Source organism: Crocuta crocuta, unplaced genomic scaffold, assembly GCF_008692635.1.
Source record: "Crocuta crocuta isolate KB4526 unplaced genomic scaffold, BGI_CrCroc_1.0 scaffold332, whole genome shotgun sequence".
NCBI classification, from domain to species: domain Eukaryota; kingdom Metazoa; phylum Chordata; class Mammalia; order Carnivora; family Hyaenidae; genus Crocuta; species Crocuta crocuta.
In genome coordinates this window covers 858,582-1,002,760 of record NW_027532025.1, presented here as the reverse complement: position 1 = coordinate 1,002,760, position 144,179 = coordinate 858,582, and the positions used below count along the sequence as shown (strand labels likewise).

Sequence of the window (144,179 nt, the reverse complement as noted above, 5' to 3'; positions counted from 1 at the left end):
ACAAAAATCAGTGGCATACCTCTGAAGATCTAAATTTTTTTTTAAGTTTATTTCAAGAGAGAGCACAGGTGGGGGAGTAGGGGCACAGAGTCCAAAGAGGGGCTTGAACTCTCAAACTGCGAGATCATGACCTGAGCCACCCAAGTGCCTTCTAATTGTTTTAATTGATTTGGGCAGCCTCTTATCTAGAAAGCAGAAGGAAGCTCCGTTGTACAAAATGTAAAGTTTTTATAGGAAGGAAGGTGGGGCAAGGAAGTTACTAGCAAAAGAAAAGGATTGTTCCGAGCAAGGTCACTGCCCTAGGAGTCTTATGCAGATGACGCTTTGGGGGAAGGGAGAGGGCCCATGTGGCAGAGCTATTATAACTCATAGGAAAGTTCCTGACTGACTAGGTATTAAGCCCTGGTTTTCATACTAAGTCTGAGAACAGTTCTGCCCCCTTTGTTCAGTCTCAGCTTAACTAAAAAGTATGGTCAAAACTTATGCCTTAAGTTCTGCTCTCAGTTACTACTGTTTTGTTGTTATTTTCTATGGTATTATCGGGGAGGAAGAAGACAGATTAACAGGAGAAAATGGACATGAAATTCCAAAGACGTTGATGTAACATGAAGCTTCTATAACATCCTGAGCTAAGGAAATGGGTTTAGGGGAGTCTGGGAATACAGAGAGAAGGATGGCCAGTGGCAGGAAGGTGAGAAGAGATGTTTGGAAAATAAAAGTTGCGTTCTGCAAATACTAAGTATCTTAGTATTTAGGGGAGTCTCCACTAATAGCTGTGTTCCTGGTATAGGCTGTCCTTTCTGTAAATGTAAATTTAGGCAGTTGAATGGGAGGTAAGAAGCTTTTCCTAATCTACTAGGTTTTGACTGCTTTTAACTCAAACTAATGTTCATGCCAAAGTGGCCTATCTTAGGGCAGCCTGCCCTTGGTGTTCCCTCCTCTGAAATTTCCCTGAAGTTGGACACATTAAAGTTGAGACTGGTAGATTGTTGAACCAGTCTGTACAATAGATCAGCTAGGTTAAACTCATTTCAGAAGGCCATGAGGCAGGTAGTCTCAAAGCTACACCTGTGATTTAAGAATTAGGGTTTTTTTGTTTGTTTGTTTTGTTTTTTTCTCTGGATCAAAGATAGTCATGACTTTTTGGAAGCATTTTCAGACGGAGTCAGAATAAGCAGGGATAGTTTGATAGATTTTCATTTATAGCTAACCTGCCTCTGATCTTTTGAGTGACCCATACAACAACAGACACGAAGGTTGTCTAGATGTTAACTAGTGTGATGTTTTTGAAGTTTAGTTTGTAGGGTTTCAGGGAAAAGAGCAGTTTTAGTTCTTATGTGATTCCAAGTCAGAAAGGTAGGAGAAAAATTGAAAATAATTAGAGAGTTGTAGCCAGTCATTGGAGGAAACTAAAGGTAATCAGGCTCTACTCCAGTTTTTGATGAATAATATTAAAGTCTAATACACAGGTGTGTCCTTTCTGTAATCACCTTCATAGCCAAATTGCTATTAATTAGTTCGCAAAAAGTAAGTTTAATTAAAAAAAAAAAAACCTTGGCCTGATTATACGTAAGTGCAGCAAGAATAGCACTTGACTGTATAGGCTCTTTAAAATCTGCTTTGCTGCAGCTATTCAGATTGAATTTTAACAGCATCCCAAGGCCAGAAGCCAAGCCAAATACTTGCCATCAGACTTCACCTGCAATACCTATAGATTTGGGTGAATTTTCTTCTCAAGTTTCCTGCACTGGCCAGGAAGTGACCTTCTTTACTCACCTGGTAAAGTTGCTGGGTGCTCCTTAAAGTCAACCATAGTTCCTTAAAACTGTCTGGTCATATCTGAATCCATCTATGCAGATTAGTTGAAGCCTTGATAATAGAACCAATTTTCCAGTTGTGTCCTGTTAAAAGGAGAATAGATTCTTACTTACACAAATATGCTGTCATGAAAATAGAATACTTAGTGGGTTTCTGAATGCTGGAGTGATCAGGTAAGGAGAAATGGATAAATGTTTCAAATTGCTATTAATCAGTTACCTAAAGAAAAAAAGTTTCCGTCTATCTGGAAAAAACAAAAAGCATTGTTTCAAATAAAGTCTTAATAAATGAGACTGAATGAAAGGAGATTTATTTTTAATTCTTGTTAATTCTTGTTCTGCTTGGATCTGGTTTTTTCAGTAGTTCCAAAATTCTTATGAAATAAGAAAATAATAAGATTATTGGAAACCTGTACTCAGAGTTCTTTACATGAATCTCACTGAAGACATTTGCAATAGCATCAGACTAAAACAGTAACATGACAAGGCTTAAATATGACCATGGTTCTATATCTGATTAGAGTTCATTACAATGCAGTTGATAAGGAAATTTAGTTATTTCTGTGATACACAATACTTTACTAACATACCAAGATAACAGATTTTTATGAGTTTCCCATATTTTAATAACATCTACATAAACAACCTAAGAGGGTTTAGTGTCGCTTACTTGACAGTGCGTCCCATGCAATTTAATACACCAAATTTTCACAAAATCTTTCAAAATTTAGATTATGGTCCAAAAACTTTAGAATTTGATTTTTGGAAGTTTATCAAAAAGTATATAAAAGGTTTGTACATTTGATTAAATAGGATCACAAATTATTTTGAAACAGTATTTTTTAGCCAAAGTGACAGTAAAAGATTTCAAAGGCAACTAGCGATAGCTACATAGTTTTGAGCACAATTTAGTGCTTTTTTTGTTGTTTATTTTTCAGAGAGGAGACAGAATCTGAAGCAGGTTCTGAGCTGTCAGGATAGAGCCTGACATGTCTGCGAGATCATGAGCTGAGCCAAAGTTGGACACTTAACCAACTTAGCCACCTAGGCACCCCAAAATTTAGCCTTTTAATATTAAAACTTGAGTTTTCTTAAGTCATTAAAGACCTAGCCAAACACAAAATCCTTGTTTTCTAGACAGGTAACTTTAAATGTAAGGAACAACTTTGTTGAGAGTTTCTTACTAAGAACAGACCAATAGTTCCGGAAAATTTTGTCCTTTTAACAAAGTGAAAGCAAAATAATTTACTTAACTTCATCTTAATCTTAGCCAGTACTGACCACACATAGAATTCTTTTCTAAAATTTCTTGTTCTGTAAACCTACAACTTTTTCTGTATTCACATTTTGTCCTAAGTTTTCCCTCTTTAAATAACCATACTCACTTTAGGACAAAATTATTTTCTTTTCCCTTCGCAAAACTGTATTTTGTCAGGTGAAATAAAACCACCTTCAAAGTATGCTAATAAATGCTTTTTATTCCCCCTTACTGAGGACTGTAGTCTGGGAGACAGTCTTTCAGATCATGCTGAAGAACTGCTCAAAACTGTGTGAGCTACAGGAGAGTATATATACAAAGGGGAAGGAGTTTAAAATTCAGGTTTACTGATTTCCACATAGACACTCCCTTATGCCTCCAGACAACCCAACCAGGCATGGTAGGATGTAGGCTAAACCAAACTTTTTGTTCATGAAAGGAGAATTCATTCTAGCTTCTATTAGACAAAGTCACAGGCACATTTTCACTGTGCCTTTGTCCCACTAGGTTTCATGATCCAGCAAGCTACTTATCACACGTAGTAACTGTTGAGTATACTATTAAATAAAAAAATGAAATATTGAATGAATTATAGCAATTGAGAAAGACCTCGTAGGTCATCTTAATACATTGTTTCTATCACATCTGATTGATTCAAAACATTGCTTGCAATTTTGCTTCCAGTTTGTCATTTGTACCTGTGTGATTCCTCCTTAAGGTTACCTGAGACCTCTAGTCAGAGAAGGCTCGCATCGGTTGCATACTGCAGTTTTAGTGCATGCACCGGTTTCATTCCTCATACTTTTCCTTACCCAAAACACCTTACTTTCCCTGAATACACAGTTGTCTCCTTTATTTCTAGGAGTCTTAATTATTACTATTTATTAGAATCCTTACCTCTTAGAAATCTTAATTTCTAGTAAAAACTAAATAGTAAGCAACTGTGAACTGTTTTCTGAATACATTTCATAATTTCTAAAAACTTTTTCATAGTAAAGCCCAAAACATGTTTTCTAACATCTATATTTACCTTTAGTTTCTCTGTAATGAAACAAAAGTAGATAAATTCATGTCTGGTGCTTAATTTGGAAGTAATCAAGATTGTTTAATGAATTTATCTGAATTCATTTTTAACGTAGCAAAAATGTTAAAAGTTGCAGGTTATCAAAGATTCTGGAAGCAATATAAAAGTTTATATACAGGGGGGCGCCTGGGTGGCTTAGTCAGCTAGGTATCTCAGTTCGAGCCCCACACCAGGCTCTGTGCAGGCAGCGGGGAGCTGCTGGGGTTCCTTACTCTGCCCCTCCCCAGTTCATGTTCCCTCTCTCAGAATAAACAATATATATTTTTTTAAAAAGTTTACATATAATTATTTTCATCTTATTTACTTCTAAATTTACGTGTTCCTCACAATTATGTTGAAACTACCCACAAAAGTTCATGAGGCAATAGAGAAAGTTAACCAAAGTTTTTTTCTGATAAATTTTGCTAGAGATAACATGGACTTTTTTAATACTGATAACTCTTAATTAAAATAGATGTGTGTTTAACAACTTTAAATTGGCTTTAATACTGAGTTTTTTCCCAGATCATATGAACTTGAAAAAATATTAGGGTTAGTTTCTAGCTTTCTGAGTTATAGAACACTAATTCTTATAAACACTCGCCTTCACACCAACTAGAATAGAACTCTTTTACAGATTTTAGTGTTATTATCCCTAGGTAGAGAAAACCTTAAAAGACCAATAGACATGTATATTCAGATAAGATGCAAAGAAAACTCTCTTAACTTCTGTTTTTACTCCTATTTGTGGAGAGGACATTAAAGGCCCAATTTCCAAATACTTCCCTCCTTTTTTTCCTGATAAAAAGCTTCTCCCGAATGTTTGGCCTCTGACATCCTAGAGATGATGGGGGTGGAAATTTTACATCCAAACTTGGAGACCTTATCCAAGTTTTCTCCAAGATGGAGATAGGACATAACTACTCCATTACCAACGGTCCTACAGACTGGGCACAAGAGCCCATTTAGAAGTTTGCATTTTTCAGTCTTAGGCATGGTATGATTATAATTTCAAGGGACAGTGAAAGAATACAAAACAATTTTTTTTCTTTTAATGTCAGGGTAATTGCTATATAAGATTTAGCTTTTTCCCTTTCATAAGTACAGGTCAATTTGTTCCAATATTGTGATCTTTTCTAACGTCTACAGACATTGTGAGAGGAATAGGTAGGGTTTGGTTTGTTTTAGAGTTGCATTTCTAGTTTGATAGAGATTTTTTTTAATGTTTAGTTTTGAGAGAGAGCAAGCAAGCAGGGGAGGGGCAGAGAGAGGGGAACAGGATCCAAAGCAGTCTCTGCATTGACAGCAGCGAGCCCAATGTGGGATTCAGACTCACAGACCACGAGATCATGACCCACTGAGCCATTCAGAGATTTTTAAGACAAAGAGAGTTGTCACCAGTTCCCAGTTTGGGTTTTTTTTACCTAAGTTTGCTTCTTTATATCAGATTTTTAACAAAAATTGGAATCAAAAGCTTTATGCCTTTGTAAAATCTAAATAAAGCACTTTATAACAAAAGCCTTTCACAGCCCATTTGTAGGAGGGTCTAGGAGAAATTTTGGTCATATTTGTGAATAATCATTAGGCTTTTCAATTCTTCTCTAAATTTGGTAGGATCCTCTGAAAGTAGAGGTAAAAGGGCTTTAAAACTAAAAAGGTTTTCCTGTTGGCCAGGGAACATGATTTCTTTGGTGGTAGGTGGTCTATAATATACTTGTAAAGGACATTGCATAGAAGGGCCTGAAGCTGAAGGAGCCTGATTACGGAGCCCTGGAAGATAGGAGCAAAGAGAGCCTTACTGACAGTCTTGGGCATTTTTGTTAACATTCGTTTTCTGGCTTTCAGCATTTATGTGAGCAACCTGTATACTTTTAACCTAGAGATTAGGCCAGAGTTCTCTGTAAATCTTATAGGGAAATGGAAGTTAAAACAGGCAGATAAGGCTGGATTTTAAGAAGGGGCATTATGTTGAATGTAGACATTGATTTTTGTTTTCAGTCTGATTTCTGTTCATCTTATCCGGGGAGTCCCTAAAGTTAGTCATTACACTAATAAAACAATTGAAAAGCTCACTATAAAATCTGCATTCCTAAAATACAGCCAGTTTAAAGGATCCCATTGTCTGGTCGCTGACAAATAAGATCTATTAATAGCAACTCAAACCAGTATGCCTTTTAATAGCTTAACCAAAGCCACAAGAGGCACCAAGAGAACGTAGATAATGTAGCCCCTGTGATCCAAAAGTTCACTCCCAGAATTAATCTAAGGAAGCAAAGTCCTTTGTTGCACAGGTAGTGAGGATAATGCAATGAAAAGTGTCTCTGGTCTGCCACAAAAATGTGTGATTCTTCCCATCACAAACCCACTAATCTGTAACACCAGGCAGGTGCTACTAGAATGGGACTTTCTGATTAGTAACAGGCACCAGAGGTTGAGACAACAAAGGTCCCTATGGCCTAGGACCTCTCCTAAGATACTGTGCTGAGCTGGCATGGCTGGGAAGAGAGACTCAGAACCTGTCTATTCAGCTGACCATTAGGGCGCACCCTGGTAAGTCCACCCTCTGGATGGTGGAGATGAAAAAGCTTTGGTCACAAAGCTACCCTCTTAAGACATAGAATAAGGTAAAAGGAAAAAAAAATCCAGTGTTTCCTTTCGCTAAGCCTGGGTCTCTTGTAGCCACACTAATACCTAGGAGGCTTATGCTGTGGATTGTGAGGATTGGACTATGTGTGGTTTACGTGTGCCTTGTAGCACAGAAGTTTTCTTGAAGTTGGTAAGTGACCCAGTCTCACCTGTTCAGTGACCAGCTTACCCTAACCTGGGAGTCTCTGAGCTGGGTGGCAAGCACTCTAACAGGTTTTAGTGCTAAACCTGTGCCCACGTTTTGTGACTTTCGCTTCTAAGATGTCCCTTGGCAACAGCCTTTACCTCATGTATGACAAATGATAAAAGACACAAGAATACAAAAACCATTCCCAGGATGAAATGGATCAGTAACCAAAGAGTTTTGTAACAAATTTATCAAGAGTCACTAAGCCCAAGGAACTAGTTCCACAAATATTTTTTTCCTACTCGTATAGATTTAGAAAAAGGGTCCTTACCAGTCTCGTGCTCTCAGACTCCAAAGATAGAGACTCCAGAAGACAAACAAAATAAGGAAGTCTTACCTCTTGCTGGATGCATGTCAGATTTCCCAGGGAGAATGCGATCAACGAGTTATCCCGCCAACTGTGCCAGCTGTCCGGAAGAAGGAATGTCCTCTGTTCTTCAAGGTTCTTTTAGCTGGACTAAGAATTAAATTGACATGAGACAGATTTAACAGTAGAAAATCAGATTTAGTTTCATATAAACATAGGGAGTCCACAGAGATATGAAATCTCAAAGACAGGCAACCTGAGACTTACATGACATCCTGCACGAAGGAGAGGGGTAAGGAGTCTGGGAATATAAAGGAGAGGAAGACCTTTAGTGCCAGCAAAATCAAATAAGTCAAAGACTCTGGAAGGAATCCACTTTTTAGGTCAAGCAGCCTGTTCTCCGATCTTACGTAACGGAGTTCCAGCTTCCCCAGAAGTGTTACTGTAGGCACAGCAGATGGTCCCCACAGCAGAGACACCTCTTTGCTCAACTAAAAGATAATCAAGAGCTATTCTATTATCAAGGACAACTTTGGCTGCAGAATCTAAGGTTTTCGATGGGCTGCTGTTTCCTCAGCAGCAGATTTTTTAAATTTAAGAATTAGGGAGAAGTTGTTGATCACTTACCTTTATCCCTAACCAGGGATTAGCCAAAAGGAGTGAATTCTAAATCACAAAAGCATCCTAGTATAGGTTCTTTTTAACTCAACAATTTAAATGTAGGGGAGCTAAAGCAATGAAATGTCTTATTTTGCTTGCGAAAAGTTGAAGGCACAGTTACTAGATTTTCTCCTAACCTGAAATAAAAGGTGGTTTAAATTTCAGAGGTTGCCCCACCTTAGCAGTGGCCTGGGAGATACAGATGAGGGTGTTATCTTTCCAGGCCAATGTAGAATAAAGGAAAGGAAAAGAGAAAAAAGGTTTTATGTTGACTTAGCATATGAAGTCTTGATCTGTCATCTTGGGCAGAACCATTCTACGATGTCAGCTACTTCTCTGTCTTGTCAATCTGATTTTGAGGTCTTTAGCGTCTTCTAGATTTGCAACAGTGTCAGTGGGCCAATGGTCAGGAGCACTTGGGAAGGAAGGTCTCTTCCAACAGGGCTCCAGGGCTATCTTCCTCCGATGACATGTTTAGAATACCCAGTCACCAGGCTACAGACTGTGACTGAAGGTGTCCTTTGAATTATGATCCAGGAAGACTTCTCTAACCTGTTGGTGACAGGCTTGAGCACAAGACATTAGAGACATACTGTAGCTGGTCACGCCAGCCTCAGACAACAGAGACTCAGCAGAAGGTTGTGTCCTAAAAGAATTCCAAGAGGTTTGCGAGGTAAGGTTCTTATGAATGCCCAGTGAAGTGTGATTTGCCTAGTGCTTTGATTATTAGAGACCATGGAAGATGTATCCCAAGAGAGAAACACATTTTGTAGCAGTTTGTTTTTTTCACCTTACCTCAGTGCAGGAAAAGGCTTCACATCTGGAAAACAAATATACAATGACAAGAACACTGATAACCCATAGGAAGTAAGTGGTAGTTGAATGAAGTCCAGCTGCAGGTATTAAGAGGGTCCACAAAGAGAGATGAAGCCTCTGAGTACAAATAAAACCAATTTTTCCATGATTATGGACCAAACAGGTCAGGCCTTGGTAGACTGTTTTTGCAGTTTTACACAAGTCTCACACGAATGCATTTTCATAATTTGAGTCCTCTTCAATGTACAGTAGGTGAAAGTGTGCAAAAATGGAAAATGGGGTTTGTCAGGGAGCCAGGAAGAACTGTCTTCAGTTTCTCTTGGCCCCAACTGTAATTTACGGCCATTGCTTACCCCGTCTTACTTGCTCAGATTCAAGTACATTGTTGCCATGCTTGGAGGACATTAGGATGGCAAAAGTCTGGCAACAAGGGGCCGTGTTTGCAGCAGCAGAATGGACGTCATCCACAAGTGCCATGTTTTACAAATATAAGCAAGGCTTAGTATTACTTGACAGTGCTTTCCATGTAATTTGCATATCACATAAGCTTAATTGGTTTAACAAATCCTTTGGAGAATGCCCTGTCAAAAAAGGTTTCTAAAGCACATGCCTGAATAGGATCACAGATCATTATGAAATTTAAATACAAAAAGTAAACAAACTTTTACAGTCTTACCAAAAGCAGACCAAAAGTGTAAGAAAATTTCATCCTTTTTTACAGAGGGATTATTTTTTTAAATAATGTTTATCTCAAACTTTTTTTTTTTTAATTTTTTTGTTAATGTTTTTTATTTATTTCTAGGAGAGAGAGACAACGTGAGCAGGGGAGGGTCAGAGAGAGAGGGAGTCACAGACTCTGAAACAGGCTCCAGGCTCTGAGCTGGTAGTCAGCACAGAGCCCGACGCGGGGCTCGAACCCACGAACCGCAAGATCATGACCTAAGCGAAAGTCGGACGCTTAACCGACTAAGCCACCCAGGCACCCCTCAAACTTCTTTTTAAAGATGGATTTTCCACAAACCTTCTATGTAACTTTTTTTCCCCCCCATATTCTGATTTTGTCCTGTTTATCCTCTTTAAACAACCAGCCTCACTTTAGGACAGAATTACTCTCTTTTCCCTCAACAAAAAATACATCTCTGTTTTTCTTTTTTTTTTTTTTTTTACTGAAAACACATCCTACTTTCCTGGCATATGGAGATATTATTTTTAGTAGCTTTAATTACATATATAATTAGAATTCTTATCTCTTACAGGACCTCCTGGGTGGCTGAGTCATTTAAGTGTCCAACTCGCGATTTTGGCTCAGGTCATGATCTCAGGGTTATGAGATCAAGCCCTGCATTGGGTTCTCTGCTGGGCATGGAGCCTGCTTAAGATTCTCCCTCTACTATGCTTTCTCTCTAAACAAATACTCTTTAAAAATTTATTTTAATACAAAATTTAAAAATAAATAATTCTTAACCTTTAAGAACCTTAATTTCTAGTGAAAACTATGTAAGCAATTCGGTTTTACCAGCATTCTTTAAATTTACAATTCATGAACACATTTGAAAAATTCTAGAATCATAGACCGTTTAAAATTTTCTAATGTAGCTTTAATACATCCAAATGTCTTTTAGTTTTCCTGTAGTAGAAAACCAAAAGTAGATTTATGTTTAGTAAATTAATGTTTTAGTATTTTGTCATGTTTGGAAATAATCTAGATATTTAATGGATTTAATTTTAAGTCATCATTTAACTTAGCAAAAACTTTAAGGTTTCAAGTTACCAAAATGATTTGGGGAAACTTTTTTAAGTTTCCTTAAAACTTTCTATTTACTCTACTTGTTCTTTAAAATTATATTTAAATCATTGGGGTGCCTGGGTGACTTGGTGGGTTATAAGCACCCGACGTCAGCTCAGGTCATGGTCTCGCAATTTGTGAGTTTCAGCCCCGTGTCAGGCTCTAGGCTGACAGCTCAGAGCCTGGAGCCTGCTTTCAGTTCTGTGTCTGTTTCTCTCTCTCTCTCCCCTCCACCCCCAAATTATATTTAAGTTACTTACTAAAACTTCATAGAAACATTAGGCAAAATCAACCATTATCCTAAGTTTATGCACAGATCTTATAAAAGAACATGCACTTATTTCACTAGTAAACTCAAAAGTTTTATATATAATGTTGATAACTCTAAAGACACGTTTGTCTTTTTTTTTTTTTTAATGTTTAATTCATTTTCTGAGAGAGAGAGAGAGAGAGAGAGAGAGTGTGTGTGTACAAGTGGGGCAGGAGCAGAGAGAGGGGGAGACACAGAATCCAAAGCAGGCTCCAGGCTCTGAGCTGTCAGCACAGAGCCGGACATGGGACTTAAACCCATGAACCATGAGATCATGCCCTGAGCCAAAGTCGGATGCTTAATCCACTTAGTCACCCTGGCGTCCCAAGACATGTTGTCTTTATTAAACCATCAACCTTAAGCTAGCTTTCATATAAAATATTTTTCCAGATCACATGAACTTGGAAAATATTTGAGTTAGTTTTTATCTGAGAGTTTCAGAGTGCAGAGTTTTATGAGTGCTTGTCTTCAAACCAACTAAATAGAGCTCTTTTACAGATTAATTCTAGCAATACTGTCTGAAGGTAGGAAATAACCACATAATAGCAATACATGTATATAGACATATGTAAACATACTGATGCAGAGATCTTATAGCTTGTTTTAAAATTACTACCATGAAATAGGTACTAAATTTGCTACTTATAAAAGATGACTGGGGCGCCCAGGTGGCTCAGTTGGTTAAGCACCCAACTTCGGCTCAGGTCATGATCTCACAGTCCGTGGGTTCAAGCCCTGCGTCGGGCTCTGTGCTGACAGCTAGCTCCGAGCCTGGAGTCTGCTTCAGATTCTGTATCTCCCTCTCTCTGACCCTCCCCTGCTCATGCTGCCTCTCTCTCTCTCTCTCTCTCTCTCTCTCAGAAATAAATAAAACATTTAAAAAGATTTTAATGATCTGAGTTTATTTTTCTGGTAGATGGAATAAGGGTACCTTGTCTAGATGGCTAAAGTTGTTTCTAGTATGTGTGGAAAAGACACTTAAGATTTATATTTGTCCTTGGCAATTAAGTTCCACATGATTCTTCCCTTTTGTTTTTATTTTGGTAAGAATTCCCTCCCTGAAATTTGCATTTTAATGAGATGGACTGGTTAAGAGTTCCTGAAGAAGCTGGTAGAAAATTTTAAGGGCACAGGGAAAAAAATACAAGCTTCTCCTGGAAGGATTTTTTGTTTCCTTAAGGCAAGAATTTTTACACTTAGAAAACTTTTGAGATAAATAGGGGAGGTTTTAGGGGTGGTAAAAAAAAAAGAGTAGAGGTCTTTGAATTATTTTTGGAACCACTGTTCTGGTCACGTAGAGACTAGATGTATAAAATAGGACAGCTATTTCTAATTCCTCAAAGAATTGGGTTGCCACCTCAGTGATAGCAAAGGACTGACAAACCCATCCACCTATGAGAATGTCTTCTTTCCCTCTGGTACATATAGCTGAGGGGAGAAGGCCTAAAAATACTCTTGTCAAGCTATCATTATCAGCTTTCAGTTTAAACTCCTGGTTACTGAGTTATTAAATCCCGTCAGGTTTCATCTGGGACAAATAGTAAATACTTCTGGCAGTATAAAGGAACGTCATGGACCCAAGAGGCATCCTCAAAGAGGGTGTAAAAGGTAATACCTTCACAAGGTCCAGAGTCAGTCCCAAAGAGAGCAAAAGGAAGAACCAAAAACCTGCAAGTCCCAGGCAGGCAACCAAGCCATTTTTAGGATATAAAAATAGCAAGCAAGAAGGAAACAGCTCTTCCCACAAAAGATCAATAATCAGTGGGATTTGGAAGGGAGGTCACCATGTGAAAGTTTATTTCCCTCTCTCAACCCACTGAGCCACCCAGGTGCCTCCTTATTTCCCTCTCTCAGGTGAGCTCAGGAGGTAATGTGTTCAGAGAAATCCTTAAGGATCCTTCCTAAGTTTAAGAAATTCTCTAACTATGGCCCTTAATTTGGCCTTTGACCAAAGCAGGAAAGATCCGGTATAACCTCAGGCGATCTTATCTTAAAAGGTAACTGTTCCAATAGTCTCTTTAGAGTGGAAAGGCAATTTAGAGGAGCACTGGGATGAGTACTCAAAGAATAGAGGGGAGCAGTACGAGTTACATGGTACATCTTATTAGTCTTGTTTTAAATACCTTTTCTCTTTTTCTTTAGCTTTTTGCAGTGAATCTTAATGAAACTATTATAGAATTTAAAGCCTTTTAGAGGCTTCTGCTTGCTAATTGAAACGTCGTCTTGTTCTCTTTGAGAACCCTTACTTTCAAGTATACTTCTTAAATAAATGATGTTGTCTAATTGGAATGTTTCCCCATAATGGCTATCGTAATTCCACATTGTTCTCAGAAAATTTTTTCATTTTACTAGTTATCTGCACCTTCTAGGACCAAGTTCTTAGACACAAAATAAGCAGCTGTGCCAGAAGGTGGCACACTCAACTCTCTGAACAGCCAGAATCTCACTTCTTTAGCTAGGCCTTCGGGTTTCTCAGAGCCAACCTAATCCCTAGGAGGGACTTGTTGCTGTGTTGAGGGTTACATGTGTCTTACGATGTGCCTTGTTACACAGTTTTCTTGATGTTGGCAGTTGACCAAATATCATTCTACCCCTTCCAAACACAAGAGTCTTTGGGTTAGGTGGACAAGTACCGTTATAGTTCTTAAATGTCAATCTGTGCCCACCAATATTTGCAGCTTTTCGGCCTCCAAGATCCCCACTAGCAGTAGCCTTCCTGTACACAAAACCAGACGGACATACATGCACCTCAGCACACCAGCAGTAACCAATATAAAGTCCCTGCAGACTGTTCAAGAGAAGGCCATGCACAGCACCAGCAACTCCCAAAGTGGACTCAAGCAGATCTATTCAAGGAGACTGTGGACTGGAACTGGGGGGCGGATTCCAGTGTGGACTTGTAGACTGAACCAGGGTGCTCCATTACAGCCTCCTCTGTCAGTCTAGACTGACTCCTGAACCCTGGACTGGATAACCAATTAGATCCACAGCTTGAACACAAAAAGTGGAGCTGAAACTGAGAGGGACTTACCAGTAGTCTTCAGAAATAGCAAGGATAGCGCACTGTGAGAGTTTCTGGGGGCCACACCTGTTTTCTCACTGTCCCCAAATGCCAACAGATGTTCGCTTCAGATCTGTCGCTGCCACCAGATGTGTTAAAAAACAAAACTGAGTTAACTTGAAGATCTAATTGGCTTCATTAAACAATTCATGAATTGGGCAACATCTCATCCAATAAGTAGAGGGGAACTCCCAGGAGTTGTACACAATGGAAGGTTTGGAGGCACCTGGCTAGTTCATCTGGGAGAACATGTGACCCTTGCCCTGAATTCAAGCCCCACACTGGATATAGAGATTACTGAAATAAACAAAACTTAGGGAAAAATGGAAGGTTGTTGTAGGAGGAGGGTGGGGCAAGAAGGTTATTAGCAAAAGAAAAGGATTGTTCCAGGCAAGTCCCTTTCCCTTAGTGCTAGAGCAGGTAGTTTTATCATACAAGTTACTGTATCTTCTAAGGGGATAGAGAGGACCCTTGATGATCACAAAATTTTGACTAGTTAAAACCACACTTCTGGGGCAGGTTTAAACTGCAATTAGATGAGGTATTAAGCTCCCATTTGGGGACTGAGCCTAAGTGATGAAGGCATTTGCGGCCTGTGGTTTTCCTTTTTAATACTGTTTGTCAGAGAAAGGTAATTGCTGACATTTGCTTTTGAGACCTCTAAGCTGCTATCTTCCAGGGTAACTGTGGAGCACAAAAAAAAGAGAAAAAAGGAGGAGGTATAACAGGTTTCCTTTATCATTTTCACTCGAAGTTTAACAGGCAGTAAGTTTAGTATGCGAGTTTAACAGACAACTCTGCAACCTACTAATAGGAAAAAGCATATAGATGTCAAAGAAATACGTAAAAACAAGGTACAGAATGATGCAAAAAAGATAATGAAAATTTTTATTCCTACCTTCTCCCATAAGGATTTGAGTGGATTTCCAGAGAACGATGACTGAAATTATAGGCAAAAACAGTAACAAGCAGAGGGGGAAATTTACCTTTTATCTTAAATCCAGCTGAATACAGATACTACCCAAAAATTAGACTGTCACATACTGAACTCAAGTACCATGTGACCTGACCTAGTTACAGGGCCCAAAGGAGAAGGCGGCCCTATCTTTGTAGTACTTTCTTTTTATAAAAAGTAATGTGTTTTCTTAAAGGTAAATTGTGTCCTATCATTAAAAGCAGTATAGTTCAAGTGGAGCCTTCCACTCCCTCCCCACATTTTACTATTAGATTTCTTCCTAGGCTTTCCCTTCTGTATATAAACATTATAGATTATTAAAAACAAGAACTAGATTATATTGTACAGACTACAACTTTTTCAAATTTAACTAAATGTTTTAAGTATCTTTGCATAGCAATACATATGTATCTTTTTACTTGAAAGCAGAGTATTTCATTATATGAAAATGCCATAATTTATTTTTCCAAATGTCTGTTAACATTCTGATTTTTCATTATGAGAAACAGTAGTGCATCCAGCAGCCATGTACGTGTATATGTGTAAACATCACATACACAGACACACGTATTTATGTCCTATGCTAATATTTCTTTATAATAATTGTCCAAAATAAAATTGCTGATTTACACCATCAGCGGTTTTCTGGGCAGCCACTAATTATGTTGACGTGGAAAGAGAAGTGTAAGTGGAGCCCACCCCTCCTTCCCCGCCCTCAGCTGATACATACCGCCTTTCCTCTCTTCAACTTGAATCTTAAAATAGTTTATCTTTTTAAAATACTGAGCTTCTGTTGAAGATTCATTTGAAAAAGACTTCTAAGGCTAAAACAAGTTTTGAAAAACGCTTTTCTAGCAAAGTCTCTGGAACCAGACATCTTCAGTTCTTTGGTGATGCTCAGGGGAAATTATGAAATAGCCCAGTTTGCAGCATTCATTCCCACCATCAAAACAGATCTCAGAGCAACTCAGGTTAGGAGGAGTTTCAAACTCCACTCAGCTTCCTCTAGAGTATTTATCCAAAGATCAGTATCTTAGTTAAAAATAAAGTCCCTTTTACCTTCAGTTTGAAGATGGTGGTGGTCTCCAGAAAGCTTTCTTTCAGTAGAAGACAGATTTGTATAGATTTAGTGGCGGTGACAAAAGAAATTAACAAGTTGTGTGTAGAAATTAGCCAGTCATTGTTTACAAAAATACTTTTTCTAAGTTACCTTCCTTTTTTTTTTTTTTTTTAAACAAAACTGACATAATTATTTAATGATAGGAAAATAGCATGTTATGAAACAAGCTGGTTACACGCTGGGGGTAGAGAGGAGGGCTTCACTTCTGATAAAAAAAATTTTAAGTATGCATACAAAATACTGGATGAGTACGTACTAAAATATTGACACTATTTACTCCTGTTGAGGATTAAATGTTCTTCTTTTTGTTTCTGTGTACCTTTTTTTTCACTGAGGATTTGCAGTCAGCCACTCTGAAGGGCATTTTCTTTCCCCCTTTTCCTTCAAATATATGTTATTGCTGAGGTTACTGTTAAGCCTTTTAGGAAATTAGAATCTCCTACTAAGCAGGTGGGGAGGTAATGTTATGAGTCGATCCATTGGGTGTAGAATACCTGAGATGTTACCAATAAATAATACTATAAGTAATACTGTACTTACCTGGGATTCACATACTGAGTTCAATCATGAGCAGAAGGGGGAAAAAAATGGAAAAAAATACTAATAAAGCCCCAGCATTAAAGATCTTGGATTTCCCTTAGAGAAGAAACCCTTATAAATTGTAATCAGTGTGGGTATTTGGTTCCCCACCATGTATCAGTCGAGACTCTTAGTTTCAATGATCATACATCCAACTTGAACTAGCTTAGGCATTAAAAGAAATGAATTAGTTTACATGTTGAATTAGGGAAGGGCATAGGTATAGCTTGAACTCAGGGATAATTAGCTTCACAGTTTACTCTGTATCTTGTCCCTCATTCTCTTATACCATCTTTCTCACTGGGTTGGAAACCTGGCTACTAATAGCTTCCAGACTCCTATCATACTAGTTTCATCAACCAAAAAAAAAATACCTCTTTCCTTATTCCCAATTCAGAAAATCCCAGGAAAGGAGTCTGTGTGGCTCATCTCGGGTTAAACACCACCTTTTGACCCAGATCACTGTTGCCAAGAAGATAGAACTGTAAGACAATGGCAGTTTCCATTTGATCTGTATAGCTAATGTGGTAGATTCTGTTCTAGGCGGACAAGTAATAACACAAGCTAACATTTACAGAGCTTTTAAGCAGGTACCAGGTACAAGCTCACCTGAGCATCCTATATAGGGATGTGTCCTTGACAGGCCTTGGAAAATCAGATATGAAAGCTATTTGGGTGGCAGGCTAACAGCAATGAGAAGTAACAGCTAACAAGAGAAATGAGAAATACAGTGACCACAGTAATGTATATTATATACATTGGGCTCTGCGCTGACAGTGTGGAGCCTGCCTCCTCTCAAATTTAAACTTTAAACAGTTTTGGACATAGGTACACATAATGTTGAGTCCTTGTCCACCACTTGCCAACAATGTAACTTTGAGCTTGTTGCCTTATCTATACAGTGGGACACCACCAATCTTGTATGGTTTTAATCATGGCTAAATAAGGTAATGTATAAAATTGTTCAGTGCACTGCCTGAAACATGGCAAAAAGAATCAGGATCAAATCGCTGAATGTATGGGGCGCCTGGGTGGCTTAGTCGGTTAAGCGTCCGACTTTCGCTTAGGTCATGATCTCGCGGTTCGCGGGTTCAAGCCCCGCATCGGGCTCTGTGCTGACTGCCAGCTCAGAGCCTGGAGCCTGTTTCGGAGTCTGTATCTCCCTCTCTCTCCTAGAAATAAATAAAATATTTACAAAAAAAAATCGCTGAATGTATAATTGACAGTGGCAATAAGACAAGAAACTTAAGTGTTATTCTTTCTCCTCAAATATCCAGCCTCCCTGTGTGTCTTAGACCTAATCCCATTTCTTACAATTAAGGAAATAACCTTATCATTAGTCAAGTTTCAGTTAGTTACTAGGATCAAATGGGATAGTGTGTAATTAGATTTATATATTAAAATTACAGTAGCTTTACCATGAAAGGCTGTTTCTTACATCTTTAGTCATAAAACTTTGTGATTCATCTCAGAGTCTCTTTTTTAAAAAGTCAAGGCTATTTAAACAAACTAGAAACTGAGGAGCCCCTAAAAGACTCACCCAGATTCAACTTCTTAAAGGAGAACAAGGTTTTCTATCCAGAATGATATAACAAAGAACAGGTAGTATGTTAACTATTTTTTTTTTTTTAATATTTTTATTTCTAGGAGAGAGAGAGAGAGACAGCGCGAGCAGGGGAGGGTCAGAGAGAGAGGGAGACACAGACTCTGAAACAGGCTCCAGGCTCTGAGCTGGCAGTCAGCACAGAGCCCGATGCGGGGCTCGAACCCACGAACCGCGAGATCATGACCCAAGCGAAAGTCGGACGCTTAACCGACTAAGCCACCCAGGCGCCCCATCTATTTTAAAAGGCTGATGCTTTTTCTGCCGTTTCGTCTTCCTCACTGAGATTTTTTTTATAGCATTTTCATTCAAGTTTCATTTACAAATTTTTATCAAATTGTTTTTAAATGTACTGAAAAACCAATTAACATTTTCTTCTCATGGATGATACAGATGTCTATTTTATTAGCTTTTACATCATTTTTTCATATATAGGTAAAAAGGTTTTTCCACTTACAAGATCTAAAGTTAGATTTCATAATTATTTAAAGTAGTCATTGTTAATGCTTATTATAATGACTTTAAACACTGTTCACAGATTCTGACATAATTTGTTAACTGTCATCCTTACTCAGTTTTAAAATACAGGAAACTTTTAAAAAATTGTATTAATCCTGCCCTAAAGGATATCCTTTATTCTTGGCTTAATTTTCTGGGAATAAAAAGCCTAAGGTAGAAAATAGGTTGGATTTCCTTTGTTTTTTGCCCTTCATTTATATTGAAGATGACACTGGTGTGTTTGTCTCTGTAAAATAATCACAAATGCATAACCCATAACCTGGTTTCTTCTTTCCACAGCCTCAGTGTTTACATGCCTGGCAATAGCTTTGGGATTTTATAGAATCTGGAAATAGCAAACTACTGTATTAAGACCCTACTGCTGACCACTGCTATTGACTTCTTAGAACACTATACCGGGAGAGATTTACTTTGGATCTGAAAGTTGCAGCAGGTACTCAGTACAACAACATTATTCCAAACACATGTGGACTAAAATGTTTTAGAATGGGAAGGTTTATTTTGGGTTTGTATTTTATATGTGTCTTTATTTTATGTTGAAAAACTGTTCAAAATTCGATTGATTTGAGACCAAGGCCTTTTGTCTTTATCCTTTTAAAAGTTCACAGAAGCTGATCCTGAGCTTTCTTGTGTTTGCTTAAACAGCTATATCATACAGGATTTCTTCGATGTCTGCTGCAAATTTAAAAACTATTCCTAAGCCTATATACTTATTATTGTATTCAACTTTCCTGGTAACTATTGCACAATTACCTTTTCGTGTAAAATAAAATGTTGTCATCACAAAATTGTTTGGATTTTAATGGAACTTATCATAGAACTAGAGATTGGGGTTTTTTGGTAGTGGATTAAAACAATAAACTTTAAAGTCATTTGTACCCTAGTGCAACTATATGACACTATGAAGTCTAAAGAGTTGCCATGTCTTGAGCTCTATTACATATACTTTTTAATTTTTTGATTCACAAAAACCCATTTTTCCATGCTTCTTAGAAACTCATCTTAGATTTATTACATAAAGTGAAGGATGTTTTGGGTTTTTTTTGGATCCCCTTAAATTCAGTGAACTTCCATTTGGTGACAAATTAGATCAGGCAGAGTTTTAGAAGGACTAATTGAGTCAGTAAAAACTCTTCACTGTATTTGAAAAGCAAATCACATTTAAAATTCCCATTTTATCAGTCTTAAAGAATTTAGATGATAGATATATAAAAGTTTGCAGTATTTTTTTTAATAGAAAAAATGAGGCAGTGAAAAAAACTATGGTCACCAACACTCAACTTAGTGGTTGTCATTTATGTACTAATAAAATGTTGAAACCTGATTTCGGCTTAGGTCATGCTGTCATGCATGGGTTGAAGCCCTGCGTTGAGCTCTGCGCTGATTGATAGTGCAGAGCCATCTTGAGGTGCTCACTTGCTCTCTCAAAAAAGTAAATAAACTTTCTGGGGCGTCTGGGTGGCTGAGTCGGTTAAGCGTCCAACTTCGGCTCAGGTCATAATCTCACAGTTTGTGGGTTTGGGCCCTGTGTCAGGCTCTGCACTGACAGCCAGCTCGGAGCCTGGAGCCTGCTTCAGATTCTGTGTCTCCCTCTCTCTCTGACCCTCCCCTGCTCACACTGTCTCTCTTTCTCTCTTTCTCAGAAATAAATAAAAAACATTAAAAAAAAATTTTTTTTTAATGTTTTTTATTTCTGAGAGAGAGACAGAGAGAGCGAGCGAGCGAGCATGAACAGGGGATGGTCAGAAAGAGAGGGAGACACAGAACCCGAAAGAGGCTCCAGGCTTTGAGCTAGCTGTTAGCACAGAGCCCGACGCGGGGCTTGAACCCATGAACCGCAAAATCATGACCTGAGCCGAAGTCGGGCGCTTAACCGACTGAGCCACCCAGGCGCCCCCCAAAAATTTTTTAAGTAAATAAACTTAAAAAAAATATTCCTCCTTATATCTCTTTAACATCTTTTTCACTTCTATTTTTGTGTTTCATTAACATAATTTGGCATAATAAATATATATTTGGTCTTTGTCCCCAGTTCCTGACACAGATCTCCTAAAACCCTTACAATTTCCTAATAGGGGTAATTACAAGCTGCTTTCTGTTTTCTTGGCACACAGCTCCTAAAATCCTTCAAATCTATGGAATGATAAGAGTATGTTTGTATGCTGAGATGCCTGGTGGCTGGGACCCCTTATGTAACTTCAGAATGGGGTCTGGTTGCCAAGTAGACCAAGGCATGATTAGAGGGTAGAACATTCAGCCTCCCCAAACTCCCAGATCACCTCAACCTTTGGGGAAGGGAAGACAAGACAGGAGAGAAGCTGGAGGTTCAAGGTAAGTTATTGCTGGGTCACCCAAGGAACATATCGGTGCCGGAGGCACAACAGGAGAGGGCCTGGAAGCCCCACGCATCGCTCACTCCATACCTTGCCCCCTGAGTCTCCTCCATTTGGAGGTTCCTGAGACATAGCCTTTTTAATAAACTAACAGTAAAGCGTTTCTCTGAGTTCTGTGAGCCATTCTTGCAAATTGTTGAACCTGGGGAGAGGGTTCTGGAAACCTCCAAACGTACCACTGATTGATTAGTCAGTCAGAAGTACCAATGACAACCTGGGACTTGCAAAAGGGTGTCTGAAGTGGGGGCATTGTGGTGGGACTGAGCTCTTCATCGTTGGGAAATCTGGTGCTAACTCTGGGTAATGTCAGAAATGAACTGTTGAACATCCGGGTGGTGTCCAGAAAATCCACGAACTGGTTGTGCTGGAAACAGCACCCGCGACAGTACACATATGCAATTTATGATTAAATACGTATAAATTGAGGATCATATTACAATCTTTATTTAACTATAATAAGACCCAAAATAATAGTGGTTTATAGAACAAAGAGATTTTGTCCTTGCTTACCTTCAGTCCAAGTGTAAGCATTTGAGGGCTGATAGGCCAGCTTCGTAGTCTCTGGGCACAAGATCCTTTTCATCTTACTGCTCTACCCTTCCTGCTGTCGCTCTCCTTCACATGTCCTTTCCTTTGAAGGGCATGACCCTGAGGTTATACACACCTTTTTGCTCAGACTCTGTTGGCCACAACTTGGTGTCTTAGTTGCCAAGGAGACTGGGAAGTTAGTCCTTCTCCTGAGCAGCCACAAGCCAGTTATATCCTAACACTGCAGGGAAGAAAAGGAGGACAGGTGGTGGGGGGCAGCCAGGGAACCTCCGCCTCAAGGGTGCCCGCTTATATGAGCACACTCCTCTAGTTCTTTCCTACCTCACTGCTGCAGAGAGAGGCTAGAGATGTGGCCCTGAGAAAACTGGAGCAAGTATAACAAACTATTTACAGAGTTGCCATTCGCTTCAGGGTCACCAGGCTGGAAGGAAGAAGTAAGGCTGTGTGTAGTCCCAGAAGGTGAGAAATGTTGGATTTGGGAATGCCAGTGGTGGTCAAGAACGCAGATGCTGAAGCTTCCCCACCGAGCTTAGAGTTCTCCACATTGCTGTGCGATTCTGAGCAAATCCATCGTCCATCTATAAAATATACCTGTCTCCTGCTGTGGTAAGAATTTAGGGATAATATGTGGAAAGGACTTGGCACAGATCTCACACACAATAAGTACCAAATAAATGTTTTATTATACATTGAAGGCCTATTGGAAATCACAGAGAAACTAACACTAATGACTCTAAAGGTTTATCAAGAGGATGGGTTAGGCATTTTTTAACACTTGGCTTACAAACCCTTGATCAGCCTGATCTTAGCGCTCAGATACACTCCAGTCAAGGCAACTGTCAGAATGGCCTTTAGCGTCCACGTAAAGAACATGCCAGAACCCACGGGTGGGCCTCTGGTGAATGGTGAGAAAGCAGCTGCCTAGGAAGCCCAAAGCCAACAATCAGCTCTTCAGGAGAGAGGCAGGATCTAGACAACTGCCCCACGACCATTACAGATCGGCTACATCAAGGAGGAAGCAGGGAGAGGTAGGATGGGAGGGAATGAAGTCTGAACTGAAATGAAATGCTGTGGTGGTTTTTTGGTCAGCAATGTTGAGGGAAAATTAAAAAAAAAAAACCCATGTGTTTTTATCCTGTCCAGTCTGCCTCATTTCTGTGTTGCTTTCTTATAAAGCTTGAGAGACAGAACAATGGTTGAATTCTAAGACGGATTATTTAAATAGGTATTCTTAGCAAGCATACTACGAATTTTTTTTTCTTCTACAAGAACAGATTTTCATTTTATGTAAAACTTTCCTGAGTGAGATATTTGGTGGTTACTGTAAAGATGTAGAATTTCCCATAATTTTTAATGTCTACATTTCTTTTGATTACTGACTACACCATCTTTTATTTTAAACTTTGTGTGAATACCTGCAAAATTAATTACTCATAAATGTGGAGTCTCACCTACATAAATGTATAAAAGTATATACTGGGAGGGAGAGTACAGCTGACTGCATGCAACTTTAGCAGTCTCTTTGATACTCTATATTTCTGCCTTCAGAATTGGGATAGTATGTAACTGAAGAGAATTTATATGGGTTTACATTTACATCAGTTTAAAAAGAAAAGAAAAATCAAGTTTATTTAAAGTTATTTCACTGATTAGTACCTTCTCACAAAAACTCCCCCAGAAGACACCTTTTTCTTCACTCGCCTCTTATCTTTGCTTGACTCAGAAGACTCCTCTTCCTACAAAGGAAAAAAGAGCCAAATGAGAGATCTGCTATAGACACAGTTTCGTCCTTCTACATTATCTGTTCCAATAGAAGAAATTTTACTATACTATTATTTTCAACTCTGCGTTAAAATTTTTCTAGGATTTTGTATAAATAAATTCTCAAATCTGAAGTATCAGTCCATCATACTGTGCTGGACTAGGTAGGAGACACCTAGAGAAATCAACCAGTCCTGGCTCTGCCTGGTACATCCCCAAAAGAGCATAGCTCTATTTCTGCTTTTTTCTTAGCCTGTCACTTCTCAATGTACTGCTACAGGACACACACAGTGTTAGAATGTCATTGTCTGGATTCTTTGCAAGCCCGGTAGTGCTAGGAACCACGTCTCCCGGTTCCTTCCATTCCTTCCATTCCACATCTACTGCAGCCCTTCCTCTGTGTTCATACAACATCCTTCTACTGCCCTGTCTCCCTCTCCACTCTGCCTGCCACCACTGTTTCCAAATATTTCTCACCCATCACAGTATTCTCAGGACCTAGCACAGAAGATTCACTTAATGCCACAAGGAGGAATGAGAGAGAGCTAGACAGTGACGCTCAGCAGATGCTAATCATCTATGAATAATTCTCCCAGTCAAAAAGTGCTCTACACCTAGCTGGTCAGGAAAGAGCTGAATGCAGGGGCTCCAAGAAGTGCACAAGGCACATACATGTCCGTGGGGAGAGCCCGTGGCCAGAGTTCGAATTCCCCCGGGTGTGCCTGCCCACACCCTTGCACTATAAATATGGTCACTATTATCAAAACCAGTTGCTGGTGTTGTTACTATCATCAAAAACTATTTAAGTGCATTACATACGTCAAACGATCTTGAGAAACTACCCTGAGAAATTTTTTCCTGGATAAAAATTATTCTATTACAGATTGTTTTGCAGGGAAAAAGTCTATTACAGATGGTTTTGCACGGCTGAATGCAATCATAGGTCCTGACCAGAAGGTGGCAGGAGATTTAGTCAGAATTTCTTGAAGAATCTATTTAAATGACTGAATGGAAAGTTCATTTTATTTATACGTTATATATTTAGACTCCCAAATAAACGAATTCCTACTCTCACGCGTAGGGTTCCACACATTTATTTACCTACTGATGATGTTTATTCAGCTTGAATACAGAAAATGAAAAGAAAGGAAGGAAAAAGAAAAGGATATGAAGAAGTGTGGATATATTCCTGTGAATCCTACAAGATAAAAATACCTCAGTACTGCCACTCAGTGTTTCACTTAACCTCAGTACAACCTAGTGAGATAGGTGTTATCCCCATTTCAAAGATCAGCTGAAGACCCAGAAGCTTCTGCAGAAAAGATGCAGTGGCAGGACTGTAGCTGTCATAAGAGGTTGATGACACTTGCTCATTTACGAAAATTCGATTAACCTAAAGCAGGTCTGCAAAAGACGATGGGCCTGCAGTACAGTGACCGGAGTCTGCTCTCCTGAAAACCACGTGGTTATTAGAGAGCAGAGCTTTAGGAAGGATGTGCTGTGTCGTATGGAATTGAGCCCAACGCCTGAGAACAGATGTTCCAGAGTAAGAAAATAATATTTAAAATAGCTACTAAAATTTTTTTTCTAGGTAGACGAATCGATTTGGAATGACTCAAAGATGGTGAAGCTTGGGTAATCCCCAAAAGATCTAGGAGCTGGTGCCGCCCGGAGGCGGAGGTGGCGGATCTGCTGCCGCAGGGTGAGGAGGAACATCAGGATTTGGACTGTAGGGGGAAGTTTATGAAAGGTGTGTGTCCTCAGGTCCCCCGGCCAACACCCCGTGACCGCACAGGCTGGCCTCTCTACACAGAAGTTTCCCACAGTGGCTAAGGGTGATGCAGAAATAAAGAGAATGGGTTGTAATTAATTCTCTCTCTTGGAAAAGTAAGCGCTGGTGGAGGTGTGTCGATGTGTGCATGCAGAGAAGTCACATACGTGTTTGTAGATGGACAGAATGCTGTCTGACCCGAGACAAACCAAACCGTTACCAGTAGCTTCCTCTGGAGAGTTGGACTTGGTGTGGGAAGGAACTACTGCCCTGTTTCTAACAGTTTATAACAACCACCTGTGCTAATATTTTTAAAGTGGTTACTAAAGAAACTAATGATAAGTTTGTGCAAAATAAAAAGCCAGGCAGTTTTTCTTATAAATCAGAGTTGAGACAATATAGGTCTGGACTAGAACTACCTCACCCACAATGACCGAAGGAAACATTTCCCTGTGGAAAGAAAACAGGAACCCTGCGTCACTTGCGCTTCCCCAAGGGCCACATCGAGGCTGTCTTCACCCACAGGAGAAAGTGAGGGTCAGAGTCTCCCCAGTGTCCTTTCTGCCTGCTCTGCTCTGAGACTAAAGGGCCCCGATACGGGCACCACCGTGGGTCCCCTGCTGTCACTTTCGCTCTATTTTCTATATTCTAGCTGCTTTTCTGTATTTGTCGTTTGTATCCGTTTCTCATATCCATTTCTTTTCAGCCTCCTCCTACATGTTTGTCCTTTTTATTTGTCACTCTAAGCCATTTTTCTAGATTTTAGAGCCATGTTCTGATTTCCAGATTCATAATTCTAGCCGGGAATTATGAAAAGAGCTAAAGCTATGGGATCAAAAGCTAGAGACTGAATACTGATCTCACCATTATTAGCTGTGTGAATTCAGACAAGTTACTTCAAGTCTCTGAGCCTCGGTTTCCTCACACGTTAAATGAGGGCAGATCAAATGACATGCTAACCCATGAAAGAACTCTGTGAAGGTGAAGCATTACAGATGTTCGTTTTTACTACTCTGCAATCAAGCTGAACAAAGGGATACTGTGACCCCTCCCACACTGGCTCCTTTCTACTCTTCCAGCTGCTTTTGAGGATGTGCTCGCTTTGAAAGCACAAATACTAAAAATTTCTTTTGAGGAGCTGAAGCTTTCTTACATGAATTCCATTCCATTATTCTGGCTACTGAGAATGTTAAAATATTTTTAACAGATTCCAGCTGTCTGAGAATTATTATTAGTTTGCTTATAAAAAAAATATTTTTTCCTCGGGGCACCTGGGTGGCTCAGTCAGTTAAGCATCCAACTTCAGCTCAGGTCATGCTCTCACGGTTCGTGAATTTGAGCGCTGCAGCGGGCTCTGTGCTGACAGCTTAGAGCCTGGAGCCTACTTCACATTCTGTGTCTCCCTCTCTCTCTGCCCCTCCCCTACTGGCACCCTCTCTCTTCCTCTCTCTTCCTCTCTCTCTCTCAAAAATAAACAATAAAAAATATTCTTTTCCTTGTGTCACAGACAATAACACTGCATACTTCCGAGGATGCTATACTAGCCAGTATCTATGTAAAGTAAGTGTGTGTGCATATGAAGTTTTATACTGTTATACACATAGTTACATAGAGAGATAGATTCCTTCAATCTTTACAACACTTTAGAAAGTATAAATTATTTTCTCTGGCTTAAAAATAAGGCACAGAGAGGTTAAATGACTCGTCCAAACTACAAATGGTTGCAACCGAGATTCAAACCCGAGCCTAGACTCTTAGCTCCTCTTATAAACTACTTCTTGAGAGAGAGAAATGTGTTAAGAGGACACCAACCACAGCAACGCTGGGGGCCCGAACCCCTTCCAGTGTCTCCCGGAGTTGATCCACCTCTGCGCGGCACTCATCCAGCTGACCTTCTAATTTTTCCCTGCGCAGCCGTTCGTACTCCAGCTGGCCCTGCAGCTCCTTGATCGTCCTATCAAAAAAAGTTGTTCAGTCTCCAGTATCAACTACCCCAATTATTTTTGGCAACAGCGGAACGCATCTATGCATTGTATTTATGCAAATAAAACAAGGAAATAATTTATTCAACAAATAGGTAGTACTGAGAGTCTACTGTGAGCCAGCACTGGTCTAGACACCGGGGGTACACTGGTGAGCGAAACAGGCCAGATCTGCCTTCCTGGGCCTTATCTTCGCTGCGGAGGAAGACAGACAGTAAAGAAACAAGTAAATAATACGGTGTGGGGGAAGGTGATAAATGCCAAGGCAGAATAATTAAAGCAAGAAAGAGTAATATAAAATGTCACCAAGGAGGGGATTAATACTGCAGACACAGTGGCCAGGGAAGGCCTTACTGAGAAGGGGGCTTCTGAACAAAGTCCTAAAGGAAATGAGAGAGGTAACCACACAGACATATGGAGGAAGAGCATTCCAGGGGGGATAGCAAGTGCAAAGGCCCTAAGGCAGTAGGACTGGTGAACTGGAAGAAACCCAGAAGCCAGTGTGGCTGGAGCAGTTTAAAGTACAAAAGGAAAGACGACTAGTAGGTCAGAGAGGCAAAGGGGAGCCAGAACAAGCAGGGCCTCGTAAGTCACAGCAAGCATCCAGGCTTTCACTCCAAATGAAGTGGGAAGCCACTGGAGGGAGGGTCCGAGCAGAGAAACGGCATGATCTTAGACTTTTGTTTTGCTTTTGTATATTTTAATGATCTACAGCTGGAGTAAAATACACAAATATCAACTGAACAATTCAATGAGTTTTGATTGATGTGTAAGCCTGGTAATCACCACCACTACCAAAATATAGAATATTTTCATTGCCTCCGAAAGTTCCCTCGCATCCTTCCCAGGCAATTTTCATTTCACATAGGCTACCACATTCTGAATGTCTATCCTGTTAGATTAGCTGTGCTTATGCTTATAAGTGAAACTGTGTATTACCTGTTTTTGTGTGCCTGACTTCTTTCAGTCAACAGTGTGTGAGATTTATTAGACCTAGGTTTTAACATGAGAACTCTGGATGCCGTGTTGTAAAAGACTGTAGGGGACAGAGAATTAGGGGGCAGGGACAGGAAGCTGGGACACATAGCAGGAACATCTTGAAAGAAGTCCAGACAAGAGATGATGACACCTGAACCGGGGTATTTTTCTACCTTATTGAGGGATGGTGAGGGAAACAGAATTTCCAAAGCAGGCTGGGTGGCATGTCAGGTTCCTATGAGGGCCATCTAAGAGCCTTGGTAGTAGCTCTGGTATGGAAGTGAGTGGCGTTAACACTGGGAATAGGAAAGAAGAATGTCCACTGTGGATACCTGGAATCAATCAGCAAACGAAAGTCATTCCCAGGGCAGAGTAACACCACTGGTACTATGCTCTATTGTGACTCTCATCTAGCTAAAAAATGAGAACAAAATCTAAAGGACATCCCTCAAACGAATATTTGTGCAGTGTTTCTTTCCCATTAGACCTAAAAGCACGAGTTTGTACTTAAAAAAAAGTCTTAAGATGTACTCAAAGTGGGGAACAATTACTACAGAAGAATTAGACCTCACTCAGAAGACACTGTCTCAGCTGACATGAAACTACATTTTGGTAGTAGTATTGCTGAAAAAATTGCTGAAGCAATTTTTTGGGGGGGAATCTGTTCAAAATCACATCAAGAGTATAACCATTTTACAGTGAAATGTGAATATTAGGGTTAAAAGTTCCATTAAGGACTTAAAATTATAGTCATCTCAGATAAAAGGTTTGGAGTCAAATAGGCTCAAATCCGGACTCCACCTCCCATCCTTTGTCCTGCCTTTGTTGACTTCACGGGACTCACTTCACCTCTATATTAAGTCTTGGTTTCCCATTCACTTAATAAGACAATAAATAGCTCCTGGCCCTGTGAAAGCTGTGTGAAACAATGTATCTAATCAGCTTATCCAGTAGCCAGCACAGTAGTGCCCAGAAGTAATACAAGCAGCGGCAAAAGTTCTCACCTACCTTAGCAGGGAAGCAAAGAAAACCAAAATTTAAAAGCTCATCATCTAGGGAAAAAATGCTCCAGTGTGAAGTACTTTCCCACACTACAAGGACTTTCAGCCAGGCTCTTAAGGCAAAAGGCCGTACTAAAAATATTCTACATCTCCAGACACTTTTAATCAATGTAGAGGCAGCTAACAGCTGAGATACCAGAAAAACCTCTAATTAAAAAGCAATCTTGTTTTTTTTTTTGGTCTGCTACTGCTTCCTAGTGTCTAAAATCCCACTACAACGGTATTTGGGCTTACGGCTTTGACTTCAGTTTAAATTCCCAGGTACCTAGGGAAAGGTAGTACATTAATCCTTATCAAAGACTAAGACATTACTCTGCTTATATTTACCGGGCTTCTGAGGCTACAGAGAGAAGAGGGTGGGGGAAAAGGCAGCAGGTCCTCAGAGTGTGAGGGAGAGAGACTCAAGCAAAGAAAAGGGCAGGGAAAGCAGAGTCCATGTGTGCTGCTCATTATGGACCCATGTTTTGATTGAGAGAGAGAGAGGCACCTGTCCCGTCTCCCTCTGTTCCCCATCCACTGAGAAGAGCAGAGAGGCGGTGGGAGGAAGTGAGCATGAGGCAGCCTCTATTCCAGCAGCACCGAATGTGCAGAGAGGCGATTCAGGGTACAGGCAGCAACGGGTGAGGCCAGCTTTGCAACCGCTCACTGCCCCTGGACACGACCACATTCTCTGATGGGGCAGGACAGTCAGGGAGCACAGGACCGGGTCTCAGATTTACGAGTTCTCAGTCCCATTTGACAGGCATGGTTAGAGAGACTGTTGGCTGCTAAGCTCAAAGTAGGTGTGACCTCAAAAAAAAAAAAAAAAGTCTTTAGAGAGTTGCAGTTTTATAAGATGAAAAGAGTTCAGGAGACCAGTTGTGCAAAAGTGTGAAAATACTTAACACTACTGAATTGTTCACTTAGAAATGGCTAAGAGGATACATTCCGTGTTATGTGCATTTTACCACAACTAAAGATCATCTTAACATCTTCTCCATCTGGGAGCTTAAGAGAAAAACTGGCTGGAACCTTACACCCTTTGGTGAGGATGGACAAACAAGTTGTCAACAAACCCTCAAACGGCACTGAGAAAGGGAACCAAAAGCAAAGCATAATAGTTCTGAGGACATTACTTTTCCGACTCAAGCTGCTCTTTCCTCTGCTTTAGATCTTCTTCTGATATCCCTCCCAAGTGTTTATAGTTGCTCTCCGCAATTTCCAGCATGTGTCTCAGTTCAACAATTTTCTTATAAGCTCTCACTGCAAGACAAAGTTGAACAGAAACCTTGTTTAGACAGGTAACAGCTCATATGCTCACAGGATGCTGGTCCTCAAACACATGCTTCTCCTGGAGCCAGTGCTCAGCACTCTGGGGAGGGGGTGTCGGGGAGAGGGCATAGACAGAGAGGATAAAGATCAGTAACAGAAGGTTAGTGTGAACAAGCAGTGAAATACCTGTCTGGAGGTTTCTTTTCCTGCTATTGAAGGGTGCATCAAATTGCTATGGTTATTAATGCTACAAACAGGCAGCTTTAAAGAACACTGCAGTTTCTAGGATTCATGGTGTATTACGAGACCACGCAAAATCTACTGTATGTAAGAAAATTAGAAAAACTGAAATATGCTTGATTTATTTAAAACAAACCAGATCTAACCCAGGCCCCCAATTTTTTTTTAAGTTTATTTCTTTATTTGGAGAGAGAGAGCGTGCACACAAGCAGGGGAGGGACAGAGAGAGAGGGAGAGAGAGAATCCTAAGGAAGGTCCACACTGTCAGCGAGGAGCCCCCGTAGGGCTCAATCCCGTGAACTGTGAGATCATGACCTGAGCTGAAATCAAGAGTCAGATGCTTAACCGACTGAGCCACCCAGGAGAGACGGACCTCTAATTTGGTCATTAGTCACTTGTAATATCTATTTATGCAAGAGCATACTGAGGGAAGGAATTCTTGAGAGCTTCTGTTGAAGCTATTATCTAGCTACCAAAACTGATTTTTCTTTTATTTTAATGTTTACTTTTGAGAGAGAGAGAGACAGAGTGTGAGTGCAGAAGGGGCAGAGAGAGGGGCAGACACAGAATCTGAAACAGGCCCCAGGCTCCAAGCTGTCAGCACAGAGCCTGATGCAAGGCTCCAACTCACGAACCACGAGACTATGACCTAAGCCAAAGTTAGTTGTGTAACTGACTGAACCATCCAGATCCCCCCCCCCCCAAACATTGTTTCCTATCCTTGTGGCAATGGTTCTGTCCTCCAAAGGCCATTTGGCAACATCTGGAGACATTTTTGCTGGTCACACTTGGAAAGGAACAGACTGTTGGCATCTAGAGGCTTGGGATGAAACTAAAATCTTAAAATGCACAGGAAAATCTCCCTCAACAAATAAGCATCTGGCCCAAAATAACAATAGTGCAGAAGTTGAAAAACCCAGCTTTACAGGACCAGGTTGGCAAGTCACAGCCTCTTCTCCCTAACACTTAACACGCGGATTTCTCTCTTAATAGGTTATAGATCCACAGGTTCCAAGCTGCATCCATCAGAATCGGGGTGCTCTTTAAAAATGCACATGTTTGTGCCCCATACCAGACCTACAACTTCAGGTACTGGTACTAAGCCCCTCAGACAATGTGGTGGGCAGACAGGTTTGGAAACCACTATAACCAGCAATAAGCAAGTGGAGAGAATTTTAGAAAAGAGAGGCTACAAAAGATCAAAAGAACTGTGGCTATTTAGCTCATATAATTCTTTAATATCCAAAGGCTATGTTTTGGAAGAGCTGTTCTATGGGGTCATCAGAGTTAAGAGCTGGGATTAAATGAGATTAGCTCCAGGAAGAGAGGTTTTTAACTCAACTAAGGAGAAGCTTTTCAACAAAAACAGTACGAGCTATTATGTATTTCTGGAGTGCCTGTGATACGCAAGACACTACACCAAGTTCCTTGCACATTTTAATCCTCACAAGAAGGCTGTTGGCTGAAAATGGGAACCCTGGAAAACAATGAGTATCTTGTCACTGAAGGTGACTCAGTGGAGGCTAGATGACATGTGACAGGCATGTTGAGTCAAGAGTCAAACTTCAAATGGGTAAAGGATTCTATGATGGCATAGTCCTAACTATAATTTACTAAAGAATGCTCTAAACTGAGGTTCAGTTCCAGGAATTGTGGATGTCAAGAAATCCAATCAGCCCCCTACAGGTGCTCTGGCAAAACCCAGTGTCCCAAGAAGGGGCCGTCTTGTCCTTCGGGTCCAGCTCTGGAATAAAATTAAGAAAATGGCCCATGGTTTCATAACTCCACTAGCTGAACCATCCCAGCTAGGTAGGTACCAGTGAACTTCACTGTACGGCAAGAGTTTAAGACTACATAGGAAATGGTTCTACTCATATTCTTGGTCTTTCCTAAAAAATCTTTTCAAAATGTTGTGACCCACTGACAATGATCCTCTTACAAATATCTCTTTCACAAAAAATTTCAGAAGTAAATGGAAAGTCTAAAATCAACTACTCGTTCTCTGAGGATCTAAGTTCTTGCTATTTCCCGAAACAATCACCAAAATGTAATTTAAGTACCAACAAGAAAATTAAAAAGTAGATAAATTTAACTTTTTCAAAATTTAAAACTTCTTCAAGATTCCAGTCCAATGGACACACCTATTTATAGAGCAAATCTATACCTATTATAGAGCAGTTGCTCCTGAATAAGAACTGAACGCTGACTGAACAGCTTCTGCACAACAGAATATGGAGAGGCCACACAGAGAACAGCGAGAGAGACAGAGACATGGTAATGAAGGGAATTCCCACTCCTGGTGTTGTAAACTACAGTGGGAAGGAACCAGGAGCAGATTCATCTGCCCAGAGGCACAGAAAAATAGTCAAAGTTTAAAGGAAGCAACTAGAATACAAAGGAACCATCATTAGAACCCCACCAAACAGCAGGGGAGTTGTTGGAACTCTCTCTGAATCAGAAGGGCTGGCGAGCTGCACAGTTCACGTTCCCACTCCACCCTGATAGCACAGATAGACACAGGGTCTGATGCCCATAGCCAGCCTATCCCCTCAGTAATTCTGGGGCCCCTCGTCCACAAGAGCCCCATCAATCCCACCAAGGCAGGCCTCAGGTTCACACCAAAAGCCTCTGGTCTGCCCTCACTGTAGCTCCAGCTATCTTGCCATGGTGACACAGGCTCAAAGTGCCATGTAACATTGAGGTCCCTACCATGCTGGCATCCTCAGCACAGCACAAGAAGCCCCCAGACTGCATCTACCTTGGCTCTAGTCAATCAGCAGGGAACCCCCTGAATTAAGCACCTTGGGACACTCTGATTTGTATCCACTTCAGCTCTAGCTATCCTGCCAAAGTGCCTTCAATGCACAGAGCCCTGAGCCATATTCACTTCCGCTACAGCTGTCCAGCCAGGGCACCCTCGGCATCTGCAGTCCTGAGAATACCCAGCCTCCACCCACCTCTGCTCTGGCCATGGCACCGGGAGAGCACCAGCAGACAGGGTTCCAAGACCTCCGTTCAGCCAAAGTCCTGGCCAGCCAAAGTCTAAACAGCATGCGACTAAACAATGAATGAGTCAACGAGGACATCAAAGAATAAATTTAAAAATACATGGAAAAAAATGACAATAAAACACAATGATCCAAAACTCAGCACCCAAAAAATGAATAATCCAACAACAACAAAAAAAAAATGGGCAGAAGAGGGGCACCTGAGTAGCTTAGTTGGTTAAGAGTCCAACTTCAGCTCAGGTCATGATCTCATGGTTCATGAGTTCAAGCCCATCATTGGGATCTGCGCTGACAGCTCAGAGCCTGGAGCCTGTTTCAGATTCTGTGTCTCCCTCTCTCTCTCTGCCTCTCCCCAGCTTGTGCTCTCTCTTCAAAAATAAATATTTTTTTAAAATTGCAGAAGACATGTATAGGCATTGTTTCAAAGAAGACATACAGATAGCCAACAAGCACATGAAGCTGATCAAAAAATACAAATCAAAACTATAATGAGATATCACTTCATACCTGTCAAAATGGCTAAAATCAACAACACAAGAAACAAAGACGGCAAGGACGAGAAAGGCGAGCCCTCATGCACTGTTAGTGGGAATGCACACTGGTATAGCCACTGTGGAAAGCAGTATGGCGATTCCTCAAAAAATTAAAAATAGAACTACCCTACCCTACAATTCAGCACACTACTGGGTGTTTACCTAAAGAATACGAAAATACTAATTCAAAGGGATACATGCACTCCTATGTTTATACCAGCATTATGTACAATAGCAAAATTATGGAAACAGCCCGTGTCCATTAATCGATAAATCGATAAAGAAGATGTAGTATATGTATATATACAATGTAATATTATTTGACCATTAAAATGAATGAAATCCTGCCATATGCAACAGCATGAATGGGGCTAGAGTATACTGTTAAGTGAAGTAAATGAATCAGAAAAAGACAAATACCGTATGATTTTACTCATATGTGGAATTTATAGAACAAAAAAACAAAGGAGGAAAAAAAAGAGAGACAAACCAAGAATTGGACTCTTGGACCTCCTGCGTGGCTCAGTTAAGCATCCAACTCTTGATTTCACCTCAGGTCATGATCTTACATTTCATGGGATGAAGCCCACATTGGGCTCTGTACTGACAGTGCAGAGCCTGCTTGGGATTCTCACTCCTTCTCTCTCTCTCTCTCTCTGTGCCCCACCCCCAATTCATGCAGGTGCTCTCTCCCTCTCAAAATAAATAAACATTTAAAGTAAAATAAAGACTAATGAGAGAATAACAGGGCATTACATAATATTTAACAGGTCAATATAGGTCAAGAGACTATAATAAATGTAAATATCTGTGCACTCAACATTGCAACAGCTGAATACATAAAGCAAATATTAACAGGTGTAAGGGAGAAACATAATATGGTAAGAGTAGAGGATTTTTTTAAGTAGCCTCCATGCCCAACATAGGACTTGAACTCATGACCCTGGAATCAAGAGTTGGATACTCTACTAACAGAGCCAACCAGTGCTCCTAGGAGTAGAGGACTTTAAAACCCCATGTACATCAATAGATAGATCATCCAGGATGAAAATTAGTAAGGAAACACTGTCTTTCAATGAAACATTAGACCAAATGAACTTAACAGGTTTATACAAAATATTCTTTCCAAAAACAACAGAATACACATTCTTTTCAAGCACACATGGAACATTTTGCAGGATGGATCATATTAGGCCACAAAACAAGTCTCAATACATTTAAGAAGACTGAAATCACATCATCTCCTTCAACCACAGCATTGTGAAACTAGAAATAAATCCCAAGGAAAAAAAAAACTGGAAAAAAAAAACCCCACAAACACATGGAGGCTAAACAACATGCTACAAAACCACTAATGGGTCAACAAATCAAAGAGGAAATTTAAAAAGAAAAAAAAATGAGACTAATGAAAATGAAAACACAACAGTCAAAAATCTTCGGGATGCAGAAAAAGCAATTCTAAGAGGGAGACTGATAGTGAAACAAGCCAACTTCAAGAAACAGGAAAAAATTTCAATAAATAATCTAAATATGTACCTAAAAGAACTAGAAGAAGAACAAACAAAGCCCAAAGTTAGTACCCTGAGGAAAATAATAAAGATTGATGCAGAAATAAATGAAACAGAAACTAAAAAAAATTTAAAAGATTAATGAAACCAAGAGCTGGTTCTCCGAAAAGGTAAAATTGATAAACCTTTAACCAGACTCATAAAAAAAAGAGACAGAGGGAGAGAGAGGACACAAGTAAAATTCAAAATGAAAGGGGAGAAGTAACGGTAACCAACATCACAGAAATATAAAGGATTATAACAGAATACTATTAAAAATGACATGCCAGCAAAGTACCTAGAAGAAATGGATAAATTTAGAGAAACATATAAACTTTCAAAACTGAATCAGGAAGAAAACAACCTGGACGGCTCTGTCAGTTACACATCTGGCTCTTAATTTCAGCTCAGGTCACGATCCCATGGTTGGTGAGATAGAGCCCCACATGGGACTCTGTTCTGACAGCATGGAGCCTACTTGGGATTCTCTGCTTTCTCTCTGCCCCTTCTAGGCTCATGTTCCTTTGTTTATTCGTTCATTTTCTCTCTCTCTCTCCTCCCTCTGTCTCTCAAAATAAAAATAAACATTAAAAAAAATACAAAACTAAATCAGTAAGAAACAGAAAATCTGAACAGACCAATTACTAGTAATAAAACTGAGCTGGTAATCAAAAAACTCCCAATAAGCAAAAGTCCAGTACCAGATGAAGTCACAGGTAAATTCTACTGAACATTTAAACAAGAGTTAATGCCTATTTTCCTCCAACGGTTCTCAAAAATAGAGGGAAGAAAAACTCCCAAGCACATTCAACAAAGCCAGCATTACCCTGACACTAAAACCAAAAAGAAACCCTACAAAAACAAACAACTAACAACAACAAAAACTACAGGCCCATGTCTCTGATAAACATAGATGCAAAAATTCTTAACAAAATATTAGCAAGTCACATTGAACAACACATTAAAAGGATTATTCACCATGATAAGAGATTTATTCTGGGATGCAAGGGTGGTTCAATATTTTCAAATCAATCAACATGATACACCACATCAAAAAAACAAAGGATAAAAACCATATTATCATCTAAATAAACACAGAAAAACCATTTGACAAAATTCAACATCTATTCGTGATTTTTAAAGCTCAGTAAAATGGGTTTAGAGGGAACAAACCTAAATGTAGTAAAAAGCCATAAATGACAAACTCCTAGCTCACCAGTCAATGGTGAAAAAACTCAGAGCTTTCCCTCTAAGATCAAGAACAAGATGAAGATGTCCATTCTCACCGCTTTAGTTCAACATAGTACTAGCCGCAGCAGTCAGACAACAAGATAATTAAAGGCATCCAAATTGATTAAGGAAGAAATTAAACTGACACTACTTACAAATAACATGGTACTATACATAGAAAATCCTAAAGACTCTATAAAAACTGTATTGTAATTAATAAATGAATTCAGAAAAGTTGCAGGGGTGCCTCTATGGCTCAGCTGGTTAAGCATCCAACTCCTGATTTGGGCTCAGGTTGTGATCTCACAGTCCTGTGATCCAGTTTCTCTCCTCGCGCTCTGCCCCTTTCCTGCTTGCACACATGTGCATGTGCCCAAGTGTGTATGCACTCCTGGTCTCTCTCAGAAAAAGAAAAAGAAATAAAGAAAAGTTACAGTATACAAAATTAATGCCCAGAAATCAGTTCCATTTCTATACACAACAATAAAGTAGGAGCAAGAGAAATTAAGAAAACAATTCCATTAATAATTGCACTGAAAGGAATAAAATGTCTAGGAATAAACTTAACCAAGGAGGTAAAAGACTGAATACTATAAAACACTGATCAAAGTATTGAGAAGACACAAACAAATGTTAAGACATACAATGCTCATGGACCGCAAGAACTAATATGGCTCTCTATCACACCCATACCCAAAGCAATCTACAGACTCAAAGCAATCCCTATTAAAACACAAATAGTATTTTTCAAATTACTAGAGCAAATACCCCTAAAATTTGTATGTAAGTACATAAGATTCTGAGTAGCAAAAGCAATCTTGAGAAAGAAGAATAAAGCTGGAGGTACCAGAATCCTAGATTTCAAGATAAACTGCTAAACTCTAGAAATTAGAACTGGCACAAAAATAGACACATAGATCAAAAGAACACAACAGAAAGCCAGCCCAGAAATAAATCCATGTTTTTATGGTCAATTAATTAATCTAGAACAAAGGAGACAAGAATACACAATAAGGGAAAAGGCATTCTCTTCAATAAATGGTGCTGGGAAAACTGGATAGCTACATGCAACAGAATAAAACTGGACCACTTTAGTACACCATATACAAAAATAAACTCAAAGTGTATTAAAGACTAAAATAAAACCATAAAACTCCTAAAAAATATATAGCGTAGTAATTTCTTTGACATCTGGCTTAGCAACATTTATGGACAGGTCTCCTAAGGCAAGGGAAACAGAAGAAAAGATAAACTATTATGACTACATCAAAATAAAAACCTCTGCACCGTGAAGTAAACCATCAGCAAAACAAAGACAACCTAATGAACAGGAGAAGATATTTGCAAATGATATATCCAATAAGGGGTTAATATCTAAAATATATAAAGAACTTATAAAGCTCTGATTAAAAATCTGATTAAAAAATACACAGAGGAGGTGTCCTGAGCGGCCGACTGGAACAAGCGCTGCCCACTCTCGGCACTAGCGTTACAGACCCCTTTGAGAGCCTGATTAAAGCCATGAATTTCTCTTGAGAAAAAGCAACACATATTTGACATTGTTCATATAATTTCAAGGGGTTTACAGACAACTATCTAAACTCAATGATGGATGGGGCGCCTGGGTGGCTTAGCCGGTTAAGCGTCCGACTTTCGCTTAGGTCATGATCTCGCGGTTCGTGGGTTCGAGCCCCGCGTCGGGCTCTGTGCTGACTGCCAGCTCAGAGTCTGGAGCCTGTTTCAGTTCTGTGACTCCCTCTCTCTCTCTCTGACCCTCTCCTGCTCACGCTGTCTCTCTCTCTCTCCTAGGGAAAAAAAAAAACCATTAAACTCAATGATGGATACCTAGTAGTAGCACACATTTTTTCAAGGCAAGATGGCAGAAAAGTAGGGAGCTCCATACATTTCACTTGCCCCTGTCTCTCAAATGGAGAAGGCCTGAAGCCATAGGAACCCTGACAGAATCGCAGGAGTTTGGGAGGAAAAGGAGACAGAGTCTGCTGAGAAAACAACCTTATAGGTGCGTGAGTGTGAATTGGGGAAGATACAAATGGACTGGGACCCGGAGATACGGAGGGAGAGGAGGGAGCCCCCATTGCCGGGAGCCGTGGTGAGTCGAGGGGAAAAGAAAGAGCGGCTGAAACTGTTCAAAGAACTTTCCCTGTCCCTGGAGAAGAGAAAAAACTTGGCTTGGGACAGAAAGTGATCCTGATTCCAGCTGTGGAGCAGACTTTGAGCTGGACGCCCCAGTCCCAGGCAGCGCCAAGTGAAACTGCTCCTCTGCTCTCCAGCTCGATCCGGAGGGGAAGTGGCACAGCCTGAAACCTTTCAGCTGCTCTTCCGGCTGAGCTTGATTCCCAGTGGGGAAGCAGACGGCTTGAAATGGCTTGGAAGGACTCGGCCTGCGGGTTTATATTTCGGGCAGTATCAATAAAGTGCACGGACTAAGATCTGGAAACGAGGTGTGGCTTGGGACATAGAACACGGCCCACCTTGGCTATGCCGGCTGCACAGGGAGAGCAGACCCAAAAGAGTGATTTGCAACACTTGGTTCGGGGAGGGACTGGGGTGCTGCCATATTTCTCCCAATAACCACCAAGGCAGGACCTCAGAGAGCAGCAGAGGGACTCAGTGGGGGCTAAGACTTGCCTACACCAAACAACACCCATTCCCGCTAGAGAGTTGCTTTTTTATACCAGAGCCCAGGGCAAGACCAACATACATGCACTGCTGTGATTAATTCTAGATCATTCTTTCTGTTCAGACGTATTTTCCCTTATCTCATTCATATCCCTCCCCTCGGCTGGACTGGGCACTCTGGTCATTGGTTTGCTTAAACAGTCATATTTAATCCATTCTCTAGATGTAAATTCTACACCTATACCACTACCTTTCTATCTCTCTCTCTCTGGAGTAATCCAACTATATAGTTTCTCTGATTAATATTATCTTTGTTTCTTGCTCCTCACCTCCTACCATACTCTCCTCTTTCTCTCTCTGAATTAAGCCTCTTAGTCTCTCTGCCTGATCATTTCCAACAGCACTGCATACACCCTGCTCTTTATTTGTAGCGGAGAATTCTGGTTATATGCTTTTAGACTGTCCCTTTTGTCTTAGGGGCTTTTTTCTTTTCTTCTTTTTTCTTTTAACTTTATTTTTATTATTTGTTTTTCCTCCTTCCTCTTTTATTTTCCTTCTTTTTTTTCCTTTTTCTTTTTCCCTATTTGTTGGATTTGTCTGTGCATCTGTCTGCCTTTGTTCCCTGTGCTTGTCTGTTTTCTTTTCCAGGGCTACCTCAAGAAACAAGCCAAAGTACACATGGTGGAGAGTCCCAAATACCACTATGAGTAGGGAAATAAAATAACCAAAGTCTCAACAAGAGAACCTAGAGACACCATTCAAAGAACACTTCCTGAACAGAGAGGCCCTGGACCGTCAAAGAACCTTCTTTAATACAGCAGTACTCGCAGGTACAGAGTGCATAACAAGCTTCTAAAACTAACAAGAGACAGAAAGCTAGCCAAAAGGATGAAAGGGAATAACTCTCCTCTAAAGAAATTCCAGGAAGAAATGACAGCTAAAGAACTGCTCAAAACAGATATAACCAACATAACTGAACAAGAATTTAGAACAATCATAAAATTAATCCCTGGGCTTGAAAAAGGCATGGAAGACATCAGAGAAACTACTGCTACAAAGACTATGGAACTTAAAAATAGTTGTGATGAATTAAAAAATGCTATAAATGAGGTGCATAATAAAATGGAGGCATCCAATGCACGGATTGAAGAGGCAGAGAGGAGAATAGGTGAATTAGAAGACATAATTATAGAAAAAGAGGAAGCAGAGAAAGGGAGACATAAAAGGATCCAGGAACAGGAAAGGAGAGCTAAGTGATACAATCAAACAGAACAATATCCATATCATAGGAATTCCAGAAGAGGAATAAAGAGGGAAAGCTGCTGAAGGAATACTTGAACAAATTATAGCTGAATACTTCCCCAATCTGGGGAAGGAAACAGACATTGAAATCCAAGAGGCACAGAGAACTCCCCTCAGATGTAACTTGAATCGATCTTCTGCACAACATATCATAGTAAAACTGGCAAAATATAAGGAAAAAGGATTCTGAAAGAAGCTAGGGATAAAAGGGCCCTAACATACAAAGGGAAACCTATCAGAGTGGTGACAGACCTATCTACTGAAACTTGGCAGGCCAGAAAGGAATGGCAAGAAATCCTCAATGTGATGAACAGAAAAAATATGCAGCCAAGAATCCTCTATCCAGCAAGCCTGTCATTCAGAATAGAAGGAGTAATAAAGGTCTTCCCACATAAACAAAAATTGAAAGAATTCATCACCACTAAACCAGCCCTACAAGAAATACTAAGGGGGACTCTATGAGGGAAATGTGGCAAGGAACACAAGTTACCAGAGACACTACCACAAGCATGAATCCTACAAAGAACACAATAACCTAAACTCATATTTTTTAATAATAACACTGAATGTAAGTGGACTAAATGCTCCAATCAAAAGACATAGGGTAGCAGAATGGATAAAAAATCAAAATCCATCTATTTGCTGTCTATAAGAAATTCATTTTAGACCTGAGGACACCTTCAGATTGAAGGTAAGGGGATGGGGAAATATGTATCATGCTACTGGAAGTCAAAAGCAAGCTGGAGTAGCTATACTGATATCAGACAAAATGGACTTTAAAGTAAAGGCAGTAACAAGGAATGAAGAAGGGCATTATATAATAATTACAGGATCTATCCATCAGGAAGAGCTAACAATCACGAATGTCTACACACCGAATATGGGAGCACCCAAATGCATAAAACAATCACAAACAGAAACAATCTTATGGACAAGATTGTGCTAATAGCAGGAGACTTGAATACTCCACTTATATCAATGGATAGATCAACTAGACATATAATCACTAAAGAAACAATGAACGTGAATGACACATTGGACCAGATGGATTTGACAGATATATTTAGAATTCTACATCCTGAGGCCATGCAATTCACTTTCTTCTCAAGTGCGCATGGCACATTCTCCAAGATAGATCACATACTGGGACATAAAGCAGCCCTCAATAAATATAAAAGAATTGAGATCATACCATTCACACTTTCAGATCACAATGCTATGACACCTGAAATCAATCACAGGGAAAAGTCTGGAAAACCTCCAAAAACATGGAGGTTAAAGAACACCCTACTAAAGAACGAATGCGCCATTCAGGCATTTAGAGAAGAAATTTAAAAATACATGGAAGGGAAACAAATGAAAATGAAAATACAACAATTCAAACTCTATGGGACACATCAAAGGCAGTCCTAAGAGGAAAGTACATTGCACTCCAGGCCTATTTCAAGGCATTAGAAAAAGTGCAAATACAAAATCTAATAGTGCACCTAAAGGAACTAGAAGGAGGGCAACAAAAGCACCTCAAACCCAGTAGGAGAAGAGAAATAATAAAAATCAGGGCAGAAATAAACAATACAGAATCCAAAATAACAGTTGAACAGATCAATGAAACCAAGAGTTGATTTTTTGAAAAAATAAACAAAATTCACAAACCTCTAGTCAGGTTTCTCAAAATGAAAAGAGAGAGCACCCAAATAGACAAAATCATGAATGAAAATGGACTTATTACAACCAATCCCTCAGAAATACAACCAATTATCAGAGAATACTATGAAAAACTATATGCCAACAAACTGGACAACTGAGAAGAAATGGACAAATTCCTAAACCCACACTACCAAAATTCACATGGGAAGAGATAGAAAATCTAAACAGACCCATTACTAGTGAAGAAATTGGATCAGTTATCAAAAATCTCCCAACAAATAAGCACACTGGGCCAGATGGCTTCCCTGGAGAATTCTACCAGACATTTAAAACAGAGGTAATACCCATTCTTCTCAAGCTATTCCGAAAAATAGAAATCGAAGGAAAACTTCTGGACTGTTCTATGAAGCCAGCATCACTTTGATTCTCAAGCCAGACAGAGACCCAGACAAAAAAGAGAACTACAGGCCAATATCCTTGATGAATACGGATGCAAAAATCCTCAACAAGATACTTGCAACTCGAATGTAACAGCACATAAAAATAATTATCCACCATGATCAAGTGGGATTCATTCATGGGTTACAGGGCTGGTTCAATATTTGTAAAGCAATCAATGTGATACATCACATCAACAAAAGAAAAGATAAAAACCATATGATCCTGTCGAAAGATGCAGAAAAAGCATTTGACAAAATACAGCATCCCTTCCTAATAAAGACCCTCAAGAAAGTTGGGATAGAAGAAATTTACTTAAGCATCATAAAAGCCATCTATGAGAAGCCTTCAGCTAACATCACCCTCAATGGGGAAAAACGGAGAGCTTTCCCCCTGAGATCAGGAACACGACAGGGATGTCCACTCTCACCACTGTTGTTTAACATAGTGCTGGAAGTCCTAGAGTCAGCAATCAGACAACAAAAGGAAATAAAAGGCATCAGAATTGGCAAAAAGGAAGTCAAACTTCCATTTTTTGCAGACAAGATGATACTCTACATAGAAAACCCAACAGACTCCACCAGAAGCCTACTAGAACTGATCCAAGAATTAAGCAAAGTTGCAGGGTACAAAATCAATGTATAGAAATTGGTTGCATTTTTATACACCAATAATGAAGAGAAATCAACAGAAAGAGAAATCAAGAAACTGATCCCATTAACAATTGCACAAAAATACATAAAATTCCTAGGAATAAGCCTATCCAAAGATACAGGAGATCTGTATGATGAAAACTATAGAAAACTTATGAAGGAAACTGAAGATGACACAAAGAAATGGAAAAACATTCCATGCCCATGGATCAGAAGAATAAATATTGTTAAAATGTCATTACTTACCAAGGCAATCTACACATTTAATGTAATCCAAATCAAAATTGCACCAGCATTCTTCTCAAAGCTAGAACAAATTATCCTAAAATTTGTATGGAACCACAAAAGACCCTGAATAGCCAAAGTAATATTGAAGAAGAAAACCAAAACAGGAGGCATCACCATCCCAGACTTTAGCCTCTACTACAAAGCTGTAATCATCAAGACAGTATGGTATTAGCACAAAAACAGACACATAGACCAAGAGAATAGAGAACTCAGAACTGGACCCACAAATGTATGGCCAACTAATCTTTGACAAAGCGGGGAAGAGTATCCAATGGAAAAAAGACAGCCTCTCTAGGTTTTTCCAGATGGTGCTGGGAAAACTGGACAGCAACACACAAAAGAATAAAACTAGATCACTTTCTCACACCATATACAAAAATAAACTCAAAATGGATAAAGGACCTGAATGTGAGACAGAAAACCACCAAACCCTAGAGGAGAAAGCAGGAAACAACCTCCTTGACCTCAAACGCAGCAATTTCTTACTTGACACATCCCCAAAGGCAAGGGAATCAAGAGCAAAAATCAACAACNCAAAAGAGAACATCCAGATGGCCAATAGGTACATGAAACGATGCACAACATTACTCCTCATCAAGGAAATACAAATCAAAACCACACTGAGATACCACCTCACGCTGGTCAGAGTGGCTAAAATGAACAAATTAGGATACTATAGATGCTGGTGAGAATGTGGAGAAATAGGCACCCTCCTACACTGTTGGTGGGAATGCAAACTGGTGCAGCCCCTCTGGAAAACTGTATGGAGGTTCCTCAGAAACTTACCAGTAGAACTCCCCTATGACCCAGCAATAGCATGCTAGGAATTTACCCAAGGGATACAGAAGTGCTGATGCATAGGGGCACATGTACCCCAATGTTCATAGCAGCACTCTCAACAATAGCCAAATCACGGAAAGAGCCTAAGTGTCCATCAACTGATGAATGGATCAAGAAGATGTGGTTTATCTATACAATGGAATACTACATTGCGATGAGAGAAAGAATGAAATCTGGCCATTTGTAGCAACGTGGAACTTGAGGGTGTTATGCTGAGCGAAATAAGTCAAGCAGAGAAAGACAGATACCATATGTTTTCCTTATAGGTGGATCAGGAGAAAGTTAACAGAGGATGATGGGGGAGAAGAAGGGGAAAAATAGTTGGGGAGAAGGAGGGAGGCAAACCATGAGAAACTTTTGAATGCTGAGAACAAACTGAGGGCTGATGGAGGTAGGGGAGAGGGGAAGGCGAGTGATGGGCATGGAGGAGGGCACTTGTTGGGATGAGCACTGGGTATTATATGGAAACGAACATCACAATAAGATATTTAAGAAAAAATAGAGGAGACTTGAAAAAAATAAAAATAAAAATAAAAAGTATATTTTCTCCTAAACAAAATAAAGGAAATAAATAAGCATTAAAAAAATACACAGAGGATCTGAATAGGGATTTTTCTAAAGAAGACAAATAATTGGCCATCAGATATATTCAAGGATGCTCAAAATCAATACTCATCAGGGAAATGCAAATCAAAACCACAATGAGATATCACCTCATACCAGTCAAAATGGCTAGTACCTAAAAGACAAAAAATAACAAGTATTGACACGATATGGAGAAAAGGGAACCCTGTGCACTGCTGGTGGGACTGTGAACTGGTGCAGCCACTCTTGAAAACAGTATGGAGGTTTTGTAAAACATTAAAATTAAAATTTCTATTAAAAATAGAAATACCATTAAATCCAGTAATTCCACTACTAGGTATTTACCCAAAGAAAACAAAAACACTAATTAGAAGATATACACACCACTATGTATATTGCAGACTTATTTAAAATAGCCCAGATATGTAGGTAACCCTAAGTGTCCTTTGATGAATGGATAAAGGTATAGTTTACATATACAATGAGATATTACTCAGCCATAGAAAGGAATAAGGTCTTGCCACTTGTGACTTGAATGGACCTAGAGAGTATTATGCTAAGTGAAATAAGTCAGACAGAGAAAGACAAATGCCATATGATTTCACTTATTTTTGAAATCTAAAAACAAAAACAAATGAACATACAAACAAAAACAGATTCTTAAATATAGAGACCAAACTAGTGTTTGCCAGATGGAATGTGGGTGTGTAGATAGATGAAATAAAGGGGACTAAGAGGTACAGACTTCAAGTTATAAAATAAGTAAGTCACAGAGGTGAAAAGTATACTAGGGAATATCATCAATGATATTGTAAGAATGTTTCACGGTTACAGATGGTGACTACATTTATCATGGTAAGCATTGAGTAATATATAGAATTGTCAAGTATATATACTGTACCCATGAACCTAACAAAACATTGTATGTTAATTACACTTCAATTACAAAATGTAAAAAAAAAATAACAATGAGATCCCACTGCACACTCAGTAGAATAGCCTATCAATCAGACAAACAATAACAAGTATTGGCAAGGATGTAGAGAAAATGGAACCCGCAAACATTGTTGATGAGAATGTTAAATGACACAGTCATTTTGCAGAACAGTTGGGAAGTTCCTCAAAATGTTAAACATAGTTACCAAATGACTCACAATTCCAACTAACTCCTAGGTTTATACCCAAAAGAAACGAAAAAATACGTCCACAGAAAAACACGTACATTAATGTTAACAGCAACAGTATTCTTAATAGCCAAAATATGAAAACAACTCTAATGTCCATCAACTGGTGAACAGATGATAAAATGTGGTAGATCCATATAGGAACAGCATTTGGCAATGAAAAGGAATGAAGTACTGATCCATATTACAGGATATATAAACCTTGAAAACATTGTTCTAAGAGCAAGAAGCCAGTCTCAAAGACCACATATGTATCATTCCATTCATATGAAATGCCCTGAATAGGTAAATCTATACAGACAGAAAATGGATTACTAGTTACCTAGTGATGGATTTGGGGGGGAAGGGAGAAGAAAGAAGGGATAAAGGGGAATGATTACTAACGAATATAGGGTTTCTTCTGGGCATAATGGAAATGTTTAAAAATTTACTATAGTGATGGTTGCACAAATCTATGAATATACTAAATAACATTAAACTGTGGCCTTAGACATTGGTAAATTGAATGGTATGTGAATTATATCTCAATAAAGGTATCTGAAATTCTGAAGGGGTCATTAACTCTGAGCTTCACTACAGGGTGATCTAGGCAGACTGTTTGTTGGGAGCCCCTGATACCAGCATCTTCAGGTGTTCACTTGCTTGCAACTGCCAGGAATAGGCTTTCACCATCCCCTGGAGAGTAATGATCTGCCTGACAATGTTCTGGGAGCTCTTAAAATTTCTTTATTCATTTGTTTTGTTTTTTAGATTCCACATACAAGTGAAATCATATGGTATTTGTCTTTCTCTGTGTGGATTATTTTCACTTAGCCAAGTGAAAATATATTCAAGTATATTCACATTGTCACAAGCTACAAACAGACAACTACAAAGAGAGAAACCGACTCATAAATATAGAGAACTGGTGGTTTCCAAAGGAGGGTGTGTATGTGTGAAATGGGTGTTTAGGGTTAAGAAGCACAAACTTCCAGTTATAAAGTAAGTCGCCAAGATGAAAAGTAAAGCAGAGGGAATATAGTCAATAATAGAGTAATACACATCATGGTATTTCATAACATATACCATTGTTGAATTACTAGGTTGTACAATTGAAACTAGTTTTTTTTAATGTTATTTTTTTATTTTTTGATTTCTGAGAGAAAGGGACAGCGTGAACAGGGAAGGGTCAGCGAGAGGGAGACACAGAATCTGAAACAGGCTCCAGACTCTGAGCTAGCTGTCAGCACAGAGCCTGACGCGGGGCTCGAACCCACGAACCGTAAGATCATGACCTGAGCTGAAGTCAGACACTTAACCGACTGAGCCACCCAGGCACCTCCACTTGAAACTAATTTAATATTATACATCAACTATACTTCTATTAGAATTTTTTAATTTCTAATTTTTAACAATCTAGACAGAAGTTAGAAATTTTCCTTAGAGAATGTAGTTTTGGTATAACTAGTTGTTCCTGCCTGACAAACCAAAAATACTTTCTACACATCAAGATGAAAGGAACAGACATTTACTGAGCCTCTATTATGGGCTAGGCACTTCCCATTCTCTACTGTATTAATCTTTTTAACTCTGTGGGGATGACATTATAACATTCTCATTTTTATACATGAGGAAACTGAGATGCAGGGATTAACACAGCTAAAACTGGTGAAATTCTGATGTCCGAATTCAGGGTCTCAGCTCTACTCACTTTTTTTTTTTTTAAGTATATTTATTTTTGAGAGGGGGAAGGAGGGATGGAGGGAGACTGAGAACAAGCAAGGGAGGGGCGGAGAGGGGGGGAGGGAGGGAGAGAGAGAGGGAGGGAGGGAGAGAGAGAGAGAAAGAAAGAGAGAATAGCCCCAGCAGGCTCCACAGTTCATGGGTTCAAGCCCCGCATTGGACTCCATGCTGATGGTACAGGGCCTACTTAGGATTCTTTCCCTTCTCTCTGCTCCTCCCCTGCTCTCGCTCTCTCAAAATAAATAAATAAACTTAAAAAAAATTCCTTTAAGGGGTGCCTGGGTGGCTCAGTCAGTTAAGCGTCTGACTTCAGCTCAGGTCATGATCTCACGGTTCATGGGTTTGAGCCCCGCATCAGGCTGTGTGCTAGCAGCAAGGAGCCTGGAGCTTGCTTTGGATTCTGTGCCTCCCTCTCTCTGCCCATTCTCCCATTCACACTCTATCAAAAATAAACAAACTTAAAAAAATTCCTTTAAAAATAAAAAGGCTGCAAAACCAGAATGGAGCTTTCTTTCCAGCATCACTGGTAGTTCCAGATCCACATCCAGGACTCCTGGAGCCCAGGAAATCGGTGCAGACGCTCTGCATCTGCTCTTGTACAACTTCAATCTAGTATCCTCAGCAAATTTAAATTATATTAAAATTTTCATCTAACCTAAGACTGATAGGTGAGTATGTTCTCTTCCTGCCCATTCATAACCCACCTGAAATGCTATGCTTTCTCCTACCTCCCAGTCTACTCTCCACCCAGCAGCTAGGATGGTTAGATCACCCCCACCTCAAATCCCAACCAGTGGTTTCTATTTAAAATTTAAAAAATAGGGGTACCTGGGTGGCTCAGTTGGTTAAGTGTTTGACTTTGGCTCAGTTAATAATCACACGGTTCATGGGTTCGAGCACTGCATCCGGCTCTGTGCTGACAGCTGGCTCAGAGCCTGGAGCCTGCTTCAGATTCTGCATCTCCCTCTCTCTCTAACCCTCCCCTGCTCACTCTGTCTCTCTCTCTCTCTCTCAGAACTAAATAAAACATTTAAAAAATTTAAAAAATAAAATAAAATTTTAAAAATAAACATAAAATCCTAATTAGGCCCTATATAATCTGATTGGGCCCCTGCTTATATCTCCAACCTTATCTGTTACCACTTCCTTGCTGATTGTACTCCACCACACTTACTGAGCTCAAGTTCACCCCATGGCCTTTACACATACAGCTCCTTCTGCTTGGAATGTTCTTCCAAGATCTTCATATGGCTCACTCCAGAGGCCTCTCCTCAAATGTCACCTGCTCAGAGTGGCCTCCTCCACTAGTTATCTTATCTTTGGCACTACTATACCTTATTTTCTTTGTGGACCTATTTTCTTATCAGCTATTCATCACCTTCCCTTGACCACCACCACCACCACCACTAGAATGAAAGTTGCTGGCAGGGCAGAGATTTTATATCATTCACTGTTTCATCGATATGTACAACAGTGTCTGGCATACAGGAGATAATCAATAAATATTTCCTATTATTAATCTGTAAAAACCATTTGCCAACTAACCATGGAAATCCTTGAGATGTTTAGTTCCCTGTTTCCTATGACCCACTTAAGTAATTTTTCCTCCTTATAACTGTTTCTTCCTTGAGGGACAGAAATCATGTCTTACATTATTTTTCTTTATTTATTTAGTGTTTATTTACTTTGAGAGAGACAAAGAGAGAGAGAGACAGAGAGAGACAGAGAGAGAGAATGAGTGGAGGAGGGGCAGAGAGCGCCAAGCAGGCTCCATGCTGTTGGTGCAGACAGAGTCACAAACCGTGAGATCATGACCTGAGCCAAAACCAAGATTCAGACGCTTAACCAACTTAGACACCCAGGCACCCCTCTTACACTCTTTATGTGTTCAGAAACCCCTAGCAGAAACATTTGTACTAGTCTGGCTCCCCTCCAAAAAATATCAAAGTATTTTTCTTTGCAGACAGTTAATTATCTTTAGAATACATTCCAGATTTGTGATACAAACTGGCTATGGTATCTCTTAAACAATAAATGAAAACAGAGTTGGCACACTTACTTCTGGCATCTGTCTTATCCAACTCACTGAGACATAAGTCATCCTTGGCATCAGTGCTCCCCTCAACACCATGTCTTAAAAAAAACTTTATATCATTTTCATCAATTTCATTCTCATCATCCAAGTCATATTTTTGTAACCCTTCTAATAGCTTTACAGCAGCTAAATGAGCAAACCTGTAGGAAAGAAATCAGTAATTAACAAGATCCACAATCTCCTTCAAATTGAAATGACAGTTTACACTTAATTTAGCAAATTACACTCTGTATGTTATGCCACCAACTCATCCACCAGTAAAGGAGCAAGCTGTACCTGAAGGTCAGTGACAATTTGACATACATCCAGCTCAAAGAGTTACTGGACACTAAGGACAAAGAATCCTAGTAAAGGTTATTTCATAATTTGTATTGGCAAAAATCCAACTGGGAGAAGAGACCCAATATCAAGAGAATATGTGTTGTGTCCCAGACACAGCTGGCCAACTGAATAGAAAGCCCAGAACCACCCTATTTGTTACCTATATTTACTACCTTTTTTGATGGCCTAATTTAGATTGCAGAATTAGTTCTGTTTCCAGATTTAGGGTAACGATGTAGCTCTAGCCCCCTTAATTTTCATCCTTCCTCAACCCAAAATACTTGGCATGGTTTTGAGATTTAATGGAAAATCATGACTTTTTCCATCCACATTTTCTATTTTCTTTGATCTTGCCCATACCTCTAAGAAGTTTCCAATAATATAGCCTAGGTTTTGGAGCTGATGTTATGCTTGCATGTAATCTACGCATTTTTCTCAGTCTGGCTAATTGAAGTGTTTAATGTTTTCTCTTATGACATGGAGAACTACTCATTAAACACAAAATCTCAAATCCTACTTTTTTCACATACTTATATAACCACTTGCACACATCTATCCTTACCTTATCCAATACATCAGGCAAATAAAGATATGGTAACAAATATTTTAGGAAGTTGTAAAGTTAACAGAATTCATTATCTCAACTACTATGTTGCAATTTAATAGCTATCATTTACTGAGTACTTGCTTTATGCCAAATTCAAGTTTCTTTTTTTTTAAGTTATTTTATTTTGAGAGAGAGAAAGTGAGAGAATGCGTGCGCATGTTTTGGCGGAGAGGGAGAGACAATCTCAAGCAGCCTCTGCACTGTCAGCACGGAGCTCTAACTCACAAACTGTGAGATTGTGACCTGAGCTGAAATCAAGAGTCAAGTGCTTAACGGACTTAGCCACCCAGAAACCCCTCCACTTTTTTAAAAAGTTTATTCAGGGTTATTTCTATAACACTACACATACAACTAGCATTTTGGGGCATGAATTACAAAGTTCTCATAGGTATATAGTGGAATCTCACTGTGATTTTAATTTGCATTCTAATGAAAATGATTTTGAGCATTTTTACATACGTATTTGCCATTTATACATTTTCCTCTGATGAACAAACAATATCAAATACCGGCAAGATAAGAAACAAAAGAAACTCTCTTCCACTGCTAATGAGTATGACCCAGTAATCCTACGCCTATTTATGCAACTGAGCTGAAAACTTACATTCACACAAAAACCTGTATGTGAATGTTTATAGCAGCTTTATGCATGCTCACCAACAAATGTATATAATCAAGATTATATCCTTCGACAGGCTACTGGATTATTGAACTATGGAATACTCTGGAATTCTACATCTAATGGAATATTACTCAGCAATAAGAAATGAACTACCAATACATAAATGAATCTCAAAATAATGATACTGAGAGAAAGAAGCCAGATCTATAAGAGTATGTACTGTATTCTAGGAAATGCAAACTAAACTACATTGACAGGAAGCAGATCAGCAACTGCTGGGGGGAAGGGAAGTGGGGAGCAGGGGAAGGAAAGAGATACAAAGGGGGCACAAGGAGACTTTTGAGGATGATGGATATGTTCACGCTCTTGATGGTGTAATGGTTTCACTGGTATATGCATTTATCAGAAATTCATCAGTTTGTACTATAAAAATATGTGTGCTTTGTCATATGCCAATTATACCTTGGTGAAGCCATTTTCCAAAATAAAAATAAAGTGGGCTTGAGTTGATTATGATCCTAGGTACGTGGAACCACAAAACCATGCTCCAGGGCTTCAAAGAAATCCCTCAAAATTTTAAGTAACTCACAAAAATTGCAGAGCAATTCAAAAATTAGGTCCTGGCACTCTGTCAAACCTTATTCTCAACTTTTAGCCATATTTCTACCTTAGCTTCAAGCAGTTCTGAACCTCATACAGCTCCTCAAACACACAAGGTATTGTCTTACAATTCTGCATCCTTCAAGTGCCAGCAATAAATGTTGCTTCCTCCAAAAAAATTTTTTCTCTGACCTCTATATAAATTCCAGCTCCCTTCAGATTCCTTCATAACTGTTACCATCATCTGTATTAACATTTCTCCCCCACAGTTTTCAAATGGGAAGATCTGGGTACTTTTTCTCCTTTGTTCTTTGTATCTCACACATAACATGTGATATGTCACAATGATTATAATTAATAATAATTACTATGTATAATGTCTCTTCACAAGATTGCAAACTTTAGGGCAAGGACTGTGTTTTTTCAACTTTGTAATCCTAACACTAACTACAGCACTAGGGACACACTATGTGTACAGGAAACTGAAAGAAAAACAACCAAATGAACAAATGGATGGACTGAATTTTCCCTGAGGACCTCCTTGAGGTGATCAATAATACATGTTATATTTAATTCAAACATCAAAAATTTTTTTCCAAAACCTATATGACTCCAAATTGATTATTCCTTTTTATCACACGGTATTTCACATAGTACGGGCATTTGGGTGACACGATTCTCCATTGTGTACCACTGTTTTAAGCACTGCACCTAACCTCACTATATATCCATGTTGGTGTCCAGTCATTGTGACACTCACTCCTCCACACATTTCCAAATCCCCTCTCTCTCCCATGAAAAGGGACAATACTATCTCCTGGTTGAAAGTCATTACTTTAAAGAGCTGATGTCTCATCAAATGTCAATTCAGCTTGAAAATTGTCATTCCATCAGTATTTGACAGATTTCTATAATTCCATTAAATCCACAGTTTTTTGAGTATAAGAGAGTATATACAAAAGTTTAAAAACAAAAGAAAGTAGTAAAGCAGACAGGGATACCTCTTAGCCACATCACTGGGTTTCTCCCCTGCTTTGTTTGTTATATTACTGTCTGCTCCCATTTTAATTATCCACTTCAAACACTCTATGTGGCCTTGCCCAGCAGCTGTTTCAAAAATACAAAAGAGAAAATACACACACAAAAGTTATTGTCATTAGTAACAATTAGTAACATTAGTAACAATTGTCTTAAAATCTTGGACAATCCCATTAGAAAATGTTTTCATAAATAGTGATCCTTATAATCACCAACCAGCAAAAGTAAGTTGGGTAGATGTTACTTTCTCTGTTCATTTATTATTCATTAGACAAACATTCTATCAAATATCTACTGTGCTAGTCCCTATACAGAGGACTTTATATACAGATATAAAAGCTGAAGTTCAACGAGGTTATTTATTTAATATCACACAGCTAGCAAGGAATGGATTTGAAACTATAATCAAGGTGTTCCCCACCCTTCTCCAGTGTTCACCTTCTACTATCTATAGGTCCTGACTAATCCTGTAACTGACCAGAATGTGAGCACAATCTAGCCACAGGGACCCACATGGACTTCAGATATCTTGTGTCATCTTATATAGAGAGGTTATTCTACTGACTCTTAAAACTCAAAACGTGTAGGCCCCTCACTAATTATCAGAACCATTTACCACTTTTTTCAAAATCTTGGGGTTTTTTTAATGTTTTATTTATATTTGAGACAGACAGACAGACAGAGCATGAATGGGAGAAGGACAGAGAGAAGGAGACACGGAGTCCAAAGCAGGCTCCAGGCTCCAAGCTGTCAGCACAGAGCCTGACATGGGACTCAAACTCATGAGCTGTAAGATGGTGACCTGAGCTGAAGTCAGACGACTTCCACCGACTCAGCCACCCAGGTGCCCCTCAAAATCTTGTTAATACATGTATTCAATACTAATTTTCACCTCCACAACTCTGTTTACATATCTTCTCACCTCATGCCCAGTACTCAACCATATGCTCAACTAACTTCTATCCATCCTTGTAGATTTATCTCAAGACTCTGTGAAACTGGGGGAGAAAACTAAACTAAAGAACTTAGCAAGTGGCTGGCACATAAAGACTCTCAATAAATGTCTGTAAAGTTGATGAGTGAATTAAGGAATCAGAATGTTAATAAAATGTCAGCTTTGCTCTTACCAGCTATGTAACCTCAGTCAAGAAAACTGATTCCTGTGGACCCCAATTTCCTTATCTTTTAGAGAAGATTTCATACTTACAAGGAGGGTACATTGCTGCTTCATGAAGTTACAAGGGTTAAATGTGATTACAGTTTTGCACCCCATTAAATATCATATAAACATAACATGATTTCTGAATTCCCATGAACTCTCCTTTAACCTTACCAACTTCTTCTGTTGCTCAGTTTCTACTCTTGAATTCCTATTGGCTATATTTTAACAACCAAATCCTTTTTGCCATTTATTACATCCTGACTTCTACAAATCTCTAGTTGTTCATGTTATGAGTATGTGGCTCCTTAAGAGGCAGGTCTGGATCTCATACTGTCTATACCGTGCAAGCATATGGTTGGTGCTGAATATACATGCCTCTGTAAAATAAATCAAAGACTAAGAATTTTTGGTATATCTTTGGTGCCTCAAAAAGTGCATCTACCTCCAATACTGGCAACAGATGAAAGAGGACACAAAGTCAGAAACAGTGACAGAGGAACCCCAACACTACTGTACGAACTCTTCTGCCCTTCTCTTGTTCACTAAGAGCCATCTACCACTCTCAGAGTTGGTCCCTGAAAAGCCTGGGCCTTCTCCCTCTCTCCTACAGCAAACCCAAAACCAGTTAACAAAGAATATTACAAGAGTTCCCAGACCTTTAGAAATAACCCCACTATAGGCAAAGACAGCAACATATTCCATCTTTAAGATTTACAAAATAGTAATTATGTATCATGGATAACAGTTTTATAAGAGAGAATGAACTTAACCAAACATTTCCACGTTATTAAACAAATATTGTTTACAAAGAGGGGGAGGGGAGGCAAAAGAATTTCTCTAAAATGAAATACAATAAAAGGATTTTTACCCAAGATCCTTACTGTATTCTGGTTAGCATATGTTTATTAATTTAATCCATGTTTTATAAGAGAACAGATAAAATTACACAGTGGCTAGAAATTCTTTGCAATACTTACGGCTTAGCAAATTAAAAGAAGGACCAGTAATCGTGGATTTAACAATCATTAAATGGTTAAGAAGAATGCCCCAATAATAAATACAGCAGCTTATTTACTGAATTAAAAATTAAAGGAAAAGCAGCAGAAAGTTTGACAAAATGTGGGAAAGGTGATTAAATCTTAAGGAGACACCAACTTTTATTTACCCAATTTGGATATATTCTAAACATAGAGATGTTTGACAGGAAAGACAAATGTACACAAAATGCCCCTTCTCCCCATTGTAGCCACTTCTCATCCCTCTACCACACCATGTGATCCACTCCTGGACCCAGGTCTCCTCAGTGGATAGACTGACAAGAGAAGGGGTGAAGAGCAAACACTATTGGTTCCTTCTCAGTTTCACCTTCCCATCTTCTCACTATGTCAGCATCCCAAACACCCTGTGGTTATACATCAGTCCCTTTAGAACCTTCTTCCAGGTCTCTCATTTCCATCTTAGTTCCAGTGGTAAAAAGGTGACTGAGAAAGGCTGAAAACCAGCCATCAATGAAACTTAATTTTCCTGGGAAGATGCATATTAACCATCATGAGTGAGCTTATATTTTGCTACAGTATCTAAATGATACTCCACATATATATTAGTAATGAAAAGTGGTTATATCTAGGATATGAAATGACGGCTTTGCTTTAAGGCACCACACTTTAAACTATACATATATATGGCACATTTTGTCTCCACCCCATTTGCAAATCCCATGGCAAATATTAAACCCCTAGACAGCCAGTAGAGATAGAGGAGCAAGACTTTCCAAGTCTAGGGTAGAGCATTTGCCAAAATGGAAACCTCTCTGTATGTAGGGGAAATCCATTTGCATTCCCCTTCTTCTTACTCCATCGAAGCTCTCTCTTATATAACTACTGGTACACATGGTACTTAGATCCTATACTGGAGATTCCTTATGAATGAAACCAACTTTAATAATTAAACTAAGAACCTAACCAACAGGAACATAGTCTGTGATTAGGATCAGCAGAAGTTATTTATAAAAAATAAAAATCTAATTCAAACACATGACTGCCAGCACGCCAGGGTGGCTCAGTCAGTGAAGTGTCCAACTCTTAGTTTCAGCTCAGGTCATGATCTCACAGTTCGTGAGTTCAGGCCCTGCATTGGGCTCTGTGCTGACAGTGTGGAGCCAGCTTGGGATTCTGTGTGTGTGTGCCTCTCTCTCTGCCTCACCCCCATGCTGTCTCTACCTCTCTCAAAAATAAATAAATGTTAAAAATTAAAAAAAAAAAAACACACACACACACACATGACTGCATTAACTAGACTATTTACTGTCTTTTACTTTAACATTTTTAAGGGTTTTTTAAAGTAATCTCTATGGCCAAAATGGGGCTAGAACTCATGACTCCAAGATCAAGAGTCACATACTTCACAATTGAGCCAGCCGGGAGTCCCTTTCACACTTTTACAAGAATTACCTGCCATTAGATTCTAAAGAAACTTATAATATCAAATATTGATGGAATGGAAATTTCAGGTGGGGTAGTTTAACAATCTGGTTTTTTATTTTATAAATAAAAGGAAGACTGTCAAGAATAAATCTTAGAGTACATACTCCCAATAAGGATTGACAATTTGACAGTCTGATTTAAAAACCAAAAAGCTAGATAATAATTTAGAATTACACATAGAAGGAAGGAGAGATTACAGAGAAAAGTGGTAGACATCTTTAAGACATGTTCAAATCAAAGGTTCATTGATACTCCTATGGAAGTAAAAATCTGCTATACATTTTTTTCAAGTTCTGGTATGTATTTTTCATGCCATAGCATGAATTAATAAATCATTTTTAATCCAAAGAAAATGTTAGTCCTAAGAAACTTCTCTAGCAGTGAATTTCATATCTAAACATGTCAGTGTCAAAAGAGAATTTCTATTGGAATTACCTTAAATGTGACAGAATTTCTGATATCATAAAAGGAATATCACACTTCAATTTAAAAGTAAGCACTCTGTGTACCATATAAGGAAGACTTAAATGCCTTAGGGTATCAGGAAAGTTTTACATTTTCACATGTTTCTGAGGGATAATTATTTTTTTCTTTTATAGTTTATTGTCAAGTTGGTTTCCATATAACACCCAGTGCTCATCCCAACAAGTGCCCTCCTTCATGTCCATCACCCCTTTTCCCCTCTCCCCCACCCCCATCAGCCCTCAGTTTGTTCTCAGTATTTAAGAGTTTGCCTCCCTCCCTCTCCATAACAGTTTTTTTCCCCTTTCCCTCCTCCACGGTCCTCTGTTAAGTTTCTCCTGTTTCACATATGAGTGAAAACATATAGTATCTATCCTTCTCTGCCTGACTTATTTCACTTAGCATAACACCCTCAAGTTCTATCCACATTGCTACAAATGGCTAGATCTCATTCTTTCTTGTTGCCATGTAGTACTCCATTGTATAGATAAACCCCATCTTCTTGATCCATTTGTCAGTTGATGGACATTTGGGCTCTTTCCATGATTTGGCTATTGTTGAAAGTGCTGCTATGAACACTGGGATACATGTGCCCCTATGCATCAGCACTTCTGTAGAGGGATAATTACTTTAAAAGGTAAATAATTCAATAGTAATTATGTCAGAACGGAAAACGAAGCAGGAATAACTTACCTTTATGCATAGGAGTTGATCCATTACTATCACGTTCATTAATATTGATTACTCCATCTTCTATTAATTTCTTAAGCATTTCCAAATCACCCTTAAAGGCAGCCACATGACCTGGAAATGCTAAGGCTATGAACAGAAATTCATCATCTTAGTAAACACATGAGCTTATTATTATTTCTCTGACTTAAGCAGTCACACATTTCAGATTTCAGTATTAACTCAATTATGATAATGTTATATTGGAATTAGTTTGATTGATGCAATAACAAGTAATAAAAAGAAAATCATAAAATAAGATTATTATTAATTGTATAGCCCTTCCACCCCTCAGGACCCCAAACATGCCCAGTAGTATTGTACCAGAACTATTTTTAGCTATATTCTATTCTTCCCTCAGGCCACCACAAAACACAAGATGGTCATTTTCAACCCTTCATATAAAACCATACTTGGTCTTATATATAAGTATGTATACAAACACATATACATATACACATGCATGTGCAAATGAGCCTGACCTAGTGCCTAACTACACAATAAATGCTTGATGTTTTTGATGATAGTAACTCCAAGATCATGACCTGAGCCGAGATCAAGAGTTGGACACTTAACCAACTGTGTCACTCAGGTGTCCCTACTCTCATTTTTAAATCTGGAAAGGAAACATAGCCAAAGAATATTTTTAAAATTTTTTAATGTTTATTTATTTTGGAGAGAGAGAGAGACCGAGTATGAGCCAGGGAGGGGCAGAGAGAGAGGGAGACACAGAATCCAGAATACAAAGCAGGCTCCAGGATCTGAGCTGTCAGCACAGAACCTGACACAGGGCTTGAACTCACGGTCTATGAGATCATGACCCGAGCTGAAGTCGGATGCTTAACCAACTTAGCCATCCAGGTGCCCCTAGCCAAAGAATATTTTTAAAAGAAAAAGTTAAGAGATTTACACTACCTAATTCTAAGTCTTACTATAAAGCTACAGTAATCAAGACAGTTGTAATACTGCCAAACAGATATATCAAATATGGTATATCCGTACAATCAAATACTATTGAGCAATAAAAAGAAATGAACTATTAATGTACATAACAGGGATGAATCTTAAAATGGTTCCACTAGAAAAGTCAAACTTACTGATGCATAGGAGCACATATACCCCAATGTTCATAGCAGCACTCTCAACAATAGCCAAAACATGGAAAGAGCCTAAGTGTCCATCAATGGATGAATGGATCATGAAGATGTGGTTTATCTATACAATGAATACTACATGGCAATGAGAAAGAATGAAATCTGGCCATGTGTAGCCACAGGGATGGACCTTGAGTTATGCTGAGTGAAATAAGTCAGGCAGAGAAGGACAAATACCATATGTTTGCATGTATAGGAGGATTAGGAGGAACTTAACAGAAGACCATGGGGGAGAAGAAGAGGAAAAATAGTGGGGGAGAGGGAGGGAGGCAAACCATGAGAGACTCTTGAATGCTGAGAACAAATTGAGGACTGATGGGTGTTGGGGGGAGTGGGGAGATGGGCATGGAGGAAGGCACTTGTGGAGATGAGCACTGGGTGTTATATGGAAACCAACTTGACAATAAACGAAGGAAGGAAGGGAGGGAGGGAGAAAGGAAGGAAGGAAGGAAGAGAAAAGTCCAACTTAGGGCATGTGGGTGGCTCAGTAGGTTAAAGCATCTGACTCAGGCTCAGGTCATGATCTCCAGTTTTTGAGTTTGTGAACTCTGCATTGGGCTGTCTGCTCTCAGCACAGAACCTGTTTGGGATCCTCTGTCCTCTCTCTCTGTCCTCCCCTGCTTGCATTCTCTTTCTCTCTCTCTCCTTCTCTCTCAAAAATAAAACATTAAAAAAAAAAAAGAAAATGCAAACTAATTTGTGGTGACAGAAAGCAAGTAAGTTGGATGAGGGTGAAGGAGGGGTGAACTATAAGGCAGTATAAAAAAGCCTTTGGAGGTGGTGGCAATGTTTTCTATCTTGTGATGGCTTCATGACTGTACACATACATCAAAACTCACCTAACTGCACACTAAGTGAATACAGTTTATTACTTGTAAATCATACATTAATAAAGTTTGTTTTTAAAAAAGTATATCCCCTTAAAAACTTAAATTATAAATAATAAATTAAATAAATAAATAAAGGATATCATCATCAAAGGGAAAAAACAAGCCACAGTGTGAGAGAAGATATCCATATCAGATAAAATCAATAAAGAATTAGAATCAAGACTATATAAAGAACACAAATTATTTAGAAAAGGGCAAAAATATAATTTTTAAAAGGGTGAAAAGTATAGTCAGGCAATTCATAGAAGAAAAAACTAGAATAACCAATAACTTACAGAAGGATGTTCAACCTCATTCATAATCAAGAAAACACAAATCAAAATACAGATTAAACCTTTTTATATCCAATCAACTGGCAAAAATTTTAAAGTCTGACAATACTGAATATCATTTCTCTAAATTCCCACCAAACATTGCTGATAAGAGTGCAAACTTCTACAACCACTCTAATGAAGGATGTAACAATATCTATTTATGCTGAAAAAGGGCATATCCCATCAAGCAAACCCTAATGTAGAATTTCACACCTAATTATCCAGGCAGAGCTGTTAACTCTCAGTCTTCAGAGAAGACAGGCAGCACCTCAAGCAGCCTCATCCAACAAATCCCAATGTGCCATAAAAATATTTTCTATGTGTGCTCCGTGTTAAAAAGGTAGTGAAGCACTTCTCTACAGAATCTCTTGTACAGGTATATAAGGAGACACAGACAAGAATATCCCTGACCACATTACTATAATAGCGAAAAAAAATTTAAATGTCAAATTAGAAAATGGATAAATAATGGTTTTCATAAAATACAACACTTAATAAATGCGGATATATCTATCAGCCTAACAAAAACCGCAAGACTTCGTATTTTCTGTAAAAAAGCAAGAAATAGAAGAATGCATACTGTTTTATGCCCTTAAGATGTTAAGAGAAGTTTCAAAGACTACTAGTCATCCACTAAAATCCCCTTCCTTCAACAGTAAAGGAGTTGTAGCAGAAGTAAGTCTTCTCAGCTAAATACTGAATTCTTCTCCAGGCTTCCTCACAGCTAGTACACCCATGTAGCTAAACTTTTGCCAAATGAATGTTAGCAAAAGTGATGAGTACAAATTAGACCTTGAAAATCTCTGGTCCTAACCTTACAGGTCTTGCTCCCTTCCCACCTCCTGCTGAATTAGCTACCACGAGAGAGAGCTAGTTGGGAAAAAAAGTCAGGTCTTGAATGACTGCACAGCATAGATTCACTCTCCAATGTAGGGTATCATATGAATCCTTAAGCTGCTGAATTTTAGGATTTCTTTGTTAGAACAGGTTAGTCTCTTACTCCACAAACAGATAGTAATGCATATTTTTGTAAGTATATATACATTAAATTTAAAATGTGCTGGGGCACCTGGGTGGCTCAGCTGGTTAAGTATCCAACTCTTGGTTTTGGCTGAGGTCACGATCTTATGGTTTTGTGAGTTCAAGACCCACGTCAGGTTCTGCCCCGGCAGCACAGACCCTGTTTAAGATTCTCTCTCTCTCTCTCTCTCTCTCTCTCTCTCCACCTTGTGCTCATTCTCAAAATAAGTAAACTTAAAAAATTGAAATTAAAACCCACAGGATGAAATTATAAATTGAAAACATTTATCTCTGAGAAGGAAGAAAAAGTGATATGAAGGTGAGAGAACCAAGAAACTTTAACTGTATGTATAACATTTTATCCTTAAATTAGTGGCATAAAGAATGTTCATTACATTAATCTCTATATATTTCTGCCTAAAATATTTCATGATAAAGAAAACAAACTGAATGAATGGGTGGACAATTATAAGTAACATATTTACATATAACATTTGCCTTATAACTTCTTTTACTTTTCCACTTATTCTACTTATTAAATGCTACAACACTCCAGGTTTATTACTTACTTTCCTGATCTTTTGGATCACTTTGTTCAGAATCAGCCCCTTGGATAAACTGCAAAATGTTCTGCTTAAAGAACCTCTGGGCCAAATCCATTACGTTTTCTCCATTATCATTGAAGGCTTTTAGAGCCTGTGTGGTGTTGTTCATTCTACTGAGTAGGAATTTAAAACAGTGAAGGTGACCTTCCATGGCTGCTAAGTGAACTATAGGTGAGAGAGAAAAAAAATTAATTTTTAAATTGATGATAAGATAATTTGAAGAAAGAAAGAACAACATTGGCTCTAATCCTCACCAGGCGATAACTGTCCCTTCCCCATGTAACAGGGACATACTGCGAGTAATGGTAACAACTTCTCTGCAAGCCCACAAGTCCTCACTCAGCCTTCTAGTCACATTGAAGCAACAGACTAAATGGTTAGCAAGTGAAGAACCAGATGAGAGATACCAAAAAGCAAGCCCCAGAACATTTTCTTGACAAGTTAAATCCCAATTAGGCAGCTTATAATCACATGAGAAAATACTTGCTTTGTAAGACAGATGATGTATTTATTTTAATGCTTTGGAACAAAATGGAAGAGATAAACCAAAATAGTCACTATGGGGGCACCTGGGTGGCTCAGTCTGTTGAACATCTGACTTTAGTTTGTGATCGCTGTTTACCGGGACAGAGCCCACTCAGATCCACTGTCCCCCTCTCCCTGCCCCTCCTCCACTGGCACTCTCAAGAATAAACATTAATGTGCCATTTTTCCATAGACATTTATTATTTTTATTAAAAACAGGAAGACTGGATCAAAACTGCAGACAAAGCGCACAAAGTATCTCACCATTTCTACTCTAAATCCTTGAAAATAATAGAAAAGAGATTTTCTGAAGCCAAAAAGGACTAGAGAAACCTACAAGAACTCCAAGAACAGACAACAAATGTTAAGGAATCCCTGAAAGANAATGCTTCTGGGGTATTACAAGTTTAGGGCAGTGACTACAAAGAACAAGAGAGCCTTTACATCTCTGGAGAAGTGAGTTTTGGGCAACATCCCAATCAATAAACAAATCTTGCCTCTGGAGAAGTAGAGCAGCACCTAAATAACCAGTGTAATGGAGGAGAAACAAGATGTAACAACACCCAAAACAAAAGTTGCTGGCACATTTCACTCTACACTTTCTCAGCTGAACCTTCCACAAAAAAACACCAAAAAATTCCCCCTAAAACTTGAGATTCCTCTAACAGCTTACTCATCATATATACACATATATGTCTTTCAGGCATTTCTAACTTAACATATCAAAAACTCAACTCCTCATCCCTCTTGCGCATGTTTTCCTTAAATAGCTTTCCCTATCTCACTTAATAGGAACTGTCTCTTTTCCATGTAGTTTATGCCCCAAATCCTGAAGCCATCCTTGACTCCTCTTTCTGTCACTCTCTACGTCTAATCAATCAGCAAATCTTACTGGCTCTATCTTTAAAAAATACACAGATCCCAGTTACTTCTCATTATCTTTGCTGCCTCTATTTGGCTCCAACCCAAGAGCAGCATTAAATTATTACATCAGTCTCACAAGTGGTCTATTTCTACTCTTGCCATCCCCACACCCACACTGCAATCTATTATAAACAAAATAGCCAAAATGATGCTCTTAAATGGAGTCAGATCATGTCACTGCTGTGCTCCAAATCCTTCCATGGCTCCTGTTACCTCTCTGACATCATCATCTATTATTCACTCTCTGATTTCTGTTCTAACCACACTGACTCACTGTTACTACTTGCTGTTACTCAAATATGCAAGGAACACTCCTGCCTCAGGAGCTTTACACTTGCTATTACTTCTTCCTATAATATTCTTTCCCCACAGTAGTAACAAGACCTGCTCCCTCAACTTTGTCAGGTATTGATCCAGTTATCACCTCAGTGAAGGCTTCCCTGACCACCCTATTTTATAAACTTCATCCTCTTTAACACTCTACTCTCGTCTCTGCTTTTATCCACACACATATCTCTACTTAATATAATTTATATTCTTTTGATTATTGCCTGTCCCCCGCTGAGCAGTATCACATGAAGGCAGGACTTTGGGCTGTTTTGTTTGCTGTGATATCCCCAGCACACAAGAGGGACTGACACGTAGTAGATGCTCAAGAAATAAATGTTGGACCAATAATTTAAGATATAGGGTTGCCTGGGTGGCTCAGTCAGTTAAGCGTTTAACTTCAGCTCAGGTCATGATCTCAGGGTCCGTGAGCTCGAGTTCTGCACAAGGCTCTGTACTGACAGCTCAGAGCCTGGACCCTGCTTCAGACTGTGTCTCCCTCTCTCTCTGCCCCTCCCCCACCACACTCTGTCTCTCGCTCTCTCTTAAAAATAAACATTTTTTAAAAATAAAACAAAAACAAATAGCAATTTAAGACAGAGATTTTAACACAATTAGTGTAGTACTGAAGCCACATTCCTAATCTCTGTATTAAAAAATATACTATACATAGTCATAAGCATTTTTATGTTTAAAGAAATAAAACTTGGAATTTTTAATGATCAGGTAAAAAGACTTTAAAAAATGATCAGGCATATTTAATAAAGAACCAACTAAAAATGAAATTACTCCCTACCTTGTATTATAGAAAAGTCAGTTCCAGGTGGGTTGGGGACCTATGTGTGAAAGTGAAGCCTGCTTCGGATTCTGTGTCTCCCCCTCTCTCTGACCCTCCCCTGCTCATGCTGCCTCTCTCTCTCAGAAATAAAAAACATTAAAAAAATTAAAAAAAAAGAAAGTGAAATAATAAAATACTAGAAGATAACATAAAAGAATGTTTTCATGACCAAAGAGTAGGGAAAGTTTCTTTTTTTTTTAACAGGATTCAGAAAGGATTAACCATAAAGGAGGAGCTTATTAAACTTGACTACATTACAGTTAAAACATCTATTCATCAAAAGATATCTTCAAAGAATGAAAAGGCAAGACATAGAATAGAAAAGATATTTAAATAAAAAAGATATCTGCATCAGTATGATACAACAAATTTTTTTTAATGTTTTATTTATTTCTGAGAGAGAGACAGCATGAGCAGGGGAGGGTCAGAGAGAGAGGGAGACATGGAATCTGAAACAGGCTCCAGGCTCTGAGCTCACTGTCAGCACAGAGCCCGATGTGGGGCTCGAACCCACAAATCGTGAGATCATGACCTAAGCCGAAGTCGGACGCTTAACCAACTGAGCCACCCAGGTGCCCTGGTACAACAAATCAATAAGAGGAAGGATAAAAGCCATATGATAATCTTACGAGATCCAGAAAAAGCATTTGACAAAATACAACATCCATTCATAATAAAAATTCTCAACAAAGTGGTATACAGAGGATATATCTCAATATATTAAAAATCATATATGACAAATCCACAGCTAACATCATACTAAATGCTAAAAACCTAAGAGCTTTTACTCTAGATCAGGCACAAAACAAGAAAGTCCATTCTCACCACTTTAATTCAACTTAGTACTGGAAGCCCTAGCCATAGTAATTAGACAAGAAAAATAAATGACATCTAAATCAGTAAGGAAAAAATTAAATTGTCACTATTTGCAAATGACATGATACTATACATAAAAATACCCTAAAGGCTCCACCAAAAAAACTACGAGAAGTAATAAATGAAGTCAGTAAAGTGGCAGGTCACAAAATTAATATACAGATATCAGTTGCGTTTCTATATACCAATAATGAAGCAGCACAGAGAGAAATTAAGAAATCAATTCCAAGGGTGCCTGGGTGGCTCAGTCGGTTAAGTGGCCAACTTTGGTTCAGGTCATGATCTCAAGGTTCATGAGTTGGAGACCCACATCAGGCTCTGTGCTGCAGCTCAGAGCCTGGAGCCTGCTTCAGATTCTGTGTCTCCCTCCCTCTCTGACCCTCCCCTGCTCTGTCTCTCCTTCTCTCTAAAAAATAAACATTAAAAAAAAAATTTAAGAAAAAGAAAATAATTCCACCTACAATTGCACCAAAAAGAATAAAATACCTAAGAATAAATTTAACCAAGAAGTTGAAAGACCTGTACTCTGAAAACCATAAGTGAAAGAAATTGAAGATGACACAAATGGAAATATATACCAGGCTCACAGACTGGAAGAATATTAATAAAATGTCCATACTACCCAAAATAATCTACAGACTTAACACAATCCTTATCAAAATACCAAGAGTATTTTCCACAAAACTATAACAATTCTAAATTTTGAATGGAATGATAAAAGACTCTGAATAGCTGAAGTAATCTGGGGAAACAAGAAAAAAGCTGAAAGTACCACAATCTCAGATTTCAAGAATAACTACAGGGGTGCCTGGGTGGCTCAGTCCATTAAGCGTCTGACTTGGGCTCAGNTGTGTGTGTGTCTCTCTCTCTCTCAGAAATAAATAAAACATTTAAAAAAGTTTAAAAAAAAAAGAATACAAAGTTACAACAACAAAAACAGTATGGTACTAGCACAAAAATAGATACATATATCAGTGAAACAGAATAAAGTCCAGAAATAAATCCACAATTACATGGTCAACTAATCTACAAAAAAGAAGAATACACAATGGAAAAAAGACAATCTCTTCAATGAATGACATTGAGAAAACTGGACAGCTATATGCAAAAGTATGTAATTAGACCACTTTCTTATACCATACACAAAAATAGACTCAAAATGGATTAAAGAACTAAATGTGAGGCCTGAAATCATAAAATTCCTAAAAGAGAACACAGGCAGTAATCTCTTGGACATGGTCTTAGCAACATACTTATGGATATCTCTCTTCATGCCAAAAAAAAAAAAAAGCAAAAATAAACTACTGGGACTATACTAAAATAAAAAGCTTTTGCACAGCAAAGCTAAACCATCAACAAAACAAAAAAGTAACCTACTGAATGGGTGAAGATATCATCAGTGAAATGCAAATCAAAATCACAATGAGCTATCACCTCATATTAGTCAAAATGGCGAGCATCAAAAATAAAAAAATAACAGGTTTTGGAGAGGATGTGAAGAAAAGGGAACTCTCAGGTACTGTTAGTATAAAGGTAAACTGTAAACTGGTGCAATTACTGTGAAAAGCAGTATGGAGTTTCCTCTAAAAATTAAAAATAGAAATATCACAAGTCTAGTAATTCTACTACTGGGTATTTACCCAAAGGAAATGGAAAACACTAATTCAAAGGGATATATGCACCCCTATGTTTACGGCAGCCTTATCTACAATAGTCCAAATAGGAAAGCAAGCTAAGTGTCCACAGATAGATGAATGAATAAAGAGGAAGTGGTATATATATACAGTAGAGTATTACTCAGCCATAAAAAGAATGAGATTTTGTCATTTTCAACAATAAGGATGGAACTAGAGAGTGTTATATTAAGTGACTGAAGTCAGACAAAGACAAATACCATATGTCACTTACATGTGGAATCTAAAAAGCAAACAAACAGAGAGAGAGACAGACTCATAAATACAAAGAATAAACTGATGGCTGCCAGAATGAGAAGGGTTGAAGGGGGGATGGGAGAAACAGAGTAATATGTAGAACTGTCAAATCATTATGTTATACACCTAAGTAATACAGCATGTATGTCAAACACACTTCAATTTAAAAAAATGAGAAAAAAATTTTTAAAGAGAGGTATAAACTTCAGGGGGAAAATGCTGTTCTACATTTTTAATCAAAGAAAATGTAAATTAAAACCACAATAAAGCATTACACCCAAAAGAATGACTAAAACTAAAAAAAAAAAAGTAATAATACCAAGTATTAATGAGAAAGTGTAATAACTGAAAGTCTTAAATACCACTCATGAGTGTATGAACTGATAACAATCACTTTGGAAAATGAAGTCAGACTAAAAGGAATACCACTGTATTATTTTATCCCATAGAGTTCAGAAAGAAAAAATGCTAATTTTTATGTTGGAAGTGAGGTAACTTTGGAGATTCTTGGTAACCAAAAACAGGACATGAAAGAGACTAGTTCTTGATCTGGCTAATGGTTACAGAAAAAGTACTCATTTGTGAAAATGCAATGGACTGTGCATTCTACTTCAATTAAAAAATGTATAAAATAAAAAATAAGAGCAAAACAATAATTTCCAGATATACAAAAAGTTGAGAGTTCATACCGACAGATCTTAACTCTATAAACACTAAAGGATGCACTTCACAAAGAAGCAAAACGATCGTAGACAGTAGGATAAAGGGGTGGAAGAGGAGGCCAAAGTAGAAGCCATATTATGAGGGTACAGCATGCCAAACTGAGAAATCAGAGTTCCATAGCAATCTAGGAAGTTTTTAAGCCAAAAAGTGATTTGAGTGAAGCTATTAAGATGCGAACAGGCTTGTCTGAACTTCCCCTTCATTTGTTTTGCTACTTAAGATTCTTTTGAGACATAATTCGAGTATCATTTTTAGCAACCTGCACTCCACTCTGTGATCTATTTCTCTTCTGAATTTCTACAGCGCTTCTTAGAAGAAGACAGTGTTTAAGGTACAGGTCTCAAACGGTCAGCTAATCGCAGGCTAGCCAACTGTAGTTAGAAAATGAACTCAAATACATGAGTGTCCACTATTTATACGATTTTTTATAAACAGTAGTCTGGGAAGTGAAGTTGTATGAAGTTAAAAAAATAATAATCCTAGCATCAGGCTCTGTGCTGACAGTGTAGACCCTGCCTGAGAATCTCTCTTCCTCTCTCTCTGCCCCTCCCCCACTCTCCCCCCCTTAAAATATATAAAGATTAAAAAAATAATAACAACAACCCTAAAGAGTAGATAAAGAAAACACCTGGTGGAAAGAGTAAATCCAAGTTTAATTTTGCCAATGTCTCTTTTGCTGATACGGTTCCAGGAAAAAAACTCAATCACATAACAGGTACATAACACAGGTTCGAGAGTAAAAAATGTTCAGGTCAATATATTTACTACTTTAGTTTTCTGAGGAACTGTTAAAATGATGACAAGTGTAAATTTCTTAAACACAATCAATCATGTAAAAGTTGCTTTTGTAAAGAACACCTGGAAGGTTTCCGTTGTAGTCCACATCTTCTATGCCACATCCCCATTTAACTAGAAGCTGCAAACAGCCAAGCCTCCCGTGAAAAGCTGCATAGTGCACAGGTTTCCATTCTCTCTTATCAGTCACACTGGGATCCTAGAGGTAACATTCACAAGAATTCAGTTTCTTTCCATTTGTAGGAGAAACAATAAGTCAAGCAGCTTAATTCTGCAAATGAAAATGGAGGCTGTTCTTAAAAATATAAGACAAACAACGAAGGTAATAGAAAAATTTACTACAATCACTGATTGAAACATATGAGCTAATAAAATAGTAATGAAATTTTATAAAATAGTCTTTAAAAAAGCATAGCTATTTCATAAAAATAGTTTTTATAAAGGGACTTAACTAGTCATTTTACTGGTCACAGGTTCTTGACCAATAAAATGAAAAGGATGGACTCAAATGATCTAGTCAGACCCTTTAGAGCACAAAGAGTTAATGATAAAATAAAAATACTTAAAAAGGACTTTAACTTTTTCTCAACTCTTACCACAATGTCTTCAGTATGCGTAAATCTTATAAGTTATATATTTTTTACAATCACTGGGTAATATTAAAGAAAATATTACAGTAAACAAAAATTCTGGGGCACCTGGGTGGCTCAGTTAACTGGCCAACTTCAGCTCAGGTCACGAACTCACGGTCTGTAAGTTTGAGCCCAGTGTGGGGCTCTGTGCTGACAGCTCAGAGCCTGAGGCCTGCTTTGGATTCTGAGTCTTCCTGTCTCTCTGCCCCTCCCGCACTTGTACTCTGTCTCTCTATCAAAAATAAATAAACATTAAAATAATTTTTTTTAATTTCTGAAGATAAAAATCACTTTCTAAATTAGTGTATAAAAGGGGCGCCTGGGTGGCTTAGTCAGTTGGGCGTCCGACTTTCGCTTAGGTCATGATCTCACGGTTCGTGGGTTCGAGCCCCGTGTCAGGCTGTGTGCTGTCAGCTCAGAGCCTGGAGCCTGTTTCAGTCTGTGACTCCCTCTCTCTCTGACCCTCCCCTGCTCGCGCTGTCTCTCTCTCTCTCTCTCCTAGAAATAAATAAAACATTAAAAAAACAATTATAAAAAAATAATAAATTAATGTATAAAATAAATTACAAAACAAACAGGCAAACACACAAATTTAGATTTACAATCACTGGTTAAGATGTGTTTGGAAGCTTCATAATCTTCCCAGTTAAACTCTGAACAGACAGGAAGAACCCATAGCCTCTGAAATACTTTGTACTGCTAAACTGGGGTTGGTTTTTATTTTTTAAAGTTTCATTTATTTTGAGAGAGATAAAGTGCACATGAATATGCAAGAGTCAGGGAAGGAGAGAGGGAGAGAGGGAGGGGGGAAAGGAGGAAGGGGGAGGGGGAGAGAGAGGGAATCCCAAGTAGTCTCCATACTGTAAGTACAGAGTCTAACGCAGGGCTTGATCCCATGACCCTGAGATTATGACCTGAGCTGAAATCAAGAGTCAGAAGCTTAACCGACTGAGCTATCCAGGCGCCCCTAAACTGGGTTCTTTTGAAGCTTTATCTAAATTATTGCTCCCATGTTTAAAGACAAAAAAGCTAGAGGTATATCAAATTACTTACCAAAAGTCATGTAAGAGATTTTAAAAGTCAGGAAGAGATAACCAGGCTACCAAATGCTACTCCATCTATATGATTATACATTCTCACATATCAACAGGAATCTCTTACCACTCCACTTCGAAGCATTATTTGTAAAGTGAAAGAGTGTCCATGTGTTGCAGCAAGGTGTAAAGGAGTGCATCCACGGTCATCTTGAGTTGCCAGATTTGCCCCATTGATTATGAGAGCCTCAAAATAGAGATATAAGAGTTTACATAAATATATATATGCTAAATCATAAATGCAGGTTCAGATTATTAAGTAATTTATCAACCTATAGCTAGATTATTGTATATGTTCTTACACACATGCCACAGGTAAAGTATGAGAAATTCTTAGCTAATAGTAAGAAAATTCTTGGGATCCTTTGTAACCTTGCCTAGGAGACATTTATAATATCTGATTTTACATTCTGATTTGAGCAGGTACATGCAATTTATAAGGCATGCTTTTCAGGATTATTAACAGAGGTTAATAATCACTGAGTTAAATTCTTTAATGCTAAGCTAATAAACTAAAAGGTATATGTCCACTATTTCAAAAGCAGAATCTTTTATTACCTGAGTTTCAAAATAATGGAATAGAATTCTTTTTTGAAGTAACTACCTCTAGCTCCAAAAAAAATTTCTAACTGCATTTGAGGAAATCCCATCAGAATTTACAATTGGCCTAGATTCTGTGTATGGGTTATGTCATATACATAGCTCACCCCTCTATATACCAAGCAATTGGTTTAAAAGAACTAGTAGTTAATATTTTTTAATATTGTGTTTTTTTTGTTTTATGTTTTTTAATTTATTTTTGAGAGTCAGAGAGAGACAGCACACGCAGGGGAGGGTCAGAGAAAGAGAGATACAGAATCCAAAGACAGACTCCAGGCTCTGAGCTAGCTGTCAGCACAGAGCCCGACGCGGGGCTCGAACCCACAAACCATGAGATCATGACCTGAGCCGAAGTCAGACGCTTAACCGACTGAGCCACCCAGGCACCCCAATATTGTATTTTTTTAATGTTTATTTTTGAGAGAGAACATGAGTGAGGGAGGGGCAGAGAGGGAGAGGGAGACAGCAGATCCAAAGCAGGCTCTGTGCTGACAGCAGACAGCCCAACAAGGGCTCAAACCCATGAACCACAAGATAATGCCCTGAGCTGAAGTCAGACACTTAACCAACTGAGCAACCCAGGAACCCCTAGGCAACATTTTTTAGTTTTACTCCCTCAGACTCTCTTTTTTAACCAGTCTGTATTTACCAGTATCTTAACAAAAGACTCAGTCACAATTCCTATCAAAAGTTTTAAGAATAGTTTCCATAATTAAAAAGCTAGTCTATAATCGTCACAAACCATATATTGAGTGCCTACTGTGTTTTAAAAATCACTACGAAGAATATGAAGGCATGGCAACCTAAGGAATTAGGACACATGTAAAGACAAAGATCATCAACTATACAAAGAAGTCCTTGATAAGCAACAACTACACAGTACAGTATCAAAAAATACCACCAAATCTCTGAGAATGAAGAGAACAAAGGGAATGGTTTGATCTAATGCTTAGAGGAAGGAAAGCATCAAGTAATGCTTCATTTGACCCTGATGTCCCCTGAAGTTACTACTGTATTTGCTCTTCCATTGCCTTCTTCTCACATTAATACCTCAATGCCTCAACTACAAATTCCCCTGCAAACTGTGTGCCATCCCTAACACTCCATGGAAATACAGCAAACCTCACCTGATAGTGAGCTCTCACGTCCAATGGGATTTTCTCAGCTTCCTGCTGTAACTGTGATACTCTGCCTAATTTTTTACACTTCTTCATTTGCACAGCCCTAATGGACCCCAGCTCTCCCATCTCTGACTTCTTCCTTTCAATTCTTTGCTCATTTCTCTGCTTCCTACCATTACTGCTAGTAACATTCTTCAAAATTCAATCCTCAATACTCTATTCTCTTCTCTATACTTTATTACTCCTGAAATCCTGGTCTCCAGCACCCTTTTCCGCTGCCTGGACCTTCTGCACATGAATGACCTACAGGGCCTCTAAATAATATGTACCAAATTGAACTCAGTATCTTTGCTCCTGTATCTCCCCTGCCTTTCAGATTTCTGTGTTTGTAGTGTCATAATTATCTGTCATTCTGCCTTAAATGAATTTAAATTTAAATTTAATTTTTAACATAAATCTTGAATGAATTTAAATTTTCCCTCTACTCTGTCAATGCCTACTTTTCAAGATATTTTCAACAATTTTCTTTCCCTCTGCCACCATAAAATTTCTCCTTCTATAGGTAGTAATGACACCAAAAGTCTCTAACTGGTCTTCTTGCCTCCAAACAATCTCCTCATCCTAGATACATCTTGGATACACCTTGTTAGAATAATTTTTGTTAGAATAATTTCCTGAAATACTTCATTCCTCTATTAATACCCATGTGCATGTATAAGTATGCATTATGTATATGTGTAGGAGTATATATTAGTATGCATATAAAACAGTTTCTTATACAAATGAATCATTATTCTACTTCTATGGCTATGCAAACTTAATTCATAATAATATACAACAAAATATCTACAGCTTAAACTCATATAATAGTTTATCCCTTGAACACCTGTAATTTTTCCAATTCCAGTATTTTACATAGAATTATAGATAGAGGTTAATAGAATAAAATCTAAGCTCACATCCTGGCTTTGTCACTTACTGTCTCTGAATCATTTTCATTACCTATAAAACAGGAACTCAAAAGATTGTTACATTAAATGAGGTGATGCATGGAACTGTAATTGGCCCATGAAAAGTGATAATCATTACTTTTATTTGCTCTTGTTTGCTTACACAATTTTGTATTCCTCCAAATTCCAGTTTATGGCAGTACACTGATTATATCTAGTTACTCTAATAAGCTAGATCCTACGTATATTAATGTGTAATCCTGGCCAAAAATATATGTTAAATAAGAAATATTAGACGATGCAAGCTATAAAGAAGATAATCTGGGCATCTCTGTGATAGCCTATCAGATAGCCAATTACTTCAGAGATAAAAGACTCCCCAGTCTCACACAATTTGTTTAAGTTCTATTTGGTACCAAAATATCTGAGTCATAGAATTCAGTAAGTTCTTGCTTCGGACAAAGAACTAAATCTATGGATCATATTATTAGAATGAAAGCAATAGCCCAACAAAACTATGCTAAAGTAATTAAACTTATTGACTTTTTAAAAAGTAACCCAAGTTATTATTACCTGCATACAAGCATCTTGGCCTCTGATTGCAGCTATGTGAGCTGCTGTCCAACCTCTCATGGTTACTTGTGTGATATCAGCTCCATGCCAGAGGAGCCAATGAAGACACTAAATTAAGAAAATAACCATGTTAAAAGTGATAAGGCAAATTTTTAAAAATATCTTTAGATCTTTGTTTTCCGAGGGGGGGTGGTTTTGTTTTGTTTTGTTTTGTTTTTGGGGGGTTTTAAGTAGGCCTCATGCCCAGTGCAGAGCCCAATGTGGAGCCTGAACTCACAACCCTGAGATCAAAACCTGAGCTGAGATCAAGAGTCAGAAGCTCAACTGACCAAGCCATCCAGGTGCCCCATTAACAGCTCTAGATGTTTGGAATTTAGTCTCTTATCATGACATACTACAGCCTAGAAAACATCTTAAGTAAATGAGAGGGATAAGTTTATGAAAAACAAAAGCACAAGAACAATGATATGGTAACCCCCACTTGCCCTTATTATTGGGTAAACATTAGGGAACGGTGGGAGCTATGTCAAATTGGAGATCACATTCCTTGTCCAAAAAATGTAAATGCTACTTAATCCCAGCCAGTTGTTGATGTAAGTGAAATGTTGATCCAAATCTAATATTACACCAATACTGTGTAAACCAAACAAACCACATATGTGAGTCATTTTCACTCAGTGGCTGCCAATTTGCAACCTCTGTCATAGATCTTTAAAGGGGCTCAAAAGCTTCTGTATCAGAGCAAACATTGTTATTCTGATGTTATTCTAATGATGCTCTCTAAAAAAATTTTTTTAAGTGGCGTATAAAAAATGGGGCAAGTGTTGGGCACCTAGATGGCTCAGTTGCTTAAGCATCCAAGTCTTGATTTAGGCTCAGGTCATGATCTCACAGTTCGTAAGTTCCATTCCTGTGTCGGGCTCTGTACTGATAGTGTGGAACCTGCTTGGAAACCTCTCTCTCCTTCTCTCTGCCCTACCCCCGCTCATTCTCTCTCACTCTTTCAAAATAAACTCAAAAAAAATTAAAAAAAGAGGAAAAAAGAAAAATGGAGTGAGGGTCAAATGCATCTTTGTTTACTATTTTAATTAACATAAATCTCAATAGAATACAATATTAGAGGTCTGTGCCACATATGGCATTACTGTCTTTATATGTTCAAGTTTGGAGATTCTATCTGCGAGAAGTTTTTTGGTTTTTTTTTTTTTTTTTTTTTAAAGAATTTGGTGGGGGGGCATCTACCTGTCTCAGTCAGTAGAGTATGTGGCTCTTGATCTCAGAGTCATTAGTTCAAGCCCCACATTGGGTAGGAATCTACTTAAAATTCAAAAAAAATAAGAATTGGTTGTATCATTGGGATATATTGTCACATCAGCTATAGCTGCATCACTTGTTGAAAGGCTTTTAACATTTAGTATCATTTGCCTGTAATAGCGATAAATGACCAATAAAATATGATGACAAAAAAAAGGCTCAACATCACTACTAATCACAGCAAGTCTTTTATTTATCAACAAATATTTATGGAGAGACTACTATATGCTAACACCATTAAGTTACAGAAGAATAAAACCACTGCAAACTCATGTATAGGTTTTATATTTCTCCTAGGTAAATATGTGTAAGTAGGATTGCTAGAACATAGGTAAGTATATGTTCAACTTTATAAGAAACTGCCAAGCTGTTTTCCAAAGTGGCCATACCATTTTACATTTCTGCTAGCAACGTACAAGAGTTCCAGTTGCTCCATATTCTTGTCAACACTTGGTAGTATCTTTTTTGTTTTTGTTTTGCCATTCTAACAGGGTAGTGGCATCTGTTGGTTTATTTTGCTTTTCCTTAATGGCTAATGATGTTGAACATGTTGTCATGTGCTCAATTGCCATCCAATTGCCATTCAGCGGGGCTCCTGGGTGGCTCAGTCAGTTAAGCGTCGGACTTCGGCTCAGCTCATGATCTCACGGTTCGTGGGTTCGAGCCCCACATCGGGTTTTGTGCTGACAGCTAGCTCAGAGTCTGGAGCTCAGCTAGCTTCAGGTTCTGTGTCTCCCTCCCTCTCTCTCTGACCCTCCCCTGCTCACACTATCTCTCTCTCAGAAATAAATAAAACATTTAAAAAAATGTCTAGGCAAACTAAAAAATTGAGATGTATACAAACAAGAAAAGAATGTGTGACCCATACACAGGAAAAAAAAATGATCACCAGAAACTATCTCTGAGAGGGCCCAGTGATGGACTTAACATGACTTCAAAGCAGTTATTATAAATAGTTTTGGAAAACTAAAAGGAATTCTTTTTAAAATAATTTAATTTGGGGAGCACCTACGTGGCTCAGTCAGTTAAGCATCCAACTCTTGAGTTCAGTTCAGGCCATGATCTCAAGGTTTTGTGACTTCAAGCCCCACGTCAGGCTCTGTACTGGCAGACCCTGCTTGGGATTTTCTGTCTCCCTCTCACTCTGCCCCTCCCCAACTTGCATGGTCTTTGTCTTTTTAAAAAAAAAAATACATAAATAAATAAAAATGAAAGAATTTATATTTAAAGAATTAAAGGAGGGGCACCTGGGTGGCTCAGCTGGTTAAGCACCTGACTCTTGATTTCAGCTCATGATCTTCCATTTTGTGAGCTCCAGCCCCATGTAGGGCTCTGCATTGACAGTGTGGAGCCTGCTTGGGATCCCTCTCCTCTCTCTCTCTGTACCTTCCCTGCTTGTGCATGCACTCTCTCTCTCAAAGTAAATAAACATTTTTAAAAAAAGAATTAAAGTATGATGACAATGACTCATCAAAGAGAAATAAGTCAGAGAAAAACAAATACATATGATCTCTCTTACATGTGGAATTTAAGAAACAAAACACATGAGCAAAGGAAAAAAAGAGAGAAGACAAACCAAGAAACAGATTCATAACTATAGACAACAAACTGATAGTTATCAGAGAGGAGGTGGGTAGGGAGTGGTTGAAATAGGTGATAGGGATTAAAGAGTATACTTATAAAAACAATTTTATACACACACAAACACACACACACACACACACACACACACATAGAAGCCTGGCTTGCTCAGTCAGTGGAGCATGCAATTCTTGATCTTGTTAGGGTTGCAAGTTCAAGTCGCACGTTAGGTGTAGAGATTACTTAAAAAACTAAAAGGGGCACCTGGGTGGCTCAGTTTGTTAAGTGTCCAACTTCAGATCAGGTCATGATCTTGCAGTTCATGGGTTAGAGTCCTGCGTCAGGCTCTGTGCTGACAGCTCAGAGCCTGGAGCCTGCTTTGGATTCTTTGTCTTCCTCTCTCTCTGCCTCTCTCTCTCAAAAATAAACATTAAAAAAAAAGTGAGCACTTATTAAAAAAAAAAACTGGGGGGGATGCCTGGGTGGCTCAGTTCGTTAAGTGTCCAATTTCAGTTCAGATCATAATCTTGCAGTACCTGAGTTCAAGCCCTGTATCAGGCTATGTGCGGATAGCTTGGAGCCTGGAGCCTGTTTCAGATTCTGTTTCCCTCTCTCTGCCTCTCCTCCACTCACATACTGTCTCTCTCTCTCAAAAATAAACATTAAAAAATTTTTTGACAAAATCTTTAATAAAAATAAATACACATTCATAAAAATGTATTAACTGAATTAAAGTTTTGCCTAATTCATGCTATGTTTGGCAAACAATTCAATTTCAAAGTTGTGGATAAAAATGAATTATATGAATTCTAATAAAACTATAAATATCTGTTTTTGAGAATATTGTTCAATTATAGTACATTAAGATTTAATTTTGAATAATTTTATTTTGTGTCCATGAATAAATATTAAAATATTGATTCCTATCCAAATATATGAAATGCTATTATAGTTTCAAGTTAACTTTAAAATGTGAAAGATGTAATACAATTGCAGAAAATGAAAAACAAAAAAGAAAATATACTGAGACACAAATTATTTTTTAAAAAAGAAGGAAAAGAAATTCTAGAAGTAAAAAATATATCTGAAATAAAAAGTTTACCATAAGGGCTCAAGAACTGATTTCATTTCACAGAAGAAAAAAAAGATGAAGTCTAATGAAGCATATTTTTCACTACTTGTTTTTCTAGTGATTATTTTATATTACCAACGTAAGTACCACAGTCTTAGGAAATTTCAGAAAGTATTAACAAAATGTAAAAGCATTAATGTAGTACTCAAATAGAGAATTAGGGGATGATTTTTAAATGAAAAGGTACCCAAAATGTTATGGTTTAATTCACTTTTATTAAAATTCAACAAACATTTCTAGAATATTTGTTATGTACTATGCTAACACTTAAAATATAAATTTAAGGGACACCTGGGTGGCTCAGTCAGTTAAGCATCTGACTCTTGATTTTGGCTCAGGTCTCGATCCCAGGTTTGTGAGATCAAACTTTATATCATCTCTGCACTGGGCTTGGAGTCTACTTGAGATTCTCTCTCTCTCTCTCTCTCTCTCTCTGTCTCTCTCTCTCTCCCTCTCTCTCTCTCCCTTCCTCTTTCCTTCCCTCCCTCCCTCCTTCTGCCCCTCTCCCCACTTATGTGCTTGTGCTCTCTCTCTTGAAAAATAAATCTTTTAATTTTTTTAACATTTACTTATTTTTCACAGACAGAGAGAGATAGAGCACGAGCTGGGGCAGGGGGGAGCAGAGAGAGAGGGAGACATAGAATATGAANATATATATATATATATATATATATATATATATATATATGCATATATTATATATATGCATATATTATATGCATACATATATGTAAATTTAATTCAGCAAATTCAGCTCTACAGCAAACATTTATTGAGAATACAATATGCCAGATGCTGAAAAAAAAGAGGACTAAAACCCAAATGGTACCTTCAAAGAGATCAAAATGTAAAAGGGATTCAAAGTGAACAATTCAATGTAATACAAAAAAATACAATTTTAAAAATATGTGTATGATTTAGGGGTAGCTCCTAGGTAGCTTACTGAGGAATGCTGAGAGGGGAAACGGAGAAAGTTTTGCCAAGTGGGAGCTGCCTGACCTGGATTTCAACCAAGTAACCAGAAGCAAGAGGTGAGACTAGGCAGAGAAAACATCATGTGTAACGTCTAGGATAACATGGAACAGCAGGCTAGTTTGGGAAATGACAATAGTCACCAGTATTACAGAATAAAACAAGTATGATGGCCGATGAGGTTGGAGAGAGAAGTCTCTTGTATTAAATAGCTTGCATTTTATCCTATGGGGTAAACACTACACAAACTTAAGAAAGGTTTCAAGTAACATCAGACAGGAGTTTTACAACGATAACTTTATAATGAATATGAACTAAAGGTGGATGAGACAGCAAAGAAGAAAATCAATTAGATCTAAAGCAGTGGCTACGAGGATGGAGAAGACAAACTCAGGAGACAAAGATGGAACAAAATCAATGACCTAGTGATCAGTTCTCACTGCATTATCAACTGCACCTTCAGACAAATGTCGATGTTGTGTTTCATTTCTGGAAAAAAAAAAATGGAGACAATGCAATAATGATGCCAAGTCATTAGCCTGGACAGCTAAGAAAGGGAGGGAAAAGAGTACTGGTTTAGTTTCAGACTCATTTGAGATCCAGTCAGATGCGCATTAGCTGTTGTTGATCAAGCACCTGATACATCAGCAGAGTTCAAAAGAGAAGGCAAATCAATAAATTATTATGTAGTAGTGATAAAGCCAAAGTATGCTAAAAGACGGCCTGGAGTATAAAAAATACTATTATTTATAGAATAAGCAGAGGAGGTTGACCAAAGAAGACTGGTAGTAATCAGAAAGACTGAAAGCATTCCAGGAAAGAGAGGAAATCCCACTCTACTCAACATCATTTAAAAAAAAAAAAGGGGGGGGGGCCAAGAAAAATAGGAAGAAAACCCCATCCTTGATGAAACTAAGACATCTGAAGCTACAAAACATCTGGGAAAGCTGCCGAAGTGTAGATCCAAGAGGAATATGGAGGGAAACAGAGAACATACTCACCCAGGGCTACAAATCAGATAGACCGTCAAGGCACATACCTCCTAGGTGAGAGGAAGCCACTAAAAGGCCAAAACAAAAATCCTTGTTTACAGAAGTTCAAGTGGGGCACACCAACTGGCAGAGACATTCTCTGGACCAGATTTGGTTTTGAGAAGCAGAGAAACCCAAACAAACAAGAAATCACAGAGAGAAGCCATTTTCATAGAAAGTAGTCTCTGTGTGGCAGGGGAAAAAACCAAACACTTCATAGCAGACCTACTACAGCCTATAGGCTAGGGAAATGTAGTGACTAAAATAAGTTCTCCACCTATAATCTCTAATCATGAGGAAAAAGTGCAGTTGGCTTTGTGCACTACCCAAGAATAATTTTTTGCATAAAAATATTCACAAGCACTGTTTGTACTAGCTAAAAATTAAAACCAACTAAATATCCATCAATAGAAAAATGGTTAAGTTCTGATATTAGTCTGAGAATACATTATTATAACATGCCTGAAAGAAATGGAGTATATAAATGCAATCACATAGTTAAGACTCAAAAACACATTTTTAAACACAAAAAGCTGCAGGATGATACATAGTATGATATCATTTATATAAAATATTAAAAACAATGATATAATCATGTAATAACATAAAATATAGATGGAATTTTTAAAATTTATTTTGAAGGAGAGAGAAAGGGAAAGCATGTGCAAGAGCGGGGAAGGGGCAGAGAGAGGGAGAGAGAGAAGGAAAGAAAGAGAGAGAGAGAGAGAGAATTCCAAGTAAGCTCCACACTGAATGGGGCTCAATCCCATGATCCTGGAATTATGACCTGAGCCGAAATTAAAAGTTGGAAATTCAACTGACTGAGCCTCACAGGCACCCCTACATGGGAATATTAAACACCAAATTTAGGGTAATAGTTATTTCTGGAGTTGTTAGGAGAGGAATGGCACCCGAGACTTAAAGTACATCTGTGTTATTCCATTTATTTTTCTTTCGTTTTGTTTTAAATATTTATTTTTGAAGTAGAGAAACAGAGTATAAGTAGGGGAAGGGCAGACAGAGACAGAGAGAGAGAGAGAGAGAGAGAGACACGCAGAATCTAAACAGGCTCCAGGTTCTGAGCTGTCAGCACAGGGCCCGAAGCGGGGCTCAAACCCACAAATCCTGAGATCATGACCTGAGCCAAAGTCAGACACTTAACTGACTGAGCCACCCAGGCGCCCCTCCATTTATTTTCTAAAAATCTAAAGTAACTCGAGCAAAAATGTTAAGATTTGATAAACTAGGTATTTGTATGTTACTCTCTGTAAGTTACCTCCAGGCTTGCCTTTGGAACTTAGCCACCACGTTGTGAGAAATCACAAACTAGCCCAGGTGGAGAGACATTACATAAAAGTTCACATGGAGAGGAATTAAGGTGGCCAGCCTATAGCCTGCATCCTCCACCAGACATCTGCGCGAACAAGCCTTCAGAAGATTCCAGCCTCAGTATTTGAATCTTCTAGCTGAAATCCCAGACATGGTGAAACAGAGACGAGCTATCCCTGAGATCCAAATTCTTGACTCACTTGAGTATAAATGGTTATTTTATGCCACTAACTTTGGGGATAATTTTTTTATTAAGGCAGAGTAACCAGAACAACAAATAACACAATGAACTGAAAAGAAAAATACTTCCAGGGTGCTGGGGGCCTAAGTCTGTTGAGCATCAGGCTCTTGATTTCAGCTCAGGTCATGATCTCACAGTTTGTGGGTTTGAGTCCTGTGGTGTAGGGCTCTGACAGTACAGAGCCTGCTTGGGATCTTCTCTCTCCTTCCCTCTCTGCCCCTCCCCGACTCACACTCTAGCTCTCAAAAATAAACAAACAAACAAACAAACAAACTTTAAAAAAAAAGAAAAAAGAAAAATATTTCAAATGCCTAGCATAAAGTCTCAGTCTTACTTGCCAAATCTTCAAAACTGCTAACAGCTGTAAACTTACTTCAGCTTAATAATTTATACAGCTTCTTACCTCCAAACTTCCAGAATGTGCTGCCCAATGTAAAGGGGAAAACTTATGGAGAATGTCAACTTCATTAATGCTGGCCCCACGTTCTATTATTTCTGAAAGCTGCTTCACATCTCCTGCCCGTACTGCATCATGTACGTTACTAAAATGCACCTTCTTCCGGGCACCTATTGAAAAATTGCTTAAAATATATTACACACAAAAAAAAAAGCATAAAGCAATTCAATAGAACAAAAGAAAGCACAAAATCACTTTTGCTTTCCAAATAATTTATTACAAACATATTTGTTGTTAACATCTTAATCAGACTTCCATTTCAGCTCTAATACATAAAGAGCATTGAAGTTGTCACTCACATAGGTACAGGAACTATCTAAAAGTTAAATCAACAACTTTTCTTGGACTCATCAGAGAACTGTGGTCTCAAAGCCAACTGCCTTCTCAAGTCTGGAGAGACACAGAAATACAAAAGCACAAACAAGTTCTGCTTACCTGGAGCAGAAGCCACCGGAGCCATAAACTTCTAGAAGCATTGAAACAGCAATTGTGACAAACTGCTAGAAGTTGGGCAAGTATTATTCTATGAGTGGAAAAACTCTTGAAGCTACAGTCTTAGAAGGCCCCCACATTTTCATAGATTTTATCCCACCAGGGTAAATCCCACCAGGCTATCACTGTGAAAAGTCAAGAAGAATCACTTCATGTCTTCAGCAGGGGAAGGGGGAAAGTAACGATTCTGAAATACACCCAGCCCATCCTCTGTAACAGAGCCTACTCTCCGGGGACAAAGATTTTATCAGAGTCTTACCTCACATAGGCTGATACATTCTATCAATATACTTTTCTTATCTTTCTCATATGTACTACACTAAGAAAGGAATGGCAGGTCACAATTTTTACTTCATAAACTCTAGTGGTCTTATATTTTATAATCTAATGTTCCAAACATCAAGACTGCATTGTGACTGTGAAATATTTCATGTGTAGGATAAGCCAGAAGCAATAAAGATATCTCAGCATGAACAGTTGTTGGAGGAGGAAGAGAGCTTAATCAAAGCATTTGCTAAACAAAGAGGCATGATTCACATGACCTCAAACTGCTTTCAAAAGAACTCACCAACATTTCTGCATAGATAATCTATGCAGTTTTCTACTACTACTAATCCGTGTGTATGTCCTTTCTCCACAACTCAAATGTTAATTTCTTTGAGGGCTGGAATTGTATCTTACACCACCCCCTAGCAAAATGGTATATACATTTTACTCAAAATCCTTTAGGAGCATCTAACACATGCCAGGCACTAAGATAATATGATGGCAAATGGACATGGATCTAATACATTTTCTTTCTATTTTAAAATCTATTTGGACAAATTCAATACAATTTTTAAAAAACCCGACAGTGTTGCCTTAAGTGAGTATAGGTAAAATTAAGACGTTGGGGGAGTAAACATTTGACCAAGACCTTGAAGAACATATATGCATATGGGGAAGGGAGAAAGGAAGGCACCCAAAATCACCAAGCCTTTTAATAATTTAATAATTGCTTAACGATGTAATCCCTTGATCAGACCTTCATTATTCTCCTTTTAACTAGTAGTACAAAATCTGCAAATGATGTTTTACCCACTCTAATCCATTTTATACAGGAACATTCTAATCCATTGTGTGCAAGGACACTATTCTGATCACTCCATGCCTCTGTTCCACTAACTACATCTGGTTATCCACTTCTAATCTAGAGAACAAAGGCCACACCCTCAGGAGGACAATCTATGTCTTCCACTAATTTGGCTACATCTAACTTTACAGCCTTTTCCCCCCACCACATTCCATCCCAATTCATTCATTCATTCACCCACTCATGTATCCACTCAACATTAATTTGGTGTCTACCATAAAGATAAAAGGACGAAGGCAACATAGTCTCTATCCTCAAAGAACTCAAAGATACAAACAAAAGTTATAAAATAATGTAGTAAAAGCAATGACAGAAATATTCATAAGAACTCATGGAAGCACAGAAGAATTCTAATTCAGCCAGAGTAGAAGGAAATGAGATCTACGATTAATCTTCAAGGATTAGCAGGAGTTTGCCAGATAAAATAGGGAAAGAGAAAGGCACCCTAGACAACATGAATGGTAGGATGTGATCAAGAAAGTGCTCGCGGGCGCGCGCGCGCGCACACACACACACACAGCCATCCTACTGCTGAAGGGAAGCAAAAAGGTAAGACTAGAGACTGAGGAAGACCTTGTAAGAAGCTACAGTGGTCCACCCAAAGAGGCTGAAACACTCAACTAAAAGAGTGACAGCAGGAATAGAAAAGGAGACAGATTCAACAAGTATGGAAATAGGATGCATACAGTGGGTGAAATAAGGAAGGCATAAAGGGATGACTCCAAGGTGTCTATTTTACCTGCTTAATTACCATGCAGGTAAAACAGAAGATAGAGAGGCTATATGGACACAAAATCCTGTTTTGTACATGTTGATCTTGAGGTGCCAAAGAAAGTTCCAGAAGGGAGCTGTATATATTTGTCTGCGGCAGATCTCAGTGTCTCTCAGTATTCATAGTTTTTTCTGATACCTACCCTCAGCCCATTCTGAAGCCAGACACTGTACTCGTCTTTATAATATTCATCACACTAGCCATTATTTTCCCAGTATTTATTTTTCCTCCTAAAAGGTAAGGAAGGTGTCTGTCTTCTTCACTGATATATCCTTAAGATACAGCAAATAGTAAGCCGTCAATAAATATTTACTGGATGGTTGAATAACAAAGATTTCAACAGGGTTGAAGTCATAATAAAGGACCAGGAAAAACAAAAACAAAAACAAAAACAAAACCATCAGTGATGGCTCTATGGGGAGGGGGGGACAGCATTTAAGGAGAGGATGGTAGAAAAGTCATCAAAAGGAAAGCTAGAGTCAGTAGAGTGGAAGGAAGAAAACGAGGTAAATCTAGTCATCTTCACAGGGTCAAATGCTGCAGAGAAGCCAACGGTCCATAAGATTTAACAAGTATTGATGTTTCAGGAAGTCTCAGGAATACTGCAGGTGGAAAGAAAGTGAGGAAACCTGGAGGGAGAATGAGAAACAGGTGAACAGCTTTGAGACCCACCTAAAATAGGCAAATTGGAAATTAGGAGTAACAGCTGAGAACGGAAACTACCAGAAAGGGCCAACGGTGATGTGGGTGAAGTGACAAGAGTGGTAGAGACAAGGGCAAGCGAAGTAGTCTGACTCACATGGGATTGCAGTCTCCCTAGAGGAGGTGTAGGGGCCTGAATCTGACACCCCAGGCATGGTGCGATCCTGCGGACCTCCAGGAGGAATCGAGTCCAAGCCCCTGCTGCTACGGCGATCTTCACTCGCTGTCACCCACGACCCACTGCAGTGGCTACCCCCTTCGTCGTCGCTCGGACCAGGGCCGCCGTCCTCCCTGGTTCTCTCCCAGGAGCTCCCGCAGCGGGAACCCTCGTCTATACTTTCTCTCTCCCAGAAGCCACTGAGGCAGCGGCTGGCGTCTATGCTGACGCTCACCGCAGAGGAGTCGCTGGCCGCATAGCCGCGATCTTCACTTACTCCCTCCCAGGAATTACTGAGGCTGTGGCCGCCATCGACACTCCCTTCCTCCCAAGAGTCACTGAGGGGGCGGCTGCGGTAGTCACTGCCCCTCTCCCCGGAGTCGCTGGTTTGGGGACCCGGGACTTCTCTGACTCCCTCCCAAGAATCTCTGAAGCGGAGGCCGCGGTCTTCTCGGACCGGGCCCTCACAGTCACTAGTTTGGTGGCTGCCGACCTCACTTAAACACACGTCGCTGCTGCTGAAGCCGCGGTCTCTTAATCTCTTCCAGGAGGTGCTGTGACAGCGGCCACCATCTCCCCTAACTCTCTCCCATGAGACACAGCCCAGGTCTTCATTGACCCTCCTCGAGTCAGTGCGGGAGAAGCCGACGTCTTCACTCACGCTTCCCGTAGAGCCCCTACAGAGGCGGCCGCCGTCTTCACGGATTCTTTCCCTGTCTTCGCTAACTCTTTCCCTTAACTGGCCGCCGCGATGAGCGTGTCGGCCGTTTGTCCTCCAAACGCGATGATTAGTGAGGCGGCCGCCGTCTTCGATTGCTATTCCCCACGAGTCGCTCTGGCGGCGGCCGCCGTCGGCTGCTACCCTCTCCTCCGAGGTGCTTTCCAGCGTCCCGACTACAGCTAACGGGTTGCAGCCGTGGTGGAGCCGTTGCCTTGGAAACGGGTAAACTTCCGGCGTGCTGCGGTCATGTCCGGTTCCTCACGACCGTGCGTCACTTCCGGCCTCCCCTCAACCTTTTTCAAGGCTTCGCCTCTAGAGAAATCGGATGGCGGTGTGGACTGGGTTTTTGAGATTCCTCTCGGTCTCACATGCAGCCTATCTAGGCCCCGTGTCTCTAACGGCCTGGTATCGATCACGCCTTCCATGGCTCAGCGACGCAGGTGCGGGCTCCGGGACTGCAATTTGCGTAGGTGACCTGTGTGGCGCGGGCCGGGCGGGGCCTTTCTTCGTCCTTGGCAAATCTAGTATAATTTTCAGTGCTTGTTGGAACACTGGAGGAAATTTGTTTTTACCCTGTCATTTCACAGGTATAGAGAAAAACCCAAAGGAGAAGTTAGCTGCAGCCGCTTTCATTATTGAATGTTTTATTAGTGCCAGGCTCTTGGATAATTGCTTGGTACTTAATTCTCAGAATAATTTTGTAAGGTAGGTGTGATCCCTGTTTTGTACTTGAGGCGACTCAAGGTATCAGTAATTTGCTAAAGCCAAACAGGTAAGTTGTGGAGCCAGTATAAACACAGGTCAGTAGTCAAAAGACTGCCTCAGGGTTCCTGACTCTAACTCCTAGGTTCCCTTTAATGTACAATGTTTGCTTTCAAAAGTTCAGCCCAAATCTTTTATTTCTCTGACCTCATTATTTAACGGATATTCTTCTATTCGCTCTTTATTGAAAATACAGTTCGGGGGCACCTGGGTGGCTCAGTCGGTAGAGCCCAGGGTTCTTGGTCTCTGGGTCTTGAGTTGGAACCCCACCTTGGGCGTGGAGCCTACTAAACAGCAGAGAAGGAATGCGTGCGTTGGATTTAGTGCTAGCAGCAGAGAATACAAAAATTAGAATTCTCTATTCTTTAAGGGCATCACTTTGATTACTCTTTCAGTCTGGGTTTTTTTTTCCCCCATCCTCGGATTTTGTTCTGTAAACACATTTGGGACATTCCCCAGACCCTATCATTTCTTCTCTTTAAGTACAGTAAATTGGCTTTCTTTAATTTCCATAGTCTCTTGTAATATTAATATTAACAACTGCCATTTGCTGAGTTCATGTGACTCTGGCACTTTGCTAAGTACTTTATAGTCATTTTCTTTATTTACTCCTTAACCTACCAGGACAGTATTACTCTTCCTTTTTACAGAAAGAAAAATAAAGCATCAACGTTAATTGCCTGAAGATTCACAGCTTAGTATTAAGTACCTGAATTAGGTTTCCAACCTAGATCTTTGATTGTGCTGCACATACTTCTCAAAATATCTGAATTTCCACAGACTTTTATTATATCACTTATCACATTATAATTACTGTTTAACAGTTGATCTTCACCCCAAGGACTCTGAGCTTCTGAAAAGTGGTGAGTTTTCATTATTCGTCTTTGTTCCTGACATTTGGAATACTTCATTCAAGTGGAGGGCTTAGTAACAGTGGTGTGGGTTAGTGGGTGGCTTGATGATCAGTTGATTGTCTGGTGGATGAACTGATAGACTGAAACTTTTTCACAGTTGGGAGGGAATTTGGGATTAGTCATCCCAATCCCCTTACTTTTAGAAATAGGGCAACTGAGCTGTTTTGTCTTACCAGACATATATTGAGTTACTAATAGGAGCCAGTGTCTATGCTAAATGATTTGGAAATAGTTTCAAACTTAATCTGTATTATTATTTCTGTTTTACAGATGAGGAAACTGCTCACATTTGGCCAAGTTCACTAAAGTAGGAAGTGGGGAATTGGAACCCACTCTGACTCCAGATGAATACAGAGTTTGTAATCTGAATAGGCTACGTAGGCTAACGGTAAAGGCTTCATTTGTTGCTGTGTTGTGTGAATAACTTCACTGCAGGTCAGCACATCTTTAACAGATACACACATGGCAGGAAGGATCAGAAAAGAAAACAGAGAAGCAGAAAAAACAAAATCTCCCAAAATAAACTTAAAAGGAATTAAAAATAAAAGCAGATATTAATGAAATGGAAAATAAAATTGATAATAATAGCTGCTGTTTGAAAATAAGAATAAATAGACCCTTAGCAAATCTAAAGAAGAAAAGAGAAAACAATATTGGAAACAAAGGGCACATATTGCGGATATTAGGGACCTCCAAAATTAGAAGTGAATTTAGCATAGCCTTATAGGCTAATTATAGACTAATCTTGAAAATTGCCTTGGACAATTTTCTGGGAAAATACGGATTTCAAAAAATTGACTCGAGTTAGAAAACTTTAATAAAAGAAGCATAAAAGAATGCCCTACATATCCCTGACAAAAGTCACCAGGAACAAAGCATAGAAAATGTAGTATATCCCAACTATGAAAGTAGCAGAACGGTAACAGTCTAAACAAGGATACTGGGGGAAAAAAAAACAGTGCAGTGAGGCTTATGAATATACATGCAAAAAAATTAAGGAAACTGAAGCCAGCAGTGCATTTAGAGAACGACATAACCAAGTTGGGTTATGGTCATGGATGGTCAACATAAGACATGTGATGAGAATTTTCTACATTGAAGAAGAGAAACTATATAATCTTAATTGATACGGAAAATTACTGATTTTTTTAAAAATATTAAGCAAGTAACAAAAGGAAGCTTAACTAGATGAAGGGTATCAACCAGAAATAAACACACTTACTGTCATGGTCTAGGTTATCTGCTCTCATTCCTGCAATTAGATTGTTCTGAGAATTTGGGATCCTGTGTAGTAAGATAAGGTATGAAATCGGAAAGGTAGAAATTAAGATATATGATAATTTTATCTGGAAAGTCTAAGACAACTAAAAAACTATTAAACATTGGAAGGAAGATAGTAAGCTCTCAGCAACATTCAGAAGATTTTTTTATACACTATAGAATAATCAACTTTTAAATGTAAGGAACTCATTCACATTAACAGCAACAGTGGTGAAATATTTTAGAAATCTATCAAGAAATAAGGAAAACCTAAATCAAAAAACCATAAAATTTCATTTATGGGTGTTACAGAAGATCAAAATAAATGGAAAAATAATGCTGTGTCCCTACATGAATAGGCTCAGCATTGTAACGATAAGATTCACCTCATATTATAAATTTGTTGCATTTCAAGGAAAAACATTAACAATATTTAGTGAAAATCAAGATAGTTTTACTTTTCTTTGAGGTTTTGGGTTTTTTTAAAGTTCATTTATTTTGAATGGGTGTTGGGGCGGGGGGAACAGAGAGAGAGAAAGAATCCCAAGCAGGCTCTGCACTGTCAGTGCCGAGCCTGACATACCATGGGATCACAGCTAAGCAGAAGGATGCTCAACTGAATGAGCTACCCAGGCTCATTTTTAAAATGATTTTAAAATTTATGCGAAAGAATGTATATGCGAGACTAACCAAAATGTTTAAGTATGAGAACCCAAATACACATCAGAACTACAAAGCTAGAGTATTTAGAACAGGGAGGTATGGGAATAGGACTGGACAATTCAATTAATGGAACAAACTAGAATTCAGAGATCTCATGTATGTTCATTATAGAGGTGGCATTTCAAATACAGGAATGTAGGCTCTTCATTTCCATATACAAAAATTTCAGCAGAATTAAAGGTTGTCTTATACATCTTAGGAAGGCCTTCCTAAGCAATACTATCCCCAAAGACCACAGAAAATTTATAAACATTTAGAAAGCTACAAGGTATGCTACCATGACGTTGAAATTAGGTAGGCAAGGTTTATTATCAAGTCTGAGAGAATCACTCTAGAAAAGTAATGTGCAGAGATAATTAAAAATACCAAAAGCAAGTGCACCTGAAACTAATGAATGTTGTATTACTTGACATCAATTTGAAAAAAGCAAATTAACAAAAGATACTCAAACTCATGAGAATGCTCTTTGCACATCATTGATAAAAACTAAAAGATGGATAATGTCTATTGGAAGAGGTTGCCTAAACAAAATACTGTGCTGGTGAGAGATTAAATTGGTGTGACCCAAGGACAATTTGGCACTGTCAGAATTCTAAATATACATTGAATACTTGGGTCACTTGTATATCCAGTTGTAAAATCTTAAGAATAAATTAATCAGTTGTAGCAGAATAGTCATTGCAACATATAGTTGTGAATAATTAGACACTTGAATATCATCAGTGAATAGGTAAATTATCCTACATTCATGTGAAATGTTACACAGTTTTAGAAATGATCTACATCATTAACAGGAAAAGATACAGTGAATTTTTAAAGAGGCAAAACAATACACATGCAATCTGGGTATTTTTAATTTTTTTTGTAAAATATTTTTCAAAAAGATCTATATAGAAGTTTATAGAGCAAGAAAGATGTGAAAGGAGACTTTATATTTGATTTTTTTAATTAAAAATTCTTCCAAAGTAAAAATACAGAAGGATAGGAAAACATGCAGTACTGTATAAAGCACAAGAAAATACTTTTTAAGGAGTATATGGGCCAGGAGAGATTAAGAGGCTAAGAAAAACACACTTGTTTTGGCAAGGAGTCCTTGGAGGCGAGATGTAAAAACCCAGGATGCACAGGATTTCAAGGTAAGTGAGGGACTGACGGAAGGAAATTTCTCACATGAATCATTCCAGAACACACTGAAGTGGGCATCTCAGAGAAATGGGGACTCTAAGTAGGAAGCTTGTGGTTCCACCTCTCCAGTTTTCCAAAGAGGGGTCTGCCTAATCCCCCGTAGATGGCATCTATGTTCCAGAGGAGGGAGTGAAACCAATACCAGGTAACCCTCCTCTCTTCTGTCTAGGTATTCTTGCTTCCCAGGCAGCCTTGCCCTCCCTCTCGTGCACACCTGCAAACTGACGAGGCACTCCATGGGTGCTTTTTGGTTCTTACTTAGTGTGCTCTTTCACACCTGCACAGCAAAGTGACCCTGTATAAGATTAGGAGAAAACCCTACTTCTACAGAAGTTCAGGCCTTTCTTGACAGTAACCTGACTTTCCATTTCTACCTCCAGACTACTTCCTCTTCAGTCCACTAAATCTTTCCTCTTGCAGTCATGGTTAGATGCCGCCTTATATTTTTCTGAATATTCTGTATAAACCTCATACAGCATTTAATAGTTGCTAAATAGTTTGTAAAAAAAAAAAAAAAAAAAAGCCAGGAAAACAAAGTGAATTTAAAGTGTTCTATTTTAGGTTAAACTGTTACATGAAAATTTTTGAGTTTTTATTATATAATTGAGTCTTTTTTTTTGCCAAAGCTTATTTTATTTTTAGCTAAATAAGATTATATTTCACTATTTCCCAGAACATTGAAATTCAAAGTTTTAAGTAAGCAAATTATGTTGAAATCAGAACATTGTAGAGAAAGTATAAACAATAAAATGTGTAGGTTTTAGGAAATAAAATAATCCTTTTATTCTCACAAACTTCAACAATAACTTTAAAAGACAATATTCCACCTTCCCTGAGGCTTCCTTTGGCTTTCCTTGCTACGCTTTCCGTTGTAGATTACTTACTAGTTCTAGTTCCCAGGGGTATGTGTTGACTGTTTTTGGGGCTATAGTTTAGTGTTGCTTCCTCTAAATGCTATCATCTAGCTGTTCATTAAAAAACAACATTGGTGTTTCTTTAAATTAACATGACAGTATTTTCAGGTATAACTCTGGGAATTCTTAAATGATAAAGGCTTCAATGAATGAGAATCTACTAAATGAGACCCTCCAGAAATAATCTGTTCTTAATATTCACTGATTATAATGCAGTGAAATTTTGGGGCCACACATCTAAATCACTATCCAACATCCAGCTTCCTATGTAAAAAACTAGGAATCAAAATATCCATTCCAACTGTAAACACTTGTAATCATTGTCCCTCTGCCACCCCAAAGCTAATTCTTTTTGTGCTGTTGATAATCTCTTTCCAACTCTTGAGATTGGGGTCGTCTAATGAGTTCCTTTTAATACCCCCATTAACATCCTTTTGTCTCATTCTAACTACAATTAAATCTCTAGTTAAATTTCATAAAAGAGCAGCTCTTACTATTGTATTACCTCTTACCCACACAACCCATTGCAACTAGTGGTGGTGGTTTTTTACCATTCTGATTTTATTTTTTCAATAGGGCTGCTTTCTCCCCTTCCCACCTAGGAGTCTAAATTTTGTTCCCCAAGGACCTGTCTTGACCTTCCTCCTTTGTATGAATACTCGGTACACTGGTAGGTTTGACTGTCCCCTTTTGATTGTCATACTTTTAAGCCTTTGGTAAAAGTTATGGTCTCCCCAAAGGCACAACAGAAAATTTTGCCTACGTTTTTGGATGCAGACCCCAGCATTTTTCCATGACATTGGTTCATGTATATTCCTAAATTCAGCTATCACATAATGTGGGGCATCTAACAGTTTTCTGACTGAACCTTTCTAGAATAGCATTTGACAATCTCTTGTATTCACTTGATTCTTAAAAGAAAAACACGCAGATACTATGTTTACAATTTCTAGTGGCTCCCGTGCTCACCAGTGTAACAAACTTCTAAGCATGACAAAGACGACTTCATAATTTTCTCTTCAAAATTGCTGGGTTTTAATCACATAAAGTTTTTTGAAAACACGTGTTTTCAAGATTTTATGTTTGCTGCCCATTCTCCATGTATACCCTTCCCGCAAATGTGGACTACTAGTTATCCTCCAAGACTCAAATACCACCACCTTTATAGTCTTTCTTAACCCACTTCCAGGTAGTTTAGTGTACCTACTTTGGGTATTTATTTTTTTCATTGCAGAAATAGTATGTAATAAAATGAAGCAGAACCAAGTCTACATTCTTGTTCTACAACTTTTTAGGGATTCAGTCTGTACACTGGGGACTCCATCTACTATGTAGGATTATCTATAAACACCACAGAAAATAGATGTAAAAAGTTTGCCAATGCCTACCACATAATTGCTCAACAAACTTTCACTGTTTTGTATGCCCATTTCTGATAGATGACAGGAAAGGTTAATCTTGCATCTCAGAGTCCCTGGATTATATATAGCAGGTCCCATGTTCAGGTTTTAAAGAACAGAGTGATAAAGACGTAAGAAAAAGATGTCATATTCTAAAGCCATTGAAGAAATAAAAAGATACAAACGGAAGTTTCTTCATCATTCTATTTATTACATGTATGAATATTAACATCTCATGGTATCCATCTAATTCAGTCAAAACCAACAAAGGAAAAAGGTTAACCATGTTTCAAATGAACATTCTTACAGATTCCCCTGTAACTTAAAATATGTTCATCTGCATTAAATCGCTTGACAAATCTGAAAAATGTCACTTAAAAAAAAAATCACCTTTAGTACTTATATTTGTTAATCGCTTGATGGCATCAGTGTCCAAGTTCAATAAAAGTTGCTTCATTAGATACTTTTCAAAAATGGACATCTGGATGGTTCTCTATAGCTGGAGAGATATATATGCAAAGTCCTATTTCAGTTTAAAAAATGTTTTCAAGTCTGGCTTTTCTATTTGAGAAAAGTCCTGCAGTGCTCTCTCACAACCCTCGTTTGAAGGATAAAACTAACCAGAATCTGCTTCTTTAATCATGGGAAGCTACTAGAAAAAAAAATCTCTTATGTTGAGGTTGCTGTTTAATTCCATTTTCACCCAATAAAAAGTACAGAAACACTGTCTTTATTTGATGGTGTGCATAAATATTACACTCCATGGATAGCAAAAATATTTTTTATTTATAATTTACAGTTTCACAAGTGAAAATCGTACATTTTTTACACATACAATTTCATTTTGTTAAATTTGCACACATCTACAGAACTTTCACACAACAAGCACCTGAAACTGTGCAGGCAGTAGGAAATGCAAATACTAAAATGTATTTATTAACCAAATGATAGCTGAAGGCCCTGCCTCAGCTAGACAATTTATATAGATATGTCTATATATACATAAAAAATTCTTCACCACCTAGATCCAACAGCAGCTTTTTTTTAAAAAGAAAAACATACCTTTCTCATTTTATTTAAACTGACTCGACTGTATCATTTTCTGTTTTAATTTCAGTGGGTGTTGCTATGCTTTCCTCTGTACAAGCTGGTGGGGTATCAATTCGTTCTTCCTTAACTTTGGGACTTTCACAGGATTCTTGCAATTCATTTTTCACAATGTTCAACATAATGTTCAAAGGGTTTTCAACTGGTGTCTTGCTGGGAGATGGTGTACAATCAAATGAAGATGTCTACAAAATGAAAAGTCCTGTGAGTTCTAATTCAGGTTCAAAGTACCACATTAGTTTTTTAAGAACCTTGTATGGACAAAGAAACATACAAATACCAAATAAATAATACCAGCTTCCCCATACAATATGTCATAAAAGCAGCCATAAATAAGCATTTAATACATACTTAGCATGTCATAAATAAGCATTTAATACATACAGTGATCTAAGAAAAGCAGTATCCACTGTCAGGCCGAAAGAAGTTGATTAGACTATACCTAACCCCACAGGGACAGTAACCCCTACAAGAGCCTACATATACTCTGGAATTGTGACTATCCTAATTTCAAATACTCTGACCTCACAAACCATCAAATATTCTAGAAAGTCTATTCTTTTAAAGACCTAAANGGGGGGTGGGGGGGAGATGGAGAGACAAAATTCCAAGCAGACTCCACACTGTCAGCGTAGGGCCTAAAGCAGGGCTCAAACCCATGAACCACAAGATCATGGCCTAAGCCAAAATTAAGAGTCAGACACTTAACTGACTGAACCACACAGGTGCCCCTCAAACTCCCTCTTGAACCAGTTAGTGTGTTTACTGAATTATGTTCACATCATGATCCTTCTCATCTTCAGTTCCCCTCACCTTTCTCTAGGCCTACTGCTTTAGTAAAAGATATCAAGACTCAAGTGAATAGAATGCAAGGAATACAGAAATTTGAAAATCGATCCTATCAATCTAGCACCAATATTTAGTGAACAACCTAAATGCTACATCAAAACACAGAAAAGCTCAATAAAGCTTACCAACATTGCTCTGATGCAAAAAAAAAAATAATTGAAAATAATGTACATGAGAACAAACAGTAACCAAAAAGAACTTACATTTTGATAATCCTCATAACATGATGGATGATAAATCTGAAGCAAAGAAAAAAAAAACAGTTAAGTAGGTATTCACATGTATATTCATTTCTAATGGACTATTCTGATGGGATTTTCTATTTTAATTTACACCAGAAAAAAAGCTAACCTGAAAAAGTGGCACAAATCACTTGATCACAAATGTGGAGAAAACAGAAACTTCATCCCAGTTTCTCCTTAATCTTGCTTCATACATTTAAGTAGATAATATGGTATACTTTTAAGTATACTTTTAAGACACTAACAGTTTTTATGATGAATTATGAAATCAAAATTAAAATGATGTGGTTTAGGCAAAAAGAAGACTGACTAGATTCAGAAGACCTACTCTGGATTTATCATTAACTAATTATGTGACCTCTTATATAAAATGAGTATAGAACCAGTTGATTGCTAAAATAACTTCCAATTCAAACACTCTATAACTAAAGTCTAATATCTTTTTTATAAAAATCAAAAAGCAAAAACAATTTTCTTTCCAAGTGATGTGCTAGTCCCTACAAAAAAATCTAATCTTAACACTTTTAAAGAACTCAAAATTACCTTTCCATCTACTCTAATAGCATTTTTTAAATGCCATTCCTCCTCTTCTTCATCCCAGTATTGTTCAAACTGTTCTTGACAGATTTCACAACTCTAAAACAGAATCATAAAAATGAAATTTACAGAACACATTCAATCACCTTAGGTAAAAATACATAAACATTGTATTAAAAGGAAGAAAATTTAAGAGTTATCTGAAAGTTCAACATCTAAATACAAGATAAGCTCTAAGAATTTTGCATTCTTCCATGCAAAAATAGTCAACATTTATTTTGCTGCTATTGGTCACTGATAAAGTCAGGGGCATGAGCAGAGGTATAAAATTTAATATTCTTTTGTTACCTCAACTGCTCCAGCTGGTCCAGCAGGTACACTTTGGAATTCCTTTTCTTTAGCAGCCTCCTGAGTTTTGAGCACGACTTCTTCGTGCACCTTTTCAAAAAACTGGCTCTTTGCACGTTCTTCCAAATCAGCTATTTCCTCAAATTCTATCCAGTCCTTAAAAGGAGTTGATTTAAAAAGAATATTTTAATTTGTTTCTAAACTTTTACTGCTTATCTTCAATATAATACCATTGAAAGATAAGGGTACATTTGTCTACAAGAGGCTTTAATATTGATTATTTAAAATTGTACCTTCTCTATGAACCCCGTAAGAGACAACATAAAGCAACTACTGAACAATTAAGATCTTAATGTTCATTTTTCCATTACCTCTAGAGTGACAACTACTAATTCAAAGAAGATATATTTACATACTTTTTACCAAAAGTAACGTCAGGAATACAGAATGAAATTGAAATTGAAATTCTAGAGCCTAGTAGAAACTTATGTCCTACTCTTATCTCAACAAAAAGTAAATACATACTCTTCAAATTTATTTTAAAAACCTAGGGATCAAATTCCATTCAGAAAACTGATGAGATGGCTCCCAGCAATTATTTAAACTACAACACTTTTTAGAATGAAATGATTTAAAGGTTATAAGATAGTTTGGAGGTACATTGATTACTTACTGTTAAACTGTAGTACCAACGTCTATGAGTGACTTTTCTGCTAACATCTTTTTCAGTTCTATTTTGCCGATAATGCCAGTCCAAGTGGTCTGCATATACATCTGTCTGTGATGTTGTAAACCTCATTCCACAAGAGTAACACTGAATACCAGTGTACAGTCGATTTATAACACTATCATAACGTCTATTTTGAAAAACACAGAAATCATCTTTAGTTCTGATAACGTGGCAAAATGGCCAAAAGCTGGTTGACACAATACCCAAAGATCAATATTGTTCTCTAGTATCATGTCACTGACCCTCTTTTAATTAACTTTGGTGAACTGTAGAACATGGAATCTATCCTATTGATAGGTCTCACCCAGTTATTTCCTTTCTAGCGAAAAACGGAATGATCATCTGCCAACTAATAAGCCAAAAGCTGGCCTGTTCTTAGGTTAGTGTCAACATCAAGGTGGATGTGGCAGATGGGTATGGCAGAACAAATGGATTTCACCTCTTCAGATCTTTGGAATTCTGAATAACTCTACTGCCCCACCCTCATCTAAAGAATGGTGAAAGTAGTACAGAAGAAATAAGAATAGTACAGATAAAAAGAAAAATTAGACTAGTGGTAAACTGAGGTCAGCATCAGTTCTTACAATTCTGAGCTCCCTATCTGGAAAGAAATAGGTACCTAGACAAACTAACTGGATAAATATGGCAGTTATGAACTGTTAATACTAAATAATGATTTAATAAAAATGGTTTTATAACTATATGGGGAAGAGCTGGGAGGACAGTAAAAGAGCTAGCAAAATCTTCATTTTTAGGAAGTCAAAAGATTGTCTAAATGTGATAAAGAAATGTGACAAATCAGAAAAATATGTATCTGTTAAGAAAAGGAGAAGTAAATGCAAGGAACCATAACAGCTGAAAGTGGTTAAAAAATGCTTCTGGGTGGGGGTGCCTGGATGGTTCAGTTAATCATCCGACTCTTGACACTGGCTCAGGTCGTGATCTCAGGGTTCATAAAAACGAGACCTGCATCCAGCTCTGTTCTGACAGTGTGGAGACTGCTTGGGATTTTGATTCTCTCTCTCTCTCTGACACTCCCCACTCACACTCTCTCTTTCAAAATTAAAAAAAAAAAATTTTTTTTAATGCTTCTGGGTAAAGAGTAATGCCAGAAGAAAGGGATACTATCTTTTATTATAAGTCTTTACTCTAAGACTTTCATTATAAAGCTTTAATTATATGAATTACAGTTTAAAAATTGATTTTAAAGGTATAATCCACTAGGTGTCTATATTTTTATAAAGTATTCACAAGGATATAATAAGTCCATAAAGTACCTTTAATTTTTTTATAGGAGTAATACAAACAATAGAGTATTAGGAAAAAATACGCAACAAATGTTAAAAGAGTGGTTAGCAGTAAAGTGGAAATTTTAAGTTAAATTTATTTTTTTGATTTCATTTATCTGATTTTTCTAATTTTCTTTTTTTTAAGTAGCCTCCACACCCAACATGAGACTTAAACTCACAATCTTGAGATCAAGAGTCACATGCTCTACAAACTGAGCCAGCCTGGGGCTGCAGAATTTTCTAATTTCCTACAATGAACATGAATTACTTATGAAATGAAAATAGATTTTTTTTAAGTTCTTAAATACTTAAATCAAATACGGAAAAAATGATGAAGAGAAATGGAGATAAAAGGAAGACATGATTATCAATATCTAATATTTTAACTCCTTGTATTTCCTATACCAAACACAGATATTAAAAAATTTAAATTTGAGGATGGTCTCTTGGCCTAAATACTTGTGCAGCAGACATATTTTAAAAGGAAATTTAAAAACATAAAGGCTTCTTGAAGTTTGTTATGTTTATTTTACTACATTAAGGAAAAAGAAAATGCTTCCTAAATTTTATAAATACTTGTAAGAGGGGTAAAATGAATAGCGCTAATAAAAACATCCACTTTTTAACTAATTGAAGTCATTGTCCCATTTATCTTGGAAAATTAGAAAGAAAATTAGATTACATACTGTTTCAATTCTTCAATTGTAAAATTGGTAAGATCTGGAACATCTTGATCCTCATTTTGATCTTCCTCTTCTTCAGGGGCAGGCTGAGCAGTAACTTCATTTACTTCTTCAATTGGAAAAAAAAACCAAACTTCTCAATGCCATTCTCTAAGCATTCATTATAGGGGAATACTATAGTGTTATAAACATATAGAGAACCCTATTTGTCTATTCATTGTATTTACTGGCCAAGGAAACAAATACAATTCTTCATTTTGATAAGTGAATTTAGGTCTGATTTCTTAAAAGTCAATTTTCATAACATTTTATTTCATTAATTTTCATACTATTTTAAAAAGAAAATCAATATAAAATAAATAGTAAAAAGTCTGCACATGGTATTTGCAGGAATGTTAACTGAAACAATGTCTGCTATAAAGGTACCATCTTAGAAAATTTTACAAGTATTTCATTATAAACCAATTATATTTGATTTTCAGAAAAAAATTAAAAATTCAGATTTTAAGAACACTTATAACATATTATCAAATTATATCAAATCATACACATTTAATAAAGTTTTGTAAACATGAAATATAGAACCATACTCACGGGTTGTAGCTGAATCTGGCTGCGACAATTTGAGAATTCCTGTTTTTAGCAGTTTTGAAAATAATTCATTTACATCCACCTGACTGAGATGATTATCAGGATATGCCTTAGGAAGGGCTCCTTTAAAAAAAATAGCACTCTTAAAATGAAAGTAGAACTCAAAGATGCAAAATTATACTAAGCATTCTTCAAAGTTTTCTTCAAGATGTCCTTATCAATAATAAATATGGGGATGCCTGGGTGGCTCCGTTAGTTAAGCATCTGACTTCAGCTCCAATCATGATCTTGCTGTCAGTGAGTTCAAGCTTCATGTCGGGCTCTGTGCTAACAGCCTGGAGCCTGGAGCCTGCTTCAGATTCTGGGTCAGCAAATCATCATCTCTTAAAAATATATTCTAGGGCAAATATTGAAAGCTAACCCTAAAAACACTGATACTTCATAAAATTTTAGAAGTATGTATAAGTACTGTAGAAATAGTTTGAGCAGGGCTCAAACCCACAACAGTGAGCTCATGACCTGAGTCAGAATCAAAAGTCTGATGCTTAACTGACTAAGCCACCCAGGTGCCCCAATCACTATTCTTTAAATCAACTGTAAACACAATATCTTAATGTATTTGTATGTCACTATTATCTATTATACATCTCACTACACCTCTAGAAAAACGTTCTGAACTACTAAAAATTTCTCTTAGTGATAGGAAATTCAGTTTGCATCCACAATACCCATAATCCCCACCCTTAACCACTGCATACTGTACGCTTGGCACAATCCATTGTACATTGTGGGCTAAATAATATTTGTTGAAATGAAATGTCTGAATACATGAACGAATAAATTAGCCTCAATAATCAATTACAATACCAATTCACATTATAGTTTGACATTTACATTTCATTGGAATTCGCTACTTATATGTTTCAGAGGTGTAACCAGCTATTCACAAGTCTGTGGGTAGCCAAGTTGAGTGACCAAGGGCATTAACTATGGAAACAGACTCCTGGGATTCTAACTAGAAATCCCATTTTCTAGTGTGTGACATGACCAAGTTGCTTATCTGTGGCTCAGTTTTACAGGTAAAGAAGGATCATCCTAGCACAATGCCTAGCATACAGCAAATGATCAGTATGTTTAAATAAATATTTATTACTAAGAAAGAGGTGTTTTTACTTTCATTTTCAAGAAGAAACCTTAAGAGAAGCTGAATACAGAACACCAAATACTTTTCACATCTCTTTAGGAGTGAGCAGAACTTGAAGATGGAAGGCATACCTAACATCTCACTCATTACCTCCAACCCAGAGGAAAAAGATTTGATTTCCTCTGTGACACTGCTATGCCCTGTATGTATACACATGCACCCCAAGGTTGTAAAAGCAAAAAGAAAATTTGCAGTTTTTGCACACTATCTCATGCTACCAACCCTAACAGGACAAATCCTCTACTCAACAAGAAAACGGAGTTCTACAAAAAATACATTAATACAGCACATGTTACAAAGTACTTTTGCATATACTACCTTGTTTGACTCTTAAAAAACAAACTTCCCAGGCAAATGATGAATTTATTGTCTGTCTAGAGGAAGCAACTGAATCCCGGAGAGGATATTTGCGTACACCCTGCCTACGTATAAAGTAGTAAAATATATCCTCTAACACTGGTCTTCTGACTTTAGATCCTAATTCTTTACTTCCCTTTTCAATACGGTGACAACAACAAAACAACAACAAAACACTTAAAGATGTTCATTTATCCTGTTAATCTAGAAATTAAAAACAAAGTTTTCAAACTGATTGCATTAATTTCTTGTGATGACATAATTTAAGAACTAAAGCATAAACTAGAACTTGACTGCCTAGGATTTCCCTAGTTACTTCAGAAGTTTTGGAAAACTCCCTAAATTTGTAAACTAAATAGTGCCATGCTAGAGCAGGTTTCTGAAAATGCCTATTTTAATTATTAAAAAAAATAAAGCAAGTACCACTACAAGTTGGTTGGGTTAGTTCTCAATACACTAAAACTTTGTAGTTATTTATAAATCACCATAATTTGTATACTTCCCATTTTTTCATATTAAATTTAAAATTCACTTTTTAAGTTTATTTAGGGGGGGAAGAAAGAGAAAGAGAGAGACAGAGACAGAGACAGAGACAGAGAGAGAGAACAAGCAGGGGAGGGGGAGAGAGAGATATGAAGAGAAAAGAGAATCCCAAGCAGTGTAGAGCTTGACTGAGGGCTCAAACTCATGACCTGAGCCAAAATCAAGAGTCAGACGCTTAACCAACCAAGGCACCCAGGCAGCCCAAAACTAAAATTCACTTTTAAAGCTCTCATATCCAATACTGTTACTGTATCCATAACAATCGTTATGCCTCATCATACAATAACAAAAGACCTGGCTGGGGACTCATAGTTTTTCTCCTACTTCTTTTTGTTTCTGTTTTTTTAAAGAAAGAAAGCTCTACGCCCAACCTGGGGCTTGAACTCACAACCCCAAGATTAAGGGTCACATGCTCTACCAACTAAACCAACCAGGAGCCCTATTTCTACTTTTTTAACATGTTGTGTACAATTATTATTTGAGTGCTCATAAAAACATATGAATGAATCAACTTTATAAAGCAACGTTCCCCGTATTCACTTCATGTTTACTGGATCATCATATACACACAGAACAAAAACTCAAAATATCAAATAATTGAGATTTCTGAGGTTTGTCATTTACTTCATTTTACCTCAACAGAAACGTCACTCTTTACTCCACCCTCCAGCTGCTATCCAACAGGTTTCTTTTTTATGGTCTACAAAACCCTGGCTAACCATCTCTAGCTATAAATGGGATCCATGTGAATATACATTAACAAACTCAAAAAGGGAACAAAAAATTCTAGCCAGATTAAATTTATCTAAACTGCATATCCCCTCTCAAAATTGACTTTTCCTACAATTGACAAAAATAGCTACTCAACAAAACAATATTTGTCTTTTGAAAAAACACTAAGTTCAGAAAGTACATACCTGAAGGATTCTGAACAAATGCTCCAGGATTTTGTGGATGAACTGGTAAAAACTGTTGTCCTTGGCCAAATGCTACTGGCTGAGCGACACCAGTAAGAACCTTTAAGAGAAACCTTGGTTTTAAGAACATCCTTTCTGTATTTTAACTAAAACTTTAACATTCTAATCATATAAAAATACCAATGGATATCATAAGGTGTGGTAAAAGTGTGCAAGTGTAACTTAACTGGGTCACTTCATTTCTTCACTTTCTACAAAAAGGAACAATAATAACTTCCCTTACCTGTTTCATGGAATTATAAGGAACTGAGAAGTTAAAGATACCCTGGAAACATAAGATAGCCAACAAGCTGTGTGGCCTTACACAAATCACTTTACCTTGCTGGTGCTTTCCCTTATTTTACAAATAGAACTGATATCCAGAGATGTAACATGTACACAATCATAATGGCTAACTGGCAGCAAAACTGAGGTCAGAACTCCTGACCAGACTCCTTACCACAGATATGAAAAGCCTGCTTTAATTAGTTTAACTTTTTTGATCATCCTGCTTGAACATCATACTTTGGGTTGCAAAGTAAACTGTAAAAGACAAACAACTACTGTACAAACTGCTATCAATAATGCTTATAACACATTTTAAAAATCTTTTTGTTTTACATTTTCTTCCGTGACATTACTAGCATAAAATGAATCTGTCCTAGTAAGAAAATGTCAGTGCCTGGAAAAACAGTAAATTTAATCCAGGAGAATTTCAGCAGGCAAAGTAGTCATTAATCACACACTGTAAGCACAATGCTTTAAAATTATTTCAATATGCATTTTACAATATATGCAAAACAAAAGCACAAGAATACCAACAGGTGATTGTACAAGTTTAGGTGATGTATTGAACATATTTAAAAGACATGTCACAAGTTTCCTGTGTTTACATTAATATCACACTACTGTATTCAACTGTAATCACTGGAAAGGTGGTGAAAAGTAGGAAAAGAGAAGAAAAAGAAAGGCTGGAAAAGCCTGGGCAGTCTGACTTTTTGTTTAACTCAGGCTAAGGAAGTTCTGAAGTCTAAACAGCTCCCTATAACTTTAAAGGGCTCCACAGTTCTACAATGTAGCAGAAGTCTATGAAACAAACTCACAATTGTGTAATACTTTACTAGCTTTGAAACCATAAAGGAAAAAACATAATGGAGAGGCTATGCATGTGTAAGGGGTAATACGGCAAATCTCTGTATTTCACAGCTCAACTTTGCTGTGAATCTAAAAGTATTCTAAAAAAATAAAGTCCATTAAAAAAAAAAAAAACAGAGTGAGGAAGTGTGTGAGAGGGTGAAGGGGTGTGTGTGTGTGTGTGTGTGTGTGTGTGTGTGTGTGTAATAGAGACTGAGAGATTTCTATAGATCCAGGGACAGCTAAAATCAATTTTGGATCTAAACTGCAATTTTTAAGGCTCAAAGACTCTCATCTCACTTGCCTAGCATGTGGACTTTTGGAGTACCTTAAAAACTGTCCAATCTAGAGAATAAATGATCTCCTAAAAATCTTCAACACTAGAAACATTAAAATCGTTCACATCTGCAAAGAAAATCAGTTTAGAGTAACTACAACAGACTTACCTGTTGAGATGTCTGAATATTTCCTACTGTTATTGAAGCAGGTAAATTGCCAAAGTTTCCAAATTGGGAACTCTGAAGATTCTTTTCATCAAAATAGTGTCCAGAAGCTCTATTAAGGGGATTCGAGAAACTCTGGTTTCCAGGGCCATGTGGTCCGTTAAAATTTGGTCCTTGAGGTGAATCAAACATTTGTTCATGTCTTTGGAACTGCAGTCCTTGGGATGGAGCATTAAAAGCATTGCCAGGTGGATCATTATATGGGCCAGTCTGATTGAAAGATACTGATTCAAGCCTTTGTGAAGGATGATTGTCAAATCGTGTGCTTTGAAGACCAAGAGGAATATCAAACCTTGATGCTTGCTGGTGTTGTGGGCCATCAAATCTTTGAGGTACACCATCAAATCTTGGTTGAACCTGCTGTCCAGGTGGTCCATCAAATCTCTGTGGGCCTGGCTGACCAGTTCTTTCAAATCTAGGACCTGGCTGCCCATGTAATCCATCAAATCTTGGCAACAGTGACGGCTGACCTGGCTGCCCATCAAATCTTAAAGCATGACAACCTTCAAATCTTGGACCACCTTGACCTAGAGGCCCTTCAATTCTCAGGCCACCTCCTGGCACAGAAGGACCCTCAAACCTCATTCCACCTCCTTGCTGGACTAATGGTCCTTCAAACCTGATCCCAACCCCTGGTTGACCATGTGGACCCTCAAACCTAAGGTTCCCACCAAGTTGATTATGTTGTCCTTCAAACCTCAAACCAGCTACTGACTGCCCATGGGGGCCCTCAAACCTCATCCCAACTCCCTGCTGTAGCAAAGGGCCCTCAAATCTGATCCCACCTGATGGCTGACCATGAGGTCCATCAAACCTAATTGCACCCCCTGAAGGACCATGACCCCCTTCAAATCTAAGTCCACCTACAGGCTGGCCTCGGGGATTATCAAATCTAAGTCCACCCACAGGCTGACCATGAGGTCCTTCAAACCGTAGACCACCCACAGGTTGACCCCGATGTCCCTCAAACCTGAGACCACCCACGGGCTGGCCCCCTGGTCCTTCAAACCGCAAACCACCTGCAGATCCTTCAAACCTGAGACCAGGGGAACCTTCAAACCGAAAACCACCTCCTCCTGCCTGACCCATCGGCCCCTCAAACCGCAGAGGTGTCCCTACTGGTCCTGGAGGACCTTCAAATCTCAAAGGACACCCACCTCCTAGCTGACCTTGCGGTCCTTCAAATCTCAAAGGGCCACCTCCCCCCATCTGTCCTGGTGACCCATCAAACCGAAGAGAACCTGGTGTAGGAGGTCCATCAATTCTAGGGCTTAATTTATTAGGTCCTTCAAAAATCATCTTGGTTGGGCCATCTCTTGTTACTGATGGCCTACTAGGTCCATCAAATAACGGTCTGTCTTCAGCTAAAGCTGTCAGTCGCTGATTTGTATCGAGGCCGGCAAATCTTGATGCTGGGCTATCTACAAATGGTTTATCTGAATCTTCGTATCTGGGTCGCTTAAGTGGAAAACGATCATTGAATGGTGATCTCTGCTCTTCTCGTACACCTTTTAAAAAGAAAAAAAAGTTATTTTCCCTCAGTCTTTTTTATTAAATTATCTTAAATCTTTTTATTTTCACGTAAATGGTTAGCCAAAAATATCCAAAACTAGCTCACTTTATTAGAGGGGAAGGAAAAGATGGCATATCAAGCAGCAAGAAAGAGGATGCCCTCTAGAGTCAGACACACCTGGGTTAAAAAAAAAAATCCCCATTTTGTCAACTAATTATTTGACTTTGAGAGCAAGTTATTTAACCTCTCTGGTCTTGCTTCCTATCTGTAAAATGGTATAAAATATATTTAATTGGGTTGTTGTGAGCATTAAATCAGAGTACATATATAAAGAACCTAAGTTAAGTACCTAACACATAGGGTAGCCTTAAGTATTAGCTCCCTTCCCTTCCCTTTGAGGGAAAAAATGAAATGAAACAAACAAAAGGTAGTCTGAACAGTCACAAAAATCCATCCCCACTTAGCTTGTTCATTTTCCCTTCACTGCTGTGTGATTCAATAGGCATAATCTGATTTAACTTTTTCTACCTTTAGCAGAGACTTGCTCGTCATGTCTTCTCCGGCCCTCATGGGGTGAAAGATTCTCAGCATAAGTACGACTCCCAGATATAGGAGAAAGACGTCTTGCTCTTTCACTAAATTGTTCTTTTCTGTCAAACTGTGCTCCACTATTCCTACTTGCATGTTTACTTTTGGATGGCTCACATTCTATTCCAGACAACAAGGCATCAGTCAAAGGGTAGTCAAAAATATCAGGATCTAAGAGATCAAGTCTTGGAAATGAATGCTGAACCTGTGTCCTTTTCAGTTTTGCTTTATGTTCATAGTAGGTTAATTCAGCATCAGATAAGAGAGGTTTCTTTTTTAATCCACCTTTATTTTCTTCTGTAGGACTATCCCGTACATTGCATCTATGTTTACCTTCTTGATACTGAAATAGCTGTCGAATTTGATGCACAACAACAAGGAACTCATCCTGTGTAATTTCACCAGATGCTAAACGTTCACTCGTCTGTGTAGGGGTGATAAAAGGAAATCAAATATTTTAAATATAAAAAGTACTTACAAAAAAACGTACACAAAAGAGAATAATGACTACATGTGATTATAGTAACTACCTTTTGAAGTAATTCTCTTTTGCTTGCAAGAGTTAACTCTTTAGGAATCTGAAGATTGGCATCTACACTTAATCGATGCTGCTGCTTTGGGGCTCGAGGCGACAAAATTCCTTTAGTGCTTGACCAGCTCTCCCTATGCCTTAGATGAGGAGATTTACTATGTTCATCACCCTGTTGTAAGCTGAAACCATAAAAGCAGGATGTTACTTCATAAACATTTTTCAAGTACTCAGGACCATATTCCAAAGGATCTGGTTAAAATGAATATATGTAACTACAGAAATTAACTAAATGATCAAGAGCACAAGATCTGAAGTCCGGAAAATGAGACATGAATTCTAATTCCTGCATGTCCTAGATATGCAGCTTTAGGTAGACTTGTTAACCTTTCCAAACTTTAGTCTCTGTAAAATAGGAATAATAATGGTATTTCACCCAGAGTTATTGAGAAATAAAAGGAAAAATAAACCACTAATTATAGCATCCAATAAATATTACCAATTTTTTAATTAACACTGTATTTTAAAACATGCGTATTATCTTACTTAATTAAAAATATTAACATCCTACCTTTTATTTTCTTCCCAACCAGATTTCCATCTTTTGGTAGACTTGGAACTTTGCCAATTTTCTATATTCTCCTTTGGTTCAGTGCCTGATTTTGTAGAATGCTGATTTGCAGCTTCTTGCGGTCGTTCCTCTTCAGTCTTTTTTACTCGCCTTGGATCTCGAATATCCTGTTTATTACTTCTTTTAGCATTTCGCTCTTCCCTGGAAGGTAGCGTAAACTCTTCCATATGTGACTGCTTAACTCCCGACTGGCGAATCTTTCCAGCTTTGGGTGTCGAAGTTGGAGACATACTCCTTTGCCTTCGTTTGGGTGACCGCCTATCTCTTCTCTTTGGAGAATGTATAATTGGTGATCGAGACTTGGGTGATCGTGATCTTGATCTCTTTCTAGTACTCGATCTCCCTGGTTTTGTCCCTTGTTTTTCTGATTCTTCCGTTATTATATCCTGCTTTTGTACAATGCCATTGATGATTTTATTTCGACTTCCAACCAGTCTGTGTTCAGATGATTTCATGTGCTCATCTTTATCCTTTTTTTCTGCAGTTTTTCTCTTGTCTTTTACATCATCATCTTTGCTATCAGTCTTATCCTGAAGATGTTTTTTTAACCTAGGATCTCTCTTGCTCATATCAGACACCCTGGCACTTTCAGAGTCTTGATTTTTCAAGTCTTTTGTGTGGGATAATTTGTTTTTCAAGGGTGATGGTGATTTAGATTTAGATTTAGATTTAGAATCTAATTGGTCAAGTTCTTTCTTGGTTATTTTTTCACCTGATTTGCTTTTCTCTTGCTTGGATGAATTTAGTTTTTCAGAGGGTACAGTTTTACCTGTCTTAATATCAGACTGGTTCAACGTGTTCATTAGGAATTCTTTCCTGTGACTCTGATCTTTTCCATGCGAAGAATGTTGACTCATTCTATTAAGACGAGGATCCCGGTTAGTTCCTTTCAAATCCTGAATTTGTAAGGACGGGCCTGGACGGCTTTTCTCTGGTTGAACAGGAACCTGATGGGGAGGTTTAACCGCCATAGGGGGAATTTGTGGAACATGTAATTTGGACGGTGCAGATCCAGGACCCAAGTTGGATGTCTCCTGCTGAACACTAAGAGAAACTGCCTAAAATACAAAATAAGTTGTTCACGTTAATACATAAAACATGCAGATTGTCAGAGAAACAAAAACTAAAGAATGTTATGTTTTTTCAATAAATCCAAAAGGGCTTGTTATTTCTTACTAGTCCTTTACTTTGATATTTTTATAATATAACCTTTAAGAGAATGAAAAAAACATCCTCCTCTACCTAATTATTCAGGATTCTGAGCCAGAATGCTACTAAGAAATTGCCAAATAAATCACTGCACCCTAGGTGCATAAGAATCAGAGTCATTCCAGCTAAATTTTAGGTCACAAAATTTAGTTCCTCCTAATTTCACTGATAATGAACTTGATAAAATTTTGCCTTCCTGTACTTCCTCATGCTCAAATTCAAGTACTAAGTAAAATAACTTAGCAAAAGGAAATATGCATGGAAATATGTAATCTTGCTGGCCTCCTTAATTTTGTGATGGCTTTTCTTTCACAGGTTTTTACGAACCGGATTTGTATTCATGCAACATTGGAGACTACGCAAAAACATTCACAACAACACACCCACCATCTTGGGACAGGTAGTTAAGTCCCCGTGATATAATGCTAATCAAACTAAGGTATTATATTAAAAGATAGCAATTTAACAGAAAAAAGTGTTTGAAACAAACTAGTGTACAGTTTAACTCAAGTAAGTTTTACAATAAACGAAAATTTGGTAAGATAATTTACCAAATAAATGTGGAAAAATACACTCCCTAATAAAAATAACACACGAATACAATTCAAATACAAAATAATTACTTCTTTAAGGACAGGTTTAAAATATTTAAAATGCCAAATCTCCTCTACTTACCAGTTGTGCCTTAGCTTGCTCTAGCTCAAGCTCCAGCTTTTTCTGCTGAAGTTCTAACAACTGTTTTTGTTTTGCCAGTAACTGCTGCCTTATTAGTTGTTCTTGGGTAAGATTCTTTTGTATATCAGGAACAATTGGAGGAGTGGAGATGCTAGGGGAACTGACCACTGTGCCAGGTGTTGAAGGCTCTTCGGGCTATAAGAAAAAATAATGTGTTAAAAATATATATATCAGAGCTAAAAAGGAAGCTAAGTGGGAACTAAAATTCATCAGCTGATCTCTTAATACTATCAATAATAATAAATGGTCTGTCATATTTAAAAACACACAGAAAATCTTTCAAAAATTTAAAAACCTGATATAAGGATATTATGTAATACCTAAACAAGGAGAATGTATTTTAAAGGCACAGTGAACCTGAGTGGGGAAAAAAAGAATAACGAAAACAATTCAGCACAGGTATTCTTGAGATTTCCGACAAGTTTTAGATAAATCAAAATCTAATAGTTAAAAGTATTATATACCATTCTTATTAAAACTTACCGATTTATTTAAAAATTTGGGATTCACATGGATGCTAGATGTATTCACATTGGGGGGCAGAGGTTTAATAGGCCAAGCAGGATCTAACGAATTGACTCTGACATCCAGGGCATAAAGTTTCTTCAAAGGGAATATTTCATCCCATGTGGAACGTAATTTAAATAAACTTTTTCTAGTATTTTCATCCACCTAGAACAACAGAACAATTCTATGGCTTGTTAAGTTACTATAGAATGTTTTAAATATTAAGTATTAAAGCTATATAAATTTCTGTTCTACTCAATACAGAAACATACTACCCATTCATAAATATAAACAATGGTAACTTATTAAAGGTATATTTGGTTTGGAAATGTGAAGTTAATAAACTTCTCCCTCAAAAAATTTCAGAAAAATTAGAGTCATTATCCCCTGACCTTCATGAAAGCAAACCACTAAGCAATTCTATTTTTAACAGTACAAAATGTTTCCAAATTTTAGGGTTTGATCTAGTATTCCTTATGTTACTTACTCTGGACAAAAGTGTAAAACAACGAGAAAATAGCTTAACCTGTAAAACAAATTATCTCTCTAACCAATCTTCTGCAATACAGTATGACTGGCACCTATGAACAATTTATTTGTGGTATGGAAGGCACCTTAAAAACTGAAATTCACAGGAATCTTACCCACTGTTAAGCCTGGGGAATAACATTAACAATTATATTCAAAAACTAACCAGCAGAGAAACCTAGTACTTGGGAAAAATGAATTCGAGTTTTAACTTTAATAAAGCCTTGACTATATATAAAGTATTTATATACTTTATATATACTTCATAAATATATAGTAAATATAAAGCCTCGAATATAGTCAAAGGGGTCAAAGCCCTGTTAGATTCAGTAAAAGGTATTCTACCAAACATCCAACTAAATTTGAACATAATGAAACTGAAACCAAGAGGCTAGTTTAGCTCCCCAACTTCTGTAACACAAAGCTGGCGTCTCCTTAGACTACTTCAGGTAAGCAGTATTTAGCCAAGGTCTACAATACACTACTCATCAACAAGCTCCTTAATATAATTTGAAATCCAGCTTTCCAAATTTCATCTGCATATACTTACTAGCAGTATTTTTTTCTAAGAACTTAGAAGAAAAAAATTACTCAAGTAGCAACTACACATTTACTTACTGTTCTAACAAACAAGTAAAATCTGCTATTTCTTTCAAAATAATCCCTATTCTCCAAGTCTGACAACTATTTTCTCCAAACACAACATGTACAACTAATAAAATATAAGAACTACCATGGGGGGGGGGGCTAGGAAACAATATTTAAAACTAAACTACTTATGTCCTTTTGCTCAGTGTGAAAGATGAAGTCTGACAGGAAGAGAATAACTCCAGCAAATCCCTTGTCTTCCTCAACATAATACTGTATTAAACAAACTACCAGATACAATGTTATGGAAGGAATTTGCAATCCCTGGGTATAGAAACTAACACGCCTTTCTTCTAACCACTAAGAGGGGATTAAAAGTATTTCCAAAGTAACTTAGAGCAATTAACTAGTCTACCATTCACACATACCTAGAACATTCACATAAACACACTTAAACAAAGTAACAACAGGAAACATTTCCAGGGGAGGAAAAATATCACAAAAGTTCCAGGCGCCAATCACAGGTTGGGACATACTGAAAGATTATGCTTTTCTTTTCCTGACAGGAACAGTCAACATCCCAACACCAGTAATTGCAACAATGAAATTTGAAGTACTCTTGATAGTTTCAGATATTTTTGCCCATATTCTAGTGATGGAACAGATCTTCAATCAAATGAACTCAATTAAAAACAAAAATTCTAAAAGCAAACCCATCTATTCTTGAATGGATAATGGAAAAGTCCTAGAATCTGTCTTAAAAATCTAACATAAAACACTAACTTTAGCATAGTACTTGGTAATTATACAAGAGAATAAAACATTTCACCACCCAAGAAAACCCAACACAAAGACAAGTATTTATTTAATCAGGAACACATTTTTTAAAAATTCAAATGTTTCTAAATGCATATATACCTTTTCAAACACACAAATAAATGTTGCAACTAGATTTTTAGTAAAGGCAGTGAGATACTCTCTTCCAACGTTTTTCACGATAGAATCCATAAGGTACATAACAGGAAGCTTCTCTGAGGAAGGAGCCTGAGTGATAAAAAGAAACTGAGAAGTTTAGTATAATGAATTGTCACCAAAGAATTACTTTTAAAAGTGAGTTTTCAAACCTACAATACAAACTTCTATTCTTGTTGATGCTAAATATTTTTGAATATTAACCTTTATGAAACGTAAGTGTTCAATCAAGGTGTCATCTCTTACAATGATCTTTAGTTGATCATAGAAGCTCAGAAACACCAGAAAGAAAAACCGTAACTTTTAGCACATTAACACTCAAATGTAATTTCAGGCTCATATGGTAAAAAGATCTGTGTTTTAAATGAGTAAAAAGGGAAAAAGGTATTTTCTGTGACCCAAGTGTAAGCTTTGTGACTCACATTAACTTAGAATAGTGTGCCTAGACTCAATGAAGTAGTTTCCAGACTTCTGGCAGAAACCCTAATTCTCATAGGCATATTTTATGTTAGAGTCTATGATGCTTTAGTTACCTGTAAAATCATTAGGATTACTTTTCTACAATCCAATGAACAAAGAAATTAAGTACACTTCACGTATGAAGTTAACGGCAAAAAACACTGAAACTTGCACATGGACATGCAGGAAGGTGCAAGTTGTTACTGATACAAGAAAAACTGGATGGAGCAGCTGCTGAGTCATGTAAATCAGGTTGAACTTGACTCTGGAAACCAGGATTTGTTCTGAAGATTTTCTTCACAGCATGGACTCTCCGTCGAAATATTTTTCCTCTGACATGCACAAACCAGTGTTTCTAAATTTGTGCAAGGCCAGTGTGGTGATGCTGATACAGGTGGCCCTTTCCAAAGCAAAGAAATGTTGCCCCAGTTCAACTGCAATGCCTAACCCACCACTGGCTTTTAGAATGTACAGCAAGTTTCCAGAAAGCATCAGCAGGTTCACAGACTTGAGGAGCATTAAGACACACCATTAAAAAGTGTTAACTCCCGACTCCACAGGAGCACCCATGATTTAAAGGCAAAACAAAACAAAACAAAAAAAAAACCTTAATCCCCATTTACCCATCCCATGTGTATCGGAATCTTAAACCTGAACAACACTTACCCATAGCTATCTGTAGCTAGGGTAGGCTCACAGTTCTGCGGTACACAACACCATCATATTTCACAAAACCAATTGCCCATACAAGTGTGTGGAAGTGCTCTTGCTTCTGATAACACCTTTACAACCAAAGTTGGCCAAGGAAACCTTTAAATAACTTTGTATGAAAAACTTTTAGGGTCCTATCTAATAAAGAGGTACACAAGGCCACTGCATGTGGGTATACTAGTAAGTACCAACATGTCAAATGCTTTATTGCTGTGTCTTTATCTTACCATGTCATGTTTTACACCATTTTAGTTAGTCATTGTTGTACTTATGAAGACAGGCTCTCTTTAAAACCAAAATCTGTTTAGTAGGCTAATTTTTTTATTGTACAAGTGAATCCTGTATGTAATATTTTTTCACTACTACTACCTCACGGGAGGAGTCAAATTAGGTGTGAATCCTTTAGTAATGCCGAGACGCTAGAGAATAAGGACACAAACATTCACCTCCAGAAACACAAAACCAAGCCAGTTTGCTACCAAATGACAGAAAATCCCTCCCCTCACCCTCAACCCCAACCCTGATTATTTCCCCAGTGACTTTTACATCTTTTCCTCAACCTGGCTTTCCAAAAATAACCAGGAAACGTGTGCCAAAAAAAAAAATTCAGCTTTTATCAGCAAATAGTCCATCTATTTTCACCACTGTGTCGCCATACACAAATACAAATTTTAATGTGGTCACTACAGTCAGCATTTAGTTTTCACTTCTCGAAGGTCTTCTGGATCCATTAAAAACCAGTAAGGAAAACTGTTGAGTGACAACCTGAACTGCTAAATATTAGACTCTGTGGAATATTAGTAATCCCCAAACTACTAGGTAATTAGATTTTAAAAATCAATGTTATTTTTTTTTTAAAACTGCAAGTGTTTTGTTTTTTTAAAAAAGGCATTCAATGTCAAGGTAAGCCTTCCACAAGGCAAAAACTAAGTTTTCATGTCCAACATGTTTGTGGTATCAATAAAAAGGATGTTGAGTATGAGGAATGCTTCCTTTTTAAGTCTCATACTTTAAAAAAAGAACAATAGCTGTTTCACAGACATTCACTGGAAAAGGTGAATGAAGACTTGTATTTTAGCTGTCAGACTGAGCATGACAAACTTGTCGGGCTCTTAAAAACAAACAAAACAAAACACCTTTACTTTGTCCTCTTTAAATTCAGGTATGAAAGGACCACCTGAAACCGTGTATCTTGTGAACAGATTTACCCAAAAGAGTGGATGGAACCTAAAGAATGAACCCAAGTCACTTAAAGACTTTTGTTTAAAACACACAACCACGTAGATAAAAATAAGTCTTGGAAACAGATTCTACACCTTACAAAGGTAAATAAAAAAGACAAATACATATTTTATATGTTTTATTCACAAATTTTATAATACCAGTCACACATTTCAAAACCATTTATTAAGAGTCAGACCACTCAGTTGTACACTAGACAGAAACCGCCTCTAAACAATATATTGGTGGTTGTTGTTAAAGTGGCCTTTTAAAAGGGGTTCACTCTGCTAAAAGGAGGCTCATCCTGTTGATTTCAATCACTAACAACTAGAAAAAACTAAACCATAAGTACAAGCTTGAAAAATAACTTAAAACGTAATACTGGGAAGCTATTAAAACTCATCATGATAACTAAGTTTAACAGTAACTTAAATGACATATCGCTCCCACATGAATCCACAGAAGAGGAGGACTACAGGGAAATATAGGGTGGCAGAGGACCACTTCTGTCAAGGGGTGAAGAAAAGCACGTCTTCACTATCAGGGAAGGGAGGAAAAAAAGAGAAAAGGAAGAGGAGGAGGGACTGAACTTTTCAAAAAAAAACCTACAAGTACTTGTTACCCACTGGGCCAGTTCTCCACCTACAGGTTGGATAAGATCTCCTCCCCCCCACCCTCACCCCACCCTCACCCCCAATTTCCCGTATTTTGGGGCAAATTAGACCCTCCGATAGGAGACTAAAAGTTCGATCTAGCCGCCCCCACCCCAAAACGGGGCTGACGGGTGTGAGCAGCTGCCTGGCTGGCAGGGAATGGATTCTCCTCTCTTCCCTTTCGCATCATGTGCTTTTCAGGCGCCATGTTGGGCTCCTAACAGGCGGCTGCTCCACTCGGGGCCAATTCCCTACTCCCACCCGCCAACAGCTCGCTCCCAGGTCCCCCTTCACCTCCTTCCAACCCACAGAGCACAATTACCCAAAAGGGGAGGGGGGGGATGGGGTGGGGGGCGGGGAATGGGAGANCGGGGGTTAAAATGGTTTTAACTCTTACTTCCCCACACCACAAACTGCCTTTAAGTGCCCCCCCTCCCAAAGGGCTCTATTCAAAACGTGTGTGTCGGGATATACAATGCGGTGGCCTAAATAGGGAGCTGGTAAGCGGAAGTGGGACTCCACCCTTTATCCTCCCCACTCCCTCCCCCCCCCCCAAGAGAGGCCCACGCTCGAAGCCTGGGCCAAAGACCGAGCCTGAGTTGGAGGTGGAGGGTTGGAGAGGAACACTGTGCCCCCCCTTTGGATAGAAGCGAGACCTGGGATGAGGCTGACACTAAAATCAGGGAGTATTAGAAGAATAGGAGGCTGCGGGGTGTATAAAAACCTTGGCGGTTTGGGCCTCGATGAGAGAGACGATCTCCTTGGCGAAGGGCAGGTTCTCCTCGGCTAGAATGGTCAGCATATTGATGTGCGGTTTGCTATTGAAGGTCAGGTCTTCGAGTGATGATTGATAATCCCGACAGGCGTCCTCCCGGGCCCCCGCAGTACCGGCCTCGGCCGGCGTCTGCTCTGACATTGCGCCGCGGCCCCCCTCCGAGGTCCGCCGCAGCTGAAGCTGAAGCCGCTCTCGATACCCCGCCTCCCTTCCGACTCCTCTTCCTCTCCCCGGGTCTCTCGCGGCTCCGGCTTCACCACATGCTGACCGCGGAGGGGGGTTAGGGGACGACACAGGGGGAACCTCGGGTATGAAACGCCGCCGTCTCAAGGGTGATCTCCGTCCACTTCCAGCCGCCACAGAAGCTTCTTTCTCCACAGACACAAAATGGCGGCGGCAGCGGCGGCTCCAGCTCCGAAAATGTCTGTGTTCCCAACCGCTGCGTCGTGCGAAATGAGCAAGGGGAGGGGAAATGTGCGGTAAAAGGGCGGGGCCGTTGATAAAACCAGGGGTGATTGGTTCAGCCAGTAACGTCACAAGCCCCGCCTTCGGCCCTTCCGCAGGACGTCCTGGCACCGCCTTCTTCTCCGGGCACTACCCGGGCTTTCGCAACACCTACTGTTCAGAGGTGCGGTAAAAAAGACGGCCCCTCTCATTGGCTGATTCATAAGGGACTGTTCGGTCATTTGTTACCATAACAACCCATTCAGGGAGGCCAATAGGCTTGGGGGAGGCTGTTCCCGAGGCCCGACCCGACCAGTTTAAGGAGAAAGCTCAGCCGTTCCCCCCTCCGACCCACCCTCGCTTCGTCCCTCCCTCCGCAATCCCCTAGCCACTGAGCGGTTCCGTCAATCATCCTCCCTCCTCCCTGCCCCGGAGGCCGCGGCCTGGGAGTGGGGGCTAAGAGGAGCGGAGGCTCTCCGCCCGCCCCACCCCACCTTGCTGCCGGCTACTCAGGTGCTTTCGAGAGCCAGGGCGGGTCCAGCTGCGGGACAGTTTGTCCCTCCTGGAACTGGCTTCGGGAGTGAGACGCCAAGTTTACCTGGAACCTCGGGAAGTGGCTTCCACGCTGCTTCCCACATCCACAAACAAAAACACCTTTCTTGAGTCGAATCCCCAGGAAAATGCTTTTATTTAGAGGTTGTGTGCGAAAGGCTTTTCCGTAGGGATTTTGTTATCTTTGGGGAGCCTACTCAGATCTCTAGGAAGGGTTTCTCAAACAGCCACACCCAGCCCCTAGCCTGACAGCTCCTCTCTCTCTTCACTTGGAAACAGCCTTCGAATACGCTATGTGGGGCACGTAGGAAAAAATACGCATTTTCACTTGCAAGAGTCTTTTCCCAGACTTCTAAAATCCTGTTTGGAGGCTGGAAATGATGCTCTCGAAACACAAAGCATTCATAGTTCTGCCGTGGAGCTGCATCATAACACAATAAACTAAAAGGGTTGACTGGTTGTTGTTTTTTTTTTTTTTATTGAATAGATGGTAACCTAAATGTAGTCTTAAAAACACAGGTAGTAATTACGTAAAACTTGCTTCACGATTGTCCTTAGACTACTAGACTCTGCAGAAATATCTTGTTCTCCACTAGAAACCACCCTGAAGAATTAAATGAATTCCTTTATTTTTCCCATATAAAGTAACATTTTCATGTCTTTGTTCGATTTTGAGTTTTTTTAAGCAGCTTTTTTGAGGTATGATATGGAGTAAACCGCACATACTTAAACAAGATTGTTTTGACATGAGACTGTTTTGACGTGCTATCACACAGGAGTGAGAAGTAAAGCCTGGGTAAGAGAGCTTGTCTTTTCTCACTTGAAGCTGGGAAATATTGTTGCGTAGGTTTCATTGATTTCAGTAATTTCAGACTACAGTTAGTGGTGATACTTGGATATAATAAGCACAGTTAAAATTAAGGAACTTTCAAAGTACTTGCTTTCTGGAGGGAAATGTCTGGGGTAAAGCAGTCCTCCAATAGGTTTCGTTGCAATTTTAAAGGTGAATTTAGTTACTAACCTTTGAGTTATAAAAGCCATCTGCTTTCCTTATTTTTTATATTCTGTTAACAACCAAGTGCACTTGTAAAAGAGTTTTCAAAGCTCTAATTTGGCTTCTACTGTATCCATAACACACTGCACAAAGTAAACAATGTATGCTTGGCATTTAAATCAACAAATCTGTGTACCCTCAAAAGACATGGAAAACTCAAGTGCCGTAGCAATCTTTTTCTTTTCTTTTCTTTTTTTAATGTTTTATTTATTTCTAGGAGAGAGAGAGAGAGACAGCGTGAGCAGGGGAGGGTCAGAAAGAGAGGGAGTCACAGACTCTGAAGAAACAGGCTCCAGGCTCTGAGCTGGCAGTCAGCCTAGAGCCCGACGCGGGGCTCGAACCCACGAACCGCGAGATCATGACCTAAACGAAAGTCGGACGCTTAATCGACTAAGCCACCCAGGCGCCCCCGTAGCAATCTTTTTCAAATCATGTGCTAAACTACAACAAGAACCTTTTTTATTATTATTTTTACTTATTTATTTTAAATTGAGCTCTGTGCCCAACCTGGGGCTTGAACACACAATCAAAAGTCCATGCTCTACCAACTGAACCAGTCAGGTACCCCAAGAATTTTTTTTTTATATCCTCAGGACAGACCATAAATTAGATCATCACTGTTTTTAAATATACAAATGAGTGAAACTTCTCCCTTGATTTTCAGTGCTAATTCTTTCATTAGAATATGCAGCTAATGCGATCTTTGTACCAACCCTAAGCCCCAGTTTTCTGCCCTCTTTATGTTAGATGCAGTGGTGAGCATGGTAGGCCCATGGACTGACCTTCATGAAACTTATAGTTCAATTATAATCTCATGGAGTAGATTGAAAAAGTACTGACAGTGGGTATTCCAGAGCTATTTTCAAAAATCAAACCCACTGATTATTTTTTTTCCACAGAATGTGAAGTCTTCCTTTTCTTTTTTTTTTTTTGAGGAAAATAACTATACTCCTCCCTTGGTTCACCAAGTGTTTACAAGAGGAGTTAATTCCTCCAAAACAACCTCTGTACTAGACAATCAAGTACCCTTCTGATGTAAATAATCAATTAGCACTGCCAGCAGGTGGAATTTCCCCTTCAGTATGTGAATCCAGTGTGTGTAAATAATATGCAGGAATAATATTTACATTTATTGAGATATATTCATACTATATATTTATACTATGCACACACACATGTACTCCGTACACACACACACACACACACACACACACAAATACACACACAGTTGACCCATGAACAACATGGTGGGTTGGGGTACAGACCAGTGGCATGGTGGAAAATCTACATATAACTTTTAACTCTCTATATATTTAACTACTAATAATCTACATTGACCAGAAGCCTTACCCAAAACATAAAGTAGATCAACACACACTTTGTATGTTATATGTATTCTATACTGTATTCTTACAATAAAGTAAGCTAGAAGAAAAAAATGTTAAGAAAATCATAAAAAAGAGATAATACATTCATTGTACCATAAAAAAAATCCACCTGTAAGTGGACCAGACAGTTCAAACCCATGTTGTTCAAGGGCTAACTTTATATATGTGTATGTGTATGTATACATATATATAATATATATACATTACATATATATTCTTACTAAAGGGCAAGCATTTTACCTATTTAAACATTCTTTATTGTTTATACACATTTTATAATTACAAAATAATTCATGCTTGTTCTAAAAAATTCTAATACAAGCACATAAGTAAAAAATGAAAGTTCTCCCTCTCTGCTCTCGGCAACAGGATATCTTCTGTTCACAATCTAGTGTGCATCCTTCCATGCCTTTTTCAGTGAACACACACAAACAAGGTGTGTATAGCTTTTTATTTTTGATCTTTACTATTATACTTTACTATTACTATCACCTAATAGTTTATGACTTGCTTTTTAAACTCAAGGCATCATGGACATTCTTTAATGAGCAGTCCTAAAACTGTATAATTCAAAACATTTGTTTTTTAAGTTTGTTGCTTAGGAAGCTAGCTATCATAATAGGGCCATTCTGGGGTTAGCTCAAAAGGAGACTCTAAAACTGGCCGGTAATAGCCATTCGGTGAATATTTGTTGACTGATCCAGACCTTCTGATTTCAGTTTCACCTTGCTTGTTCCTGTCGTATTCATCTAGTTCAAATAGGCAAGTACAGGATTAGCTGAGAACCTAGAATAGAGGTTGGACTGGACATTACAGAGTTTAGAGATTATCAGGGAGGGAGGATGACAGACTATTCAAATGATGCAATCGCCATGTTCCAAAAACCAAAACATAGTTTGGGGCCTTAAACTTTTTATTTTGCCAGCAATGCTAGTCTTAGCAATCTTTTCACATATTTTCAGAGAAACATGACGGAATGGAAATAATTTCTCAATTTAAGTTTTGCTCCCATATATTTATCTTAACTATGTTTCATTTCCTTCCAGTTGTGGATGAAAAAGCAGAAGGACATGCAGCGAATGAATACTAACAGAAAACCTCCCAAATATTATTTCATAACAGAGTGTAAATGGATAGATTTTTCTCACAAAAAGTGGTTCATTTTTTCATTTGTTCGTTCAACATGACCCCTGCTGTCAGGGAGCTCAAGTCTGCTGGGTGAGATAAACAAGTAAACCAACAATTACCCTCCAGGATGACAGGAGTCAGACCACCCGGTTTAACAAGATAGCAGCATAGACTGGGAGCATGAAAGAAGCATCTAAGTCAGACTGGAGTGGTCAACAAAACCTGCCCTGAATTGTTGACAGTTGGTTTCAAAGGAATGAACTGGATTACCTAGATTGAGGGAGAAAAGGGTATTCCAGACAAAAACATAAAAACAAAACAGGTAGATCGAGGTTTTGTGGGGCTCACAGCATACACAATTTGGAAGATATTCTTGGAGAAAAAGAACACAATATTATAAATATAAAATTTTATGGCTCACGTGAGGGAAGTTTCATTGTATATCCCATCCACCTGTTTGAAGAGGCTTGTTCAAAGGAAATAGGTCTTTGAGATCTGTATTTCAAAAGATATCAAAAAGTGTGTAGGAGAGTTTATGAGATAAGAACCAATCATGAGTAACCTCTTATGAGCTTTATAATACCAGGAATGGGAGACCAGTGAAGGATTTTTATGGGGGGTGGCCAGATTTTTGTATCAAAAACATACTTCTGACAGTGCCAGGTTTGGTAAAAATTAAACACATTTCTTTAAAAACACTTAGGGTTCAGGGCAGCTGGGTGGCTCAGTAGTTTAAGCATCCAGCTTCGGCTCAGGTCATGGTCTAGCTAGAGGTTTGTGAGTTTGAGCCCTGAGTCAGGCTTTGTGCTGACAGCTCAGAGCCTGGAGCCTGCTTCTCATTCTGTGTCTCCCTCTGTCTCTGCCCCTCCTCTGCTCATAGTCTGTCTCTCTTGCTCTTGCTCTCTCTCTCTCTCTCTCAAAAATAATAAATAAACATTAAAAAAATAAAAACACTTAGTGTTCTCTTCTTTGTATGTTTAAGTGGAAGACGATATAGCTTAATCAAAGGTAACAGTACAGTATAAGTTTCATGGGGGTTAAACTGGATATAGATCATAATATTTTATTTTGACATGTAAGTTGTTTATAAAGTTTACTTGAGAATTAGGTGAATTAGTTTTAATTAACTGCATCAGCTTCTAAAATTCATTTACCAGATTGTGTGGTGGTTGAAATTCTTGTGAGTCAAAACAAAAAGCTCTATTCTTCTTATCACTTAAGAAGTTTTCTGGTACTGACTTTGGCTTTGAGAGGCCCAGTTCATCTAATTCCAACACTGTTCTTTGCCAGGAAATAACTTGGGCCAAGAAGAATAGAGCCTGTTTTCAGATAACTGAATATGTACGTATAGTGCTTGGAAAAACCATAGCTCAGAATAGTGGCTTAAAATGTGAAGTCTGGTAAAATGGTTTTACTCCTATCTCTGCAGCAGTTTCTTAGCCTGATGACTCTAAGACAGTTAACCTCATTTCTTTAAGGCCCCATTTTCTCATATGTAAAAAAGAATTAATGACCACTCTCACCTCATAAGGTTATTACAAGGATGAAATGAGACCATACATATGCACTTTTGTAAGAGTCCACCAGGGTATATTTGATGGAGCAATTCCACTTCTAAAAACACAAGACAAATTTAGCCACACATATGAAAAATAAAATGTGTAGAAGGTTACTCATTTCAACGTGGCTTGAAGTTGCAATTAATTGAAAACAAATGAAATGTCCATTCAGAAGGAACAGGTTAAATTAAGGTACATCAGTGCAACAGAATGACAGCCTTCAAACTTTTTAGCGTCAGGACCATGTTACACTCTTAAAAATGATTGAGAACCCCAAATAGTTTTAGTTTATATGGATTACATCTATCAATGTTTATCATTCTAGAAATTAGAACTTAGAAATAAAAAAAATTCATTTAAAAAGAGCAATAATAAATCCTTTACATGGAATATAAACAGCATATGTTTTAAAAATAACTATATTTTCCAACAGAAAAATCAATTTAAAAAGTGGTATGATTTATATTTTTGCAGATCTCTTTAATGCCTGGGTTACTAGAAGACAGCTGGATTTTTAGGTCTGCTTCTGCATTCATTCTGTTGCAATGACACAGGACATAGAGGCTCTGGAAAACTACATCACACTCTGGTGAAAGAGAGTAAAACAGGAAAATATCATCTTCGTGTTATTATAAAAACAAGGCCAACCTCAACACCCTCCTCTCATTTTGAGAACCACTGCACTGGAACATTACATGGCTTTTTAAAAGAATAGGAAGCTCTTTATGTGTTGCTGTAGAACAAATTCTGAAATACATTGTTAAGTAAAATATGCATAAATAGGGACGCCTGGGTGGCTCAGTCAATTAAGCGTCCTACTTCAACTTCTGCTCTGGTCACGATCTCACCGCTTGTGGATTTGAGCCCTGCATCGGGCTCTGTGCGGACACCTCAGAACCTGAAGCCTGCTTCGGATTCTGTGTCTTCCTCTCTCTCTACCCCTCCCCCACTCACAGTCTATCTCTCTCAAAAATGAAAAATGTTAAAAAAAAAGTTTTTTAAATGCATAAATAAAAGCAAGGTATAGGGGCACCTGGGTGGCTCAATCAGTTAAGCCTCCAATTCTTGGTTTCAGGTCAGGTCATGATCTCACAGTGGAGATTGAGCCCTGCATCAAGTTCTGTATCAGGTTCCATGCGGAGCATGAAGCTTGCCTAAGATTCTCTCTCAGGGCACCTGGGTGGCTAAGACGGTTAATCATCTGACTCTTGATTTTGACTCAGGTCACAACTGGCTGTGTGCTGAGTGTGGAGCTTGCTTGGGATTCTCTTTCACCCTCTCTCTCTGACCATCCCCTGCTTGCATTCTCTCTCTCAAAATAAATAAACATTAAAAAAAAAAAAAAGAGGGACACCTGGGTGGCTCACTTGGTTAAGCTTTGACTTAGGCTGAGGTCATGATCTCACCCTTTGTGAGTTGGAGCTCCCAGTCGGGCTCTGTGCTGACAGCATGGAACCTAGAGCCTGCTTCAGATTCTGTGTCTCCCTCTCTCTCCCTGCCCCTCCCCTGCTCATGCTCTTTCCCTCTCAAGAATGAATAAACATTAAAAAAAAAAAAAAAAGATTCTCTCTCTCTCCCTCTGGCCCTCCCCCACCTCATGTGTTCATACATACACACTCGTGCTTCCTCACTCTCTTTCTCTCAAAAAAAGAAAGGTACAGAACCCTGTAATCGTATATTAACAGTGCATTCATTTTAAAAAATCAAGGAAACTATGTACTTATCAATATGTATTATATTTGTATGTACAGGTAATATCACAGAAAGAATATACAAAAATCTGATAAATTGTCTCTAGATGTGTAGCCTGGGAAATGGGGTAAGAAGGAATCTTTTCACTTTGTCCCCTTATTTACCTTTTGAACTATCTACTTTATGAAAGTTTTAACTAATCAAAAAATTAAATTTGTTTTTATTTTTAAAAAAAATTTTAATTCTTTATTTTTGAGAGAGAGATAGAGACAGCATGAGCAGGGGAGGGTCAGAGAGAGAAGGAGACACAGAATCCGAAGAGAGGCTCCCGGCTCTGAGTTGGCTGTCAGCACAGAGCCTAATGTGGGGCTCGAACTCACGAACCGTGAGATCTTGAACTCACAAACCGTGAGATCATGACCTGAGCTGAAGTGGGACACTTAACTGACTGAGCCACCCAGGCGCCCCTAAATTTGTTTTTAAAAGAGGGGAAGATATATATACTTTCCACAGTGCCTGGCGGTTGCTTAATAAATTATACATAGTGCCTTTTTATACTGAGGTAAAATAATTATTTTAAAAACTTTTTGATGATAAGAAGAAAATGGAAAACAATTGAAAATATTTTATTCTAAATATACATACTCTTTCTCAGGGTTCACAACTTTGAGCTCCACGTCGGGCTCTGTGCTGACAGCTCAGAGCCTGGAACTCGCTTCAGATTCTGTCTCCCCCTCTCTTTGCTCCTCCCCTGCTAGCTCTCTCTCTCTAAAATAAACATTTAAATAAGTAAGTAAATACACAAAATCTGATAATTGTGATTTAAAATCTGTTATAAAATGATCATAATAATCATCGAGATAAACAAGGTTATGAAGATAATATCCAATTCAATCACGCAGCAAATAGATGCGCTACCTGATCAAGAGAGAAACCTTAGTCAAATTAGAAGACTTCATCGAGACAAATCAGCATTAAACTTTTTAAAAATATCTGGGGAACTGGATGGCTCAGTTGATTAAGCACCTGACTCTTGATTTTGGCTCAGGTTCTTGAGTTCGAGCTCCAGGCTTTGTGCGGACAGTGCATAGCCTGCTTGGGGTTCTGCCTTCCTCTCTTTCTGCCCCTCCCCTGCTCATACTCTCTCTCTCAAAATAAATAAGTAAACATTAAAAATAAATAAAAAATTTTAAATGTCTAATACTAACCAATGGTTTGAAACAGTTTTGCTGCATATCAATCAATTTTAAACTCTCTGGGGCTTTTAGTCGTGGTTTGGAACCACACATCGGGTATAGAGATTAGGAATGAATGAATGAATGAATGAATGAATGAATGAATGAACTTAAAAAAATAAAAGTAATTTTTGGGGCTCCTGGGTGGCTCAGTCTGTTAAGCTTTAGACTTTGGCTAAGGTTATGATCTCCTGGGTTCATGAGTTCCAGCCCCACATCTGGCTCCTTGCTGTCAGCAGGGAGCCTGCTTTGGATCCTCTGTCCCCTTCTCTCTCTGCTCCTCCTCTGCTTGCGCTCCCTCTCTCTCAAATCAAAAAAAAAAAATTCTAAAAAATTAAAAATAAAATAAACTCTCAGGGGCTTTTAGCAGCACATATTGATTTCCTCTCTCACAGGCCTATAGGCTGGATGCAACTCTGCTAGCCTTGGCTGGAATCAGTTAGGCTTGACTCCAGGGTGCTGGTTGGGTGAAAGCCAGCTCCACATATTTCCTCATTCTCCTTGGACCAGTAGCTACCTGGGACATGTTCTTCTCATGGAGGGTCACCGGAGTCCAAGAGAGTAAGCAGAAACATAAGAAGCCTCTTGAGGTTTTGGGCCTGGAACTGGCACCCTGGTCACTTTGGCCCACATCTCACTGACCAAAACAATTATAAGGCCAAGCATGTCATCAGCTGGGGTGAGGGGAGATGTCTTCAGCTTCCTTGAGTGGGAGACACCGAAGTCATATGATAAAGACAGAAATGTAGAATTCCAATAGAGGAAGGTCATGAAGTATTTGGAATAAGGATTCAATCTATCACATCATTTTAAGAGAGCTCAATATTTTCCTTAATGTTTCGAAAATAATGACTGGGTATATGCAGCCCAGCGTACAACATCTCTGGTCCATGAACAGTCTTATCATGCTGAACTGGTAACCTAGGCTTCCTTGGGGTGGTAAACAGAGACAATGAAGCAAATCAAACACTTTTGGAATCATCTGTACATGTTTGGTGTTTATTTAGGGAAGAGGGAACCAAGATGGTGGCAGTAGTAGGAGTCTGTGGCCAGTAGGAGCTGCCACCTTGCTCTGGCCCCAGGCTGGATCCTTAGCCTTCAATCTTGCTGAGTATAGCAGGTGAGGTTGCCTCTGCCATCAGGCTCTGGGTTGTCATGAAAGATGAGAAGATCCAGGAGCAGGATATTTGCTGTGTGTGTAGCAGAGCATGAAACTGAAGGCCGTGCTAAACAGCAAAGACAGGGTCTTGTGGTACGAAAGCCTCAACATCCTACTAGAAGAGAGTCCTCTAATATACACAGAATCTATCTTTCCCTGAAGACAAAACTAATTAAAGATGTAACCCATTCCCGACCACCTCAGCCAAAGTGATCACCAACTCATCTTAAAGGCCTAACAGAAGAAAAGGTGGGGAGGTAATATGTACTTCAATCTCTATTTTTTTTATTAAAAATTTTTTTTTAATTTATTTCTGAGAGAGAGAGAAAGAGGCAGCGTGAGCAGGGGAGGGTCAGAAAGAGAGGAGACAAAGAATCTGAAGCAGGCTCCAGGCTCTGAGCTTTCAGCACAGAGCCCAGCAGTGGGGCTCAAACTCACGAACCTTGAGACAATGACCTGAGCTGAAGTTGGACACTTAAACAACTAAGCCACCCAGGTGCCCCAGTAAAAGGGTTTTAATACAGGTATACCTTGTTTATTGCACTTTACTTTATTGCACTTCACAGATCATTTTTTTGTACAAATTGAAAGTCTGTGGCAATGCTGTGTTGAGCAACTCTATAGAGACCATTTTGTCCAAAAGCATTTGCTCACTTGTGTCTCTGTGTCACATTTTGGTAATTCTTATGGTTATTTCAAACTTTTTCACTATTATTATACTTGTTATGGTGATCTGTGTCCAGTAATTATGACTCACTGGAAGGTCAGATGATGGTTAGCAATTTTTAGCAATAGAATTATTTTTAAATTACGGTATGTACATTTTTTACACATCATGCTATTGCACACTTAATGGATTACAGTATGATATAAACATAACTTTTTAAAAATTTTTATTTATTTATTTATTTAATTAAAACAGTTGTTTCAATAGTTTATTTATTTTTGAGACAGAGAGAAACAGAGCATGAGCGGGGGAGGGGCAGAGAGAGAGGGAGACACAGAATCTGAAACAGGCTCCAGGCTCTGAGCTGTCAGCACAGAGCCTGACACGGGGCTCGAATCCACGAACCGTGAGATCATGACCTGAGCCGAAGTCGGAGCTTAACCGACTGAAACACCCAGGCGCCCCTAAAACATAACTTTTATACGCTCTGGGAAACCAAAAAAATTTATTTGACTCATGTTATTGCAATATTTGCTTTATCATAGTGGTCTGGACCCAACCCCACAATATTAACGAGGTATGCCTGTATAGCTATTATATCTATGCAAAAAAAAAAAACAAAAAACAAAAAACTTTGAGGTAAGAACTGAACAAAATGAAAGAAAGAGTAAAAGGTTTTAACAGAAAAAATAAATCTCTAAAAAAAGGAAATTATAGCAATAAAAGAAAAAAATGAGGCTACAAGCGCTGCTCAGTAAATTTCTAGCCATTATTTCCTAGTCACCATGATTCAATGTGTGAGATACTTTGGTATAGCTGATCTGGCCTTGAGAAACACCCTGATCTCATCAGCAACGTGTCAGCTCTAAAGTAAATAATTTCCTGGGAGGATTTGTTCCATTCTCTTTATGTTAACGAATATTTTACTTTTTGCCGAAACTCTGTGAATGCACCCTGTTTTGGATTCCTGACCTTATACACACATTTACCATCCAGAATGTTTCAGAGAGAATCCTATTACAAACAAACAAATAACATGTATTTATTTTAAAAATTGTTTTTATGTTTGTAGATTAATCCAGAAAACTTGTCTGCCCTATGATTCCCGGAGGAGCCAAGATTTTCATATACTTCTGTTTACTCAGCTCATCTTTTTAAACATTTTATTTATTTTTTGAGAGAGAGAGTGCAAGCAAGGGAGGATCAGAGAGAATGGAAGACAGGATCCAAAGCACTGACAGCAGAGAGCCTGATGTGAGGCTCAAACTCAACGAACGTTGAGATCATGGCCTGAGCTGAAGTCGGATGCTCATCCATCTGAGCCACCCAGGTGTCCCTCAATTCATTTTCAATGAAAGAAAAATTCTGATTTTACGACATTTTACATGGTTTTATTGTTACCATCTTTGAAATATTTTTACTCTTCCTGCAACAAATCAAAGACCTCAACATTCAAAGCCTTTTCTAAGAACATCTGCATCCAGAGGCACCTGGCTGGCTCAGTTAGTGGAGTGTGTGACTCTTGATCTCATGTTTGCGTTCTGGCCGCATGTGGGGTGTAGAGATTACTCAAAAATAAAATCTTAAAAAAAAAAGACATCTGCTTCTAAATCAGAATTGTAATACTATGTCTCAGATAATATACTTGTTACACCAAAAGAACTCTCATTGTTTTGAGATGAATAGTATTATTTAAGGAAACTGAATATTATATCATTTAAGTAAGTCACTTTTAAAAAGTACTATTTATAAGTTTACAGAAGTTAGTATTTTAGAGAATCTGACATATAACTTGATAATTTTCAACCAAAATATGTAACTGAGTGATTTTAGACTTACAAAACAATTCACTATTCATAAATAGTACTGTAATATTTAAAAGAACTCAAAAACTTGGAAAGATCTTCCTAATGAGATCAAGCATTTATAGTGCTTGAAAGGAAATAGAATGTATTGAGCTTAGAAATGTAGTTTAAAAGTTTAAAGAAATGCAACTAACCATGTTGAAACTAGGTTTAGTTGTCTGATAAAAATGTATTTATTCAACTGGAGTTGATTGAATATTAATCCAGCAATTTGTAACATTTCCTAGGTGTATAAATAAAATTATTAAATTTGTTATTTTAACTTAAAGACATCAAGAATATCGAGTTGCTTTAACTGCCATCTTAATATGTTGAATATTAATTTTTAACAACTTTAATATGCATGAAAATTCTCTCCTATATACAGAGTGACTCTAAGACAGTTAAAAATTCTCTTTAAGGGGCGCTTGGGTGGCTCAGTCGGTTGAGGGTCCAACTTTGGCTCATGTCCTGATCTCGTGGTTCGTGGGTTTGAGCCCTGCATCAGGCTCTGTGCTGACAGCCAGCTCAGAGCCTGGAGCCTGTTTCAGATTCTGTATCTCCCTCTCTCTCTGACTCTCCCCTGCTCATGCTGTCTCCTTCTGTCTCTCTCTCTCTCTCTGTCTCTCTCTCTCTCTCAGAAATAAATTTTTAAAAAATGTTTTTAATTCTCTTTAATAAAGCCCTGTGTTGAACTAGGTTAAGTAAAACAAAAAACAAAAAACAAAAAACAAAAAAACACCTTAAAACTGTCTCTGGGCTATTTGAAATGAATATATCATTCTTTTGTTTAAATAGCACAATAATGAGCCTGTTAGAAATCTTGGAATACATTCTTGACAGCCTGTCCTTCTTCACTTTGCCAAAGAATTTAGAGGCCAAGCAGTATGGTGTAGGTTCCTATTTTCTCTCTTCTGCAGCCAGAGCCACCATTCTAAACATCTGCTGCAAAGACTTAAACCCTTCCAAGCTGCCCATTGCCCTCAGGTTCAAGTCCCTAATCTTCTGACGCTTGTTTATCCCTGAGCCTCTGGAAGCCAGTCTGCCCTGGTTCTCTATATTCCGGCCACTAAAGCAAGGCTCCAAGCCTCTTCTTTTCTCAGGGCTTTAGCCATGCCATCCTCTGCTTGGATAGCTCCCCTCAGTATTCCCTAGCCCCAAGATGCCTGGCTTCTGTGACTTTCCTAAAGAGGCCTTCTCTGACCTCCAGATTAGGGTAAGCACTCCTGGTTGTAAGTCTTTGAAAAAGCTCAACAGATACCATCTCTCTGTCATAAGGTTGTTCAGGGAAGCTTAGTCAATCCCCTCTAAAATATATTCTGTTTGTTTATTGTGTAACTGTTATACACAATGACTCAATTAACACCTTTGTATATTATTAATATTCTCCAACAGATGCTATCGGTGCCCTGAATATGTTCCCTTGGTGCTCCCTGTTTCCTTATACCTGGGGCTCTCTTTCTACCTCAAGCACCTGTGAGTCCTCCAACTTAGGCTTTCTCAGTGGGAGGAGAGAGTTTGGTCCATGCATGGGCAGGGCATTAACAACCCAGCAGCCCACCATCCAGTGATAGGAATTTTTGGAAAACAACCTCAGCTTACTGCGTAAGATACCTCTGAGGCAAATTCCGTATAGTCCCCCTGAGTACAATTGAGCCCCAGTTGCCCGCAGCAGTCATCTGTTAATTAATCTTGCACCCCGTGTCATGTCCATCCCTTTCCTCTCACTTCACTATGCCCACACCAGTGATTCTGAGGTCACTGTCCAAAGAAACCACTTACACTGAAATCCTTGTCTCAGGAACTATTTCAGGAAGAACTGAACCTAAAATATTATTGTATATTTGCTTGCTTAGATTCACTTGATGATTGGTAAAGTAACTGACTCAATGGGTAGGCTCCTGGCTCAAGGGGTGAGCATTTAAAATTTTGATCTATAATGCTCAATGGCTCTCCAGAAAAGTCGGTATAAGGAATTCCTATATAACAAGGACCATTTGAAATTTTTAATGTTTTTAACATATATCGTATTTTATTTCATATAGAATTTGAGACACATTTATAGCATGGAGCAACTGTTTGCTAAATTATTTACTAGGATCTTTTGGTAGCTTATTAAGAGAACAGGGGCTTTGGAGTCAGGTAAACCCAGGTTGGAGTCCCAGATCTACTTATTAGCTTACTTGTTAATCTCACTTGTTAACTATGTGATCTTGACAAGTTATTCACGTCTCTAAGCATTATTTTCTTTATGTCTAAAGTAGGGGTGCCTGCGTGGCTCAGTTGGATAATCTGACTCTTGATTTTGTCTTGGGTTGTGAGCTCACAATTTGTGAGTTCGATCCCCGCATCAGGCTCTGTGCTGACTGTGTGGAACCTGCTTGGGATTCTCCCTCTCTCTCTCTCTTTCTCTCTCCCTCTGTCTCTGTTCTTCTCCTACTCATTCTCTCTCTTGCTCTCTCAAAATAAATAAATAAACTTAAAAAAAAAACAGGCAAAAACTTCAAAAATTAGTAATACCAATTTCACAGAATTAAATGAGATGGTATCATTTTAAGACAACAATTTAGTACAGTGCCTGCTGAATAGTAAGAGTCCAATAAAGAGGAATTATTATTACTGGAAAGAAAGGATAATGACTTATTCATACTTATGTCTTATGGTACCAAGCACAGTACACGGGACCTGGAAAATGCTCAAATGCTTATTGAATTGAATTACCTAATCTACATGGCTGTGGTAGAGATAAAGTGCCAGAATGTGTATTAAAGTGTTTTGAAAACTAGAAAATACTGTAGAAATGTGATACTACCTGTTGCCTCCCTAACCCTTGACTAGTCACAAGCCTCACTTTTTTTTTCAGAGAATAGTTGGCTAAGTGGGTGTCACTCTTCCTGATATTCTCAAAATCAATAGTTTGAGCCATTTTTAGACTTCACTCTGTGTGAAACTGCCATTTCCACACCTCTCCTCCTTCCAGTTGCCTCACTAATCTGTCGGGAGCAACTGCTTCAGCATGGACTCCTACTGCCAGCCATTCTGAACCAAACTCCATGAGACCTAATGGGTTTGTGCCACACGCAGTCAGATTGGGGGCAGAAGTACAGAGGTTTCAAAACAAAACAGAACAGAACAGAACAAAACAAAAAGAAGTATAGATTATTTGATCCAGAATTTTTTATAGACAGTTCAAATTTTAAATATGCAAAGATTTTGTGACTTGTTATATTTCTTTTTCATATAAACTTACTATCAATTGATTCCTTCCTTCCTTAGATTTTTATTGAATACCTATTTTGAGATTGAACAAGACAGATAGGATCCTTACCTTCATGGAGCTTAGAACCTTGTAATTACATGGTAATTACACTAGATAGAGTTTAATTTTTATGCTTTTATACAACTTTTTATATGAGTAAGTTTCACAAATTGGAAACTTTTTCATTTTTAAAAAATATCGTCACTTTAAGGGTGCCTGGGTGGTTCAGTTGGTTAAGCCTCCAACTTCAGCTCAGGTCATGATCTTGTGGTCTATGGGTTTGAGCCCTGCGTCGGGCTCTGTGCTGACAGCTCAGAGCCTGGAGCCTGCTTCTGATTCTGTGTCTCCCATGCTCTCTGCCCCTCCCCCATTCGTGCTCTGTCTCTCTCATTCTCAAAAGTGAATAAATGTTTAAAAAATTTTTTAAAATACGGTCACTTTAGCTGTCAAGAGGTGCAAAGGATCATACAAACTTTCCCCGTAGTCTTCTCAGAAAGAGGAGGAAGAAGAAGGAAGAGAATTTTTAGAACCAGGCACTTCACTTAAGTTATCTAATTAAATCATAACAACTTGAGAGGAAGATGTTCTCATCTCCATTTTAAGAAGAACTGAGACTCAGAGAGGCTAAATGTCTTGCCAAAGTCTATCACTAACAAATGACTTTGCTAAAATTAGACCAAAGCATGGTCTGATTCTCTGACCCAAGCTCTTTCTCTAGTCCCATTCTACCCCAAATCAAGCAGCCAACTTATTAAGCCAAATAACTATTATTGAATGTTATGTGCCATGAGTGAGATACAAAAGAATGTGGTTCTTAAATTCCAAGGGCTTAAATCTTGTTGTGACAGAAAAATAACATGAATCTAAATGACTCCAAGTATAATAAGAGTTCCCAGAAAATACACATAAATGTGGTCTTGAATAGTTCAAACAGTTTCATAGAAAATATAGAAGTTGGCAGAGGACACAAGTAGACATTTTACCAAAGAAGACATCCAGACGGCCAACAGACAAATGAAAAGATGCTCAATATCACTCATCATCAGCAAAATGCAAATTAAAAAAACAAACAAACAAACACAATGACATATCACCTCACACCTGTCAGAATGGCTAAACTCACAAACACAAGAAACAACAAGTGTTGATGAGGGTGTGGAGAAAAGGGAACCCTTGTGCCCCGTTGGTGGGAATGCAAATGGTGTAGCCACTGTGGAAAACAGTATGGAGATTCCTCAAAAAAATGAAAAATAGAAATGTTATATGCTCCAGTAGTTCCACTACTGAGGTATTTACCCAAAGAAAATGAAAACACTAATTTGAAAAGATATATGCACCCCCCATGTTTATTGCAGTCTTATTTATAATAGCCAAGATATGGAAGAAACCCAAGTATCAATGGATAGGTGAATGGATAAACAAGATGTGATACACACACACACACACACACACACACACACACACACTGGAATATTACTGAGCCATTAAAAAATGGAATCTTGCCATTTTGAACACCATAGTGGATTTAGGGGATATAATGCTAAATGAAGTAAGACAGTCAGAGAAAGACAAATACCATATAATTTCACTTACTTGTGGAAATTAAGAAACAAACAAAGAAAAACAAAACAAAACACAACACAACACAGTCTTAAATATAGAGAACAAACTGGTGGTTTTCAGAAGGTTGAGTGAATAGGTAAAGGAGATTAAGAGTTCACTTACTGAAATGAGCACTGAGTAATATATAGAATTGCTGAATCATTATATTGTACACCTAAAACTAATATGACTCTGAATGTTAATTATGCTTGAATAAAAATTAAAAATAAATAAGATGGGACACTTGAGTAGCTCAGTCAGTTAAGCATCTGACTCTTGATTTCGGCTCAGGAGTATGAGATTCTCTCACGTGGCTTGGGATGCTCTCTCTCCCTCTCTCTTGCTCCTCCCCCACTCAGACACACACACACACACACACACACACACACACACTCTCAAAACAATAAATAAATAAAAGTTTTTAAAATCTTAAAAAAAATAAGTAAGTAAATAGATAAATACATAAACTAAAAGGTGAAAAAAGAGGAAAGAAAATATGTAAGTTGCCCTAAATTCTTCCAGGCATACATAGTTCCTGAGCTGCCAAGTGATCTCTCTGATCGTACTGTGTTCAATGAGCTCTCCTGCCTTCCTTCCCTCTAGGAGTATGAGCTCCATGGGATCAGGAACCACATTCTTATTTCATTAACCTTTGTGTCCCCACAATCTAACATAATGTCTACTACATAATAGATAGTAGGAGTTTGAGAAAAGTTTAATTAAATCGCGATGGCTCTTGAGAACTGGGTTTGGGAGGATGATTTAAAGATTAACAAGAGAAGAGGAATGCCTGGGTGGCTCAGTCAGTTGTTAAGCATCTGACTTTGGCTCAGGTCATGATCTCACAGTTTGTGGGTTTGAGCCCTGCCTCAGGCTCAGTGCTGACAGCTCAGAGCCTGGACCCTGCTTCAGATTCTGTGTCTCCCTCTCTCTCTGCCTCTCTCCTGCTTGCACTCTGTCTCTCCCTCTCTCTCTCAAAAAATAAACATTTAAAAATTTTTTTTAAATATTAACGAAGGAAGAGCACTCTAAGTGGGGGTGACAGTTGTGGCAAAGGTGAGGAAGTAGGATTGAATATGGCCAGTGTGGTAGAAGTAGTCTGGATGGAGCAGAGTGAGAAGTTTCACAGTTGTTCCAATGTTCATGAGGGCATCTGTGACCTGGAAAGGAAGATACTGCAATCTAAACAACTAACCTGAGATTATAGGCACCTTAAGGGAAAATGGGAAAACTTGGTCACAACCATCATGAAAACAGAAGCACTGGAGGAACTTGCAAAATGCTCACGGTCTCCCAACAACTCAGACCCTCTGCACACGGCCAGCCCAGAGGAAACAGGCTGTGGCTATCATCTCATCAGTGCTGCTAGACTGCATTCCAGGGCTGAGCTAGTGATCCCATCTTTCCATTTGATCCTAAGTACAGCCTTAGGTGAGGCTCACGAAAACATCCCATCCTTCTTCCACCCTACCCGCCAACTGATAATGACTCCTTCTCATTGGCTGAGTTGTTAAATTCCTTAGCCTGCAGGAGCAAATCAAGGAGAGACTCAAAGGACAAGAGAGAAATAAAATTGAGAGTTATACTCTTTCTCTCCGTGTTAACAAGAGGCCCAAGTTTTCGAGGCTGAGGCAAGGCTGAAGCCGTGTAGCCCAGGTTTCAAGCACAAGAAGAACTTGGATTTTGGCTGCTATTTAGGGTTGGATTTGGTAGGGGCAAGAAAAGGCCTCGACTTAAATATTAATCCTAAATGAAATGTGTCCATCTTTAGGACTGGCTACACCAGCAGAAAGGATGGGTTCGAGTTGAGAGACTTCCAAATGGAGGACAGTGTCCCAGAGAAAGTAATGATTAAGCTAAAACTTAAGATACAAATGGGAGTGTGCCTGGTGGACAAGGGGAAAAAGGCATTCCTGGCAGAATGAACAGCTCATGCCGAAGTGTAGAGGTGTGAAGCCATATTGCTTCAGTGTAATCATAACACGCTAATCAGTACAAGAGTTATACTTTCTGGTCTAGCTCCTTCAGTCAGCAGCGCCCATCTCTGCAATTTGCACCAAGTACCATCCATTCATTTTTTAAATTCATTTGGCAAATATTTATCAAGCCTCTGCTATATGGTGGACTCTGTTCTAGGGACTGGGGATATAACAAAACAAGCAAAGGAGCTGCCTTTATGGAGCCTACGTTCTAGTGGGAGGGAAGAGGAAATTAAAAAAATAACACATTTGGGGGTGATAAGGGTTATGTAAATAGGTAGCCACCGCAGCATAGAATCTCAGTTCTAGGAATACATTATTTAGGATGTGTTTGGCTATCCATAACAGAAAAACTGGATATAATAGAGACTTATACTATAATTATATAATTATATAATATTATAATATAGAGTTTATTTCTTGTGTAAAAAAGGTAATGTGTGGCTATTGTGACAAGTTATTAAGTTTTCAGACACCAAGGCCCCTTCTAACTCTCTATTCCACCATCATTAGGGTGTGGGTCTAATCCTCATGTTCCCAGACATGAGCTGGAGCTCCAGGAATCACATCACCATCCAGATAGCAGGAATGGGGAAACAGAGAAGGGTAGGCCCTCTCCCTTTTCAAAAGATATTATTCAGAATAATAATATACCATTCCTACTTACTTGTGGGTCTACCTAGCTACAAGGAAACTTGAAAAATATTTTTTTAGCTAAGTATCAATAGATTCAGGTGAAAAAGGAGCATTCTACTTCTGAAGAAGTGAAAATGAATAGCAGGAAGTATTAACAGTCAAGATCCCAAAAGAAAAATTAATCTCAGAATAAGGCTGATTTATTTTCAGAGACTTTTAATCACCATCACCTATTTCATCCATCACCCCATCCACCTCCCTTCTGATAACCATCAGTTTGTCTTCTATATTTAAGACTCCGGTTTTGTTTGTTTGTTTGTTTGTTTGTTTGTTTTTCTCCTTTTTCTTTGTTCATTTGTTTCTTAAATTCCACATATGAGTGGAATCATATGGTGTTTGTCTTTCTCTGACTGACTTATTTTACATACCATCATACCCTCTAGATCCATCTATGTTGTACAAGATAGCAAGATTTCATTCTTTTTTATAGTCAAGTGATATTCCTCTGTGTGTGTGTGTGTGTGTGTGTGTGACATCTCTTTATCCATTTACCTATCAATGGATACTTGGGTTGCGTCCATACTTTGGCTGTTGTAATTAGGCTGGAATAAACAGGGGTGCATATATTAGTGTTTTTATTTCCTTTGGGTAAATAACCCAGTAGAGGAATTACTGGAGCATATGGCATTTCCATTTTTCATTTTTTGGGGTATCTATATACTGTTTTCCACAGTGGCTGGACCAGTTTGCATTCCTACCAACAGCGCACAAGGGATCCCTTTTCTCCACATCCTCGTCAACACTTGGTTTTGACGTTAGTTATCTGTCAGGTGTGAGATGATATCTTGTTGTGGTTTTGATTTGCATTTTCCTGATGATGAGTGATATTGAGCGTCCATTCATGTGTCTGTTGGCCATCTGGCTGTCTTCTTTAGAGAAAGGTCTGTTCATGTCTTCTGCCCATTTTTTAATTGGATTATTCATTTTCTTGGGGTTGAATTGTATATGCTCTTTCTATGTTTTGGGTACTTAAGCCTTTATCAGTTATATCATTTGCAAATATCTTCTCCCATTGTCTTTGTTTTTGTTGACTGTTTCCTTTGCTATGCAGAGGAATTTTGATATAGTCCCAATAGTTTATTTTTGCTTTTGTTTCCCTTGTCTTAGGAGACATATCTAGAAAAATGTTGCGAAGGCCAATGTCAGAGAAATTACTGCCTGTGCTCTCTTCTAGAATTTTTATAGTTTCAGGTCTCACATTTAAATCTTTAATTAATTTTGAGTTTATTTTGTGTATGGTTTAAGAAAGTTGTCCAGTTTCATTCTTTTGCCTGTGGCCTGTCCAGTTTTCCCAACACCATTTATTGAAGAGATTGTCTTTTCCCATTGCATATTCTTGCCTCCTTTGTTGAAGATTAGTTGACCAAATAATCATGGGTTTATTTCTGGACTCTCTATTCTGTTGTGTTGATTTACCTATGTGTCTATTTTTGTGCCGGTACCATATTGTTTTGATTACTACAGCTTTGTAGTATATCATGAAACCTTAGATTTGATACCTCCAGCTTTGATATTATTTTTTAAGATTGCTTTGGCTATTCAGAGTCTTTTGAGGTTCCACACAAATTTTAGGATTATTTGTTCTAGTTTTGTAAAATATGCTGTTGGTATTTTGGTAGGGATTGCATTAAATCTGTAGATTGCTTTGGGTGGTATAGATGTGTTAACAATATCTGTTCTCCCAATCCATGAGCATGGAATATTTTTCCATTTGTTTGTGCCGTCTTTAATTTTTGTCATCAATGTTTTATAGGTTTCAGAGTATGGGTCTTTCACCTAAAAGAAACTGTTATAGGGACACTATTATAGGTGGTTCAGTTGGTTAAGCATCTGATTTTGGCTCATGGTTCATGAGTTCAAACCCCATGTCAGGGTCTATGCTGACAGCTCAGAGCCTGGATCCTGCTTCAGATTCTGTCTCCCTCTCTCTCTCTGCCCCTCTCCCACTCATTTTTTCTCTCTCTCAAAAATAAAATAAACAGAGAGAGAGAGAGAGAGAGAGACGCTTATTAATGTGAAGATCGAGGTCCTACAAGGTACAATGCAGGAACCTGGGGGCTAATAGCCTCTGAGTTGTTAAAGAACCCAGAAGGAGATAGGAATGGCCTAGAGAGGAACTGTGACCTGGCTGAGGGACTTAGCCAGCCAGAGTGGCTCTGCCGGGAGGAAGCCAAGGGAATAAATGCCCTGTCCTCCTGCCTTCATCCCTATACTTTTGTGCTAGGACTTCCTTATGCCAGTGGGGAAGGAAAGTGAAGAGTAGATCTAGGGACAAACAGGAAACATTAAGCACAAGAGACAGTGACAGTCCCAGCCACAGGGGCAGGTCTGTAAACACCAGACTTCCCTTTCTACCCTGAGTCTTACATTCAGTCCTATTTCTCTCACACAGGTCTTCTTCCTCTTTCTTCTTTCTCTGGTGACCCATAGGCCTCTCCCTGCCTATTTCTAATCCTGCTATTTTGATTCTTCCTGATGAAGGTTCTACCTTTCCAACAGACCACATTTCATTGGATTACCTCTCTATGTAGCACTAAACACTCTTACTAAGAAACTACTCTCATAGGGCATCCTCCCACTTCAATCTACTTCTGTTCTGAGAGTAGGGTTAGTCTAAACTTCATAGAAAGCCACAAAGTCTGAAACCTAGACAGTTCATGAATAATGACGCAAATTCAAACACGGTGATTTCAGAATTTTAGTTATCGGTCTTGCTCCTACTGCCTTCTTCCTAATCTGCTATTAACTGGGCTATTCTGCTGATCTCTGTGTTTGAGCTAGTTTAAATCTAGGTATTTGCTAATAATAGAATAAAAAATAGTTCCCCATGCTTCACGGTCACTGTTTTGGTGTTCTACGATGAAGATACTGACTGACGACTAATTCAATGACCTAACCTTGGAATAGGACAGTCAACCCAGGCACAATGTCTGATTATGAGAGGAACATCAAGGCATATGAAGTAATTGTAAATCCTGGAGAAAAACCTTGGATGCTAAGTAATTGTGATTGACTTTTTGTGGGTAGTCTATTTTTACAAGGTTTAAACAAATCCTTAGATCATAATTACCCTGTTTCTATAGAGAAATCTCCATTAAAACATCCGTAGCAATGTACTTAAAACAGAATTAGTAGAATTAGTTTCAATAAAGTGCCAACCACTTCATGTGTGGCTCCAGGCAAGTTACTTCAGCTCCTAAGTCTCAGTTTTCTTATCTGTAAATTAGGGATAAAAATACCTACGTCCCTGGAGATTATAAGGATTAGATGAGACAAAGTTTGTAAAGCTAGCATCACAATGCTTAATATTTAGGAGGCCATCAAAAAAATGTCTGAGTTCTTTTTACTCCATCCTTCATGAAACTATCATTTGACCTAAAATTCTGTAATTACAACACATCTACTTTCTACCAGGTCTGGACAGATAGTCTTTGAATTCTGGAAGAACTTATTGGTAAAAATTTCCACTGTTATATGTCAATATACCTCAAGTAAAAAAAATTCTTCCAGACATTCCTTCTCTTCACTATCACAATATCTGGCAGATAACAGGCATTCAATAAATGTCTACTGAATGAATGATTACATAATTAACAGAATTCTTTCTTCTTTGAAGTCCTATATCATGTTATTTGTGTTTCTCTCTCATCTTTAAAAATAGACTTTATTTTAAAAATTTTTAATGTTTTATTTATTTTTGAGAGAGAGAGAGAGAGATCGAGCGTGAGCGGGGGAGGGGGTAGAGAGAGGGAGACACAGACTGAAGCAGGCTCTAGGTTCTAAGCTATCAGCACAGAGCCCAATGCGGGGTTCAAACCCTTCAGCCGTGAGATCATGACCTGAGCCAAAGTTGTATTCTTAACCGACTGTACCACCCCAGGCACCCCAAAAATATATCTTATTTTTTAGAGAAGTTTTAGGTTCACAGCAAAACTGAAAAGGTACAGAGATTTCCTATATACTTCCCGGCCCCACATACTGATAGCCTTCCCCATTATCAACATTCTCCACCAGAGCAGTACATTGTTACGGTTGGTGAATTACATTGACACATCATTGTCATCCAAAACCTGCAATCCATCCAACCAAAGTAAACATTAAGGTTCACTCTTGGTGTAGTACATACTGTGGGTTTGAATTTATAATGACATGTATCTACCATTACAGTATCATACAAAGTAGTTTCATGCCTAAAACTCTTCTGTGCTCCGCCTACCCATCCCTGCCTCCCCCATAACCCCTGGCAGTAATCAATCTTTTCAATTTTGTTTTTCCCAGAATCATGGCTGGAGTCATACAGTATGTAGCGTATTCAGACAGGCTTCTTTCACTAGTGATACACATTTAAGTTTCCTCCAACTCTTTCCATAGCTTGATCATTCATTTCTTTTTAGCACTGAATAACATTCCACTGTCTGGACATACCACACATTATTTATCCTTTTACCTACTGAAGGACATTTTGGTTGCTTCCAGTATTTGGCAATTATGAATATAGCTGCTATATGTTTGGGTTTTTATGAGGACATTAATTTTCAACTCCTTTGAGTAAATAACAAGGAGTATGATTGTTGGATTATAAGGTAAGGGTATGTTTAGTTTTTAAGAAACTGCCAAACTCTGGGGAGCCTGGGTGGCTCAGTCAGTTGAGCATCCGACTTCGGCTCAGGTCACTATCTCACGGTTCGTGGGTTTGAGACCCACATCGGGCTCTGTGCTGACAGCTAGCTCAGAGCCTGGAGCCTGTTTCAGATTCTGTGTCTCCCTCTCTCTCTGGCTCTCCCCTGCTCATGCTGTCTCTCTCTCTCTCTCAGAAATAAATAAAACATTAAAAAAAAAAAGAATCTGCCAAACTATCTCCCAAAGTAATGGTATCATTTTGCATTCCCACCAGCAAGGGATGGAGTTCCTGTTGCTTCACGTTCTTATATATATGTATAAATACAATATTTATATATAAATATATATATTTTTATATATACACACATATATATACTATATATATACATATACACACACCTTTTTTAAAGTTTATTTATCTATTTTGAAAGAGAAAGAGCACAAGTGGGAGAGGAACAGAGAGAGAGAGAATCCCAAACACAGTGCAGAGCTCGAAGTGAGGCTCGAACTCAACCAACTGTGAGATCGTGACCAGAGCTGAAGTCTGACATTTAACTGACTGAGCCATCCAGGTCCCCCTCTCTTTTTTTTTTTAAGTTCATTTATTGTGACAGAGAGTGCGAGTGAAAGAGAGTGAGAGTGGGGGAGGGACAGAGAGAGAAAGGGAGAGAGAATCTCAAGCGGGCTCTGCACTGTCAGCATATAACCCTATGTGGGGCTCAAACCCATGAACCATGACATCATGATGGTTGCTTAACCAAATGAGCCACCCAGGTGCCCACTGTTGCTCCACAGTCTCATCAGCATTTAGAGTTGTCAGTGTTCTGGATTTTGGCCGCTCTAATAGGTATATATTAGAACCTGTTGTCTTAACTTGCATTTCCCTGATGACTTACGATGTGGAGCATCTTTTCATATGCTTTGTGTTTTTCTTTTGGCATTTACAGTGTTTTACATTTTATTTTAGTGGTATTTGTATGCTAGCTTTTATCTGTGCAATTAGCTTCACTCTCTGACCTCTTCTAAGGATACTTCAACTTGTACACAGTGTTAAAAGCCATTTGTTCAACATTTATCAGGATTATTTCAGTTCCTTTCTTTTCAATAAAAGTAGCTTATTTTTCTACTACTATGTTTCCAATCAAAATAATAGTACTAGTTGTAATGATGATGATGATGATATGATGCTGATGATGACGATGACAATGACAATGCTGATGATTTAGAATCCTGTATCAGACGTCTTAAATTTTTATTCAGATGGCTTCCATAATTATATTGAGCCAGAATATCTAAAAAAGAAGATAATAAATCCAAATAACACACATAATAAAAGGATGTAAAGTTAAATTACCTTGTATAACAAGATAATTCATCAGAAAGCTGAGTGTATGTTTTATGCTTAATTTATCTTGAGTTCAACACCCCATAGCTGCTTTGTCCAAGGTGGGCTACATGTTAACTAGTCTTCACTAACACAGTGGTTCACCAGGAGTGCTGGCTAAAAATGAAACTTCCTAGTTTCAACCCCAAATATTTTGATTCAAGTAGTTAAGGATAAAACCCAGGGGGTGCTGGGTGGCTCAGTTGGTTAATCATCTGACTTCGACTCAGGTCATGATCTCACAGTTCATGGGTTCAAGCCCCGCATCGGGCTCTGTGCTGACAGCTAGCTCAGAGCCTGGAGCCTGTCTTTGGATTCTGTATCTCTCTCTCTGACCCTCCCCGCTCATGTTGTCTCTCTCTGACTCTCAAAAATAAAAATTTTTTTAAAAATAATAAATTTATTTCAAAAAACCCAGAAATCTGTGTATATATATTTTTTAATCTGTATTTAAATTTTTTTAAATATTTATTTATTTTTGAGAGAGAGAGAGCGAGCACAAGTGGGGGAAGGGCAGAGAGAGAGGGAGACACAGAATCCAAAGCAGGATCCAGGTTCTGAGCTGTCAGCACAAAGCACGATGCAGGGCTCAAACTCATGAACTGTGAGATCATGACCTGAGCTGAAGTTGGACGCTTAACCGACTGAGTCACCCAGCTGTCCCTTGAATCTGTATTTTAAAACAGTATTCCCAAAAAGAAAAAAATCCTCCCTGGGGTGATATTTTTAAAAAATTATTTTGCTTTATAGCATTGTTTTCTTTTCTAATTTTCTACATTGACCGTGTATTGCTTTTTTAAACAGGAAAAGAAAACCAGTAATTTATTTTTATTAAAAATAAATCTTCTAGGCTGTGTCCTGGAAAAATAGCTTTTGGCTATGTCCCAGCATAGAGTTTGGAGGTTTATCGACTCATTCTCTTGGATACTGAAGCCAACTTTGAGTTATTTCTTGAGACTTCTTGAGGTACACTATTTGGCCTGTCCTCTTTTAGATTACTCCCAATCAATTAACAGATTTCCTGAAAGTTGCAAGCCAATATCACAAGACTTAGGTCCCAGTCAGTCATTCTATCATTAACTTTTTTGTTGTTATTGTTAGCATTTTATTTATCAAGAGAAACTATTTCATAACCCAATTTTCATGTGTCATAGTTCAGAAACATAGGTCAGCAACAAACTTGCATGGAACTCAACCCAAAGAAATTCTTTATATTCCAACACCACTTTGCACTCTGAAAGATACCACCCTCTTTCATCTCCACAAAGTCTTTTGTGGAATCATAGTTTCTGTAGAAATCTGCATATTCCTTCTTGCTTGGTGTGGCCACAGCAAACATACAGAAAGATGCAACCCCCGGAGATACAGAGAATGCTCCAACAATATGAAATCTCAAATGCTTTGCCAGAAAGCCTCACCTCTGAGGTTTCATCAAAGCTCAACACCAACCTCAAAACCAACATCTTTCTTGATAAATAAATGCTCACCATTAAAGCATTAAATGAGGAATGTAGGTCTAAACTAGATGAAAAAGAGGAAAGGTAGAGGTTTAAGAAAATTGATTAAATGAAACAGATAAGAATAATACATAAATCTGTATAGATTAGTATTTTCTAAAATACCTGCTTAGAGGGGTGCCTGGGTGGTTCAGTCAGTCAGTTGAGTATTCAACTCTTGATTTCAGCTCAGGTCATGGTCTCATGGATCGTGGGTTCAAGCCCTGTGTCCAGCTC

The 144,179-nt window shown here is 38.4% G+C and overlaps 3 protein-coding genes across 6 annotated transcripts in view; 1 reads left to right on the top strand and 2 right to left on the bottom strand.

Annotated features, from left to right (window-relative positions):
* Positions 1–19,496, top strand: part of CCDC90B (coiled-coil domain containing 90B) — a 44,753-nt gene extending 25,257 nt beyond the window's left edge. For all 3 annotated transcript variants that reach the window (XM_077776193.1, XM_077776194.1, XM_077776192.1), the window contains one exon: positions 18,967–19,496. In XM_077776193.1, the coding sequence (XP_077632319.1) occupies positions 18,967–19,022 (56 nt within the window). In that variant the 3' untranslated portion in view covers positions 19,023–19,496. The remainder of the gene's footprint in view (positions 1–18,966) is intronic.
* A 3,735-nt stretch (positions 19,497–23,231) lies between these two features.
* ANKRD42 (ankyrin repeat domain 42) lies at positions 23,232–86,759 on the bottom strand. The gene is made up of 13 exons (XM_077776191.1): positions 86,617–86,759; positions 85,554–86,545; positions 82,305–82,468; positions 74,302–74,409; positions 71,125–71,244; positions 69,395–69,530; positions 62,357–62,557; positions 58,374–58,499; positions 53,537–53,642; positions 50,350–50,525; positions 30,298–30,424; positions 26,974–27,115; positions 23,232–23,365 (listed from the first exon to the last, which is right to left on the bottom strand). The coding sequence occupies exons 1-13, from the start codon at positions 86,757–86,759 to the stop codon at positions 23,279–23,281; spliced, it is 2,628 nt and encodes an 875-aa protein (XP_077632317.1). The 3' UTR covers positions 23,232–23,278.
* A 7,496-nt stretch (positions 86,760–94,255) lies between these two features.
* On the bottom strand, positions 94,256–116,786 carry PCF11 (PCF11 cleavage and polyadenylation factor subunit). 2 transcript variants are annotated; one of them, XM_077776200.1, is made up of 16 exons: positions 116,134–116,786; positions 112,312–112,437; positions 110,254–110,442; positions 109,711–109,905; positions 107,767–108,884; positions 107,197–107,377; positions 106,607–107,090; positions 104,509–106,073; positions 102,890–102,989; positions 99,872–99,991; positions 99,281–99,386; positions 97,249–97,432; positions 96,576–96,731; positions 96,234–96,326; positions 95,652–95,687; positions 94,256–94,784 (listed from the first exon to the last, which is right to left on the bottom strand). In XM_077776200.1, exons 1-16 carry the CDS (start codon positions 116,323–116,325, stop codon positions 94,569–94,571), a joined length of 5,061 nt encoding a protein of 1,686 aa, XP_077632326.1. In that variant the 5' UTR covers positions 116,326–116,786; the 3' UTR covers positions 94,256–94,568. The 2 variants fall into 2 exon arrangements, with proteins under 2 accessions (XP_077632326.1, XP_077632327.1); XM_077776201.1 differs by having other exon boundaries at positions 107,000–107,090; positions 116,134–116,783.
* Positions 116,787–144,179: the final 27,393 nt, after the last annotated feature.

Excerpts from the sequence above, each read along its gene's own strand:
- ANKRD42 (XM_077776191.1), bottom strand. The coding sequence starts at position 86,759 with ATGGAAGGCGTGATCGATACCAGGCCGTTAGAGACACGGGGCCTAGAT. Across the intron at positions 27,116-30,297 it reads GAGCAGCTTGAGTCGGAAAA|GACGATCAAGGAGCTGCAGG; the intron begins GTAATGTCCTCA and ends TTTTTTTGATAG. Across the intron at positions 23,366-26,973 it reads GGGCCCCCAGCGTTGCTGTG|GAAGAGGAGTCTTCTGAGTC; the intron begins GTTGGTGTCCTC and ends TTTCCTTTGTAG.
- PCF11 (XM_077776200.1), bottom strand. The coding sequence starts at position 116,325 with ATGTCAGAGCAGACGCCGGCCGAGGCCGGTACTGCGGGGGCCCGGGAG. Across the intron at positions 112,438-116,133 it reads TCGAGGCCCAAACCGCCAAG|GCTCCTTCCTCAGAGAAGCT; the intron begins GTTTTTATACAC and ends TTTATCACTCAG. Across the intron at positions 107,378-107,766 it reads GGTTGGGAAGAAAATAAAAG|CTTACAACAGGGTGATGAAC; the intron begins GTAGGATGTTAA and ends TTATGGTTTCAG.